The following is a 142,709-nucleotide window of genomic DNA, read 5'->3' on the forward strand; positions in this document are numbered from 1 at the left end:
AATGATGGCACCACACTGCAGGCATGCACAGCGTACCTGTGGCTGAAGAAAGGGGCATTTCCTGAGCACGTGGCAGCACGTGCACATTGTCTCTGCAAATCTTGAAGCAGGCTGCCTGACAGTCTTCCACTTGGAAGGATCTGAGCGGGAGGAGCATGTCCTGATGTTAGTGTTGCTCACTTTGATTATTAAAAAAGAAATGTGGCCCCTTGAGAAGGGCTGTTGTTAGGTGGGGCCATTGTAAGCAGAGCCTCAGTGGAGCATGGCAGGTGAGGGGTGGAATCTGGGTAGAGACCCAGCCCGAGGAATGCCGGCTTCTGGGAAGACCTGCTGGAATCTACAGGCTGTAGCTTTTAACTGTCCAGTATTGACCAGCTGACAGGACACATTCTTCGCTGGTCAGAACCTCAGAAAACAGCCACCCCCCATTCACTAGAGACGGAGGCAGTGGGGAAGGAAGGGCTTAACCCTGCCCTGCCCTGCTCCTGAAAGTCCCATGATCAGAAATGCACCCCCCCCCCCACATTGCTTGAGGGTCCAGGAAAAGGCACAACGCTGTGGAACTCCTGATTCACGTCAGGGAGGGCCCCTTCCTTCTGCCTGGGGAAAGAGCCACTGCGAGCAGGTGGGAGGGCAGTTTGGGTTGGAGAAATGGCACGGGAGCCCCCCTCCCTTTCGTGGCTGCAACCCATATTTCCTCCTCCCCATGGCGGCAGTTCCCAGCTGAATCACATCTTTGGATCTCTGAGTGTCAGCAGAGCGTGGCCCTGGGGACCTGCGCCAGGTGCCTCTGCCTTCGTGGTCACCAGGGCGGGGGCCTTTTCCGTGCTGTCACCCCAGATGCACCATCATGCTCTCCTGGGTGCCAGGCAGCTGCTCCGTCTTGCCCTCGTGCGGATCGTGGCTAGATTCTGGACCTTCCCTTTTTAGGGTGCCCCGGAAACGCCCCCCGCCCCGGTTGTGCTGCTTCTGGCCGCAACAGCCCGGGCCGGGGAGATGCGCCGTAACAGTGCAGGGGTGCAGCCGAGCGCCGAAAGGGTCGGCCAGCGGGGCTCCCGCGGCTGCTGCAGTGCCCTCCACGGGCCGGCCCGGCGCACCGCCGCTCCCGCAGCGACCACGCAGCCCCCCGGCAGCCCAGCGCAGCGACCGCGCGCTAGTGGAGACGGGCTGCCCCGGGGAGCTGCGCGGCACAAAGGAGCGCTGCGTCGGCGCTGCGGTTTCCAGCCTCGCCCGCAGGAGGGCCAGCAAGGCCTGCTTTGGCAGGGGAGGCAGGGACGGGCCTGGCTTGGCAAGCTAGCGAGGAGGGAGCGGAACCAGCGGAGCGCTGGAAAACAGGCAGCCCGCGTGCAGCCCGCGTTGCTACCCAACCCCACTTTAGGATCCAACTCCGGATTGTCTCACTCGAACTACAATCGGGGGGACGGGGCGGGAATGGAAGCCAGGTTTCTAAATATTAAGGGAAGCTGCATGCACGGAGAAAACGCGGGGCTCAGCCCTCCTCCTGCTGCTCTAGTTTTCTGCTTGCAGGGGACTCCCTCCCAATGCAGGAAGCTTCCCACCCCCTGCTGCTGCTGCTGCTGGGCCGACGAGGGCCGGCCTTCCTCCCCAGCTGAAACCACTGCCGGAGCCTTTTGGAAATCGATTCCCAAGAGCCGGGGTGGCGCCTCGGGTCGGAGAAGGTGGGAGGTTCAAGCGCTACCAGTGCCTGCACACAGAGCTGCTGGCGGGACCGGCACGTGCCTTCCAAAGGGCAGCCCGCTGTCCGGTCCTGGTCAGAACCCCGAGCTAGTCACCGGTGCCCATGGAGGAGAAGGGCCCTTGGGCAGCAGGTTCCGACAAGGGCCTCCCTTTGCCCAAGCCCCTGGAGAGCCGCTGCCGGAGCAGCCGGGGGAGGTCATTGGGAGCCAGAGGGCAAGAGGGTTTGCCGAGGGCTGCAGCTGGAGATCTCCCAGAATTGCACCAGATCTCCAGCTGACAAATATCAGTTCCCCTGAAGAAAGTAGGATTTGAGTTCAGTGGTACCTTAGACACCACCAAGTGTATGCTTTCGAGAGTCAGGCCTCCCGTCTTCAGATACTCTGAAAACCTTGTTGGTTTCTAAGGTGCCAGTGGACTCAAATCCTGCTGTTCAACTCCAGACCAACACAGCTACCCACCTACAGTATCCTGAAGAAAGTGGCTGCTTTGGAGGGTGGACTCCGGCATTAGGCCCTGCTGAGGTCCCACCTCAAACCCCGCCTTCTTCAGGTCCCACCCCCAAATCTCCAGGAATTTCCCAACCTGGAGCTGGCAACCATAGCTGCCATGTGCTACTTCCTCTCTCTTCCGAGGCCGTCTCCTGGGTCTCAGGCGGAGGAAGGCCTTTAGCATCCCCCCCTCAATCCTTTGTTTAACGTAACAGGTTCCTTGCCCGCTGAAAGACTCTAGTTCAAGTTCCAGGCATGGGGACTGGGGAGGCAAATGTTGGGAGTGACCCTTCAGCCATTACCGGCCAGTCCTGGGCTAGAGAGCAGGCATGGAAGGGCACCTGCTAGTACATAATAGTAAAGAGTCTAGTAGCATCTTTAAGGCTAACTAACTTTATTGTAGCATAAACTTTCGAGAACCACAGCTCTCTTCGCCAGATGCATCAAACTGTGGTTCTCAAAAGCTTATGCTATAATAAAGTTGGTTAGTCTTAAAGGTGCTACTGGACTCTTTACTATTTTGCAACTACAGACTAACATGCCTAACTCCTCTGGAGCTGCTAGTACTTAGGCAGTCTCCTAATTCTAGGAGTAAGATGTGTGTGCACAGGAGGGAAGGCAGAGAGGAGAGCTCCCGGTGGCTGCTCCGGAGCTGAGCTTTGATTCTCCTCTGACTGCAACTGATGTTGATAACAGTTTTCTGAACACCTGGAGAGATTTGCCTGGCGAGCCTGCAGGTGCACACACCAAGAGAGCAAGAAGAACCCTTGTGTTGCAGCAGAGGCAGCGTTGAGCTCCCTCCACTGCCAACTGGAACGGAAACAAATTGCATTCCCATCCTGCAGGAGACATGAATGAGCTTTGCGTTTCCCTGAAAAGCGCGGCTGTTTCCATTGAATCCCTCCTCTTCTCCTGTGGAGGAGGCTTGAGGTTCACTCTTGTGCTGCAGAGATGCGGCTGGGAAGTCTTGGAGGGATTTTCAGCCAGGCTTCTTGTGCAGAAGATCCTAGCCCATCTGTTTTTGCTGAAGCGCTGGGGCATTAGCCAAACTACAGACCATTTGTGCATCTAAGGTAGGGGGCAATTTGGGTATCTGCCCAGGTACAACCTAGCTAGGGCTAGGTTGTAATATATAGAGTTCTTAAAATACCCTTAACTTGTGCAATATTTTCTTTTCATCCAGACTTCAAAGATGGTAGATGGGAAAAGACAAGTTTTTTCCCCAAGAGGCTTATTGAGGGCAGTAGGTCAGGCAGAATGTCAAGCAATATTTTTACAGGGAGGAATCTCTGAGTGTGGACAAAGTGCCTTTCCTGCACTGCTGATAGTGCAGCCACATGTGAGACCAGGGGCAGGGTTTCCTAGTTGGGTGGGTGGGATATTGGGCTCGGTGCACTGTTCTTTTTTAAAAAATGGTATGCTTGTTGTGCTTCTAGCTGTCTGCTGCCAATCAAGCTTTCTTTAAGCTGTGATTGACTCAGCTTCTTAGATTCAACATTCTGTTGTCAGCAAATGCTGTGCTCGTTTCGCCAGAGGGCTTTGTCAAGCAAGGTTTTAATTGGGATGGAAAGCCTGATAGCAAAGCTGGAGCTTCCATAAAAGCTAGCTGCCATACGGATAGATCTAAAACCTATGCATCAACCAAAATGCATTTTTTAAAGATGGATGCACGATGGACGCTGATTCAGTTACTTTGCAGGGGGCATCCTCCAAAGTGGATGTGAGATTCCTCCTGTGACTTGAACAGGTGGCGATTATGAACTGGGGATGTGAGGAGTGGGTGTGTGTGCAAAGCTGTGATTCAGAACTTATCCACCCCTCCCCAGCTGTACCTTGTTGCCTCCCAGAGCAGCATTAAAATGGATAAGCAGGTATTGGAAAAGGCAGAGCGGTTGTGTATCTGTATGTGTATGTCTGGCTGGATGTCCCAACAGTAACTATGCTGCGGTAAAGAACTATGAGATCCTAGGAACTCTGGTTCAAATCTCATCATGAGCATGAATTTGGAAGGTGATTTTAGCCGAGGAAACCTAGGCTCAGTGGCAGGCCAGCTGCTTTGTTTGTAGACGGTCCCAGGTTCAGTCCCCATGGGGCCCTAACCTATGAGGTTGTTGTAAGATAGCACATCTGAAGTGCTCCAGCACTTACAATGTGCTGCATTAATGCAAAGTAATTTTATTATTACTGCACTGGAAAAAATTACAGCATGCAGGCTTTTGAGGTTGACTTTGGGCGTGGATGGTTAGAGCACTGTAGTTTTGCTCTGCAAATACAGATGAGAATCTGGCAGATGAAAACCTTGACAGGATGCCCAAGGCCCAGAACAAATCTGAACAATCGCAGAACGGATACTGCCCTGGCACAGCAATGCTCTGAGTAGGGTGATACCCACTTCTCCCCCTGCCCCCCGCCCCCTTAGTTTGCATCTTTGGTCTTGCATATCCGGCTACTTCAAATCAGAGCGTCTATGCTGTTGTGAAGGTCAGTGAACCCATTCTTGTATTGGCCTGTTTGTGCCATGGGTAGTAAAGAGGTGGTGAGCCTGCCCCCTCACACGGTTTCTTGAGGAGGTTGTGGCTCAGCTGGGCCCGCATCAGAAGGGCAAGTGATTCTCTCTTCTTCTGGCCATTGAGGGCAAAGACTATTTTTTTTCTTTAGTATTAATAGCTAAAGATGGCTTTTGGCTACTGGATATATCCTGCCCACTTGGCTGAGGGTTAGGTGAGTGCAAAGTATGGTAGTCTAGAATGTAATCAGTGAAGGAGAAAGAACTTTAACTTTTGCAACTGGTGAGCAAAAAACAGCCTTGTGCATGAGGGACTGCTAATGCGTTCAGTTTGCTTGGTGGGGGGAGCTGCTGCTTGCAGGCTGGGGGGGGGGCTGGCTCCAGCAATTTCTGAGCCGTAGCAATATTTATTTTACTTTATTTATATCCCTCCTTTCTCATTGTGACTGCTCCTGCTGCTTAATGAAACTGATCCTGAAAAAGCCCCTCTCTCCAGTCCTGGAATTTCTTACTTCTTGGGGGAGCCCCTTTCCTGTGAGGACAAACTAAAAAGTGCTGAGCTTTTTAATTTCAAAAAAGGAGACGTGGCAGAAGGCTTGTAGCATGAGGTTGCGGTGCAGAGAAGTGGAGGCAGAGATACTTTCTTTTGTTATTCTAGAATTTGAGATTCGCCAATAAAGTTGATAGGCAGCAGATTCAGGAAAGGCAAAAAGGAAGTACTCTTCCTAGGGTGCAGAATTAATTCGTGCCACTCACTGTCACATGATATAGCAAGGGACACTGGCTTAGGTGACTTTAAAAGAGGAGTAGAGAAATTCACGGAAGATAGGGTCCGTCAACAGCGATTTGCCATGATGCCAACATGGAACCTCCATGTTTAAAGGCAGAGTGCCTCTGAGTACTAACTGCATGGGGGCAACAACGGGGAGGCTTTGGTCTCTCTGACCCTGGTTGTCAGTCTTGGAATGCATCTGATTGGCCACTGAGAGAAACAGGATGCTGCACTAGGTGGATTGCTGGTCTGACCCTGGTCCTGTGGGGCTCCTCTAATAGGAAATGCAAAGCTAAACTATGCGTTACTTGCTGAGAACTGACATCGAGAGATCTACTCCTGAGTCTCTTTCCCCCCCTTTCTATTTGTTTCCCCCCAGAAGAGTGCTTAGCCTTTCCTTGAATGAGATTAATTACCTTTTGGGTTTGTCAATGTGAAAAAACCCCAAGAAGGCAAAACCAAGCAATTCCTGATTCGCTGTCGGAGAAGCCTCTGCCAAGATATTCCGTATACAAGAAAGCTGCATTGCAGAGCTGGGAAGTGAAGGGAGCTGGCTGGTGGCAGGAAAGCCCTGTCAAAACGCGGAGTGCATTTGGCTGGAAGGCTTTGAGAGGGTTTCCCCCTTTGCCAACCTTTTCAGTCCCCAAAGCAAAATGTTAGACTCTGTGTTGGGCCAGTTGTGAGGAAGGCGGCTTTAGGGGTGCTGCTGAACTCTTCTGCTGTCAGACTGGGAAAGTCGGCTGTGCTTGGACTTGCATCCCTGAGATAGGGATAGGGAGGGATGCTTTTGAGTCCCTTATTTCTGCTATCCCACAATTTGTGATTTCACTTCTCCCCTGTGCAAATTAGTAAAGAGTCCAGTAGCACCTTTACGACTAACCAACTTTACTGTAGCATAAGCTTTCGAGATGCATCTGATGAAGAGAGCTGTGGTTCTCAAAAGCTTATTCTACAGTAAAGTGGGCTAGTCTTAAAGGTAACACTGGACTCTGTACTATTTTGCTACTACAGGCTAACACGGCTAACTCCTCTGTGCAAATGGAACCCATTATTTTGTGCCCCTTTCTTAGCAGTGCTGTTCGCGCACTGATAAACCAGCATTTACTATATGCACCAATGATTTGTAAGTTTCAGGTAGGTAGAACAGCAGAATTTGAGTCCAGTAGCGCTTTACAGACCCACAGGATTTTCAGGGTGCAAGCTTTTAAGAGTCAAAGCTCTTACCTGAAGAAGGGAGCTCTGACTCTCGAAAGCTTTCACCTTGAAAATCTTATTGGTTTCTGAGGTGCTACTGGATTCAAATCCTGCTTTCCAATGGTGTGTAAAAAGTCTGCAAGCCAGAATATAATACATCTACCATAGTGGAGGATCGCAATCCTCGACAAAACAATTGACAGTTATCTAAAGAAACAGAACAGGGAACCTCTTCTCCTCCCCAGCGATGGGCTACTAGCAAGACAGTTGATGGCACAAATACGCAAGCATCCTGCACCACCCTGATGCTTGGGGCTCCCTCCCACCCTGCACCAGAGAGGCGGTCCGGTGAGCCTGAGGAGAGTTACTTTTTGTAAAGTCGGTCTCCCTGTCAGAAGGATAAGGTGTGGATTGGAGCCCACTTTGTCATATATGACTCAGAATGCACGGATCCTGCCAGAAAAAGAGCAAGCGCCTAAGAACAATTCAGCAGAAGGGGCCACAAGGGCAAAGGGAAGCAGAGCAGGCCAGGACCCGGATGCTCTTGTAGCGCCACCAGATCAGGGGGAGTTGAGGGCCACCCAAGAGGCAGTCCTGGGCCCTGGGAATTGCTTTCTGACCTGCTGCCACAAGTGATTTGTTGCAAGACGTGGCAGAGAGACAGTGAGCAGGGATTTGGACCTGGGTCTCCCAGAACCTAGCCTGCCACTCTGACGTCTGCACCTCACCATTAGCCCTGAATCCATTTCCTTCTTGGCAGCAAGAAGGCAGCACAAAACACCCATTTCTCCTGCCAAAGTATCCTAAGGAGGGGGTGGACTGGGGTGTTAAAGCAGTCCTGGTGCAAGCTGAGCTGGGTGGCCCAGCCACAGATTCAGTTCAGACGTGAGCCACGGGGACAGTGGCTCTATGCGCTGTAGTGGTTAGAGTGTTGGGGTAGGATTTGGGAGCTCCCAGTCTCCCATGCATGCTCTCTGGGTGACCTCGAGCCAATCACCCTCTCTCAGCCTAAACTCTCTCACAGGGTAACAACAACAACAACAACATTCAATTTATATACCGCCTTTGAGGACAACTTAACGCCCACTCAGAGCGGTTTACAAAGTATGTCATTATTATCCCCACAACAAAACACCCTGTGAGGTGGGTGGGGATGAGAGAGCTCTGAGAGAGCTGTGACTGATCCAAGGTCACCCAGCTGGCTTCAAGTGGAGGAGTGGGGAATCAAACCCAGCTCTCCAGATTAGCGTCCCAACCTCTTAACCACTGCACCAAACTGGCTCTCTCCCCAGTCCCCAATGCCCTCCATTTTCTTGAGGCAAAATATTCTAGTTGCATCAAGTTAGTGTGACTGCTGGAAAACCTTGTCATGGGGCATCACGAGGATTCGAGGGGAGGCCGCCCTTTATGAAAACTGGCAGAAAAGGAGGGGGAGAAGGAGAAAGAAGAAGGTTGGAAAGAGAAGCGAGCAGGAGCAGTGGAGGTGGCGGGCAGAGCCTCTCTGAGTCACCTGGAGGCCTCCTCATCAGTAAACACCTGCAGAGGAGTCAAGGTCTACTCCTGAGCCAAGTACAGGGGGCAGGAAGTGGGTTTGGCTGGGAAGCTGTGATACAGGGTAGAAGCCTTCTGGGTCTGATTATGCTCGGTGGGTAGGATTCTGCACTCTCCGTGAGTTCTGAATGGTACGCATGGGGACCCACCAGATGTGCACCTTGGCATCACTGGGTTGTGGGCCGAACTGTTCACCTTTCTTTGGATTCCCACAGACCTCCGTTTGTAAGCCTTGTAGGTGGAGCAACAGTTTCGGCCAGAAGGTTTAGTGTCATGTGGAAGGCAAAAGGTGCTGCCTTGGCTGGCTTGTGGATCCTGCCTTCCTCGCAGGGTGGCTGTTCTTTTTCCAAGCTGTGGGAATGAAACAAGGATCATTTCCCCTCATTGGGATGTGGGGATTAGGCCAACCGCTTCTCCCTTTGACAGCGCTTTTCACGTGTCTGAGGCTTTGAAAGGACTTGGCAATTCCGTTTTGAATGAAATGGGTGCTGCTGCCCCAGCTTGCAGTTCAGTCTGACGGGAATTTCAAAGGAGTGCTTCAGCCAGGTGTGCCAGTGTTGGGTAGTGGTCAGGACTGGCCTTTGGGCATTGCTTGGCACTGCCCAGCTGTTGAGGGGACTAGCCAATGCCACTGCTGAGCAGCCTGTCTGCTCTTGCCAAAAGCTTCCTTGTGGTGTCACCTAAATCTCCCACGCCTGCCAATGTGGGGGCAACAACTACATTTGGAGAGGTTATGAAGTGTGTGTGTGTTTTGTGTTATTTTAACTGGCTGCTTTGTAAGCTGAGGAGCCACAGGCTGATAAAAATATTAGAAACAAAGCCAGGCGAGGATCATGTCTATTGCTGCATCTCTCTCTCTGGTCTTCCTGTTCCTGGACACCTTATCTACCTGGTTGCTTACTAGCGCTTTTGTCTGTTTCCCCCCCAGGTAGCCACAACGCTCAACCATGACTGACACTGTGGTTGGCAACAGCACTGGCCAGTGGAGGTATCAAAATGAGAGACAGATGGCCCATCGAGCCGGGTAAGAAGAACCCTGAGACTTTGCCTGTCTTCTGGGCTACTTCATATATTGTATCCAGAGCTGTTACTCTGCTGGAGTGCAGAAAATCCAGAGAATGTGGCTTTCTTTGGGTATGGGTTTGGAGAATCCTGTATTCCAGTTAAAAATGGAGTTTCTAGTCCTCAGGGTTGTAAATCTATACCAGCAAGTGCATGTCTGCTGAAAACCTGGAAACCAGAGAAGTGTGCAGACAAACATCCCAGTGGTTTATGGGTGGAGCTTCTGTATTCGGATTGTGCGTTGCCCCTCCCTAAGATGAGTGGAAGCAAACTAGTGTGCAAAACCATGCACAATGTTATTAGTTTGCATAATTTATACAGGATCCAGAGCAGAGCTTTTTCTATGGCAAAGTATTTTTTAAAATGCAGAGTGTACCGCACAGTTTATATCAGTAGTATAGTGATATAGTGACAAGGGAGTAGACTTGCCAACCTCCAGGCGGGGCCTGGAGATATCCTCAAATTACAGCTGATCCCCCAACAACGGAGATCAGTTCCCCTGGAGAAAACAACGGCTTTGGAGGATAAACTCTACGGTATTATAACCAGCAGAGGCCCATCCACTCCCCAAACCTCGGCCGTTTCCAGACGGCTTACTGGCCCCCGGAATGTCGCGCCACGTTGCGGGGAAAACGCGAAATATTGCGTTTTCTCGCGCGAGTTTTGCACGACGTCGCATGACGTCGCGCAAAACTCGCGCAAGAAAACGCGATATTTCGCGTTTCCCCCACAACGTGGCGCGACGTTCCGGGGGGCCAGTAAGCCGTCTGGAAACGGCCCTCATCTTCCCCAGGCTCTACCTTCAAAATCTCCAGGAGTTTCCCAGCCTGCAGTTGGCAACCCTGCAAAAGGGTGAAATCACTCCTCCCTTTCCTTGTGCAACTTCTCCCCCCCCCCCCCCCCCGTGTCTCTCTTCCCTCCAGCTCCCACCTGCATGGCTGTTCCTCTGCCTGAGCCCTCTGAGTCATTCCACAATGAACCCACACAGCGGTCCAGAATCCTCCAGGGCATGGGAGGCTGTGAGATACTAAAGGCTCAATCTGCTGCCTGAAGCAAGAACTCCTCCTCAGTCTGAGCCGCTCATTGGAGGTGGTGGGGCCTCAGGCAACCTGTCTGCCTGCTACTCTGCCAGCCACGCTACCAAGGAGCTTCCTAGCAATTAGCCCTGCGTGCTTGACAGGGACTGCGGTTTCCAGGAGGACATGCAGTGGTGGGAGATTTGCCCAGGAGTCGGGGCCTCAGCAACTCCCCTGCATCATGCCCCCCCACCAGAAGTGACTTAGTGTTAATCGGCTACTCTGATTCAAGTTTCAGTGTTTCCAAACCTCCCTGGCTTCAACTGAATTGCTCCTGTTAATTCTAATCCTTAAATCTGCATTTTCGCAATTCAATCTTCTGTATGTTGGTGGAATAAAATTCAAATAATTTAAATAATGTATATATTTATTCCCCTACCGGGAAGTGTGATTCCTCCTTATCAGACTAAACCCTAGATGCCAGGATCTGCTAATGGGCTGTAGAGAGTCCATTAGGTATTAAATAGTTCATAGACTCCCATTGAAGAGCATGGAATGGGAGAATGCGCATTCCTCAGGCGACAGCTGTGGGTTTGCGGATGTTGCTAGGGGACTACAGGCAGTGCCAAATTGATGCTGATTTAATAGAGGAGGTGCTGTGGCTGCGATCCACAAAAAGCTGCCGGTGATGGGAGTGGGTTTTTAATTGTGGCTTTCCCCCTCTGCCATCTCTCTGTGCACATTTACTGTGGTTCCCTCTCCCTGGAGAGAGTATAGCATAAAAACTGCTTGTACACCCTTCTTGTTTGTTGAAAAAAGGTTGCAGTTTTTAAAAATGTACCAAAATGTGGCTAGCAGGCTCCATCTTAGAAGCCCTCTTTTTCATACATGAATTAATTTTTATGGGATCCATTTTTCAACATGGATGTGTGCCACTATACTGCACATGACAGGGGCTCTGATGCTGACTTGCCCACATGCCAAGATTGATACTGGAGGTGTGGCTCTTTGTGTCCTCAGCTTCTGAAGAATGATTGGGGGGGGGGGGTGACTGAAGGCAGGGCCTGCTCTGCAGTGTTGCCTTGATTCTCCCCACAGCAGTTCACCTGGGATCTGGTTTTCTGGCTTGTAGGCAGAAAGGGTGGAACTTCTGTTCTTTGCCCAGGCACTTTGCTTTTTGTGTCCTCAAGCCTTTTTCTGTCCTCAGGTCTTATCTACTGTTTTAACTTGTTGGTTCCCATAGTTTAATTTTTTAAACTTCATTTATACCCTTGCTCTTCTTCTCTTCTCAGTGGGGTACCAAATATTCTCTTCTCCATCTCATCTCCACAACAAACAACCCGGTGTGGTATGTTAGGCTGAGAGTGTGTGACTGACTCAGTTACCCAGCCAGCTTCCATGGAAGATCAGGGGTGCAAATGTGAATTTCCCAGATCCCAGTCCAACATTTTAATCGATATACCACGCTGGTTCTCACTAAGAGCTAAACTACAAGAGATGAATTTCACGAGGACGCTCACGCGAAGGGAGTCACAACGTTAGCCGGGAAGCCGAGTTTTAAAAGAGATGGGAAGGCACTGTCAATTTCCCCTCTCTACAGAGCCAGGGAAGATTGCTCCTCAGAGGGTTTGTTAATTTCCTCTTTGCCTCCTAGAAGGGGAGGTAAAACTGACAGAGCCTTCAGGAGGCAAAGAGGAAATTAGCAAACTCTCTGAGGAGCAATCTTTGCTGGCCCTGTAGAGAGGGGAAATTGACAGCGCCTTTCCATCTCGTTGCTTCCCAGCTAACGTTGTGACTCCCTTCATGTGGTCCTCCTCGTGTCTCTTGTAGCTTAGCTCTGAGAGGTTGCCAGAGATAAGGAAGGCAAGCCATTCTGCAAGACTCAAAAGTCCTGAAGACGCAATCTCAAAGCAGAGAGGAGAAACAGGAGCCTCCCTGAGTGAGGAAATTCAAGCATTCAGGCTTCTTTTAATTTTTTTTCTTCTGATTTATATGCCAGTGGATTTTTAACTTGTATGTCATATGCTGCTGTTTCAGCTTATGCCCTCAGCAGTATTAGTGTAGCGAATCTGATACTAAATAGTTTTATGACTGACATTTTATGGTGGGTGCTGCATATTGGGTGGAGAGTGGCCCTTTAACTCACCAGCCAAGTTCCCAGAGTGCCCTTGGCCTAGAGGACTGCTGGCGGCCAGGAGCAAATTGCTCTAAGCAGGGCCTGCTTGGTGCTGGCCCTTCCGCTTGGCTTGGGCATTTCATTATCTCAGTGTTCCCCTGACATTCTCTCTGGTGCATGAGAGAGGAGGAGTGGATGCTAAGCTGGTGCCTGTCAGCCCTGTGTGAGCCTCAACGGCCCACTCTAGAAAGAGCCCCTGTACTGAATTACCCCCAATGTCCCCCCATGTGTGAGGTTCCCGTCATGTCTCCTCCTGTTATTTCTCCTTTTGCTATATGTACATTTAATTAACAAATTCATTAAAATCCATACATTATGTAATTCCTCTGGTGACAGCTGTGGGACAGAAAATCACTGCAAAAAAACTGCAGTCAGGGAGCAGCTCAAATGTTTGTTTGTTGGTCCCACTTGTAAGTGTGCATGGCACAAAATATCACTGAAGCTTTTAAGTACTTTCCCCTCCGCTTGAAAGATTGCATACTCCTGTGGTGACCTAACTTGGCTCTATAAAATATAAACTTTCTAAATGGCTGGTGTTTTGCCTGAATATGTTTGCCTTGTGGAGGGGAGAAATAACGTGTCACAGCAGGAGATGGGCAACTTCTAATACCACCTCTTCTGGTTTTTCCCTTGTTTTTCATGCCGCTCCGCAGTGGAAAAGAACAGTAAGTACCTTTCCGGCCTGCTGTGAATTTCATTTGTGAGTCAAGGCTTTAAAAACGACTCAGGGGAGATAAAACGTTCTTGAAATGTGGAGTTGGCAACATTTTGCTGCTATTGGTTTGTTTGCTGTATGCTGCGCAGCGGGGTTAGGGGAGGGGGCAGAACCTTCGCTGTTCTCTTGTGGGAGGTGGGAGAGGCAAATGGGGATGTTAAAGTGGTCCAAGAAAGTTGCCAGCCAAGCCAGCAGCAGCAAGCTTGCCATCACCAGCTCTGGCCGTTTGGGAGCCGAGTGGCTACTGGATACCTGCCTGCCAGCCTCACAGGGGCTCGTCTTGGCTTGCTCTCAGAGCTTTCCAGGTGAAATCAGCCACAAGGAGGGAGAATGAGGGGAGGGGAGCAGCAAACACAGGCCAATGTCTGCTTCTGTGCATCCTTTTGTTCTCGAGCAGCCTGGAGTCCCCCACCCACTGCAGCCTCAAAACAACCCTGTAAGGCAAGTTAGGCTGAAGGAAAGTGACTGGCTTAGGCCAGCTCCACTCTCTGTAATAAAGGTTCTACCTTACAGGGCTGTTGTAATGACTACAATGTGAAAATCTGAAGTGCTCCCAACCCCGAGGGCCAAACCAGACATGATCTGGGAGTTCTGTGTCTGGAGTTCCTGGGGATTTTAAAAACCATTTTCAGGTGCCCTGAGGATTGGGGCTTTGTGGAGGCGTAAACCCCCACTCCCACCCCACCCTGTGCTTCAAACAGAAAGATCAGCCAGTAGCTGCTGTAGCTCAGATTCCATCCCCATCACCGTCATGGCCCAATCTCTCTGTACAGTGAGGGCAAATTCACTGCAGGCCGGTCGTGCTCTTTCAGCCTTGCCTATCTTTCAGGGTTGTTGTGCGGCTAAAATAGAAATGGGAAAAACATACATTGGGGATAGGTCTTTTGCTTAGTTTGTAATGCCCTTCGGAGGCAGGCTTGGCTAAATAAGCTGCTCTCCCCTCGCTGTTTGTGCTTGGCTGTGGCGTTGTGGCTGCTGTGCTTTTCTTTTGTGGAGCATCCACGATGTGTTCCAGAGGGGGGAATGGTTCTCTTAGGCGCCCACCTGCCTTGGAGGTACTTGCCTGCCAAACCTCTGCTGCCAGGCGGCCTCCATCTGGATTGTTCAGCAGAGGTTCGGATTGGCGGATGATGAATGGGGAGATGAGATCTCTAAAAAGCCCACCTCGATCCGATGATTTGAGCAGCGGGGAGAACAATTGGTGCTATTTTTATGTGCCCTAGTTAGCTCCCCCCACCGTGCTGGCAGCTTTGTTCCTTGCTCTGGCTACAGATTTCTGCTTGTTCCCAATAGAATAGAAATGCGGGCAGCGATTTTCCTTTCTGCAGGAAGCCTATTGCCCATATCTGCTCAATTAGATGGGTGTCAATCTGAGAGGCGGGCGGCTCAGAGGCTGTGGAGGCCTGATCCCCTGGGACACCGTGCTGGCCCAGTCCTGCCGCTGCGCCACCATTTAGCTCCCTTGCCATGGCTTGGGGGCAGATCGTCTGCATTACATGCAGGTGGTCCCAGTTTCAATCCCCAGCATTGCCGGATGAAAAAACACAGGTGAAATGAAAGACTTGAGATCAAGAACTGTTTCTGTCAGTCCAAAATAGATCAATGGGCTGACGCAGTAGAAGCCTGGTTCATGAGTCCCTGGACCCCGTCTTTATTTATTGGCTTCATTTCTCTCCTGCTCTTTTATTGAGCACTTGGGAGTGGCTTACCTTTTTGAGAGAGGCTGACATCCAAAAGATAAAACCACAGCAAATAGCAAGCAATGGCAGCAGATTAACGCCCCCCCCACCCCCCGCATGTTAAACACAGCAGGACAACCAAGCAGTCGACATCTAAAAATCCTACCAGAAAACTCCCCCCAAACCTCCCATTTCACCACTAAAAGGAGACTAATAGAAGCCGCAGGATCGGAAAACTCCTCTGAACAGTCTGGTAGCTTCCAGAAGAGCAACCTGGCAGGAGCTGAGCAGGGTGGATGGATGGGCCCAAGAGCAGGGCGTACTTTTCCCACCATCACATGGGGGGTGGTGGTGGTGTCAGGGATGGAGTGTGTGGCCTCCCCTGCATTGTCTGAAAAGGGTTGTCTGGAAAAGGGTTTTTGTCGAAAGCGTATACATTTTTTCCCCTGAATGACTACAGATGTTTTGCTGAATGGAGCAGAGAACATTCTGTATATGAGAGAGAACAGGGTTGCAACCAGCATGAAGAACAATGTCTCACCCCTTTAACGGAGGTTGAACATGTAGAAATGGGCAAGTGAAACTCTTCATGGCACAGAAGTAAATATCATTACCTGGTTAATAGCGTCTGTTCAAGAAAAGGGGTACTTTCCTCCAAGCAGTTGGCAACCTGAGGAGTTTTACAGCTAGAAGGGGGGTCCAGAGAGAGAGAGAGCAGAGCAGAGAGAAAAGAGTCCAGTAGCACCTTTAAGACTAACCCACTTTACTGTAGCATAAGCTTTCGAGAACCACAGCTCTCTTCGTCAGATGCATCTGTGGTTCTCGAAAGCTTATGCTACAGTAACGTGGGTTAGTCTTAAAAGTGCTACTGGACTCTTTTCTATTTTGCTACTGCAGACTCACACAGCTAACTCCTCTGGATCAGAGAGCAGAGACTTTCGAGTTGAAATAAGGGATACAGCCTAGGGGAGGGAGGAGCAGCTGTCAAAACCATTTTCCTGTCATTTATTATCTAATTTCCTTATTCCTGTATAAAAAATATGGCATTTCACAAATCTCACACCTATGCGCATAATTGTATATAGTTCATTGAGACTTTGTTGTTCTCTTTTACTTCTGTATACTGTTTTTTTTGTTTTTTTAAAAAAATAAAATATATATATATACAAAAAAAACATTTTCCAGAAAAATTGTCTGCTTTCAGCAGATTGCTCCATGCTCTCTGTGTATATTTTTAAATAAAACATATATGTATATGTATATATATATGTGTGTGTGTATATGTATATATGTGTAGATATGTGTGTGTATGTGTATATATATATGTATCTATGTATATGTGTGTGTGTATTGATGATGATGATGATGATGATGATGATGGAAGTATTCAGAGCTTCCCATTTAAAGAACACCAAGCCTCTGGAATTCCTCTCCACTTGGGAGGAGCATCTCACACTCCTTATTCATCGCTGTGTCTTCTGTGCAGTCTCACGCGGGAACTGCACAGTTCCCATGTGTGCCTGCACAGAAGAACACTCGATGAACAGCAGTTAACAGGTAGGTGCATCCCTGTTTTCCTCTCTGCCTCCTATGAGGGCATTTGCAGACCCTGAGCTACTCTCTTCCCTCTGTACTGCGGGGAGCTCGCCTCAGATGAACTGCTCACTTGTGAGTGCGTTGGACAGCTGTAATCGGAACTGCTGTCTTTCCACAGCAGCAGCTCTGTGTGCTGCTTCTTGCAGGCTGTTGACATACAGCTATTTTTCTTGTTGAAGCCGCATTATCAAGGAAAGGGTTTACTCGTAAATGCCGCTTGCCTCGCGGCACCTTGCCTGTGCTGCAGCGGGCCCATACTGGAACATAGAGTGCTGTCATAAGGCAGATTTCGTTTTCTGGGTGTTGAGCGGGCGCAAGTGTTCAAAGATGCTCTGTAGCTTACCTGTATGCCACATATCAACTTTCAGTCTGATGTGCAAGTACCTTTTGAAAACAGTGTGAGAGAAAGTCAGGAAAGAAAGGGACCACAGAACATCCAGTCCCCTTACAAAAACTTCTCCTCCCCCTTGCCCTAACATCTGAGAATCCTTACTCTGGCTTTTGCTCCTTTAACCGGAGGGCTGGTTCCCTACATCAGAGTGAAGTAAAACAATCGTTCAGCCCGCTGACAGTTAAGTAACCACAAAACTGCACTTCAGCGCATCTGACTGCCGTTCAGTTAATGTAATGCGCGTTGAAAGGAAAGGGGATCTGATGAGGCATGGCCCTGACTTTGGACGAGGCGCAATTGTTAACACCGACCTCTGCCTCAAAATGCCCCCTCCCCACCCCCAGGGCACGTTGCCGTTCTCTGGTTGGGTATTATTTGTTATGATCAGGGATGTTCAGTGGTGTGTTTTATTGCCTTTCTGAAGAGTACCTAATAAACTGAAGAATCCAAACAAAGATGGTTTATTGATCGGAAGAGGGAAAAAAAACCTTAATGGGATTCAGCTGCACCCCTGAGATCATCCAGGTAATACAGATTGTTCTGATAGAGGCTCCTGGAATAGCAGGAAGGCAGTTTGCGGGAGGCAGACTTATAAACAAGATAGCCTGGGTGTACGACTCCAAACTGGGCTTGTAGTTTCAAATCAGTGAGGGAACATCACCTCTATTGCCCCTATATCCCCCCCCCACTGAAGGGTCTTCCGCAGGCAGATTTTCCTGTAGGTTGGGAGCCAGAGTGCAACATTTTCTCTCTGAGATTTCTCACAACATTGGTTTCTCCATGTTTTTCTGTGGTTTCTTCATCATCCTTCCATGCTCTCTCAGATCAAAGGTCATTTGAGCAAGCCAGGAGGGACAAAGAGGGACCCACAAGAGGACAACACGGGCGAGGAGGCTCTGAGAAAGACCAGAGTAGTTTGGCACCTGACCCATGGGGAAAGCTGTCTGTGAAAGATCCCCTGGATGGAGACTGGGCCTTAGGTTTGCCAATTCCAATTTGGGAAATACCTGGAGATTTGGGGGTGAAGCTTTGGGGGGGGGAGGGTCTAGGATGGAAAAGGACCTCAGCACGGTATTATGTCATACAGTCCATCTCCCAAAGCAGCCATTTTTTCTAGGGGAACGGATGTCTGTCACCTGGAGATCTGCTGTAGTTCTGGGAGACCTCCAGCCCTCACCTGGAGGTTTGCAACCCTACTGGGCCTCGTGGATCCTGGGCTGAGACCTGCCCCTTGCCTCAGCCAAGGACTGAACCATATCAGAGTGCTGCAAAGGGAGAGAGAGAGAGAGAGAGAAAAGGATGGCGCCGCATTGCTGTGTTCCATTCTAAGCTGTTCCCCCCACTTCAGAAGCAACCAGTGCAGTGCAGTGCCCCACCCTCCCCTTTCTGCAAACCTCCATGCTGGAAGGAAGGAAGGGGAAAGGGCAGAGGGAGGGACACGAGTATTACGATTCATTTTCCATTTACCTTTTTGAAAAGTAAACCAACTCAACTGCAAGAAAACTTGGCACCGTTTTCCCCCGTCCCGCGTAAAATGTGACCAGTGGCAGGATAAGATAAACTCTGCTCTCAACTGGGCTCCTTAATGGGAATCTGGAAATTGTGTCTGCGGGGGATTGGCAATGAACCAGGTTGCTGCTTAAGAAGTCACGCGCTGATACAGGTCCCTCTTGTGGCTAGGTTTGCCAACCTCCCGGTGGGGCCTGGGGCCTGAGGATCTTCCAGAATTACAAGGGATCTTCAGATTTCAGAGAAACGGCAATTCCAGAGGACAGGCGCTACGCATTATACTCTGCTGAGGTCCCTCCCCAAACCTCACCCTCCCCAAGCTCCACCCCCAAATCTTCAGGAATTTCCCAGCCTTGAGTGGGCAGCCTTATTCATCACCCATCTACTCTGTTCATGGTCCAAGGAGAAGAATAAGTGAGGGTGGACGGCCTTTTAACTTCTTGGGTAAGTTCCTGCTGGAATGCTATCCTGGAGGGCTTCTGGCAGCCGGGAGAAAATGGCGCCAAGGCAGCAGCCTCAACAGTACTAGTAAGTGCCATAGGTGCTGCTCAGCTCCTCTGGGCCAGGAATGCCCCAGCCCCGGTGGCCAGGTCCTAGCCGAGCGGGCCCTGCAGTGCTGTCTGTGGTGCTGAGGTGTGTGTGCTCCCGTTGCTCCTGATCTGCTTTAACATCCCCATCCACTGCTGTTCATAAGGTATGAAGTTCCAGGAAGCAGGGTAGTCATCTCCAGGTTGGGAAATTCCTGGAGCTATTGAGGGTGAAGCCCAGGAGGATGGAATTCAGTGGAGAGTTCTCCTCCTGTAGTCTCATGGATCTCACCTAGACAAGGATCACCTAGTGAACTGAATTATGTCATTAGATGCTGGTGGGTAATGTCACGTGGGCCAACACAACCAATCAGGATGTCATAGAGGGAAGTAAAAGGCCGTTTATACTAGTGGGGAAAACTTTTTTGGCCCTGTTGAAAATGTTCACAAAAAAGGACAAGTTTGTTTAGGTTCAGCCCTTATGAAAATAAGCGTTGCTAGACCTAAGCTGCAAAAGGCCACAGAGATCTAATTTGCAAGTAGACTTCAGGTGTTGTGCCATCATGCTAGTTAGGAGTTTCTTGCACTTTATAAAGGCATGGAACTTGCTCCTGAGTCTTAAAGGTGGTGGCAGGAATTGTCTCCCTCCAAGCCAGAAATTCACCATTCTGCTGCCAGCCCACCTGCCTTGTTCTGACTCACTTCAACAGCAACGAAAACCCATTTTTGTCTGTATTTCCTAGACGTAGGAGAGGCTATGCCATTGAGTTAATTCACGTTATATTTAGCAAAATATAGGCTGCCATCAGACGGGAAACAAGTTGGTGCTTTTGTCCTTCCAGTGTTGGCAGAAAAACTGTTGCTAATTTTCCAGGAGGTTGAATGGGTTATTAAAAGGAGCTGGGTGTGTGGCAATAATAGTAATTTTGCACTTTGGAGAAAACCCTTTTTTTCTTGTATGGCAACACAGCACGAATAAAGTGAGTGCAGAAAAGGCAAATACAAGTGGCAAGGGCTCAACCCTGGGGATGTCCGCCCGCCTTGCAGTCCTGCTGTGCCGTACCATTCTTTGGAAAGCACATGTATTATGCAAGGCAGGGGGGCATAACGTTGCTGGATCTTATGCCTTAATAGCAACTAGAAATAGCGTCGCTAAATTCAGTGCATTCTGACTGCCATACTGTGAGGTAGGGTAGGCTGTGACTGGCCCGAGGTCACCTGATGACCTTCGTGCCTGAGAGAGAATTTGAACCTGGCTCTCCCCAGTCTTACTCAGCTATCCTAGAAGACTCCTGGAAATCAGCTTCATTGACTAGACCTTCAGTAGGCCCAGCCAAAGCTCTGCACTGACGGAGAAGGGAAAGGAACAGGAAACGAAGCAAAGGCACAGAATGAATGCAAACATGCTTCACAACAGGGAACATGGCATACATCATGGCGATCGCTGCACCATGTTCCCTGCTAACCAGGCCTCACCTGGAGTCCAGTTTCTACTTTTGGGTGCTACCCCTTCAGAAGGATGAAGCCAAACTGGAACAGATTCAGAGCAGGGTCAGAGATCTGGAAAACAAATCCCAAGAAGATGACTCTTCAAAACCCTGCAAGACTGTCTTGCATGGAGGAGGACAAGAAGGTGGCAGCCAGGACGATCAAGGAGTTGGAGCACCCGTCCGATGAGGGCAGGCCAGAGAATCCGGGACAACTAAATAAAAATAGCCAACTTAGAAAATTATGCACAGGGTAGAGAAAGTGGGCAGAGAACTTTTTCTCCCTCTCCCCCAATATTAGAACTCAGGGGCGCCCAATGAAGTTGATGGGCAGTAGGTTCAGGACAGGGGAAAAAAAGAAGTATTTCTTTACGAAGCTCTGGCTCACGAAAGCTGATGCCCTGTCACTAATTTTGTTAGTCTCATAGGTGCTACTGGACTCTTGCTCTTTTCCACTGCTACCCATCTAGATCTAAGGCTGAGGCTACCCATCTTGATCTGTTTACACAATGAGTGATTAAAATGTGGGATTTGCTGCCAGAGGATGTAGTGATAGCTACGGGCACAGACATCTTTGAAACGGGATTAGCTTCATGGAGGATAGGTCTACCCAGGGCTTTTTTTCAGCTGGAACGCAGTTCCGGCACCTCTTGAAAACGGTCACATGGCCAGTGGCCCCGCCCCCTGAACTCCAGACAGAGGGGAGTTTAGATTGCCCTCCGCGCTGCTCCAGTGGCACGGAGGGCAATCTAAACTCCCCTCTGTCTGGAGATCAGGGGGCGGGGCCACTGGCCATGTGACCATTTTTGCCGAGGGCAATTTACACTTTAAAAAACTCCCCCCTTGTTCCAGCTGACCCAAAGTGACATCATTGTGTGGTCCTGAGTTCCACCACTGAGTTCCACCACCTCTTTTCCCAGAAAAAAAGCCCTGGGTCTATCAGTGGCCATTCGACATGGTGACTAAAGGGAACCTTCACATTCATAGGCAGTAAACCTCTGACTACCAGTGCCAGGAGTCAAGGTCCCTCCAGAGTCACTGTGGATGCTGGACCTGTTGGACCTCGGGTCTGATCCGTCAGGGCTGCTCTTATGTTCTTAAGGTTTGTTCTCTGCTGTTCTACAAATGGACTTAAGCCACAGGGAGATTTGGTTGAGTAGCAGGAGAAACTTCTTAATGGTGAGAGCAGCTTGACAACGGAACTGATTATTTAAGGTTGAGGTTGTGGATTCTGACGGAAGGTTTTGAAGTAGGGGCCAAGCAACCATCTGTCCAGGATGCTCTGGCTTTGGATTTCCTGTGCTGAGCAGGGGTTTGGATTAGATGACATCCGGCCCCTTCCAATGCCAAGATGAATTCTAGAGAGCTTTTTTGGAACGTTCACAGCATATATTAGCTCTCTAATCTTTTCAGACACCCCTGCAGGGTAGGCCAATTTTATCCCCCCTTTTAACATATAACATGAGAAAGATGGCTTGCCTAAAACTCCTGGGCAGTCCCTGGCTCTCTGTTTGCACTCTTGTCTGTGATAATGTGGTAACTCTTGGAGCAGAAAGCCTGGATCCACGGAGCCAAGGAAAGGGGTCTGACTGGAAACCTCTTTTCCCCTTTGTTTAAGAAAAGTCTCCATAGCCGCATTCCACGGTCGGCTGCTTGCCTTCCGCCCCAGCCTGTCGGATTGGCCATTGTTGTCTGTATTCACTCAGCTCCTGCAGCTGCCGTCCGTCCCTCTGCAGCCTCGCCAGGGAGACGGCAGCTGCCACAAACGACTTAATACAGAACGAGACACGAGCGATGCTGCTCGGCAGGGAATGCAGGAATCTTGGAAAACAACCCAGCACACCGGGCTGGCAGAACGCACAGTCGTACCGGTTTAAAAGGCCACTCCACACATTACGAAATGGCAGAGCCAGGTTTGCCTCTTGTGTGTGCCAAGACCGACATTCTGAGAAGAGTATCTGCATGAAGCCTGTGAATCAAACATGGATTTCTCTCATTGCTTGTGATGCCCTTTGCTTGAGGGCTTTGGAACTGGCATTGCTTGGTCAAACCCCTACTTAGCCCGGGCAGGCAGTGCAACCCACCCCTCCTTTGATTTGTAGAACTCAGCAGTTGTGTTATATTTTTTTATTGTGAAGGAGCGCAGGGTGGTATACATGGTTCTCCTCTTTTTCTCCTTACAACAGCCCTGTGTGGTAGGTTGGGATGACACTGTGTGAGAGAGAGAAACGAGCCCAGCGTCATTCAGGGAGAGACCTGGCAGGGTGCAGATTCGAACCTGGGTCATTTAGGCAGTCCTGAAGCAGAAGCATCACAGAATGAATTGCCTTCCAAGGAGGCCAGCTCAGACCAGTGACGCATGCAGAATCACAAAGGGTGGGATCCTGAGAGTCACACTTCCTTTTGCGTGATCTAAACTCAACCCTTTTCAGGTGAAAGAGTGCCGTCCACCTCCCTCTCCTATTGTTCGTAGCGCTCAGAGGTTTGGGAATTGCTGATCCATAACAACCAACAGTTCATTGCTGACTTTTCAATTTGGTGGGCACCAAATGTGGTGATTCTTCAGGAACATTTTCTTACGGTCCTATATTTGCTTTTAAAAGGGGATTAGACAGATTTGTGGAGGAGGGTTCCGTGGGTGGAGACGTGATGCTCAGAGGCGGCGTACCTCCGGAGGCCGGTTTCAGGTCTGACCTGTGCGGCTCTGCTTGTGGGCTTTTAGGGAGTATCTGGCTGCTGCTAATGGGGAGCTGGTCTGGCTGCGTGCTTGGTCGGATCCAGCAGGGCTGTTCTTAGGATCTTCTGTATTTCTGGCGAACTCACTAACTGTAGAAGCAAAATAATTACATAGACTCCACACACGTTGTCCATAAGAAGATGATCAACCATCTTGACATGTCTGTGTTAGGTTGGGTTCTGTAGTTCCAGTTAACAGGTTTTCCCTAGAGGAATCCAGTTTGGTGTAGTGGTTAAGAGCGCGGGACTCTAATCTGGAGAGCTGGGTTTGACTCCCCGCTCCTCCACTTGAAGCCAGCTGGCTGATCTTGAGTCAGTCACTTAAGAGCGGCAGGACTCTAATCTGGAGAGCCGGGTTTGACTCCCCACTCCTCCACTTGAAGCCAGCTGGGTGACCTTGGGTCAATCACAGCTCTCTCAGCTGCACCCACCTCACAGGGTGTTTGTTGTTGTGGGGATAATAATATCATACTTTGTAAACTCTCTGAGTGGGTGTTAAGTTGTCCTGAAAGGTGGTATGTAAATCAAATGTTGTTGTTGTCTTTTATTTGTTGTTGTTATCATCAGGGCTTTTTTCTGGGGAAAGAGGTGGTGGAACTCAGTGGGTTGCCCTCAGAGAAAATGGTCACATGGCTGGTGACCCCGCCCCCTGAGCTCCAGACAGAGGGGAGTTTAGATTGCCCTCTGCGCTGCTGAGCGGTGCAGAGGGCAATCTAAACTCCCCTCTGTCTGGAGGTCAGGGGGCAGGGCCACCAGCCATGTGACCATTTTCAAGAGGTTCCGGAACTCCGTTCCACTGCGTTCCGGCTGAAAAAAAGCCCTGGTTATCATCATCATCATCATGGACCGAGGCAAAGCCCTACTATCAGCAGTACAGGTCCACAGGATCCAACCCATCATCCACCCTGTGGTGTCTGTGCCCTTCTGAAATGTGGCTGGAGGCAGTTCCCAACCCATCTTTGTGTATGTTGCAGGGCCTCTGGCAATTGGTCAGTCCACGGGAACCAACCGGAGCGAGCGCGGAAGAATGATGAGCTGACAGACGAGGAGAAGGAGATCATCAACAGGGTCATTGCTCGAGCTGAGAAGATGGAGGAAATGGAGCAGGAGCGCATTGGGTGAGAAGTGGCCCCTTAAGACCTGGGAGGAGTGGGAGAGAATAGGGACGTGGTGGGTGAATTCCTTTTAAGGACTTTTAATACAACCTGCCTGATTTCAGCTACGTCTCCAGATTGAATGGATCATGGGAAGATCCATTATGGAATCTCTCCAGGGTGTTTAGGAGGCTAATCGCTGTTGTGTGAGACCCTGATGTGTGGACTGGGGCTAGGGCAGGGGAAGAGAAGGGGCATAGCCCTTCCCAGTGTGACTAAATCAAAAAAGCCTCTCTTGAGCATTGTTGATACCTTGAAAAGAAAGAGATGTGGGGTGGGGCTGTAACTCAGTGGTAGAAAATCTGCTATACATGCAGAAGATCTTTGGCGTTGCCAGTTAAAAGGATCAAGCAGTAGGGAGTTTGATGTGAAGGACCTCGACCTGAGACCCTGTGGAGTCTTTTCCACTCAGAGTAGACCTTGATAGATAGATGGGCTAACGCATCAGAAGACAACTTTGCTTGGTGAAAAGATGGACTCTCTCCTTTCTCTATCCGTTCATTTTTATCCTGTCTTTCCTTCAAGGGAGGGGGGCTAGGGGAGGACAATACTCAAAGACCCTGGCTGCCCTTGAGGCTCCCCATGGAAGACATGTGCTTTGCCATATGTTTGGGATGGGTCTAAGTAGTGTGTGATGGATCCTGGAGGGTACACCTCTTGTGGCTCAGTGTCCTCTCTTCTTCTTGGCAACAACTGGAATCAGTGAAGCAAACCATTTTAATCGACAGAACCTAATAACGTCCTTTTAAAAAATAACAATGCTTAACCTCATATGATGGGTTGTAGGCATTATTCTGTGGATGGTGATCGGGGCATGGAAGGCGACCCATGCAAAAAACATCCTCCAAAATAGGGATATATTTGCTTCGTTGATGCCCTGTCTTTCTCCCCTAAGTGGCTCACATCCCCCTCCTCTCCTCCATTTCACCCTCACAGCAACCCTGTGAGGTAGGTTAGGCCGAGGGTGTGTGACTGGCCCACGGTCACCCAGTGAGCTTCCATGACAGAGTGTGGAATTAGAACACGAGTTTCCCAGGCCCTGGCCTAACACTCTAACCACTATACCGCATTGGCTCTCTTAAAAAATGCATGCGAAAGTTTCCAGGGACAGGCATCATAAAATAGGGACTGTCCTATATCAGTGGAGCAGAGACAACTTGGGGCCATGCTGTGGTCACCTCTTGTGTATCAGAAGCGGATTGTTTGGATGATCTCTGGAAGCTGTAATTCACGAGACTGCCTATGAATCGGCAGAGCTAAGTGCTAAGAGCTTGCTTGCCAAGTTCTTTCTTCTTAGATTTCTTAGGTGTATTCCTCAGAGGCCTTTCCTTCTAATTCCTGCCTGGTCCGTTGCAAGTTCCTTGGGTGTCCTTCAGGGTTTGTGGCTGAGCTGTTGAGAATATGCGTGTCTGAGTTTACAGCCCATCACTTCAGTGAGTCAAAGCCAGATTCATTATCTTTTGAACGTTACTGGTAGCATTCTCTACTTGAAAAGCACTCAGAGTCAGAACAACAGCATCAAATGCTTAAAAGTGTGAAATCAGCGTTGTGGGATAAAGGGCTCTTTAAGACACACAACACTGTTAACAGCTGAGGCGGGAAATGGATTCCTGAAACGATGCTGTCAGCAGTTTCAAAACACAGAAACTGGCCAGAAAACACCTTCAGAATAGAATTATCTTCCCACCTAAAAACTGTTTATTTGGCTGGTGCCTGGCTTCACGCTTCAGGGCCTGGCCCTAGAACAACATTGAACCAGTCCCCTGTGGCAGCTCTCCAGATATGCCGTGACTGGCCAGGAAGTGTACTGGTGCTGGTTGGAAGGTAGGGCCTTTGCATCCCAAAGGCTGCTCCTGCTTGTTGGAGCTGCCGCATATGGGCGGCTTAGTCTGAGGAGCCACCTTGGAAGGACCACAGAGAACCTTCTTGGACTACTGGGCCACTTGATCTGTACTGAGCTGCTAACTGCAGTACTACCACCTGGCCACTCACAGTGGCGGCAGTGAAGAGCAGCAAAGAGCGGCTCCCTCCTGCCAAGCTGCTGTGCAGAGAATGAGCAGCCTTGGTTCCTCTGCCAGAGGCGCAAACCCCCTTGTACCTCCCAGGCTGAGATAAAGAGAGAGCGTGTGTCACCCACCACCACATCAGGTACCTGTGGGATTCCAGTTCTCTCTCCATCAGTGCCAGCAGCCAGTGACAGCCCCTCAAGGGGCAAGCGCTCAGAACATGGGGGCTGGAGACTGCTGCTCTGTAGCTCTTTCTCTTCCCATCAGTGGAGTAACTGAGAATGGAGCCTGTGTGGCATCCTGCAGCCTTCCCTCAAGTGGAAGGAGGATGTTCTCTTCTGCGGCTTCCTTGTCGGAAGCCATTGGTGACAGCGGGGCGTGTGTGTGTGTGTTGCAGGTGCCAAGGTTGTGCATGTGTGCATTTTGCCAAAGGCCCCTCGAGATGAATTTCCTGCTCCTCCTTGCTCACCAGCTCGGTTAGGAGGGAGGAGAGAGCTGCTTCGCTCGACTTGTTCCCAGCCAGCAACTGCTGCACTGCACCATTTCATACTAGGGGAAGCCGGTGAGAAACGGCTTCTCACGGGGTGTGTGGGGGGGGGCTGGGTTTGGTTGCCTTGCAGCTGAGTTTTTGCATTTCCCACCCCTGTCACTTGACATGAATTCTGCAGCGTTCGGCTTGGATGCACATTTGATTTTTCAACTGCCTAATCTTTCCATCCTGAGTTAACAGAGTCCGTATCTTCCAGGTTCAAGGCTCAAATGTGTTCTTCGTATTCAAGAGAGTCTCTGGCACGGGAGGAAAATTCCAGAGAGGTAGCCTTGTTAGAGCCAAGCTACAAGTGACGCCTGACACAGGTTGGACACTTGTCAGCTTCCTTCAAGTTTTGATGGGAAATGTAGGCATCCTGGTCTTGCAGCTGTAATGGAGAGCCAAGCTGTAAAACCAGGACGCCTACATTTCCCATCAAAACTTGAGGGAAGCTGACAAGTGTCCAACCTGTGTCAGGCGTCACTTGTAGCTTGGCTGTCTGTCTCCCGCAAAACAAAACAAAAGGGCAAGCACTTCCTGCCAACGAATCACCAGTAACAAAGGAAGGCAGCAAACAGTTAACTAACAATTAATGTGGATATAGTGTAATATGCAAATTGATAAACAATGTACACAAATTGAAAAGAACAAAAATTGAAAAGAGCAAGTTGCAAATGCAGTAATATGAAAAAGGCAAATTGCAAGTACAATAATAATGATGGACCAGCACAATAATAATGGACCAGCATTCAAGCAGTTAATATTTGAAAAAAGCAAGTTACAAGTACAATAATAATGATGAACCAGCAAGAATCTCGTGGTACCTTCCAAAACAGGCCATGCCCAAATTTCTGGGCGGCGCACCAAAGCATTGTTGCCCACTGTTGGTGCCCATGAGGAGGCTTTTAATGGGCCTGTGTGGGGTTGAGCCACAGCCATCTCCAGTGCAATTTTCAGCCTGATGGATTTCGATAAAGTGGGCTCTTGCCCATGAAGGCTGGTGGCATAACCAGTCTTTATGATGCCATAAGATTAATTTCTCTCTTTATGCTCAGGAGGAGGCCTGGCTGGCTTGTCTCCCCTGCCTGGGGAAGGCCTCTCTTCAGACGCTCCTCCCTTCTGAATAAATCTCCCGTGTTAGGCCCTGAACATCCTCCAGCCATTGGCTGTGGGATGTAAACTGTGTTTCATTGGCCTGTTCAGATCCAGGGCTGGCAGGTACATCGGGTGGCCAGTACTGCAGCCATCTCTTGCAATGTGCAGTTCTAGGACCTGGCAGGGCCTGGAGGTAGAATCCCAAATGTGTCTGGAGGAAGAGCCTGGGCAGAGACGAGTAGCTTGGTGCCAGCTTCCACGTGGGAGCGCAGAGTTCAGTGCAAAATGTGTAAAACTGGAAAAAGAAAGGGTGGGGGAAATGGGCTTTGCTTTCCTAGCAATGGGTTCAAAGGTGGAGGGAAAAAATCACACCAAAAACCCAGCCCAGCTTTTTCTGGTGGGTTGGCAAGCCTAGCAGGTGGTCAGGCGTGACCACATCGACAGCTCAGACATGGGAGTCTTTATAGCAGGTAGAGGCCTAGCACTGGCACCCTGGGGTCAGCTGATACCCCGGAGGATTCTGTGTTCTGCTGCTGAGTGCTCTCTTGCTCTTCAGACTTGCTGGTGGTGAAAGAGCAGGGTGTCCCTTTCACGGACTGAGTTGGGGCAGTCCCCAAAGGGCCACCATGCTCAAGGGCTGCTGGCAGGCAGAAGCAAGCGCAACCAGACATTCTTGTCGTGGAATCTACTCGTTCACTGGTGCTGTACCCAAATTTTGCCCCATGAAAGAGGATTTGCAAATTCTGCTCAGATCCTGCATTGTTTTCGTTTTAATCTCCCTCCCAATTTTCCTTTCCCTTTTTTCTTCCTTAAGAGGCAGGTGAACCAGCAATAATTTAATTGTTTCATTAAGTATGGTGTGAAGAACAAAAAGCAGTTCTGTCCCAGCCTCTGGCAAATCTTATTCCGCCTCCTCCCCACCCAGCCACTGAAACTGCAGTGGGTGATAATTTTGAGCATCTCTTTCTTGCCCTTCTCAACTTGAAACGGAAGGAGGGCATTCTCAGGAAGCAACTTTCTGCCTCCAAATGCTGGCTAATATTATCCTGGGCCAGAGTAGGCAACTTCTGATTTTATTCGCCTGGTAACCGAAAGAGTAAGCATTAAAAACAAATGGCTGTTGAAGCATGCGCTGCCTTCAGTCCAAATTGTTTTCTGAGCAGAGTGAAAGAGTGACTTGACCTTGCAGGAAAAAAACCCTGAAGATTGTCCGGATGGCCCCATCCTTCCCAAATGGAAAGAGCAACACAGAAAGATTTGATTGAAAGCGAACAAGGGCCCCCAAATTGCCTCCGCCACTAGCAGAACTTGACTGCTTTCTCATTGTGGCCACAAAATTGAATCTTACATTTAAGAGGAAAAAATCCAATTTACTCTCGTGCTCCAAATACTGATGAAAAGGAAGAGGTTCTTTTATTCTCCTGGTGCTGAATCACTGGAGAAATCCCTCCACAGGGCTGCTGGCTTCCTAGCTGGGCCCCGGAGGTCTGCTGGAATTACAAAGAGAGGTCAGTTACCCTGGAGATATTGGCAGCTTCAAAGGGGTATACTTTATGGCATCACATCCTTGCTGAGCTCTCTCCCTCTTCAAACTCTACTCTTCTCAGGCTCCTACCCAAAATCTCCAGGAATTTCCCAACCTGGAGCTGGCAACCCTACCAGCTGCACATAGAAAGATCTGAGACAGTTGGAAAGAACAGACTTTGGTGAGAGGTTGGAGGTCAGCCTGTGGGCCTCAAAGGGATAGATAGATCCAGAGGAGTTCGCCGTGTTAGTCTGTAGTAGCAAAAATACAAAAGAGTCCAGTAGCACCTTTAGGACTAATCAACTTTACTGTAGCATAAGCTTTTGAGAATCACAGCTTTTGAGAATGATGCATCTGAAGAAGAGAACTGTGATTCTCGAAAGCTTATGCTACAGTAATGTTGATTAGTCTTAAAGGTGCTAAAGGGATAGATGTAGCCCAGGCCCCCCCACCCTTTCCCCCGCACCCACTGCCAATTTCAAGTATAGGTGTTTCATTTCCTTTTAAAGAAAAGGCCAGATTTTTTTTTAAAATCCCTTTTCTCCTAATTTTAGGAGGTTTAGTAGAATTTCACTTGCACATCAGGAATGCCTCAATTAGTTTGTGTGTGTGTGTGTGTGCATGCACAAATTTTGCAGCTTTTGGAAGTAAGCTGGAGGAAACCGAATGGAGGCTGTGTTGCAGTGAACCAACCAATCAGATTTTCTTACTAAAGAGATTTGGGTTTCCCAACAAGCAGGCTTAATCAGATGTTCCTGTTCCCACTTAAATGAGAAACATACCCCTCCTTACGGCAGTTTGAAAGCTGAAGAGGGTATTCAGGAGAAAGGCAGCTGGGCCCAATGGACTGGAAACCCCCTGCTCATCCTGACTCGGCATTTCCTGGCATACCCAACTCTCCTGGCTTCCAGTTTGTTCTTTGGCACAAGAGGAATTGGCCACCTGCAGATCACAGAAGCATCCCCTTGAAAGGGGGCCGAAAGGGCCATCAAAGTCTATCCCTTCACCCATGACAGAAGCTGTTCACTCATAAGAACATAAGCAAAGCCATGTTGGATCAGGCCAGTGGCCCATCCAGTCCAACATTCTGTCACACACAGTGGCTAGAAATCCAGTGCCATCTAAAGGACTGTCAGTGAGGCCAGGACACCAGAAGCCCTCCCACTGCCTTCCTTCCAGCACCAAGACAACAGAGCACCACCTCCCCACAAAGAGAATACCATCTATCTCCTGTGGCTAATAGCCACTGATGGACCTCTGCTCCATATATTTGTCCAGTCCCCTCTTGAAGCTGGCAATGCTTGTAGCTGCCACCACCTCCTGTGGCAACGAATTCCATGTGTTTATCACCCTTTGTGTAAAGTAGTATTTTCTTCTATCTGTTCTAACCCGACTGCTCAATAATTTCATAGAGTGCCCACGAGTTCTTGTATTGTGAGAAAGGGAGAAAAACACATCTTTCTCGACCTTCTCTAACCCGTGCATTATCTTGTAAACCTCTATCATGTCTCCCCTCAGTCGTCTTTTCTCCAGGCTAAAGAGCCCCAAGCGCCTCAATCTTTCCTCATAGGGAAAGTGTTCCAACCCTTTAATCATTTTAGTTGCCCTTCTCTGTACTTTTTCCAGTGCTATGATATCTTTTTTAAGGTGTGGCGACCAGAACTGTACACAGTACTCCAAATGAGGCCTCACCATCGATTTATACAGAGGCATTATGATACCGGCTGATTTGTTTTCAATCCCTTTCCTAATAACCCCTAGCATAGCATTAGCTTTTTTTATGGCAGTTGCACACTGTGCTGACGTTTTTAGTGAGTTATCTATCATGACTCCAAGATCTCTCTCTTGGTCAGTCTCCGCCAGTTCAGACCCCATCAACTTGTATTTATATTTTGGATTTTTGGTTCCGATGTGCATTACTTTGCACTTGGCTACATTGAACCTCATTTGCCACATGGATGCCCACTCTTCTAGCCTCGACAGATCCCTTTGAAGTGCCTCACAATCCTCTCTGGCTTTCACCACCCTGAACAATTTCGTGTCATCTGCAAATTTAGCCACTTCACTGCTTAATCCCAATTCCAAATCATTAATAAACAAGTTAAAAAGCATTGGACCCAATACCGACCCCTGTGGCACCCCACTGCTCACCATCCTCCACTGTGAGAAGTGCCCGTTTATGCTCACTCTCTGTTTCCTATTAATTAGCCAGTTTTCGATCCACAAGAGGACTTGGCCCTTTATCCCATAGCTACTGAGCTTACTTAGGAGCCTTTGATGAGGAACTTTGTCAAAAGCTTTCTGGAAGTCAAGATAAACAATATCTATCGGGTCTCCCTTGTCCACTTGTTTGTTCACTCCCTCAAAGAACTCTAACAGATTGGTGAGACAAGATCTTCCCTTACAGAACCCATGCTGAGTTTTCCTCATCAGCTTTTGGTCATCAATGTGCCCACTAATTTTATTTTTGATAATAGTTTCCACCAACTTACCCGGTATTGACGTCAGGCTGACTGGCCTGTAATTTCCCGGATCTCCCCTGGAACCTTTTTTAAAGATGGGGACAACATTAGCTACCTTCCAGTCCTCAGGAACAGATGCAGAGTTTAATGACAGATTACATATTTTTGTGAGGAGATCTACAAGTTCACACTTGAGTTCTTTCAGAACTCTTGGATGTATGCCATCTGGGCCCGGTGATTTATCAGTTTTTAAATTATCTAGCAGTCGCATAACCTCCTCTCTCGCCACCTCAATGTGACTCAGGTCTTTCAAAACCCCTCCCAAAGTCAGTGCTTCCGGAGTGGGCATGCACTTCTTATCTTCCACAGTGAAGACAGAAGCAAAGAACGCATTCAGCTTCTCGGCCATTTCCCTATCACCCTTTAGTAATCCTTTTACGCCTTGGTCATCCAAGGGCCCCACGGCCTCCCTAGCTGGTTTCCTACTTCTAATATATTTAAAGAATTGTTTATTGTTTTTCTTTATGTTCTTTGCAATATGCTCCTCATATTCCCTTTTTGCCTGTCTGATCACAGACTTGCACTTTTTTTGCCACAGCTTATGCTCCTTTTTATCAACCTCACTCCGACTAGTTTTCCACTGCCTAAAAGAATCCTTTTTACCTTTTACAGCTTCTATTACATTGCTTGTTAACCATGCTGGCCTTTTCCTAAACCTATTTGTGCCTTTCCTAACCAGCGGTATATATTTAATTTGAGCTTCCAGGATTGTAGTTTTAAATAGTCTCCAAGATTCCCCAAGTGTTTTGACCTTTTTTACTTTCCCTTTCAGTTTCTTCTTCACGTACCCCCTCATCTCAGAAAAGTTACCCCTTTTGAAGTTAAACATGGCTGTGTTGGTCTTATTTGGCAATTTCCTATTTATACATATGTTGTACTCAATAACATTATGGTCACTGTTCCCAAGTGGTGCAATCACATTTACATCTCTCACCAGGTCTTCAGCATTACTGAGGACCAAATCCAGGATCACCTCTCCCCTAGTAGGTTCTGTAACCATCTGTTCCATAGCACAGTCATTGAGACAGTCTAGAAACTCACTTTCTCTCCCCCGATTCGAACACCCATTGGCCCAGTCAATGTGTGGGTAGTTAAAATCACCCATTACAACACAGTTTTTTTGTTTAGCAGACATCTTTAATCCTGTCATCATTTTATAATCCTCCTCTATTTTCTGATCTGGAGGGCGATAACAAACTCCCACAGTTAAGTTTCCATTTGGGCCCGTAATTTCAACCCATAGCATTTCCAGAAGCGAATCTAATTCAGTTACCTTCTCAATCTTACTGGAATGTATACCTTCTCTGACATATAGAGCCACCCCACCACCAACCCTTCCCTCCCTATCCTTCCGATATAATTTATATCCAGGAATCACCGTGTCCCACTGATTTTCCTCATCCCACCAAGTTTCTGATATGCCCACAATGTCTATGGATTCGCCCAACACTAAACATTCCAGCTCCCCAATTTTACCTCGGACACTTCTAGCATTTGTATATAAACACCTGTAACTTCCCCGGCACACTTTGCCTCGAGACGTAGTTAGGTCATCTGCACTGTTTGTCTCCATCTCAGTTGACAACTCTAATCTATCTCCCTGTAGAAGTGTTATACCTAGCCCTTCATCTCTCTGAGATGAACCATCCTGAACCAGAGACACTTTATCTCTTGTCGGCTTTCCCCTAGCATTTAGTTTAAAAACTGCTCTGCCACCTTTTTGATTTTAAGTGCCAGCAGCCGGGTTCCTTCTCGGGACAAGTGGAGACCGTCTCTCTTGTACAGCTCCCGCTTGTCCCAAAAAGAATCCCAGTGCCTAACAAACTTGAACCCTTCCTCCCTACACCATCGTCTCATCCACGCATTGAGACTCCTGATCTGCGTTTGTCTCTCTGGCCCTGCGCGTGGAACAGGTAGCACTTCTGAGAAGGCTACCTTGGAGGTCCTGGCCTTGAGTCTCCTGCCTAACAGCCTAAATTTTTGTTCCAAGACCTCACGACTGCATTTCCCAACATCGTTGGTTCCAACATGGACCACGACCGCTGACTCTTCCCCAGCACTATCTACCAGCCTATCTATAACACGCGTAATGTCCGCTACCTTCGCACCAGGCAGGCAAGTCACCATACGGTCAGAACGCGGTTGTGCCACCCAGCTATCTACTTGTCTAAGGATCGAATCACCAACTACCAAGAGCCTCCCTCCCGCCCCACCCAGGGATGGTTCCTTGATGCGAAAGGAAACCTGCTCACCAACTGAAGAAGAGGTCCCTTCTGAGGGCATGTTCCCCTTATCCTCAATACGGTGCCCTGATTCCACAAGATCCTCATTCTCCTTGACAACAAGAACGCTGCCATTTTTAGAGTGGGACACATCTATCCTGTCCCTGAGAATCTTGTCCTCGTGCCTATCTAACTGTCTCCGCTTCTCCAGGTCAGCCACCTTGGCCTCAAGGGTACGTACTCGTTCCCTGAGAACCAGGAGCTCCTTGCAGCGAGCACACATCCAGGACTTCTGACCAGAAGGCAGATAGTCATACATGTGACACTCAGTGCAATACACTGGAAAGCCCCCAACCCCCTGCTGGCATTCTGACTTCATTATTCTGTTTTAGGAATAACACACTAAGAGGAAAGAAAACGGCTATGATCCCCCGGCTAAGAGCCACAGGCCAAGAGCCCTTTAGCTCTCGCCCTTCGGCTCGCGCCAAAGGCTCGCGTCCCTGCCCAGCAGTTGCCTTTTCAATGCAAAAGGTCACTTCCTGCTAAGCACAGGAGGTGAGCACAAAGGGGGGTGTGGCTTGTACTCCAGCAACCCCCAGCAGCCTTACAAACACACTCACCCTCAAACACAATCAAGCCCAAACACACTCAGCCTCAAAACTACACTCAAATCAACACAAAACTACACACAAAAAGCCCCAAAGCTAGAGAGGACCACCCTTAGCTTCTCAGCTTAACCCACCACAGCCAAGAAAGGCAAAAAGCCCTTACCTCCTCTAGCAGCTGCAGACCAGCCCTTACCTCCTCTAGCAGCTGCACTCCACAGAACGTTGCTGTAATACGCAAGTGGAACATATTTGTGCAGTGGGGGAAAATGTGCAACGGGAACTAAATTTTTTGTGCAATTTGGCACATGGGGTTTAATAAAGACCTTGGCAAGTCCTTAAAAATGGAAGCTTAAAAGGTTCTAGAAAAGGAAGTCTTCTTTCTCTTTCCTTTTATGCTCCTTATAGCCGCAAGATGGTGGCAGGGAAGGACTGATGCCCTAGCTGCCTGAGCAGTGGAAATAAGCTTTGGCTAAATCTGCCCCCCCCCCCAACAACATCCCCTCATCTGGTTCAGTCCAAATCCTGGAGTCCCCAAAGCAAAGAGCAGGTGGGCTTTGGAAATGAGCTGGCAGATCAAGAGGGAAGCTGCACCTGCCAAGATGATAGAATTCCCTGTCACGTGAAGCCATGTTAGAGGCTTGCTGTAATGATTTTTAAAACAAGGATTGGAGAAGGAGAGGGTGGTCAATGCTCTGAGCCACCATAGTTAAATAGAACCTCCAGCGATGGAGGCAGTCTGTCTCTGAGTAGCAGATGCTAGAGGAAATGACAGCGGGAGCTCACTGCTTCAGTGGTAGAGCCCCTGCTTTCATGTAAAAGTCCCAGTTTCAGCCCTCAGCTCCTCCAGTGGAAGGGTCCGTGGTGGCAGCCAAGAGCTGGGCTAGGCCTTCCTTCTCTTGAGAGAAGTCCCAGAGAACTGCAACCAGCCAGAGGAGACAAGACTGGGAGAAGGTGGTTTCATTGGTAAGGTCAGCAAAGGCTCTCCCTTGACCATTTTCATCCATGGATGGTATCTTGCAGCAACGCCTCTTAACTGAGGTGGGATGGAGGGCACACTTCATGAGAGGCAGGCGTGCCATTCATATGGAGAGCTGGAAACTCTGCCTGGTGAAGGGGGCTGGGTACCTTTTGGCTGACAGGCCTCCTTTCTCTGCTTAGGGAGGTTGAGAGCGACACAGGTCTGCCTCCCATACAGAGCTGGGCTGGTGGTCCAGAGGGGAGGGGCTTCAGCGAGTGGGTGGGGCTGATGGACGGATGGAGTTTTCAGCAGCCCCAGTGTCAGAGAGTGTCAGCTGCTCTTTGAGGACCAGTGTACCTGGCTGCCTCTCTTCTTGCCTGGGGCCTCCTACTCGGTGTGCTGTCCACCAGGGCTAGTCCAAGTGCAGATTTAGGTCCTGGCACTACTGGCCAGCTGGCTTTTATTGGTTTGTTTTATGTCATGTCCCCGGAGCTGCCTCTCTGAGACAAAACCCGAAGTAGGCTGCACCAGGCCATTTGAGACCCCCTTCCCAAAGTCCCACGCTGAATCTCCATGGTCTCTAGAGATTTTGCTCACACAGACAAATGACTCATCCACACTTTTGTAGGAGTGGCCTCACTGGTCAGCAAGGGTTTCAAATGGGGTTGCCAACCTCTAGGTGGGGCCTGGAGATCTGGAATTATAACAGAGGTCCAGACAACAGAGATCATTTCCCCCGGGAGAAAATGGCTGCTTTGGAGGGCAGACTGATGGCATTGGGCCCCACTGAGGCCCTTCCCCAGGCTCCAGTCCCACTTTCTCAACCCAGTGATTGCAAGCTTAGCTACAGAGGACTGAATGGGCAATAAGCATCTTCCTCACAACTGAACCTGAACATCAGTAGTTGTGCTGCTGGCCCCAGTTTGTGTACATTTTAATAGGGCTCGGTGCCCTTCCAATCTGCGTCCCATCCCAAGATATACCTGTTGTGGGGCTAGGATATTAAACCACTCTCCGACACTGGCGCTGTGCAATGCCAGGTCCATAAATAATAAGACCAAAACGCTGCAAGATTATCTTGCAGCATTGAATGTGGACCTGGCTTGCGTGACCGAGACATGGGTGAGGGAGGGCGAGACGGTCGCTTTGAAAGAACTAGCCCCCCCAGGTTATACGGTCCTCCACCAGTCCCGGACAAGTGGTCGGGGGGGAGGCGTGGCTTTGCTCATTCGGGAGTCTTTCTCCTTCAGACCACTCCCCACCCCAAAAATTACTGGCATTGATTGTGTGGGCCTAGTGTTGGACGCCGAGGAGAGGTTGGCAATATGCGTGGTGTACCGACCGCCTACTGCACCTGCATCTTCCCTGTCTGGTCTCTTGGAGGCGGTGGCCAGCTGGGCCTTGGAATTCCCGAAACTTTTGGTTCTCGGGGATTTCAACGTCCATGCTGACGACGATGCCTCCATGCAGGCCATTGACCTGGTGTCTTCCATGGCGGCCCTAGGACTCTCCCAGTTTGTTTCGGCTCCCACGCATCAAGCAGGTCACACGCTGGATTTGATTTTTGGGGCAGGGATGATGGTGGTCCTGGATGCCTATGATGCAGTGCCATGGTCAGATCACTTTGTTCTGAAGGCTCGTCTGAGCATGCCGCTCCTTTCCCGGGTGGGCGGTGAGCGGATTTACGCTCGCCCGCGGAGGCTTATGGATCCAATTGGTTTCCAGGCGGCTCTGCGGGATCCGATGCCCCCTGGCAGTACGTTAGATGAGCTGGTGGATGATTGGCATGGCCGTCTTTCCGAAGCCATCGACGCTATTGCCCCCTGCCGTCCTCTCCGAGCCCGCAAACGGGTAGCTCCTTGGTTTACCGAGGAGCTTCGCCAGATGAAGCGGTCTCTGAGACGACTAGAGCGAGTGTGGAGGCGGGGGCGCGACGAAGAGGCAAGAACATCTTATAGGACGTTTATGAAAGCCTATGAGGTGGCAGTGAAAGCAGCAAAGAGGGATTTCTTTGCTGCTTCCATTGCATCCGCTAGCTCACGCCCGGCTCAATTATTTCAAACAGTTCGGTCCTTGGTCTCCCTCTCTCAGGGAGACCACCAAATTCTTAATTCAACTATTGGCTGCGAGGCTTTTGCGAGCTATTTTGCGGGTAAAATCTTGTCCCTTCGCCGTGGCCTGCCACCCACTGTTGATACAGTAAGGGAACTGGAGACCCCTTGGCCGTCTTCTGGGTCCGTATTAGACCATTTCAGGCTGCTCTCTCAGGACGATGTTGACAGGATCCTGCAGGGGATGAGGCCAACCACCTGTCCTCTGGACCCCTGCCCATCCTGGCTGGTGAAGGCCAGCTTGGAGGGGCTACGGGACCATCTGGAGGCCATTGTTAACATCTCCCTGAGCTCTGGGGTTTTTCCAGGAGTGTTAAAGGAGGCGGTAGTGCGGCCCCTCCTGAAAAAACCATCTTTGGACCCCACCGACCCGTCCAGTTACCGCCCAGTGTCGAACCTCCCGTTCCTGGGCAAGGTGATTGAGCAGGCGGTGGCGGTACAACTGCAGGAATTCCTGAATGATGCTCTAGTCCTGGACCCATTCCAGTCTGGCTTCCGTCCTGGCCATGGGACGGAGACAGCCTTGGTTGCCCTCACAGACGACCTTCGCAGGCATCTGGATCGAGGCGGGTCAGCGCTGCTTGTGTTACTTGATCTCACAGCAGCGTTTGACACGGTTGACTATGATTTGTTGGCCAGCCGCCTTGCCGACGTGGGGATTAGGGGGACAGTCTTACAGTGGCTGGTCTCCTTTCTCCAGGGTCGGGGACAGAGGGTGGCGCTCGGGGGAGATCTATCGGCCCGTCACCCTTTGGTGTGCGGGGTTCCCCAAGGGGCGATACTCTCCCCAATGTTATTTAACATCTATATGCGCCCCCTCGCCCAGTTGGTGCGGAGGTTTGGGCTGGGTTGTCATCAATACGCGGATGACACCCAACTTTTTCTGTTGATGGACGGCCGGCCAGACACGGCCCCAGACAATCTGGCCAGAGCTTTGGAGGCTGTGACGGCATGGTTGAAACAGAGCAGGCTGAAATTGAACCCAGTGAAGACGGAGGTCCTGCAGCTGGGACGGGGGCTGCCAGATGTTGGGATCCAGCTCCCTGCCCTGGATGGGACACCACTGGCAACTTTGCCAGTGGTAAAGAGTCTGGGTGTGTTCCTGGATGCCTCCCTATCGATGGAGGCCCAGGTCACGGCGGTTGCCAAGTCTGCATTTTTCCATCTTCGTCAGATCAGGCAACTTGCCCCCTACCTGACGCCCCAGGACCTGGCTACAGTGATCCATGCAACGGTCACCTCCAGGCTAGATTACTGTAACTCACTCTACGCTGGGCTACCCCTGGGCCTGATCCGGAAACTACAACTGGTCCAGAATGCGGCGGCACGGGTCCTGACTGGTATACCTTACCAGTCACACATCACACCTGTCCTGCGCCAGCTGCACTGGCTTCCAGTTGAATTCCGAATCAGGTTCAAAGTGTTGGTTCTTACCTTTAAAGCCCTGAGTGGGTTGGGACCGGCATATCTTCGGGACCGCCTCTCCCTGTACGTTCCCCGGAGATCGCTCCGATCAGCGAATAAATATTTACTTGTGGTCCCCGGCCCTAAGGAAGCCCGCCTCGCTTCAACCAGGGCCAGGGCTTTTTCAGTCCTGGCCCCAGCCTGGTGGAACGCTCTGTCAATGGAAACCCGGGCCCAGCGGGACATATTATCGTTCCGCCGGGCCTGTAAGACAGAGCTGTTCCGCCAGGCGTTTGGTGATTGAAGGGGGCGGTGCCATGTCGGCCTCCCACCTTTGGGGTGGGGAAGGTTCTCCCCACCACTGCACCTTGTTAATTTGTTTTATTATTTGTATATTGATTTTAGTTTTTGTTTTTATCAATTTTAACTGTTCACTGCCCAGAGCCCCTGGGATGGGCGGTATATAAATTGAATAAATAAATAAATAAATAAATAAATAAATAAATATGTGGGAAGTTGTGTGTGTCTGAAATGCACAATGCCTAACAAGAACAGTCATTTTCCAGTTCAGAGGCTTTCCCCCCTGCTTGGAACCCCAAGTTCCCTTACCTGACAAATTCCATCCTTCAGTGACTTTTTCCAGCATCTTTCTGGGCTCACTGTCATAAGTTTTTGTTTTTTAAAAAGTAGGACCAGAATGATTTGGCCTTGAAGGGGGAAGGATGATTTCCCATGTTGGGTATCTGTTTAGAAGCCAGCTGTGGAGTCCACTGCTCTTGCTCCACTGCTCTGGGCTGGATGCTGCATGACATGCGTATTCTGTGCTCTGCTTTCAGCCCATTCGTCTTAGGGCAATGATGATAAATATTTAACCATGGAGAAAACTCTTGCAGGCAAAAGGTTTAGAGGCTACCTCCTCTCGGAGATGAAGCAGCAGCCAGCACTTAAGGAACAGGTACTTTTTGTTCCTGAGAGGAGCTGGAAACCAATGAGCTAGGTGGGGGCAGGGGAGGAATAAAATTGGCTTCCTGGCATTAGGGTTTTGGGGAGAGAAGATTGCTCTGGTGCTTCTGCTATGTGCATGAACGGGTGTTAAATGCTCACAGCTGAATTTGGGCATGGACTAGTCCTGGCCCATCAATTTAAGAAGCACTATGGTACTGAATACCCCTAGCTCTGCCAACTCACTTAAGCTCTGTCTATGCAATCTCCTACCCAGGGATGCTACACTGATCCCTTACTGTAGTGGATCTCTTATTCTGTGCAAGGCAAAATTCAGTCCTGGGACTTGATGTTTGCTTAGCATAATATATTCTGCTATGGCTAGCCATGGGGTGTGGCAAAGAGTGCAGAAACACCACCCCAGACCTTCCCCGCTCTGGGTCCAAGAGAATGCCTAGGCAGCTTGTCTGCTGAAGTACTCTGGGGCATCTTGTGAGATTATCCCCCTTGATTCATGCAGAGCCCTGGCCAGGCCTACTGGTTTTATCATTGCCCTGAAAATGCAAGAAGATGCTTGCTCAGGCTAGTCCAGTGGTTCTTATGGGCCAGTAACCTATTACCCACAGAATCCCATCTGATGCCCCTGAAAGGTGCATAGACCAAGGTGTGGAGGACCAAACCTCTTGCAGCAAAGGCATCCCAATATATACTGTCTTTGTACTTAGAAGCTCCATTTAGCCTGGGCAAGAGAGCATCCTAGAGCATTCCCAGGTACGTTGTAGCATCAGCCATGGTGGTCAAGTTTCATAGGCTATTGTGGTGTTTATTTATGGGACGACCCATAATGTACCCCTCAAGGGTTCCTGTAACACAATTTTAAAGGGAAGGGGGGGGGCGGTCTGCATTCTGTGCTTGCACAAAGATGGTCTATCTGCCAGCCCTTAACTTGAGAAGAGTGAGCCTCAGTACAGGAAAGGGGTTTAGGTTGGGGCAAGAGCTGCAAGAACCTGGTTCTTTGTGGAAACTCCGGGGAGCACAGAGCTCCTTCCCTCATAAAATGTATGCACTGTTTTAATGTCTTTGTCAGATTTGGGTCATCCATGACAGGAGAGTCTGAAATTTCCTGCAGGCTTGAGGCTCTGAAAGATCCCTCTAGTAGTCCTCCCTCCCCTTTACGCCAGAAAGAATGCTTAATACCGTTTTTTGTGGCATGCCCTGATTCCTCCTCCTGGCTGAGCTGCACAGAAGCCTCCCTGCTCCACAAAGAAGGCTGCCTGAGGCAGACTGATCTAGCCACTCTCCCATACACCGTCCTTGATGGAGTTCCTGCTTGTAGAAAATGTCTCCAGAACAAGCGGTATAGGCAGGGCTTTTTTTCAGCGGGAACGCGGTGCAACAGAGTTCCGGCACCTCTTGAAAATGGTCACATGGCTGGTGGCCCCGCCCCCTGAACTCCAGACAGAGGGTAGATTGCCGCCCGCACCGTGAATTCAAAGGCAAGGGAAAGGCACTCTGTGCATGCCCTGTTCCTTTGCATGTCCCTGTTCGCTGGCCTGAAAGATCAGTCTGTGTGATCACTGTGTCCTGGCTGTGTTTCAGACGTAATATAATTATTTCTCTGGATTTGGACAGGCACATGCACACGCAGTTAGTTACATGCGCCAAAACCACAAAGCTCTTTTCTTAAGAAAACATACGAATGGCAGGGATTGACTGGCCAGTGTAAGTAACCTGATGTTGTTCTCATGAGCTGTAAAACTGCCAAATCTTTATTGTTCTTTGAATTTTTTGTGAATTTTGCTCTTTTTCTTCTCCCATGGTCTTGAGATTCACAGTGGTGTTTCTGGGTCTTTGGCAAGCTACTATTCTCACAACTTTTAACTATTACCTCCCCCCTCCCTTCCCAAATCTAGAATAATGTGGGAATAATCGTATTGACCTACCATACAGTGTTATTGCGTGGAATGCTGAACTAATGTATGCAAATGAGCCCTGCCAATTTGCCCTGGAGCTATTCTGATATATTGACACCTTCTCTCTTCATATGTGTTAGGTGGAAAATAGGTGGTGTGTCAGAGGTCCATCCTTGTGGTTAGATAAGCAGTGCAGTGTTCCTGCAGCCCCACTGAATTTCAGAGCAATTGGTCTGCATGCTAGCAGCTCCATCTCCCCCTCTCTCCCTCCCCACCACCCCAACTTTTCCCACAGTGCTAAAGTGGAGATGCTTCTGAATAAACAATCTCTTCCATGTTCCCTGAGAGGACTGTACCACATCAGCAAGGAGACTGTATTTGAACGGACTCTTGATATTTGAAGTCCTCCTGATATTTAGCCCCATTAACTAACTCACACTCATTAACTCTTTGGACACCGTTTCACATCTATGTTTAGACGTCTCATGAACCGCCTGGAGGACATGCGCCGGAATGTGGCGGGTGACGGAGTGAACCGCTGCATTCTGTGTGGGGAGCAGTTGGGCCACCCGGGGTCTGCGTGCGTGGTGTGTGAAGACTGCAAAAAGGTAAGAAGCCGGATCCCACCCACCCACCCCCTTGCATCCCTCTCCGAGCTTATGAGGAGGAGCAGAGATGGCAAGAGAAGCAGAGTTGAAGTAACTGGGCCCATCTGACTGAGCGGGTGGACATCACGCTCTGTCCTGTCAGATTCCCTGTGGAAAAGGTGCTCAGTTCTCAGGCCACAAGGAGGGAGGATCCTCCCTTGAGCTGCTGTGAACCTCTTGACAGGGCCATTGTCTCTGGTGCCTATTTAAAAAATAACATTAATATTAGATATGAGAAGATAGTTCCCATCTTGTTTTTTAAAGATTTATTTACGTTCATGGTTTTCCTCATTCCTCAGTTGGATTTGTACACTTGGGCCGTTTTCACACGTCTTACCGGCCACGCAAAATTGCGCAAAACTCCCGGAATGACGCCGTCTTCCTGGCGCGATTTCCTGTCAGGACTCTGGTTTGTGGCGCTATCCGCCACAATGGCCCTGTTTGTATCACGCTCACATATTGAGCAGTTTGTGTACAGTGTTTACATGTGTCATGTACATCATTATGTTCCTAGAATATAATGGGGATTGATTTATACAGAAATAATACATGCATTTTATGGGGGAGGGAATTTGTTGTGAGGAAATGAGGAAAATAAGAAATCACAGGAGAAGCCAAGTGGAAATTAGGATTTGGGTGCTGAAAATGTAGACATGAGAAAGTGGAGGGAGGGTTTGTTATGAATCCTCTAAGCTTTAAATTGAACCCCCTCCACTCTCAAGGTGAGATGCCCCCCAAGCATCATGGCGGGGTGCTGTCAGCATCCTCCTCCTGCCCAGACTGGCATATCCAACTTATGATAGCGGCCAGACTCCACTTTTAATGTCTTGGAGGGACGCATCCCCCTTTCTTACCTGGACATCTGCCACCCCTCTACTAAAGCCCCTTCCCTCTCAGAGACTATTCTTTACCCACCAGCAGGGCTTTTTTTCTGGGAAAAGAGGTGGTGGAACTCAGGACCGCACAATGACATCACTTTTGGTCAGCTGGAACAAGGGGGGAGTTTTTTAAAGTTTAAATCGCCCTCAGCGAAAATGGTCACATGGCCGGTGGCCCCGCCCCCTGATCTCCAGACAGAGGGGAGTTGAGATTGCCCTCCGCGCTGCAGCGCGGAGGGCAATCTCAACTCCCCTCTGTCTGGAGATCAGGGGGCGGGGCCACCGGCCATGTGACCATTTTTAGGAGGTGCTGGACCTCCGTTCCACTGTGTTCCTGCTGAAAAAAAGCCCTGCCCACCAGGGAGCTCTCCTTTGTGGCCATGCTGAGAGTGAATAGAAAGTGTTTGGTGCAATGGCGACATTCCTAATTAAACTGGAAGCACCTTCCCTGAAGAACGTGACTGGAGGCTCCCTGGGCCATGCAGTGCAGATGGTGAGTGAAAAACTTCCCCGTCCGCTGGCACTGAGAGGGCTTGGCACTTTTTCTTTTGGAAGCCTGAATGCCTGTGCTTGTTGTTAGGGCCTGCTTAAATGCAGCTACGGAGCGGGGAGGTGAGCAAGGGCAGGATCTCTATGGAGCATCTTCTCTTTCTAACTGTTGGCCTCACTCTTTTTTGGACCTTTCTTTTGGGCCCAGAACGTCTGCACCAAATGTGGCATCCAGACGACCAACAATCGCCCCCATTCCATCTGGCTGTGCAAGATTTGCATCGAACAGAGAGAGGTCAGTGGGGGACTGGCCCATGAGGCTCCCATGTGCTCCGGTGTCTCTGCCTAAGCCCTTGAGAAAAGTTTAGTGCTGAGAGTCTTTCACTAATCCAGGCCCAACAGAGGACGAGGGGTACGGGGAGAGCAGGGTGGCAAGAATACTTTCCTGAGACTGGGACTACATGCCTAGTCATCTCTGCGAGATCCAACTGGTTCCACACCCTGACTAAAGTCTCTGCCCCCTTTCTTCTGTGGTTACTGAGTGTTGGAATGTGAGTGCGTGTGTCTGTATATGCCAAATAATGACGTGCCAAATATATGCCAAATATATGTATATGCCAAATATTCACGTGCGCGGGAGAAAGGGCGCTTGTGTTCCCCTGCTCCTTGCCGCCACTGCTGTGGCCCGCTCGCAGTGGTGGCGCTGGTGGCAGCAGCAGCGGCAGCAGCTCTGTTGCCAGCTCCAGTGCCCCCCGCTGTTGCCGCCGCCGCTTGCTCTCACCACGGCAGGACAGGCTGCTCTCGCCAGCGCTGCGGGACGTTCTCGGCAGCTGCAGCAGCAGGCAGCACTGACAATAGGAGGCGGCGGCAGCAAGAGCGGCCTGCTTTCACCACTGCCACCACCTGCTCTTATGGCCCCAGGGAGCGCGCCCCCCACCAAGTGGGTAAGTGGGAGCAGGGGGGAAGGGTGGGATCAGGGGGTTCGCCCATAGCTCCGCCGCTCTCCGCGGGCCAGTCCAAATGACTTCGTGGGCCGTATACGGCCTGCGGACCGGACGTTCCCCACCCCTGTTTTAACTGGAGGTGCTGTGGATTGAACAGGGGCCTTCTGCCGGCCAAGCAGGTGCTGTGCCACAGAACCAGGGCCCTTCCTGAAGGAGGAAAGCCAAGGCTCTGCTGTAAACTTTCCCCCGTGTGAGAAGAGGGAGTAGTCCTAGCCTTGTTGCATCCTCTGCCTGTCAGTGGCTCTTGAAGGTCTCTGCTGATGCCCCAGGGGGAGCTCCATATCTGCAAAGCAGGGACTCCGCCCCCTGGAAACCCTGACAACAACATTCGATTCGACAACAGTGAGTTCCACAGCCAGATGCACATGGACAGGTGGGACAATGCTTCCGGGTGGCTTTGATAACCGAGTCTTCGGAGCTGCAGGGAGGCTGGACTTCAATGCCAAGGGGTTCCTGCCTGCCTTTGAATTGTAGCTGAGACAGACTGGGAGATCTGGCTCGCTCCTTCTTTCCTCTGTGTTGTGCCAAAGACAAGCTGCAGCCCCAGGTGTGTCCTGCAGGTCTCATGGGCAGATTTATATTCCTGCGCTTGAGTGTGGGAAGTAAGTGGAGGTTGGGGAGAGTCATACTTTGAAGAGCCCCCGAAAGCCAACCCTCTGCCCTGAAATCTGGATTATCAGTTCCTCATCACCAGCAGCCCCCCCAGAAATCAACTAACTCAATCTAGAAACTTACAGGGAGTCACAAGCAGACCACCCATGACAAGTGACAGGGAAGCATTCCAGCCTAGCTTTGTCCCTGATGTGTTAGTTTTCTGTGTGTGGGGAGGTGATTTTGAAACAGGGCTGTGCCAGCTCCAAGATTTTGGGGGCTGTCAATCAAGGCTATCTTTGTGGCTCTCCTAGTTGTGCAAGTGGGGTGTGTAACCACAGAATCCTCTCCTGCCGCCTCTGGGGAATATAGGAAAGGAAGAATTGTTGGGGCTGTAAACCCTTTGCTCCCCTCTGGCACTGGCCCTGTGTGTGTGTGCGTGTGTGAGAGAGAGAGATTCTGCCTTGTGATTTTTCTGCCTGCCGTCTAGAGGAGGGCTGGGCCCTGCGATGCTTCTGAGCATGGAGCTCAGCTTTCCATGATCTCGTTCCCAGGTGTGGAAGCGCTCTGGGGCTTGGTTCTTCAAAGGCTTGCCAAAGCAAATGCTCCCAGAGCCGATGCCTGTGAGCAAGAGCAAGCCGCAAGCTGTGCCCAGTGAATCAATCCCAGCAGCTCAGGACCCGAAGCCGTACTCACGCCGGCAGCCCCCCGGTAGGTGTTGACCTTGTTTACTAATCTGTTGTTAGTAGTAATCATCATAGTCAAAGCCATCAATAGACATGGCTCCTTTGGAGCATAAACATCAGACCGTTGGGTCCTTTCCCCAAGGAGCTTACAAGCTGAACTCTGGCAGTGGGGAGAGAGCCGGTGTTCCCAAGCAGCAAGGAGCAAGTCCCCCCTAGCTTGATTCAATTTCTGATTGGCTCAGTAGCTGGGAACTTTATCCGTGACTATTTGGGGGAAGCTCTTCTCCTTTCTAACAAGTCTCACCCCACTCAGGAGGTTGCTGCCTATACCTTGCCTCGCCTCCTGGGAAAATGTAGCCTGCTGATTTTCTCTGAAGTTGCAGAAGATGCCCCATTAATAATACAAAATTTGTGTAGTTTTACAGCTGTCGGCAAGAGTTTCATTGAAAAGGAACCTTGCCAAATGTCCACATGGCACCTACTTAGCAGTGGGCTTTTAGGTGCTTTAAGTGCCCTCTCAGCAAGAGGTCCACCTGAGCAGGTGCTGGAGCTATGCCCTGGAGCCCATTTCAAGGCCCTGCAAGCTGTGTGGCTTCCAGGTATTCCCTCCACCCCATCCAAGTCCTGGCCAGGCATAGTAAACCTGCTTAGCTGCAGTCCAGGGCAGCCTGTCTGTTGCCAACTCTGACAGTCTCTGGCCAGGAGTGCTGTCCCCTTCCATGCTCTATTAATGTTCTTCCTTTTGTTCCTAAGGCCAAGGTGAAGCTCCTCCTCTCGCTGAGCAGGAATCTTATGGTAAGCAGCGTCTCTTCATTCAGCATAGAATTATTTTATTACTCTATCGACTAGTAAAGTGGACAGTCCTTACAATGGAAGTGGGGTGGGGGGTTGTTCCTCAGACCAGGGAGGAGTTTCGACAGACTTGGAGGGACTCCCTAAGAATGTAGACAAATAGAAATCAGCTTTCACATATTCTTATTCTGGGATGGACCCTTTCCTCTCCTTTGCTGTGTTGTCAAAATGAGGAAGTTTTCAGGAACTGAACCAAAGTGAGCTGCAAGCTGCCCACCTTTTGTTCTTTGAGCCAAAATTAACTTCAGATGGACTGAGCTGGTGGTATCCGAACACGTGGCAAGCCAAAGTCAGTGGCTTGTATCCTAGCACTTGAGTCAGCCAAGTCTGAAACTGTCTTTCGGTCTAAGAAACCTTTCTCTGACCGAAGAGCCACTTGACCAAGCAAGCTGGTAGGATACAAGCCTGCCCCTGCCAATTTTTTTTCATATTTTTAAAACTCAGAGGCTCCCATCCAGCTAAAGTGGTTGGCAACTAAGAGTGGAAATTCAGTAAAAACCTCCTTGCAAGTAGAAGTCTAGCACAGCAAGGAGCATACTGGGCTAGACCCTTTCTCAGTGCTGTGCTTGTTTTCTTCTTGTGATGAGAAAAGTTCTAGCCCAGCCTACTCCTCCCCCCCCCTTACATGAGAAGTATTAAAATGGCTTCCTCCATTATAGTGTCTCCCACAGTAGGGTGGGGGTACATACAGAACTGCAATGCATCCCTCTAGATTTAGAAAACTCCTGCCCGAAGGTCCCTTTTCAAATGTCTAGGGATGAAAAGACAAGATTGAGCTTAATTTGATTAATTCCGATCTCAGTTCTTGGAATCTGTTCTAATTTATTTTCAGTACATCTGAGCATGTGTGCAGGCTATTGAGAGACATTTTAAAATGTCACCTCAACCAATTAAAAATAGCAGAATGGAAGAATGTGTGTGATAATTCCCGTGCCATTAAGGGAAATCTTCTTGACTTTTCATACCAGAAATTCTTGAGCCAGAATTCTGGGTCCCAGGCTGATTTCCTAACGGGGTTGAGCCCCACTCTCCCTCCTTTCTAGAAATCCGAATGGGTCCTTGAGGGACGAATCCTGGTGAGCTCCTCCCCTTGTCCTCCCTGCTGTCATTTGGCCATGAGAGCTGGATCATCCGCAATAATTCTGAGTAGCTGTCAGCTCCTCATCAGGAGGTGCTAATGTGGAGTGATTGCCCCATTATTACAATCTGGATCAGTCTGTAAATCCTGCGGAATTGCCTGACACCCCTGGGAGCAGGAGGCGTTGGCTCTGTGATTGATGCTGTCAGAACAGTCATTAGCTTGCTCATTAGAGCAGCAGATAATCCCGGCAGGCACTGACAGGCCGCGATTTTGCCCCGGATTTTAGGTGTCAGAAAAAGAGTGCCAGGCTCCTTTCTCTGGAGACAAACAGCCCCCGTTTCTTCTAATGCAGGCTTGCAAATATTCCTTCACCTGCTCGCCTGGGGTGAGTTGACAATCGCCTCAAGGTGACCGTGGTAAACTTTTTGTACACCTGAAAAGAGATTCTTTGTTTTGTTTTACATGTACCAAGAATGACTAGTCTAGATTAGAAATATGCAAATAGAACACAGGTGGAGACGAAGAGGTACTTCTGTGGGGCAGCAGATCCACGTCACCCAGTGAGCTCCTCGGACAGAGAAAGAGAGACTCTGGACCCTGGCTTACAGTTCACTCTTGGTTTCCCTGTCTGTCCTCAAATCAAACATCAGACTTCCTTCATATGAATGCATTCCCCTCCCTTCAACGGGGTGATCACCTTTTCTAAGCTCTGAACAGGAGAGCAAGATTGTCCTTTCATTGTGGTCCCCAGTGCCTGTTCTAAACCTCTTGTTTTTATGATGTATATTTAATCTGCTTCCAATATCTCCTGAGGAGTTAGTGGTGTTAGTCTGTTGTAGCAAAATAGTAAAGAGTCCAGTAGCACTTTTAAGATTAACCAACTTTACTGTAGCAGAAGCTTTCGAGAACCACAGCTCTCTTCGTCAGTTGCATCTATTTCCCAATCTTCAGAAGGCAAAAGGCCCTGGGGAAAGGTTGGGGATGGGGCAGGCAAATCATTCTCTCAGTGTAGCTGTTCCCCATCTGTGAAACAGGAATTGCCTCTCATAGAGTCTCTGTACTCAGAACGCCTTGGCACGTGTTCCTCAAGTGTAGGGAGATGCAATGTTAGCCAGGAAGTGTAGTTTACAGGGATTTTTTTCAGCTGGAACGTGGTAGAATGGAGTTCCGAAACCTCTTGAAAATGGATACATGGCTGGCGGCCCCGCCCCCTGATCTCCAGACAGAGGGGAGTTTAGATTGCCCTCCACGCCTCTCCAGCGTGGAGCGGTGTGGAGGGCAATCTAAACTCCCCTCTGTCTGGCAATCAAGGGGCAGGGCCACCAGTCATGTGACCATTTTCGCTGAGGGCGATTTAAACTTTTAAAAACTCCTCCCTTGTTCCAGCTGACCCAAAGTGATGTCATTGGCCCTGGGAGCATGAGCGCACTTTGCGTGCACATGTGGTACCAGGGGCACCACCTCCCACCAAGAGTTGCCCCCTGTGCTAGCAACCCATTGAGTTCCACCACCTCTTTCCCACAAAAAAAAAGCCCTGGTAGTTTAAAAAAACAGAGTCATCCAAGATTGCTCCTCTGAGGGTTTGTTAATTTAATCTTTGCCTTCCCGAAGGCTCTGTCAATTTCACCTCTCCAGTCTAAAACTGTGTGGGATGGCAACCAGAGAGCAGCAAGGAATGGAAATGGGCTGGAGCTGCCTTCCAGAGCTGGACTTGGACCTGGAGAGGTTATAATATAGGAGGCAAAGAAGCATGGCACTGATCTGACTGGGGAGCAGGGAGGAAGTGTCGCATAGTGGTTAGGATGTTGGACTAGGACTGCACAGACCCACGTTGAAATCTTCTCAGCCACAGAGCTCTCTGGATGCCCTTGGGCCTAGTTTCTCTTTCTCGGCCTTGCCTACCTCACAGGGTTCATGTGAGGAGAGACTAGAGGAAGGGAGAACCACGTGCCGTGAGCAGGGGACATCCAGATGTGCTAGTGAATTCCCCATCCTGCTCCTTTGCCTACCACCACTCTGTGTGAAAAGCCCCCCCTCTCCATCACTGCTGCCAGATACTAGCAGCAGGAGCTTTCCCAAATGCTGACCCCTCCCAAGATTCCCCCCCCCCGCCAGCCAAGACATGGGAGGGGATGGCAGCCAGAGCAGGAGACTGCCTCAGGAGAGTGGACGAACGGATGGAGGAGCCAGCTCGTGAATGACTGCTTGCCGGACCACAGCAGCTGGATGCTTCAGCTAACAAGCTGGGGCCAGTGGAGCTGGGGCAGAAGTGCTGGCTGTTTGCCTCCCCTCATTCATTCCAGAAACCAGCTTCCATGAATCGGTGGAGGGGGAGTCTGCCCCCCTCACAGCGAGTTATACGGAAAAGAGGATCGTGCCAGTGCTGATTTTTCAAATGGATGGGCTGCCTCTTTGCAATCCCTCCCCCTCCCCTTTCCTGCCCCTTGGCTTAGTTTCCCCTCCTTTCTTTCCAGGATGTTTGGTCTTCCTCTCTTTCTATGACTTCTTGTTCTGCATCCAACCCTCCTTCCAATTCCCCTCCGCTCTCTTCTGTCCCCTATGTATGGGGTTTATCCCTGCCCCCAACCCTTCCCCTCACTGTCTGTACATTTGGTTGCCAGCATTCCAGTGCTGACCTATTTGCTCACTCAATTAGGATGTCTGTGAATACTCTGTGATGTCACAGCAGCCCAGCCCATGGCCAAGCTCTTTATATCACAGACAATCCCCGGCCTTTCCAGGCTCTGCAGTTTTCTGAGATTTCCTTGTGTTTGCTGTCATAATTGCTGGAAATGAGATTTGTTTGCATTTACTGTTACAACAGGAAAGTAACTCCGTCACTGTTGGCCTGTGTGTGTGTGTTGTACTTCCAGGCAACGAGCCAGCAGCAGTGGCTTCCAGTCGGGGAAATTATTCACAAGTTAGCCGCAAACCTTCCGAGGCCAGAATGGCACCTAGTGGCAGCGAATATACCAGTGAGGGTGCTGAAAGCCGGGGCAGCTCTGGAGTGACCGAAGCCACCAGAAGCCCTGGAGGTGAGAGAATCCACTGGGATCCATTTGTGGAAATTGCTACCCTGCAATCTTTTCTAGCATTAATCTTTTTTTTTAAAAAAAACTTCATTTATACTCTGCCGTTTCCCCCCAGTGGGGACTCAGAGTGGCTTACATCATTGCCTTCTCCTCCATGTTATCCTCACAACAGCCCTGTGAGGTAGGTTAGTCTGAGAGCGTGTGGCTGAATCAAGGCGACCCAGTGAGCTTCCATGGCAGGGTGGGGAATTGAACCTGGGTCTCCGAGATCCTAGTCCATCGCGCTGGCCGCTATAACACACTGGATCTCTGAGCTTCTGTTTTTTTGTGCCAGGACAAATGAATGTGCCACGAAAAAGGAAGAAAGTATTTTGGAGCTTTAGTGAGCCTAAAATAAAGAGGAAGCTGGCTGCTGCACCCCTGTATGAGTCATCCCTCTGGCCTTGCTCCCTCTAATCAGCCACCATTAGAGGGGTGGGTAGTGCTGCCTCATCTCAGCATCTGGTGTGACTGGAGGAGGTGATAGCAGAAGTAGCTATTCTGTGGAGGGTGCCTTTTGAGTCTCTGCAAGAGCTGTGTTTTAGGTTTGCCTCCTTCCAGTTAGAAGGCTGCTCAGAGCAGCTACTCATACAGAAACAGAGAAGTGGGCTCTTCTGAGGGAGAGTAATCCTTACATGCTAATGCTGTCGAAGTCTCCCTAACTGGCGTGCCTCAATCACATTGTGAGACAAGTTGCTCCCTCTTTCCCAGTTTCTCATCCGATTGATGTTGTAAGCCAAGATATGTTGCAAGATATATATCTGCCCTTGCACGTTTCAGTTTTGTCGTTTAGAACAGACACCGAAAGCGGCTAGCTATTGTTGGGACAGTGCTCAGAAGCGGAATATGTGATCATTCTGTTCAGTCTTGATGACACCGCCCGGGCAGGACGGCAGAACCAAATGCTGCTTTTAAAAAGCAGGAATGCCATTCACAAAAGAGCACACTTTGCAAAACAGTGCCACCATCAGTATCCTTACATATTTGGTGAATAAAGAGGTGGAAGAGTTACATATGGCTCCAACTTTAACTCAGATTTAACAGTACTGGAAGTTTTGAAAATGGGGTTGTGAAGGGTGAGGCTGGAGAGAGCGGGAGGAGCTTCTGAGGCACGGGGCAATTTTCCTTGCCTGCATTAATTTCCTCTGGGACGCATCTGTGGGCCAAGCTAGAAGTGACGAATGACACTCGAATGGCAAGTGAACAGCCTCACATGTATTCCTCCTCCCTGTTCACTTGCGCTCCACTTGCACTCGATCATCGAGTGGAATGCAAGTGGAGCGCAAGTGAACAGGGAGGAGGAATACATGCGAGTCTGTTCACTTGCCATTCAAGTGTCATTCGTCACTTCTAGCTTGGCCCTTAGTGCTCATTTTCAGCGCTCACCAATGATGAGAATGAGGCTTCCTGAGAACAACAGAGCAAGGAACAGACTCTGGGTAGGGGAGACCTGGCATTGCATGGAAACCCGGCATGTTTGAGGTTGCCAGCAGAGACTGGGCAAGGGCAGCCATACCAATCTGCCCTCCACCGCTCCCAGCTCTTGAGATGTGGCTCCTGTCAAAAGCTGCCTCAGTACTACGGAGTCCCTGTCCCTCCAGGGGAAGGCCCTTCAGAATGCTCTTCAGAAGGCCGAGGGGTTCTGTGCAGACTAATGATAGACAGCTGATGGTGCATTTTGCTGAGGTGGTCAGTTGCCTTCCAGGTGAGGGCAGTGGGCTGGTGAGCTCTTAGCGGTGGAGCTGAGCCAGTGGATTTTGCAATGCAAGTGAAAAGCAAGTTGGATGAGATCCAGAACACCTTAGCTGTGCAGGGAATGCTGAAAAGCATGCTGCAGGGATGTGTGGATCACGTCATCCGCTCTTGCCTTCTGCCATATGGAGAGGGCTTTCGGCTTCAGCGGGGTGGGGCTGGATGATGGGTTGACCTTCTTAGACTGAGGGCGGGGGGCAGGTAGCAACGGGGCCAAGAAGGTGAGTATGACCCTTCAGATCTGGCTTCAGCCACAACATCCCTTAGGTGGCCTTGGGCAAGTTCCCCTGTTCTCCCAGTCCCTTCTGCAATATGGAGATAAAGAGTACTGGCCTTCCTTTCAGCATGGTTGTTAAAGAGGACTGTTGGATAGTCTAGATCTCACGGGAGGATGAAGCTGCCATTCTTCAACAAAGGAACTTCAAAGGGACACTCTGGTGTGAAATGGTTAAAGGGTTGCCTGTACCCTTTGAATAAGCATTTCTCACCCCACTGTGGCTCAAGTAAACTTAGCAGAATCAGGGAGACCAATGGGTGCCATGCTTGCCTTATAGGTAGGCTTTGGGTGTATGCATGAAAACCATCCTGGCCCAGGAGCCATGCAAATTGTCTCCTGAGCCCGGACAAGCATGACTTTTTGGGCAGTGGAAACCTTGTACCTCTGTGCATCAAGGCACGGGAGGGAGGGAGCCAGGTGTGTCATCTGTGGCACAGTTAGAGCTGAACATGGAGGGAGTGAGCAACTGACTGCAAAACTGGTGTCTGTCAGAGATGAGGATGGGGGGGAGGGGGGGCTTGTGATTAAGCCAGACAGGAAAGCATTTGTCAGAAGATTCCTCCCCTCTCTTTTGGGCTGCTTCCCTCTGCGTCCTGGTTTTCCACAGACTAACTACATTATTATTCCTTTGATCCTATATATACCTGACCTAGATGCATTATTTATCTCTGTGTGTGTATGTGGGGGTGGGGGAGATAGTTTTCTGCAGCCTGGCCAATCACAGCTGGATTTTAAAGTCCAAGGTTTAATTTGGGCTTTTGCTTCCCTGGAATACGCAATGCAAGAGCAGACCTGTGCCATGCCTCTGACCATGTACAGAATGTTTTTCTTCCTCCTTCTCAAATAACTGCAACTAGGTACCAGACAGTTAGGATAAGAGGCAGGGGCTTCTGAGTTGGTGCTGCGAAGGCCTCTCCTCCTCTCAGAACTGAGGCCCTCCGGCATTCTTTGGCAGCTCCAAAGAAGTGTCCACCCTTTCCTAACACTTTTATTGGCCACTGTGCCAGGGCTTAAGCTGCCCAATGCCTGTTTTCAGTGCCAAGGCCAAACCCGGAGACATGTGAAGGAAGAATAGATGGTAGTTCCTCTGAGCAGCTGCGAAGTGTATTCCCTGGACGCTCTTTTTGGAACTGCCTTCCAGAATACTTGCCAGATGCCGCTTCTCTCACAACTTTCAAATTCTGCCTTCTCCACGAACCTTTGTGAGTTCCCCTCCCTTTCTGAAACTGAGAGCCAAGCTACCAGTGATGCCTGACACAGGTTGGACACTTGTCAGCTTCCCTCAAGTTTTAATGGGAAATGTAGGCGTCCCGGTTTTACAGCTTGGCTCTCCATTACAGCTGCAAGACCAGGATGCCTACATTTCCCATCAAAACTTGAGGGAAGCTGACAAGTGTCCAACCTGTGTCAGGCATCACTGGTAGCTTGGCTCCCAGTGCAAACCATCTGTGAGGAGAGGGAAAGCCGCTTCCTTCCCGGGGGGTTCCCTGTTCACTTAGTTGTCTTCAAGTGTTAGTTCCTGGACTTCTAGGACTCGAGAGGGGGACTGTTTAAGAGTAACTGGCTGGCCACTGTGTGAGACAAGATGCCGGACTAGATAGACCACTCGTCTGATCTACCAGGGCTTGTCTCACGTTCTTATGAATCTGATCCAGTGCGAGGGACAGGGAGAGATTGCTTTCCTCACTTCCTCAAACAGCAAGAGGCTCCAGGAATTCTCCGTGTTTCATGGAACATGGCAAAGAGTTTCAAGAGCAGAAGGGGAGAGTTTCCAGCTAGGCTTGCACTTCTTGCATCTGTTTTTCTGGGGATGAAACGCCACTTCTCCTCCTCCCCCCCCACTCCCCCCCCGGTGGTCAGAGATCTGCTGTGAGGGCTCCCCAAATGATGTCAGTGGCCTCCTTTGCTGTGTGATCATAGAGCCAAGCTACAAGTGACGCCTTACACAGGTTGGACACTTGTCAGCTTCCCTCAAGTTTTGATGGGAAATGTAGGCATCCTGGTTTTACAGCTTGGCTCTCCATTACAGATGCAAGACCAGGATGCCTACATTTCCCATCAAAACTTGAGGGAAGCTGACAAGTGTCCAACCTGTGTCAGGCGTCACTTGTAGCTTGGCTCTGACTTGCTCCATCTGGGAAATTGTGAGCCTGGCCGCCCCTGATTTTCTTTGCCTTCTTCCTTTTCAGGTGTAAAACGGGCCAATTCCGTTCAAGCTGCCAGTGCCAGGCCACCTCCTCCAGCTTTGAACCAGAGTCCATCTGCCCAGCTGGCAGACCAAGGTGGGTTTTGTTGCCAGCCTCCTGGTGTATATAAGAAGCCTCTGAGACCACCTTCAGTTTTGACCTTCCTTACCCACCACCCTTTTAAAGAAGCCTTTTCAAGGAAGACGCCAATTGAGCTGTAGGCTCCTGATCTTCTTGTCTTGTGTTGAACAAGGGGTGGAGGTGTTTAGGGGAAGCTGCAATGCACACCTTTTATTCTTCACACGTAAAATGTACAGAGATGGCTATGAATTGTTCTCATAATCAGCAATAAACAAATGGCAGGTTTTGCTTTGATGGTACTGCAGCCAAAGGCAGGCAAGCCCCAGCAGCTGTCATTTACTTCCTAGAAAGGCAAAGGAAAACACTCGTCTTGATTTTGTACGTGATAAAAGGCAAGGCCTTGAGCCCTCTTTGTCCCAGGAGACCTTTCTCCTGGTCCCAGGTGTGTATCAGCTGGTTACTCAGGAAGCAGAACAAGGCCTGACTGTGAAAGCAGCCCAGGAGCACGCGGAGCTGAGCTGAGCCCCTGTGATCCTGCCAGACCAGCTGGGGCTTGACACACTTTTCTCCTGGCTGTAGCAGCCCCTGCCCCAGTTTCCCCAGAGAGTTGAAGGGCCTGCTTGCTCCTGGACCAGGGAGCTTCTCCCTGGCATCAGCTCCTGGACCGGGGAGCTGGCATCAGTTCTGACCGGGGAGCCTGGCATCAGTTCTGAGAAGATTTTCATCATGGCTCTGAACAACTCACACTTGGCTCAGAAAGCGGCTATGAAAGAGAGAGTGCCTGCACTGGCAGAATTACCACGTTTCCCCCTCAGGTACCCAAGAGTGGAAATCGATCCATACAGACCAGTGAGAAACTTAGCAAAAGATAATCCAGCAGCTGCAAGACTGTTCTCCTCGGGTCCCTCCGCCAAGTTTCTGTTTCCTTGTCTCTTGTGGAGTGCTGCTCCCTTCCCAAGCTCAGCAGGAGAAGCTTTCGCCGTTCCCTTTGATCAAATGCTTGGCCTTGGGAGAGATTCTGGCTCAGCGAAAGGAGCCAGAGAAAAGGGCATCGTTGGACTGGAAGTGCAGCACTGTAGCCTCAAGCCAGAGAGCCACACGGTATTCGGAGAGCCATTTCCCACTCATGAATTCTGCAGTTGCTCAGACTGGGCTGCAGAACTGTTGTTCTGTCGAAGGCTTGGAAAGCCCTGGAGTGCATCCACAGAGGCGCTCATCCTTTGAGACTCAGTAAGGCAGCAGGCTAAGACCATTCTGTACGACAGGGGCATTCCACCAGGAAGGTCTCCTTTGCAACCGTCACTGAAATAAACGGTGTGTTCCAGAGCCTTTGAATAGGGAGGCGCCTTAGGATCCATCTAGTCCAACCCTGGTTCAGTGCAGGAAATCTAGAGCTAGAGCATCGCCAAGAGACGGCTGTCCAGGCGCTGCTGGAAGAGCCTCCTGCTCGGAAAGTGCTTCCATGCTTAAATTGTCCTTACAGTTTGCACATGATCGTGTCCCAATGGATTGTGGCCCAGGTTAGTGGGGAGTATGACATTCAGATACTCTAGCCTAGACATGAGAGGCTGCCCCCCTTCCCCTCGATCAGAGCAGAACCACAAGTGACAAAAGGCACAGGTTGGACACTTGTCCGCTTCCCTCAAGTTTTGGCGGGAAATGTAGGCAGCTTGGTGGAATGTTGGACAAGTGACAGTTGAAAAGTCCGTTGGACAGCAGTCAGAGAGCCAAGCTGCGAGACCAGGACGCCTACATTTCCCATCAAAACTTGAGGGAAGCTGACAAGTGTCCAATCTGTGCCTTTTGTCACTTGTGGTTCTGCTCCTAGTCTTCCTGATCTGGATTATGGGACATACCAGTGAAGAGAATCAGCAAAACAAAACTGCAACCACTATAGAAATGACTGGATTTCATTTTAAAGCCAAAGGTAACTTGAGGCCTTTTGTAACAAAGAGGTTCCCCCACTCCCCTGTGCACGTGTGTGTGTGTCTGAGGACACATCACCTTACATTTGTAATGGGTATTGCTTTCCTAGGTTAGAGATCCATGCTGCAGACTCCAGTCAGTTTTGTTCTGGTTTAAGAATCGTGGTTTCCCAAGAGAAACCTGGGAACTGTAGTTTGGGGAAGGTGCTGAGCGTTTGCTGTTGAGAGCCTCTTTCATAGAACCACACTTCCCAGAATTCCTTGAGGATGCCACTTAAACCAGATTAAGCTTGTAGTGCTGATATGCACATTTATTTACTTACTTACTTACTTACTTTCTTTCTTGAGATTTTTATTTTGCCCTCCCCGTGAGTGGGCTCAGGGTGGATTACAAGTTAAAATCCGGCACAGACCTCATGATAGTTTTTCCTGGGATAAGCCACTTCAGCCTAGATGAGTAGGTGAAATCACATGGCTGCATGTTTTTGCACAGTGGGGCGCTTCTCCTGAGCATAGAAAAGTAGGAGTTCAGGAGGAAGGCTAGCTTCTTCATGGTGAATTTCTTTGTTTCCACAGGTGGTCTGTCAGCGGCTCCACCCCAAGCTGATCCCTCCTGCGCCACTCCCGGAGCCCCCTGGGATGAGAGAGCAGGCTCCGGGTACGCAGCAACCACAGCCAGAGAGGAGAGGCCAATACGGCAGGTGGCTCCGTATAGCCAAGCTGCCATGCCACCCACTGCACAGACACCCTCCCGACAACTTCCTCAAGAGGAGGAGGAAGAAGATGAGGCCAATAGCTATGACTCCGATGAAGCAAGTAGGTAGTCTTTGGGTCATCCTGGCAAAGGCAGCCAGTTCTTCCGCCTTCTGAGTAGGAATCCTTGAGCTGTACAGGGAAGGTGGGAATCTTCTTGATATTGGGGAAGACCACTGTGCAGATTGCTTAGTACAAAACCCCCTGCTCACCTCGATACCCTCTGGCATTTTGAGGTTCCAGCAGGGCTCATTTCGAGGGGGAACGCACAGGAGCGCAGTTCCGGCAGTTCCCCAAAGAGGTCGCATGTCAGGTGGCCCCGCCCACCTGACTCTCGGCCATTTTGGGCCTGTTTCAGCCTGGATTGGGGCTGAAACGGCCCGGATCGGGCCTCTGACAGGTGGTGGATCACTCTCCTGTTCAGCAGTGGCCTGATCCTGACCATTTTGGGCCCCTTTTCAGCCATTTTCAGCCCCTTTGCCATTTTGGGCCCAGTTTCGGCCCTGAATGGTCAGGATTGGGTCCAAAACAGCCAGAATAGGTGATGTCAGGGGGTGTGGCATATGCAAATCAGTTAGACTAATAGCACACTTCCGGTGATGGCGAGAGGCGCAGCATATGCTAATGAACTATGCTAATGAGTTCTGCTAATGAGTTCCTCCAGCTCTTTCTGCTAAATGACCCCTGGGTTCCAGCAACTGCTGCCCATTTATTTCTGCAGCTGTAAGAAATAGAATCTTTTTTTAAAAAACCCGAAAATGGAAACAAAGGTTTTTATGATGCTGCATTCTATGCCCATTTCAGGTGGGTAGCCGTGTTGGTCTGTAGTAGAAGAGCAAGATTTGGGTACAGTAGCACCTTAAAGACCAAATACATTTTCAGGATATGAGATTTTGAATGTCAAAGTTCCCTTCATACCCTGGAAAACTAGTTTGTTTTTAAGGTGCTACTGGACCTGAATCTTGCCATTCTATGCCAGTATCTGAATTCTTTGCCTGTGCAATGCAGTGGGATAACCAACTCAAGCCTGTTTTTCGAACCCCTTCCTCTTCTGGACAGCTCCTGTCTGCATGAGGATTCTATTACCCTTCTGAAATGTTTTAGCTTTGCCTGGAAATGCAGCGCTTTTCTAAAGAGCTGGTGTGTGGGATTCTGGGAGGCTAAGTTGTGACTTCTTCCTTGGGACTCACTAAGTGCTTTTAGTGGCTGGTAAATAAGTAATTGGGGAAGGAATGATTTCGTGAGCCCATTTTTCTCTTTCTCATGGAAAAATAAGCTGCTCCCCCAAACTCCACACCGGAGGATTTGCATTATTTATAGCAGATGGAAGAGCCGGGAGGCATCTTTATGCAGCTAGACTTCTGCATAAAGGGAGGGGAACAGCAAAAATTGGAATCTGAAATCAGAACGAAGTCTCTTCCATATCTCTGTCACATTAAGAAAACTGACCTAAGCTAATAGGCAAATCTGTTTGGAGTCATTCTGGTCAGCTGGGGTGTATGAAGCTGCCTTCTGTGGAGTCGGACCCATGGGTCTTCTAGTGCGGTTGCCTCTTCAAACCGGCAGAGGCTCTTCAGGCAGAGAAATGGGCCCTTCCCAGCACCTGTGGATATTTGAGACCCTTACGCTGGAAATGCTGGGGGTGGACTCTGAGGCCTCGTTCATGCAAAGCAGGTGCTTCACCACTCAGCCACCGGAGATCTTTCTGCCTCCCCTCCTCCCCCCTCATTTCTGCCCCTGAATCTTAGCTGTCTTCTTCTTTCCCATCCATGGACTGAAATGTGGATGGGCAGCTGGGACCTACTTTGCATTGCCTTACGCTGCAAAGCACTCAATGCATTCCTGGTGCTGTATTGTTGTTGTTATTATTAGTAGTAGTATTAGGGCTTCCCCATTGAGTTGATTAATTGGTTAGATTAATGGATTAAGAGGCATTTTCAATTACTAAAAACTTCTCTCCTTCCAATTAATCAGGCAGTTGCATTTTTAAAAATTATCTTTAGTACCAAGTGCTCATAAAAACAGCAGACTGCAAGCACCATCTCAGAAGCAAGCTGCACTTCTGTTTATGTGTGTCTCTGTGTGTGTGTGTGAGACAGAAAGTGAGAGAGAGAATACTTTATATATTGAAAGGATGCCTGGTTTGTCACACCTCAGAGAGGCCTCTCAAAGGAAGTATTGTTTTCCCTTTAGACAGGGGTTTTTTTCTGGGAAAAGAGGTGGTGGAATGACCACACAATGACATCACTTTGGGTTAGCTGGAACAAGGGGGGAGTTTTTTAAAGTTAAAATCGCCCTCGGCGAAAATGGTCACATGGCTGGTGGCCCCACCCCCTGATCTCCAGACAGAGGGGAGTTTAGATTGCCCTCCATGCCGCTCCAGCAATCTAAACTCCCCTCTGTCTGGAGATCAGGGGGCGGGGCCACTGGCCATGTGACCATTTTCAAGAGGTGCCAGAACTCTGTTCCACTGTGTTCCCGTTGAAAAAAAGCCCTGCCTTTAGAACTATTGTTCTTTCTCATATGTGAGTTTAATAGATAGTATATTTTAATAGCATATTTTTAAAATATTTATAAACTACACACTCCATTTAAATTAAGAATGCTCAAGGCTACAAAAACATAACCCTAATTTTATAAACCACATACAAATAAGAAAGACAAAATTCAAACAAGAGCAGTAAGTGGCAGAGGTTCCTATTAAAGCAGCAACAGATAATTTATTTAAAAATAATCTTGAATTCTAGAAGCAAAACAGGGAATGAACAAATAATAAAGCAGACTAAGGAAAAGATAATAAAATAGTACCAAAGTAAATAGAGGGGATATTAGAATGACTCTCCCAATTAATGGATTGGTTAATTTATTGAAAAGATCTGTGTCTTTCCTTTCCAATAAAGGTCTCCAAGATGGTTTACTTACAGACATTAAAACACTATAGAGATCTGAAGGCTCATGTGGGGGGGGGGGGGAATGGAAAAATTCAGGAAAAAGTCATTTTTAAAGGACATTTTCCTAATTTTCCCAACATGAAAACTGGAACATTTAGGTTAACACTGGAAAAAATTATGAAATATTTTCTATTTGAAAGGAGTGAAATGCTTTTTAAGACAAGGTTTTACTCAGCATGTGCCGTGTGAAGAGTTGAACCTGGGTCTCCCAGATCTTAGTCTGGTACTGGTTTGCAAGCATATATTATTGAAATGTGATTAATTGTGTACAAAATTAATATGTTCTTGTCTGTAGGATGATACACTATTGAAGAATTTGTTATTACAAAGTTTAACTCAAAAGGCCAAATTTCCTGCTAGTGCATGATATTTTAAACTTTTTCTTACCTCTCAAATGGCAAAAACATGCTAAAGTGGCAGAGGGTGGAGCACATTGCGTGTGGGAAACTGAGGCACATAGCATAATGTTGCCTGTTAGCTAAGCTATAAATGGAGAGGGAAGGAGCTCCATCTCATCAGATCTCAGAAGCTAAGCAGGATCAGTCCTTGGATGGGCAACCATCAAGGAAGACTCTGCAGAGGAAGGCCCTGGCAAACCCAGGGCTTTTTTTCAGCAGGAATGCAGTGGAACGGAGTTCCGGCACCTCTTGAAAATGGTCACATGGCTGGTGGCCCCGCCCCCTGATCTCCAGACAGAGGGGAGTTGAGATTGCCCTCTGCGCCACCGCTGGCGTGGAGGGCAATCTAAACTGCCCTCTGTCTGGAGATTGGGAGGTGGGGCCACCAGCCATGTGACCATTTTCTCCGAGGGCAACCCACAAGTTCCACCACCTCTTTTCCCAGAAAAAAAGCCCTGGCAAAGCCCCTCTGCTTCTCACTTGCCTTGAAAGACCCTTCCTGGGGTCGTCATTAGTCGATTGCAACTTGATAGCACATGTACACACAAATGTTATAAATGATGCATTTTTTGTCATTACAGCCATAAAATAAATTTAGGATTGATAAAGTAGGCATTGCTTATATTTCAGTTTTCCCCAGATGTCTGGAAAAAAACTTTGTCCCCATGGCTTTAACATTTCCAGAAGTTTTACATTTCTAAAACTGTACGAGGGTAAAACATAAAATAAAGCAGATGAATATGATCTATGATAGTTTAATCAACAGTTCTCTCTAAACAAATAATTGAGCGATTATAAAGTTATTTATTGCCACCCCTGCTGCTTCCTGACCCTACTTCTGAAATGAAGTTGATTCACACATGCAGAACAATGGAACCTCCCCCCCCCCCCCACCAAGACTGAACAGAGATTTAGAATTCTTATCTCACTGCAGAGGACTTAGCTGTGTTAGTCTGTAGTAGCAAAATCGAAAAGAGTCCATTCTCAAAAGCTTATGCTACAGTAAAGTTGATTAGTCTTAAAGGTGCCACTGGACTCTTTTCGATTTTATCTCACTACAGATGCTAATTTCTGCTCTAATCAAGCTGCATTGTACCTTTGCATCTCGATGCCCTTTTTTCTAACTCCCCACCCACCTTTGGCTGGGATACAAAAGCCCAAGTGTCTCCATTCCTGTTCGTATCTGAAGAAGGTAGTTCTGACTCTTGAAAGCTTGCACTTACTAGACTCAAATCCTGGCATCTCTTTACTCCCTTCTCCCCTGCCCCCCTGCCCCCTTTTGTCTTGAGCCCTGTCTTTCTGCAAGCTTGGGTGTTGCTCAGGGCTTTTTTTCTGGGAAAAGAGGTGGTGGAACTCAATGGGTTGCCAGCACAGGGGGAAACTCTTGGTGGGAGGTGGTGCCCCTGGTACCACATGTGCACACAAAGTGCGCACATGCTCCCAGGGCCAATTACATCACTTTGGGTCAGTTGGAACAAGGGGAGGAGTTTTTAAAAGTTTAAATCGCCCTTGGCGAAAATGGTCACATAGAGGGCAATCTCAACTCCCCTCTGTCTGGAGATCAGGGGGCAACACCAGCCATGTGACCATTTTCAAGAGGTGCTGGAACGCTGTTCCACTGCGTTCCTGCTGAAGAAAAGCCCTGGTGTTGCTTTAAGATCTGCAGCTGAGCCTTTCTCTTTGTTCTGCCCCACCATCATCTCTCTCTCTCTCTCTCTCTCTCTCTCTCTCTCTCTCTCTCTCTCTCTCTCGGCAGCAACTTTGGGAGCTTTGGAATTCAGCCTCCTGTACAACCAGGAAAACAGCTCTTTGCACTGTGCCATCATCAAGGCAAAGGTGAGTGTGGCTTTTCCAGCTGGGGCCAGTTCTTGAACGAGGAGATCTGTTGTGGGCTGGAAGCATCCTTGCCTTTGGTCTGCCTTATTCTTGTTGATGGTTCTGTTTTCTGCCATTTCCTCCTCAGCCCCGCCCTGTAGTATGGGTTGCCGTTCCCTTTGATTTTAAATCTGGTCTTAAAAAAGAAAGTGTGGTGTAGTGGTTAGTGTTGGACGAGGATCCCATCCCTTCTCTGCCATGGAAGTTTGTTGGGTGACCATGGGACAGTCACATACCCTCAGCCTAACCTACCTCACAGGGCTGTTGAGAGGTTAAAATGGAAGAGAGGAGAACGATGTAAGCTGGGCCATTTTCACTGGCCACAGAACATCACACCGAGCTCCCAGAACGACAGCGTCTTCCTGGCACAGTTTTGCATGAGAACTATGTTCTCGCACAAAATTGCGCCTAGAAGACTGTCGTTCCGGGAGCTCGGTGCGATGTTCCGTGGATGGTAAGCCGTGTGGAAACAGCCCTGCTTTGGGTCCCCACTGGGGAGGGCAAGTTGTAAACAAAGTCAAAACAAAACAAGCAGTTTACTTCTGCAGTTCAGTTGATGGATTTTTAATGTGTTTTGCTACTTGAGGTTCTTTCCCCCCCCCGCTTGTTTCATGTTTTGTAAATTTATATTTTTGTTGCAATTTTAGTTATTTCACTTTGTTGATAGCTTCCTCAGAAACCAGTAGCTTGAATGGTTTGTGCGTGTGTGTGTGTGTGTGTGTGTGAGAGAGCAATGTTTAAAACCCATCAATAGGTATATGATTAATGGAAAAATTCAAGATGTGAAATGAAAGGCTTGGGCCTTGATCTCTCACAAGAGAGAAGTGGAAATGGGGGCTGTCCAAAGAGAACAGGTGAGCTTGCAGCATCCAATCTCACTCCTGTATGGGATATCTTGCTCTTCTTTGTGGAGAGCTCTGCAAGTCTAACCCCTCCTGTGATCTTCCCTTATTGATTGTATGTTGTCAGGCAAAGACTGAAAGCCCGGAAAACCCACAACAACCACTGAAAGTAGTGATGGCACACGTGTGTGCCTGTGCGCTGATTAGATCACTGCTCACACCCCTAAGTGCTGGGCTGCACCTTGCACCCATGGAGCCACTGCCAAAAACAGCATCTTTGTGGTGAGGTCTCTCCCACCCTGGTGTAATGCTGCAGGGATAAGTCCCTGCATCTTCGAAATAACAGTCATATCTGCAAATGTGCAAAGAGAATCCTGGGTATTAGCGGGCTGGATCCCACAGATCTATCATGGTAACGAGGGTGCTTTCCACCAGTGGCCTCTTGTGACAGAGGAACGCTCCTTGCACTGCCAGAAAGCACTAGTGTCAAGCAGAAAAGGTCTGTGGGATCCAGTCCACTGCACGATTGTTTTTGCTAGAGATCCCTTGGTCCTTCACACAGCTAAAGTGCCAGGGTCCTTTGACTGGGAGAAACAAGAGTTAATAGGTTTGGATCTGGGTTAACGTTGGAATGCAAGCTAACTGTAGGATCCTGGAGAGGTCAAAGCAATAAATGAGTCCCATCTGCCCAGTGGGTAATTGCACACACATCATATTTTTTAGCAAAGAGGTATAGTAGCCATACTTCAAGTGGCTGGCTTCTCTTTCTGTCAATGATCAGGGATTTCAGACTGTTTCTGCAAGCTCTAGGGGTTAACAGGTGTTAAAACGGGACTAGGCAAAGGAACAGAGGAGAGGTTCATCACTGGTTATTAGCCATATGGCTAAATGGAACTTCCATGTTCTGAGGCAGTGTCCTTACAGTCCACAGCTGAAGGATCAAGCTGGGTATGTTGTAGGGGTACTCTCCATTTATGTGGAGCTGGTGAATAGGCTTGGCTGGTGCCCCTGGGAACCCAGAGTGCCCTTTATGGCACTCCCCAGAATCCTTTGCATGGTATCCTGGAGGATACAAAGGCCTCCTCTATGGAGATGTGTGTATGGAAATGGTTTCTCAGGACAGCCGGCTTTGAAAGCTGCTGCTGTGAAACCTTCAAAAATAAAGAAGTCCGTTTTCTGAATGGGTCCTCCTGAGTCAATCACTGCCAGTGGGTTAAATTTTACCTCTCCTGTCCTTTTCTTTGGGGAATGATTGACATGTTCCAGTTTTATTCCTTTCCAGGGACTGAAGCCAATGGACTCCAACGGGCTGGCCGATCCTTACGTCAAGCTCCATCTTTTACCAGGAGCCAGCAAGGTAACGTACAATTCAGTCCTGTTGGCATCCTCCCGGCCTTTCCTGCTGGCGTGCTGGGGGAGGGGGGGGAGAACTGCACAGTGGGTCTTTCGGAGCCACCCAGGAGCTCCCTTGAAAGGAAAGGGCACCCAGATCTCTTAGGCGACGCTGCAGCTGGATCGCATTCTCCTGGGGCAGCGCAGTCTCATGTGGCCACAGAGAGAGAGTGCTTTTCTGGTCTCTTTTCAATAGAGTTAGTTTGTGAAAGTGGGATTCCGCTCACGGTCACTGAGAGCCAAACTACAAGTGACGCCTGACACAGGTTGGACACTTGTCAGCTTCCCTCAAGTTTTGATGGGAAATGTAGGCGCCCTGGTCTTGCAGCTGTAATGGAGAGCCAAGCTGTAAAACCAGGGCGCCTACATTTCCCATCAGAACTGGAGGGAAGCTGACAAGTGTCCAACCTGTGTCAGGCGTCACTTGTAGCTTGGCTCTCACATCCAGGTTTGTCTTGGCGAATGGTGGCTTCCTTACTTCCTCTCGGTAGCGTGGGGCAAACACGATCCCCCCCCTTCCACTTGCCCCCAGTTGGGCCACCAGCACAGAGCCCATGCAAGGGACACATCTTGACACAACCTTGGGGCCGTTTGCAGATTCATCCAGGGTGTCCCTGCTTTGTATCTCCCCTCGATCATCAACTCATCAAAACAAGCCTCAGCCCCTAAACTGTGAGATGGGGATAATCATACTGGCCTACCTTACAGGGCCGTTGTAATGACTGAAACAAGGCAATTCATATGAAGCTCTTAAAACTGTGCACGACTTGCTAAGTATTCATTGGAACCTCCGTATTCAGGGGTAGTATGTCTTTTATTTTTTTAAAAAAAATTATTGAAAAAAAATTAAAACAAGCCTCATACAAATTAAAAATAAAAATTTGACAATAATGAGAAATCTTTACGTAAGTATCCATAAAAGATTTCCAGATATCTAGAAATAAGTCCGTCTGCAGTTGTCGTCTATGTGCCGTATTGAATATTGATAGGGTTTTAAGGTCTTCAATCCATTGAATTATGGAAGGGATGCGTTTGTCTTTCCAATGCTGTAATATAAGTCTTCTAGCTAAAGTAAGGGCATAGAGAGTCCATTTTTGTTCCAGGATGCAAGCAGATAGTTTAAAAGTACATAAACATCCTCAACAATCAATGGGTATTCTAATACAAAATTCATATGAGTAATAACTTCCTCCCCAAAAGATCAAATAACTGGACATGCCCAAAGCATATGCTTAAGAAATGTGTCTCATAAGTTACAACGTCAGCAATTAGACAGTGTATTTAGTACTTTACTAAAAAGGCGCAGTGGTGTCCAATATACCCTCAACATAATTTTTGCTGAATACGTCTCTGTTTAAGATCCATGGAAGCAACAGATACAGCATTAAAGGCCTTATCCCATTGCTTTGGCAAGACTGAGTGATCTAACTCCTTATTCCATTCGTTCCTAAAACTCTGCATATCATATTTATTAACCAACATCAAATATTTATAAACAAATATTGTAGGTTTTGTTTTCTGCATTGATTCAATGAGCGTTTCCAAAAGTGGAGGTGATTCTGAAATGCTCAATGCTGCAGGACCATATGTGGACACCAGCAAATACCATTCAGCAAAAGTTGACAAGTCATATCTAGACCTCAGCTGAGAAAATTACAAAAACTCATCATCATAGCCTATCAATTGATTCAAAGTAAAAATCCCCCTGTCTGTCTGAGCCTTCCATAGAAAAGGTTTCCTCCTAATTTTTAGATTTGGATTGGCCTGAAAGCTTCCAAAAGGGCCCAGGATGGATAATCCACCTGGAAGGAGCAATCTCAATAATTAGTAGAAATTAACAGGTATGCCTGATGATATAAACAATGATGAGGAAAGCCAAATCCTCCTTCATTAATTGGCTTCTTTGTCCCTCCCTAATTGTGATTCTTCTGGTTGGCAACGATTGGAAATAGTTTAATGGACTGCTTGGTGTAGTGGTTAGGAGCACGGGACTCTAACCTGGAGAACCGGGTTTGATTCCCCACTCCTCCACTTGAAGCCAGCTGGGTGACCTTGGCTCAGTCACAGCTCTCTCAGAGCTCTCTCAGCCCCACCCACCTCACAGGGTGTTTTGTTGTGGGGATAATAATAACATACTTTGTAAATTGCTCTGAGTGGGCATTAAGTTGTCCTGAAGGGCGGCATATAAATCGAATGTTATTATTATTGTCTGCTCCTGCAAGATTCTTCTTATGTTCTTCAGCATCAGGACTTTGACTTTTTGCCTTGTTTGTGAGCTTCTGAATGCTTCCGGCTGGCCACTTTTGCAATGCTAGTGCTGGACTAGACAGTTTTTAGGATGGGCCCTCTGCAGCTGGGAGGAATCTGTGGCCCTTCAAACAGGAGCAAAGGAAGGCTGCGGGTGCAAGAGCTTAATCAGCCACAATTTGAACCTGTAGGCATTTAGGCTGAAATTGCAAAGAAAGAAAACTGAAAAAAAGTTTTTAAAAAAATAAACGAAAGTATTAGCAGTGAACAAATGGGGAATAGTATTCCAGAGCAGTTATGGGAGAAAAGTTCTTCCCTGGGTTCAAGATACAGCTGGATATAACTCTGAAGGTTATCTTGTGATTTCTTTTCTAATGCTCAGGAACTGCCAAAAAACCCAGCCAACTGAATCACCTGTGTTGCCCTCTTGAAGAATGTTAGTGCCAAGCTTTCAAGCCACAAACTGGTTTAGCATCAACCTTCAAATGGTATCCCTAACAAAGTTGTCTGATGGCTTGAAAGTTTGTCTGGCTGCAGTCTTTCAGATCCTTGTGGAGGGCGAGTGAGTGTACATTTCTCTCCATTTTAATGCCTCCATTTGGTTTGACAGTCCAACAAACTGAGGACAAAGACCCTGAGGAACACCCGGAACCCGACGTGGAACGAGACGCTGGTGTATCACGGCATCACAGATGAAGACATGCAGCGGAAAACACTAAGGCAAGCAAGGGCTTGGTGGAAGGAATGGGGTGGTGGGGAGCAGAACTGAGTTTTGGACTTTAACTCTGATCTCAGGGTTCTCTCCTACAGCCCTCACTTTCCACAACCTTGGGAAATTTCTTGTTTATTTTTTTTCAAAGCATTTGTTTAAAAGTGACCAAGGCAGCTCACAATAAAGAATTAACATTGCATCTCCTGAAAGTGGGAAAGCTAAAATGGAATAGATCGATTTAAGCTATTTGTAGGCTGCTTCCCCAGTTGTTGCAACTACCCAGAAGTCAATGCAGAGAACCTTCTAGTGCGTCCATCAAGAGGCCAGCATGTCATGTCTCCATGAGTCCCAATGGTCTCTTTTTAAAAATATCTTGTTAACCAAATTTCTCAAACTGAGACCGAGGCCAAATGCCACTCATTTCGTGAACAGGGGTCTTTTTGCAATGTCTGCTGTTCCTTGTTCCTCCCAGGATTTCTGTGTGCGACGAGGACAAATTTGGTCATAACGAGTTCATTGGTGAGACGAGAGTGGCTCTGAAGAAGCTGAAGGCCAACCAGAAGAAGAACTTCAACATCTGCCTGGAGAGAGTCATACCGGTACCGTTTTCTCTCTGTCATGCTAACTTGCACCACACAATTTGCTTTGGGTCCCAGTGAGAAAGGCGGACTATAAGCAAAACAAACAAAATTAAAAATAAACAGTTTATGGGAGCTGGACCTCACGGATCGATTGCACCGATGATGTTGCTTTCCCACAGCACAAAGGGCAAAGTTCCTTGCACTGGGGGGGGGGGGAATGCTCCGCTATTCTTGGACTGGGTTTCTAGGATCCACCCCATGTCCTTTCTGGATGGTGCAAGCCCATTGAAGCCAATTTGCAGCATATTCAGAACTGGAAGAAGCCCATCTTTCCTTGACACATCATTATATTAGGGGATTAATTGCCACAAGATGTAACGGTGGGCAAATTTGCTGAGGAGAGGTCTGTTAAGAGCTGTTAGCTATGATAGCTACATAAAGCCTCGGTCTACCTTTGAATATGAGATGCTTGTGGAAAAACAGGATGTGTGTTGGGAGGGGGGTATCACTTTCATGCTCTGGCGGTGAGCTTCCCAAGAGGCACAGGCAGCCTGCTTTGGAGGGGGACCTTGGGTTTGATCCAGGGAAAAAACGATTCTTACATGAAGTCTGTCAGAACAGGTGGTCAGCCCTGAGTAGGAAGACTGTGCGGGGAAACACAACCTAAGGATGGTCATACTTTACACAAATATTAGGATATTTTCTAGGGCCAAAAAGAGTACTGACTTAATTGGACTAATTGATGGCCGTTTTCACACGCCCTAAACCTTCCGGAAAATTGCGCAAAACTCACAACATGAAGCGTCTTCCTAGCGTGATTTCCCGGCATGCTCCCATTTAATGGCGCATTTTTCGACATCATCGTGCCATTAAAGGGGAGCATGACAGGAAATTACACTAGGAAGACGCTTCACGCCGTGAGTTTTGCATGATTTTCCAGAGGGTTACGTGTGTGTGTGTGTGTGAAAACGGCCAACGTCTCTCTTGTGAACAAATAAATATGGTTCCAATGCTTGTTTTTTTTTTTAGAAAGAGTACTTCACAATTTTGGGTGACAAAACGCCACCTTGAACATGTGAAGATGCCCCAGGCCCTCCGCCCCTCCGGCGCTGACCGGCCCCCTGTGGCTGGCAGCTGCTCTCGTGGGGCTCAGGCAGAGAAGGCCTTTTCCCGGCTTCCAAGCTCTTTTAAACTGAAGCTGCTAGAAGCGAGTCTGGGAGCATCGTGCGGAAGGAATGCTGCTCCCCAAAGGATACTTTCTGCAGCAGGCGTTCACCCTCTAAAAGCAAGGAATGTGTTTTCTTTGGAACAGGACTGGAGGATTCATGTGCAAATGTATGCAGATTTAATTGGTCAAATAACATCTGTTTTGATCAAGCTCTAATATATGCATACATTTTTGCAGATGGAAGCGCTTTGAAATTCAGTTTTTCAGGGGTTGTGAAATAGAGAGAGATTTGGGGAGGGTGGACAAAAGAGCTCACCAGACTTCTTCGGTTGCCTTCTGTACACGATTAAAGGAAGCCTTTCCTCCCTTCTATCCATTGCTAACCTCAAGATGAAGCGTGCCGGGACAACTAGCTCGTCACGAGGAATGGCCTTATATGAAGATGAGGTAAGACCTTGCACCTTCACTGTAGAAGGATCTTGCTTGGCTTCCCTGGATAGAGGCCGAAGCAAATGAGGACAAAATTGGCATCAAGCTTTAATGTTTTGCCCCAGTGGATGTTCTGGTTTAATGCTGTGTAGCAAGCAGATTGTTACCTATCCACGACATGAGCCTGGTGCCTAGATGTGGGCATGAAAGAACCTGACCCCACAGTTTTCTGAGGTTGCCTTGGACCCCTTGCCCTCCTCCCTCTGGCCTTTCTTTATTCCTGTGAATGACTTCCCTTCTACTCCTCCTCGGTTGGTCTTGGCCTGCTGCCTCACACACCCTTTTTCCTAGGTCTTGCTTCCTTCTGTAGTCCTTCTGTGACATCACAGCAGCTCAGCCAGTCGCTGCTTAAGCCATCACCAGTGCAAGGTGGCTTATGGTGCTACAAAGAGTAGGTTAAAACCAAATAATTGCATTTTATAAATTGGAATAGTGATAGGCTCCAGTTCTTCATCTTAGAGGACTGTGGAAGCCAAAGTGGGCCAAAGTCCCCCCAACTCTCAGATGAACTGGCTGTTGTGGAAAGGTTAAATTTCTTCTCTCCTCCCTGAGTGGCCCAATCCACATTAGATCTCTATGTGACTGAAATGAAATTTTTGAAGGTGCTGGAAAGATCCAGTCTAGGATCTCTCCTCCTCTCCTGCAGCCATAAGGATCGTGGGATAGCCCTGCAGTAGCCAGCATAGTTTATGGAGAAATCTATGATTAATACAGTTCCAAAAGGGATTTTGGTGGGAATGGAACAGCAACCAGCTCTCTGGATGCAGAGAGAACTGGGGATGATTGGAGGGAGGTCTTGCAGAGGGAATCTTTCTGCAGTTGTTTTCTTGTTCAGTGTGCCCTCTGGCGGTCAGACTTCTGTTCCATCGTCATTTTGGATGGCTCTCCAGAAACACAAGGGCTGATTCACGCTCGGTAACTGCATCATCAGTTGATAACTTGCCTGTGTGTGAAGTGGCTATGTAGGGTAGGCTCCAAAGATGGAGCATTCCCACTGCTGTAAGGAAGTAAAAGGTTGAGCGACAAAAATAAAATAAGATATAATCAGGGCTCATTTTGAGGGGGAACGCGCAGGAATGCAGTTCCGGTAGTTCTCCAAAGCGGTCACATGTCAGGTGGCCCCGCCCCCCTGATTTTTGGCCATTTTGGGCCCGTTTTGGCCTGGATTGAGCCTAAAACAGCCAGGATTGGTCCCAAAACGGCCAGGATCGGGCCTCTTATGGGTGGTGGATCACTCTCCCGCTCAGCAGTGGCCCAATTCTGACCATTGGGGGCCCCTTTTTGTCATTTTGGGCCCAATTTCGGCCCTGAATGGCCAAGATTGGGTCCAAAACAGCCAGGATGGGTGAGGCCAGGGGGTGTGGCATATGCAAATCAGTTATGCTGACACACTTCTGGTGATGGCAAGGGGTGTGGTATATGCTAATGAGTTCCTGCAGGTTTTTTTCTACAAAATGACCCCTGGATATAACTATTTATTACACAATGCACAGAATTTTAGGATTAAAAGTGACCTACATAGGATGCCATTAAAAACTCAGATCAGAGTATATGGCAACCAAGTTGCGCATCTGATAATAGAGAATCACAGTGATGGTTACACATGTTTATTAACTCAAAGATCCAATGCGTTTTGGCCCTGAGAGCCTTCTTCAGTGGTCAGAATTACATTGGCACACACATGAAGCAATAACTATATCAGTGTAAAGAGATTTTTCTTTTTCAGGCCAGGCAGGTTGCATATGGGTCCTGGAACTAATACTTGAAATTGAGAATTGATTCTCGCTGCTCCCAATACAGTACTATTCCAGGGAAGTGTGTGTGTGTGCGTGTGAGTTCAGTTGTGATTTGCCAGTTCACGCAGTGCATTGAGGCATGGTGGGATTGCATGGGGACTTAGCCCCAAATTGCTTCAGAAGGAGGAGGAGAAAAACGAATCTGCCCACAAGGGCGAAACCTCTGGCAGAGAGGAACACGATGGAGGCTAATAAAACCGTGAACGGTGTAATGGATAGAGAGAATTTCCTCTGCCTCGCTTGCCGCTCCAGAACTCGGGGCCTCGTGGCCAATAAGTGCAGCACATTAGTATATCTAAATGCAATGCTTGGAACTCACTGCCGCAGGATATGGGGATGGTCACTGGCTTAGATGGCTTTGAAAGGGGATTAGACAAATTCATGGCGGGCAGGTCCATCGGCGATAGTGAGACAGAGCCACCATGTTCAGAGGCAGTGTACCTCTGAGCGCCAGATACGTGGGGGAATAACGGGGGTTGGGCCGCTGCTGTCCTGCTGTCCTTGTGGCATCTTTGGGTCTGGTCCAGCAGCATTGATACCCCTGCCCAGAATCTGAGTTGTGTGTGTGTTTAAGGTTACTTTGGGGACTGATGAGTGCCTGAAGCACCCGTCATGTTTGAGAGGGAGTGGGGCCATGTTCTCCTGCCCAATTCAGTGTTTACCTACCTCTGAAAAGCACGCGTCAAAATGCACGGCAGGGTTGGATCACCTTGCTAACTTACAGGGGAAGTTCCTGGTAGGCTACTGGTGGTCCTGGAGGGCTGCTGGTGGTCAGGAGCACGTCCAGCCGAGCCACCACTGGTGTTGGCAGCCCTGCAGAGCTCACTCAGCTCAGATTCTTCCGGTAACAGCGTGCCACCTCTGCCTGCCCTCTCTGTCCTTGGTCGAGTCCAAGCCCAGTTGTCTCCACAGGGCTGCCTGTCCTTTGGCTCAGCTAAGGCCCCAGTCCGCCCCTGCTGCAAATGTCATGTGCGAGATGTTAAACAGCCACGTGATTGCTGAAAGTGGTTCCGTGGTCTTGGAAAGAGGACACTCCTCTCCCCCCTCCCCTTTCTACTTCCTGCAGATGGATCCTGGGCACAACGTGGAGGAGAGAGGCAAAATCTTGGTGTCCCTCATGTACAGCACCCCAAAAGGAGGACTCATTGTCGGCATTGTGCGCTGTGTCCACTTAGCAGCTATGGATGCCAATGGCTACTCAGACCCGTTCGTTAAAATGTAAGCTTGTTTTCATCTCCTGTGCTGTGAAGTGACAGGGAACCCATCTGAGTAAAACTGGAATTATACATTGAGATTGCACCCCTGACACCCCTCTTCCTCACCCCCCCTTCCAGCGCTAACAGGAGTAAGAGGGGAGGGGGCAGTTTCCATCGGCAAAACTACATAGGAATGGAACTCACTTCCCTCCCCTTCCCGCTCCTTCCCCCTCCCTCTCCACATGGCCCAAGTTTGATCAGGGGACCCCATGGGGCTGGCCGTGCTTTTAAATAGCGTCCAGGAGATTTGATCTTCACCCTCTTGGCCCCTCACCTGCTTCGTCTCTCCATTCCTTGAGCAGGAAAGACCCTTTTGGTATTCTCTTATTCTCAGTTGCTTGAAGCCTGACATGGGGAAGAAAGCCAAGCAGAAGACGCAGATTAAAAAGAAGACTTTGAATCCTGAGTTTAATGAGGTGAGGCTGGGCAGGGCTGGTGCCTTTCTCCCCTCCTCTTAGGGGCTGGTTACCAAAAAGACCCCAACCGAAGGGGGAAAAGAAACGACTGACCAGGATATCTCCGCTTACCATCACAACTCCCACCCAACCCAATAAGCTGCTTTTCTAAAAGCAAATTTCCAGAGCGCAGCTTCTTTGTTTGCATTTGACTGTAAGATGAATAAACAAGTCCTTCTGAGCCGGCATTTTTCTTTTGATGCCTATCCCCCCTTTATTGAAGGAGTGTGAAATGTTCATTGCTGAAACCTTCTGGCTCTGCATGAGCAATGGTAAATTACCGCTAAGTTCCATGGTAAGCAACGCCCTCCGCCTCCTTGTCAGGGCCTTTTTGGTTGGTGCACCAGTATTATGCAACACCCTCCCTCAGAATGCCTCTTTGGCTCTGATTCTTCTTCCAGAGGAACATAAAACTGAGCTTACTCTGCCAAGCTCTGGCTTACTGCCTTTGCCCTGACATTGGATCTGGCTATTGACTAATAAAACAGTAGTTAATTTGCTTTTGACTTGCGGGTTGATTTTGTAGATTGTATTTTCCATTTTCAGTTAAAAAGCCATATAGAAATATGAGTTAACCAACAAATGTTGTGTTTCACAGGAGTTTTTCTATGATATCAAGCACAGTGACCTAGCCAAGAAATCACTCGATATCTCAGTTTGGGATTACGACATTGGCAAGTCCAACGACTACATTGGTAAGAGCTGAACGTCAATCATGTCAGGAGTGACTCTCAAGGTTAAGCATAAAGGAAGAGCCTGCCTGCATCTGTGACCATGGAGGGTTGGATTCTCAACTCTGGGAAAATCAAAAGCCTGGGTAGGATCCCACAGATCCATTTTGCTAAAGGTGACACTTCCCCACCCACACAGCACAGCCGTTGCATTAGGGGAAAGCCCCACTGTTAGCAGAATGGATCCATGGGGCTTATTCTCAGGCCTCTTTCCCAAGAGGTGATTAAACTGAAATTTCCTCTCTTGGTGCGAGGATATTAAGGATGTGCTAATATAGCTGGGGAGGGTGTGTGTGTATGTTGTAATCATTGGTTTCTGTGCTGTTATTCATTCTTTTTTTTTTTTGTTTTGGTCTGTTTTTGCATCGTTTTTATACCAGTTGGACATTCACACCATTTTATGCAATTTGCACCCTGTTTCTATATTATGCATGGTTTGAATGCAACCAACCCCAAAATAATGCTGGAAAATGGGAAACATTGGGGAGAAACCAAGAAACAAAGGTGCTGAGATTTGTTTCTCACAAGGGAGAAGCAAAATTGAAAGTGAGCTTGACAACTTGCAAAACTTAGTCTCATCCTTGGATTACAAACATCACCCGGAAAAGCTAATGCAGTTTAGTGGCTGAGATATCGAGCTGCAACCCGTCAAGTTCTGGGTTCAAATGACAGCAGGTGGCCATAGGGGTGCCCATGTCTGTCTGGCTCCCTTCTTCTGCAACACAAGGATAACAACAGCGGCTTTCTTCACAGATTTTTTAATTGTCCATGCAATACTTCGAATATCAAAAGTGCTATATAAATGCTAAGCATTATCCTATAGGCTACCATGATCAGTAGTAGCCACCATGATCGCCAACTTATGGCTTGCCATCAGAATACACCATGCTCAAAGAGGGCTAAGGGATATCTTTTGGTCTGGGTAATTTTATGATTTATGCAAGCAAAGTATCCCCACAGATTGCTGCGCAGCCTTCCTTATACTCTCCCAAGCTTTGGCTAGGAAACTCAAAAAGCGGGTGGGAGTGCAACTATGGGGGTGGATTTCATAAGGAGCTAAAGTTGCACAGTGACAGGAGTGGGGGGGGAGGGGAGGGGATGACGCCATCAAAGACATGAGCTTTGTATTGGCAGAGGATGAGCGATTAGGTGGGCTTGTGCACAGTTTGGTTTAGGAGGAGGTGCAACAGGGCAGATGGTCAGGATGATTCATGAAGCGTTACAGGACTTGTTGTTGTTGTTTTAGTTGCAGCAGACTAATTCAATGACCCCTCTGGACTATTTTCCCTTTCCCCCTCTCTCTCAGGTGGGTGCCAGCTGGGCATCACGGCCAAAGGTGAACGCTTAAAACACTGGTATGAGTGTCTGAAGAACAAGGATAAGAAAATTGAGCGCTGGCACGCTTTGCAAAATGAGAACCACGTGGCCAGTGATTAGAAGGCTCCCCTCGGCCCACCCTCCTCTGCCAGTCCACTGTAGGTTTCCGACATCTCGTCTTCCAACACGGTTGTGTTCCTGTCTCTCCTGGGAAAAGAGACCTCCTTCCCAGGAGTGGCCTCTCTCCTTCACTGTTCTCATGCCAAGGATGACCCTGATTCTATTTTATGTTTGTATTGTGATCCATTTTGACTGCCCTCCTCCCCCAGGAGTATTGATGTACAAATTTTCGAGCAATAGCCTAGCACTGACCATTTTTACTTTGGCCTCTGCTTCCTGGCAGCTGAACGTCAGTCTCTTTATCCCTGTTCTGCTTTTTCCCATCTAAATGACCTTGAGCCCAACATTCTCTTTCCTCTGGTTTCGATTTCTGCATGTGGAACATCCTCTTGCTCCACTCATTCCGACCCTCCCATCACCCTGTATAAAATGAAATACTTTTAGCATCGCTGTCAGAAAATGCACGGCTATGGTCCTTTGATCTGGCTGCTTTGAGCATGGAGGCAGCAGCGAAAATACGCAAGTGCGGGACAGCTGAAACTTTCACTGTAGCAAGCAAAAGAGCATCTCTGCCTGGGTGCTGATTCTTAACACAGTGTAGCACCTGCCTTTTTTTAATCGTGCATTTTCGCCCATGGGCTGATGCCGGGGTTCGCTTCTGAGTGGTGCATTTATTGCAGTGCCCAACACCACTGGTCACTACAATACTTCAAGCAGGAAGGATGAGGCCTTCTTTCTTCTCCGGTTGGTGACTAGATTGGTCAAAAGGCCCATCGAAAACCAACAGCCCCTGTGCTGTTGTGCAAGCCCTATTCATTCCAATGGTGCTTGTTTAGGAGGCGTTCCCAGTGGATCTTATCCTCTTGTGTTTTTATTTCATATCAGGGACAGCCCATCCATTAGGTACACCTGGGCGATTGCCTAGCATGCCAGAGATGGAGGGACAGCAACCAACCCTGTCTTCCCTAGGGTGCCCAAAAGCCGAGGGCCAGCCCTGTTTCATATGAAGAGAAGGAGAGTTGGCACACTCTTGAAATCCAGGGTGGCCTTGGTTGTCCCAGGACAAACTCTCTCACGGACTTGCTGTGGCTCAAAGCGCAAGAGGCACCTCTTCTTTTTGATGTCCTTCTTGGTGGAATATGTCCTTTAGAAACCAAAACCTTGGCACGGTAGCTTTGCATTTATGTTATTCCAAGAAGATTCATGAAGCCTCTCCTGCATGTCATAGCCGTGCTACTTTGTCTGACCGATAAGAGTCATCTGATGCGTCGGAACTGGGGGTTCCCAGGCAAGGGGTGGCCGTGGATTGGCCCGTTACAAGGAAAGTGTCTGCTGTGGACTTCCCCGGTAAGTTAAAGGGCCAGTCCACCCCAGCAGTGACCAGTCCCTCTGCATGTGGGTCTTCCTGCAGAGAGAGAGAGAGAGAGAGAGAGAGCCACAGGGAGCGGCCCGCTAAGCTCGCCTGCCTCGGCCCCCAGCTCTTCCCACATGCCAGGTCACACCAGTGGCATGTCGGTTTCCTTGTGCGGCTTGTTCTGAGCAGTATCAAGTATCTGACTGTTCTTGTGACGGTAACGTTAGAGCTGTCCCGGCTCTCATCGTAGAACCTAATTGTACTAGTCATTTGAGGAGGGCTCGTTTTGCGAACAGATGACCTGGATGTTTTGTCTGTCCTGTGGTGGAAGTTTCAACCAAGTGTTTCTTTTGTCTGTGATGAGCCGTGATGTCTTGTCCTCCCAGCAGAAACAGAAGAGGAGTCTTAATACTTTCCCCACCCACCCCTCACCTTTTTTCCAAGAGGCCCTTCTTGGGTTTTTCCAGCCCTCCTGTTGAGAAGTGCATTGTTGAACTGAATAACCTCAGTCAATAATTTCATTGCCAAACCTGTTCGATCAGGCTCATGACACACCTGAACTGCTTTTATGACTTCTGGGTTGTTCCTCGCCCGCTTCTTCCTTTCATTCCTTTAAAAAAAAAAAAAGCTAAAATTTAAAAACTTGTGGGGAATATTTGTTTCTGTAGTAGACTGAAAACGTCTGTTCGATGTACCCAAGGCCACCAGACATTCTTAAAAGGGGGTCTAACTAGATGAGCTTCTGGGAGGTCTCATCCTTTTATCTTTATAACTTGATGTCATGAAGAGCCACGTAGTGGAGGGAAGTTTCACTGCTTTCCCCCAACGCTAGTCCTCACCTGAAAGGCCCTGTTGGAGCCATGATGTCCCCCTGGCAACATAACAGTGCCTGTAATGATTCCTATAATGGGCAAAGAGCAACTGTGTGTGCTATTTCAGTTTGGGGCAGTGGGACAGAGTGGAGTTAGCCCCCATGTTACATCGAAGGCCTGTGTGTGGCCTGCTATTTACAAAGAAAAAAATGTTGCACCTTGGAAGTTCCCGAGCATCAAGCTCAGTTGTGCCCTCCCACAACCTTTGGTATCATGGCTTCTTCAACAGAACGCTGGGAAATGGGAGCTATTGAGATGGCCGTGGGAGCTGTGTGCTAGACACGTCTCCTCTTTGTGTAGGGAGTCTCCGTCTTTGTCTCTTCATTTTCAAAATCCGTCAAATAGGGGGAGGGCTGTTTCAAGTCTCCTCAAAGGCTGATCCCGTTGAGGTCCTCTTGTGACAAACTCTGTCAAGCTGGAGGAGGAGGAGTTCCTCCTCGCCTGTTTTAATTCCCACTTCTTCTGCATCCCTTGAACCATTGGCAGAGATTCTCTCTGAGCATCCGTTGTCTCAGAAGATTGCTGTGTTCCAAGACCATTCTGTAATTTGTGGCCATTCCTGTACCAGTATACACATTTCCTCCTCCAGTTTCTCTCTCCCCCCCCTGCCCCTTGGCAGTTTTGACTGTTTGGAATACGACTTCCTCTCTTCTTTCTTTGTAAGCAAAGCATGCACATACGGATTAGGAATGGTGCAACCCCATCCCAGGCCTCTGACTGCACCTACCCTCTTCCTCTTGACAATCGCATTCTGTCCAGCATGCAGTGATTTCACAAGGAAAGGAAATGAAATGTCAGTTTACAGCTATTTAACAGCCAATGTACCACCGAAACTAGAAAAACCCACCTGATCTTCCACTGCATGCGGGTGTAAACCAAGAAACAACCCTTCTCTCTTCATGTCATACCTAATAAAATGAGAATAACGGGGGGAAGCCTCATGCTGTCTGTCTAGTGTTAATTCATCGACATATTGCGAAGACATACAAATGCAGGAAAGAATGGGTGGTGGGTTTGAGGATCAGGTTTGATAGCGCAAGATTGAGGGGGCATGAGGCCATAACTCAGTGGAAGAGCACCTGCTTTGAAGGTGGCAGGTTCAATCCCAAGTGACTCCAGTTAGGAGGCTGGGAAAGACCTCAAAGAGCCGTTGCCAGTCAGGAGAGATCATGCTGGAATAAATGACCTGACTCTTGTAAAGCAGCTCTATGTGCTCGGCTGAAATGCAAAGTTTGGATTGAAGTCATTGAGACGATGTACTCCTGGTCTGCACATGCAGCAGAATGAGATGGTTGGATTCAGAGGTGGAAGTGTGGATTGGTTTCACTTTTGAATGCTTCCCTCACATTAAAAACGACACGCCTGTCAATAGACACCCTGCACACCATGGAGAAAGGCCTAGTGCCTTGTTCCCCGCTGTGCTGATTTTTGCTTGCAGGGAGTTCTTCGTTGGGAGGGACCATAATGTTCGCTTCCTACTTGAAGTTGCCAGGTTCAGTTCCAGGCACCTGTGTTTCAGTGGATTTCAGGTAGCACCTGTTGCAAAAGACCATTCTGGACCGGGATCAATCCCCAGCATCTCAAGTTTTTTAAAAAAGGATCAGGTGTAGGTGATGTGGAAGACCTTGCATGAAAACCTTGGAGAGCTGCTGCCCGTCAGAGCTAATGACATTGGCTTCGCTGGACCACGGTTCTGATACAGTCATCGTGCAATGCTAAGAGATCAATGGCATGACTGTATAAGGAGCTTCATGTATTTTAAGGACAGGAGCATTAAAAATGTGGTGCTCTACCTGCAGCTAGGGGGATGCTGTGGCTCAGCAGCAGAGCAACTCAGCATGCAGAATGTCCCAGGTCCAGCCCCTAACAACTCCAGTTAGACAATCAGGTAGTAGGCCATGTGAAAGACCTCCAGCCGAGACCTTGGGGAACCACTGCCAGTCTGAGTAGACAAGACTGACCTTGATGGACTGATGATCTGACTTAGTATAGGCAGCTTCACGTGTGTTCATCGCTGGTGCAAGTCTGTTTGCTTTTTGTGCTTTCATGCACAGAGCAAACCTTTGAGGCAGCCTCCCTACTACACAGACTAAGACTAAACACAAGGCAAGTCCAAACTATTTTGTCACCCCAAGCAAGGAACAACCATAGCCTGTTCCTGTTCATCATCGTGTCTTCTGTGCAGTCCCACATGGGAACTGCACATGTGCAGGCTGGTCTGTGCACGTGCGGTTCCCATGTGTGCCTGCACAGAAGAACACTCCATGAAACAACAGTTACAGTTAGGTGCAACCCTGTTTTCATCGTCATGTCTTCTGTGCAGTCCCACGTGGGAACTGCGCATGCACAGGACAGGCTGTGCATGTGCTGTTCCCATGTGGGATTGCACAGAAAAACACTCGATGAACAACAGTTACAGGTAGGTGCAACCCTGTTTTCTGCCACCTTATTCCACACAAAACATTTCTTCTCAGTAGACGTGGGTAGGATCCATGCAGGGTTGTGGTCTGATGCTTGCTTACTTGGGGATAAATCCACTGAGCTGGTGGGACTGAGATCTGAATAAATATGGCAAAAATTGGCAGCCAGTGGCATAGGCTTCCTGTGCCCCTGGAGAACAGAAGCACCCTCTTCATGCCCGCCCCAGCAGTAGCTTGGACGGTTTGACCAGAGAACAGGACTTGCAGGCAGCCTGGCCTGAGAATCCTCTTGCTGCTGCCACCTGCCCAAAGGATTCTCCCTGCCTAGAAGGATGGGGAACCTCATTGTTGGCCACGGCAGGGGACCTCATCTAAACTCTGGGGAGGAATGTTCTTGTCCCAGAATGCTGAGTTTCCAGAGGGTTCAACTCATCTCTGCCTGACCTCAGGCTTCTCGAGTAGGACATTTCTCGTTTTGGCACAGGCAACCTTTGGGCTTCCTCGCCTGTAGCTGTCTCCCCAGTTTCTAATCAGTCTAACCAACACCAGCCTATTTGAGGACCAGCCAGGGTAGATGATGTGATTTGCAAGCTTTTATATCTACACCAGATACTTTCAGGATGTCCAGACTGAGGAAATAGCTTGGTGTAAGTCAAAGCAGCTAGAACAGCGTGGTTTAGTTGGGTCTCTTTGAAACCAGAAGTAAAACTAATTGGAGGAAATCAGGCCTTGGCTGTAATTCTCTAACTATGCAGCAGATGGCAGGAGAAGTCCAGATATGTCCAAGTGTCCTTGCAAACTCTGCAGGGCCAGGCTTCTGTTGAGCCAGGCATTGGAGGAGGAAAGGGAAGGGAAAGAGGTAGTTGTGCAACCTTGGCAGGGAGATCCGGCCGTGGTTTTTGGTGCAGGGCCACATTCTCCTCTGGGGGCTCCAGCAGTGCACCACAAAAGGTGACCAGAGGCAGACCGACCAAACATTAAATCTGTTGCTGGGTGTGGCTGTCTTATTTATATTTAAAACATTTTTATGCCACCTTTCCATGCCAAGTGAGTCCCCAAGGCTGTGAACTTAAAAAACAGTTGAATGTTAAAATAGGATTTAAAGCAAGTTGTAAAATAATTCTATAAAAATAAGCAAACACAAAAACACGCAACACTCAAATGTGGGAGAAGGGCCAGTAACAGTTATTGGGTGTGCCAAATGAAACAGAAAAAGGTTTCATCCACTTGTGGAAGCCAGTGATAGATAGAGGATGATTCTCCCTGGAGATGGAGTTTCAAAGTTTTATTGCCACAACAAAGAATGCCCTTTCTTAAGTTGATGAGCGGTGGCTTATGAAAACTCATACTCTGCCACACTTTTTGTTAGTCTTATAGGTGCTACTGGACTCTTGCACTTTTCTCCTGCTACAGACAGACTAACACGGCTATCCATCTTGATCTATCTTAAGTTGTTACCCATTTAGTCTCGGACAACGGGGGCACCTGAACCAGGGCTTCAGAAGATGACCAGAGTGGATGGGTATGTTCACATGGGAGATGGTGGTGGTTAAAACACTTAAGGCTATTGTTTGTTTCACAGCTCCACCTGTAGTGCAAAGTGCAATTTATATTCCTTTTATATTCCAGGGATAATGATCCTTTATATTCCAGGGATTATTTCCTCCATTTCTTCCCACTCCCTTGTAAAGACCTCTGGTAGCTGAGCCTTGCTGGCCACTTTGAGGCCTCCAAGATCTCATCATTTCTTTGCAGGCATGCTGGCTAGGGAGGGGAAAGGGCTCGCTCGCTCGCTCGCTGCATAGCGGGGCAAGTCTTGGACTTTCACGGTGGTCTCTCTGGAGAATGCCTCCTGTCACCATGGAGGAATCCAAGTTTGCTCTCCTCAGGGAGCAATCTAGGGACACACAAAATAAGGCTCAAAGGGCCTCTAGGAATGTGCCAAGTGCCTTTCCCTCCCCACTCGGTAATTATATCTCTGTTGCTGGGTGGGTGGGTGGGTGGGGGGAGGCTGAGCTTTCATGACTGGAGGCTGCAACCTTTGCCCCAGTGGTTAACCCTTGCCTGCCCGCCTGCCCCTCATTTCATCCATTCCATGGGACCTACTAGTTTTATTTCCACGTGACAGGGATTATTTTTTTTAAAAAAAAAAACTTTAAAAATACCACCACCCCCTTTACAGCTTCAACAGTTCTTTTGTTTGCTAATGAGATTTGGCCCTTTGGCCCAATCGATGGATTCTCATCTTGGAACCAGCCAAGCTGGTCGTCACGGCCAATAATTCACAGCTTTAGCTGCTCCAAAATCAATACAGATTTAGTCTTTGCTGAGAGGGTGTTTAAAGGGGGGGAGCAGCAGTTTGGAAACGAAAGCTGATTTCTTGCAGATTGGGGGGGGGGCAAAGCAACTGAAGGGGCAAACCCCAAGAGGCATAATTTGGGGGCTAAATCTTGCTTCCTACCCATCATAAACCCTCTGCCCCTCCAAAAGGGGTGACCACACACACTTGGACCTCCCCCCCCCCCGCTTTGCCCTACAACTTCACCCTTTTGATGAAGCTGCAGGTAGAAAATCAATAGCTGCCGCTCTCTCCCCTCCCCATCCTGCTTTTCCTGACAATGGGAGTACTTAGCAGCTTTGATGACTGGCTTGGCAAGGAAGGGAAGGGGTGAAGTTTTCAGATCCCAGCTATAGCATGCCTCCACCCCCCCCCCCCTGCCAGCAGCCATAGGTTCCTGGCAGGTGCCTGTGAAATAGACAGCCAGGCAATGGGTAGCCAGGGGGAAAGTCTTGGAATTTTTGAAAAATAAATAATCAGGGTTGAGGGTTTTAAATGGTCCAGAAGTTATGGCCCTCAAAGAGTGTGGCTTTCCCCTGCCCTCATAAATTCAGAGTTCCAGTTGACTCTTTTCCTGTTCATCAGCAGCCTCCTTGGTTTCTGAAGGTGAACCGTTCTCGCAGCTGGAGGCCTCTGGATGCACAAATGGAGAAAGGGAGTCTTTCGATTAATCATGCGCTGAATATTAATTGTGCATTATACTGATCTTATTGGAAACACATTCCGGAGAAAAGACTCATCTTGAATGTCCGCTTTAAAGAGGGGGAATAATGTGTCTTGCAAACATGCCAGGAGGGGACTGGATTTACAGCGGTTGCAGGTTGAGAGCCCTTTTCAGGACTCCACAGGGAAAAATAGAATGAAATGTTCCTGGTGCGATGGGGAAACGGTTGCACAACTGCTCTTGAAAATCTGATCACAGGAGCAAGATGGTTGTTGTGGCCTGGTCAAGGAGGGCCACCCAATGGTCAAAACTCATATCCTTTGCCCATAGTTGCATATGAGTGTAGGTGGTCATTGAGAGAATGCTACACTCTGCATATGCACAGAGAAACTCTCGTTTATTATGCCAAGCATTCCAGGAATGAGCTCCGGCCAAGCCAGTTATACTAAGCTTGACTGAAAAATCCTTGGCAGCACCATTTGTTCGGGAGCCTTGCAGCTGTGGGAGACTCTGGCAGTTTCCACATGTCTTTCCCCCTCGCGGAAAATTGCGCAAAACTTACAGAACGATGGTGTCTTCATGGCGCAATTTCCTGTTATGACTCCGTTTCCTGGTGCGATGGCGTCATAAATCGTGCCACGAAATAGTCATGACGGGAAATAGCACCATGAAGACGCCGTCATTCCATAAGTTTTGTGCGATTTTCCGCAAGGGAAAGAAGTGGAAACAGCCTCTGTTTTCTTATCTTCCTATCATTCCTTCCTATAGAAAACTTAAAAGACTTGAAAGGAAATGTCCTGTTTCTTTGGTAGTGGAGTGTACCATTATGGCGACCCCTGCTGGGGTGTTCATCATGGCCAGAGACTAACAGAGGTGGTTTGCCGTTGCCTGTCTCTGCATAATGACCCTGGACTTCCTTGGAGGTCTCCCATCCAATTACTAACCAAGGCTGACCCTGCTTAGCTTCTGGGATCTGACAAAAGCTGGCTTGCTTGGCCTAGCCAGGTTGGGAAATTTTTGTTTCTTTAACAGACACTTAACATGTGGAAATGGGCAACTGAACCTCTTTATGGCATGGAGATAAATAATATCACCTGAAAATAACACCCCATTCAGCCTCTATTAAATGGACAGGACTTTTTTTCCTCCAGGCAGTTGGAAACTCTAGTCTGTCCCTAGTGCAGCAAAATGGGGCCACCCCCAGACAAGGTCAGGGTTTCTGCACCCTTGAGGGACTCTCTAGCTGGGTACAAAAATGTATTCTGTGATTTTTTTTTTTAAAAAAGATGCTGGCACTCATATATATGGTTGCACTGATTTCTACTAGTTCCCCACTCAGTACTTGGGAGAGCCCCCCAAAGGTACCAGTATTCCACCACAAAAAATGCCTTGAATTTATTTATTCGGAGCATTCATTACCATGCCTTTCTACCTTGGTATCTCAGGTAGCTTGGAAAGCTATGCAGTGATTTTAAAACAAAATAATTGTGCCATTTTCCCAGCTGGGGTGGCTTGGACCCAAGTAGCTTCACTTCATCTTTGTGCCCCCCCATGGAATACCAGGGCAGGGGTCCAGGGTTGGGGGCTTGCTGGTGTCACAAACCCACTCTCCGGGGACTGCATCAAGCCCATCGAAAGCTTATTGCCTGGGCTTAAGAAAAGATACTGCAGGGCTCTGGTTAGGGTCAAGTGCATCTACCTACCTTTGTCCCAACTTTAAAGAAAAGAGGAGATCCCCCTCCCCCACCTCCTGATGCTGGCCAAAGATGATCAGAGCCCTCAAGGAGACACAAAAAGGCAGTTGAAAGGGGGGGACGCTTAATGTAAAGCATTTGAACTTAATACAAGTTTTAAAAGGAAATACTTGCTGTCCATCCCAGGAGCTTTTCTTCCCCTGTTCAGAAGCTCCCTGGAAAGCAGGGCCCAGTTTTGCATCTTACTTATCCAGAAATATGCCTGTTAGTTTCCCAGTTGCAAGCACAGGCACCAGTTGTTCAAAATGCTGCCTCCAAATTCCCAAGCGGACATTTCAGTACTGTCAGAAAAATCACAATTTGGAATGATTTCAGCAGGCGTCACTTGATGCGGCAGAATGTGGCGAGGAGAGCAAAGCGGCACCTGACCAAAGTCCCACTTCTACATGCCTGTGAAAGGTCCAGGTGTCTCCTGAGTCCGCCTTGGCATCTGGTTGTCCTGGGAGACAGCGGGGGAAAGTTGTGAGTTGTTGCCGGGCAACCACCAATGACATCCTCTCCTGCTTCCAGCTTTCAACAAGGACGGCTGTGTGTTTTTCCTAGTTCCTCTTCCTCTGCCTTTGAAGGCCAGCTAGCATGGCATAGCATGGAGCATAATTTTGGGGGAGGTTCGTGAAGAGCTCCCCTGAACCTGCCTTATTAACAACTACAGGACTCCTCTCGTCAATAATTTCCTGCACGGGCGTACACATATTTTAACATGCTCCCCACAGTCAAACAGGAGCTGTGGGAAACTGCTCCTGCCCCCCCCCCCGCCCCGCCATGCACTTTTCTCATGTGAAGAGGGCAGAGGGAGTTATTTTGCCAATTTTGCTGCTCCATGTAGAGAATCTGAGCACAGACGCTCCATGTGGAGCGGCAAAAAACTCCCCCTGCCCTTTTCACACAAGAAAAGAGCAACGAGGGAAGGCAGGAGCCTTTCCTCCCAACCCCCCTCATTTGGGCTCTCCTTTTTCTGAAGTAGTAAAGAGTCCAGTAGCACCTTTAACCAATTTTATTGTTGGTTAAAGCTCTCTTTATCAGATGCATCTGTAGCATAAGCTTTCGAGAACCACAGCTCTCTTCGTCAGATGCATCTGTAGCATAAGCTTTCGAGAACCACAGCTCTGTTCGTCAGATGCATCTGTAGCATAAGCTTTCGGGAACCACAGCTCTCTTTGTCAGATGCATCTGTAGCATAAGCTTTTGAGAACCACAGCTCTCTTCGTCAGATGCATCTGTAGCATAAGCTTTCGAGAACCACAGCTGTCTTCGTCAGATGCATCTGTAGCATAAGCTTTTGAGAACCACAGCTCTCTTCGTCAGATGCATCTCACGATGCATCTGACGAAGAGAGCTGTGGTTCTCGAAAGCTTATGCTACAATAAAGTTGGTTAGTCTTGAAGGTGCTACTGGACTCTTTACTATTTTGCAACTACGGACTAACACGGCAAACACCTCTGGATTTTTTTTCTGAAGAAGCCCCTGCAGCTGCTGTGTGGCTGTGGTGGGCACATTAATACGAGGGCATGCCCGGGCAGAAGTGTATCATCTCGAGTTGCCCTGATGAGCTACAAGCCATCCGAAGAGGAATCAGTTGGCTTTTCCATATCCGCATCTTTACTGTCCACTAAATAATTCAGCCCCAGAGCCCTCCTGCTGAGAACAGGGCAACAAGGACAGAGACAATTTAGGTATTAATTTTTAAAGCCAAGTGGTTAAAAAAAGAACAGCACAATAAAAGGCAGAGACAGAAAAAGATTGCTTCCGTCAGGCTTACGAAAGGGGGGGAATGCATTTGTTTTTTACATATCTTAAAAAAAAATTGCATGTGTGCGCTTTTTAAATTACAGTTAATTGCAGCACAAATATAAACATGCTTACACATAAGTAAGTCCCACTGCATTCACCAGGGCCTATGCACAGGTCTGTGTACTCAGGGAGAGTTTCCTCGGCTCGATGCCAGAGGACGGCAATCTGGCTGTCTGGTGTACCAGCTTCTGCCAGGATGGGCAAACCCAGGGCTGCCAAGCGCTACCACAGCCCAAATTCTCTCTGTCCCTAGGGTTGCCAACTTCCTGGAGGAAAAATAGGCTGTTATTTACTAGATGATGTTATTTATCTCTGTGCTGTGAAAAGCTTCCGTACATGGAACCTCTCTTAAAGGGGAAGAACCACAGCTCTCTTCATCAGATGCATGTTCTGGTGTATTCAGAGTGCAGGAGTGGTTCTCAAAGGCTGATGATGCATCTGAAGAAAATAACTGTGATTCTCGAAAGCTTATGCTACAGTAAGTTTGGTTAGTCTTAAAGGTGCTACTGGACTCTCTTCAACATGGGAGGGCGTGTTCTTTCTACCTCCCTCCCGAGTGCTCCTGCCTTTGGGCTTCTGTGGCTGCTTTCTTCGTGCCCAAGGGATGCCCCTGATGTCATCATGTTGGCGTCAGGAGCAAGAGAGAGGCTCAGCAACCAGTGCTGGGTCCCCCATCACCACCAGAAGGGTATAGAGGCCTGGCAACCCTACCCATAATACTAGATCTTGGCTGCATCCAGTGGAGTGGAGGGCAGTAAACTCAGGAAGCAGATGTGTAATTAATAGAGGAACTCACTGCCACAGGGTTTCAGATGCTGTAATGGTTTTTAAAGGCAATGAGACAAATTCATGGAAGCCTTGATGGCCTGCAGTAGAACAGCAGGATTTGAGTCTAGTAACACTTTAGAGATGAACAAGATTTTCCTGGTATGAACTTTTGAGAGTCAGAGCTCCTTTTTTTCAGATACGAGTAAGAATCGAGATCCCTGAGCCTATCCTAGCCAAAAGGTGGGAGAGGTGTTACAAGGGAGGGCATCAAGATGCAACATTTTATTTTATTTATTTATTTTATTTATGTCATTTATAGTCTGCCTTTCTCACTGAGACTCAAGGCTGATTACACAGTGTGAGAGTAGTACAGTCAGTATCAAGGACAATTTCATAAACAATGCCAAAGGGTAAAGAAACACAAGTTTACAAAGACACAGCATAAGCAAGGATCAAATACAGAGCTGAAGAAATGCTGAAACAGAACATAAGCAATTCTAGGGCTGACATAGGAGCACATATTTAAAGCAACAGAGTACGTAAGGCAACATAGTGGTGAAGTCTATGGGTGAAGTCTATGGTCCCTAACTGAGCATCTGAGACCTCCTCCCTGTAATACAAAAGCCTTTTTGAATAATTCAGTTTTGCATCGTTTGCAGAAAGCCAGGAGAGGGGGGGGCTTTCCTGACGTCCTCAGGCCGGCCATTCCACAGGGTAGGGGCCACCACAGAGAAGGCCTGTGTACGGGCTGCTGTTGTTTTTGCCCATGTTCAGCCTGGCACCTGCAGGAGACCCTGTTCGGATGAGCGAAGCTGCCATGGAGGGACACAGGGAGGGAGGCGGTCCTGTAGGTATGTCGGGCCAAGGCCGTGAAGAGCTTTGTATGTGATAACCAGTACCTTGAACTGAGCTTGGTAACTGATAGGTAGCCAATGGAGTGACTGTAGGATGGGGGTGATGTTCATGCTCCTGCTCACTCCTGATAACAGTTGAGCCGCAGCGTTTTGCACCAATTGGAGTCTTCTAGTTAACTTAGATGGAAGATCTACGTATAGCGCATTACAATAGTCAAGTCTTGATGTTACCGTAGCATGGATCCAGGTTGGCCATGTCGAGGTAGGAAGCCATTTTCCAGGCTAGAGTGAGATTGTAGTAAGCATTTTTTGCAGCTGCTTAACTTGTTTTTCTAGTAGTGGCACTGGATCCAGCACAACCCCATGGCTCTTAACTAAGTCTGCATGGGTCAAACAAACTCCATCAGAAGTGGAGAGTACAATGTCCTTCAAGATCTGTGCTTTCCCAACAAGCATCACTTCCATCTCGTCTGGGTTCAGTTTCAATTTGTTCATTTTCGGCCATGCAACTTGGTTAAATGGGAGGAGTGTTGTGAAGGAAGGTATCAGGATGTAAAGGTACACTGTAGGTTGATTGGAGCAGAAATCGACATCTGTAGTGAGATAAGAGTCCCAAGTCTCTATTTAGCCTAAGTCTCTCTTCTTATGGAGGAGAAGCCCATCAACAGCTATTAACCCAGATAGCTAAATGGACCCTAGCTGTTCAGAGGCAGTGCCCCTCTGAAAATCCTAGCTGTTGAAGGGCAGCAGCCAAGGGAGGCCACCCGCACAGACCTCCTTCGGGCAGCTCCTTGGCACGGCAGCAGCCCAGCTGCAGCAAGATGCCGGGCAAGTGCAGAGCCCCACGGATGAAGGGAGGAGAGGAGCTCTTTCGCGTCAGCCAGCTTCCCATTTTAGCCGGGCCTGAGGATATATGGGAAGAGCCGCACATCTGCCTTGTTGTTGTATAAAGTGGGTGGTTGGGAGGGGTCTTTGCTTTTCATTAAAAAGGACACGCAGGTGAGGGGTGCTCCTTCCGGTGTTAAAACAGTAAAGAGGCTAGGAGCACCTTTAAGACTAACCAACTTTATTGTAGCATAAGCTTTCAAGAACCACCACTCTCTTCATCAGATGCATCTGACGAAGAGAGCTGTGGTTCTCGAAAGCTGATAATGGATCTGATGAAGAGAGCTGTGGTTCTCGAAAGCTTCTGCTACAATAAAGTTGGTTAGTCTTAAAGGTGCTCCTGGACTCTTTACTGTTTTGCAACTACAGACTAACATGGCTAACTCCTCTGGATCTATGACCTTTCGGTGTTAAAATTCATCCCCTCTGCCTTGTCACATCTAGCCTGGCCTTAAGATAGGTTAAAAATGATAACAAGGGGGGGGGGGAGCTAATGATCAGCAGAGTCTTCTCTTGGGCTCTTCCAAATTTCGCCACTAAAAAAACCAGGCCCTTGCAGAATGGATGTTTGCTAAAGATTGAGCCAGTTTAAACCATCTTTGACGAATGGCAGAAAATTCGCTGACGACACCAGGAATGACAGTCCGGCATATTAACACAAAGAACTGCTGTGGCCCGTGGCAATGCCATTAAGAGAGAGAAGGGAATAATATTTGTGGGATTGCCGCAGTGTCCTCTCTTGCCTACAGCTGCCAAGCCCTTTTCCGTGCTTTCCCACAAGCATGTTTGAATAATTTCCACCCTGGTTGGATTTTCCTGCAGAAACCAGGGCCGTTTCCAGATGGCTTACCTGCACCCGCAACGTCGCGCCATGTTGCAGGGAAAACGCGAAATATCACGTTTTCTCGCGCGACATTGCGCAAAACTTGTGCGAGAAAACGCGGTATTTTGCGTTTTTCCCACAACATGGCGTGACGTTGCGGGTGCAGGTAAACCATCTGGAAACGGCCCAGGCGATCTTTCCCCCTCTGCGTGTGAAACAAAAATGCCCAGATGACCAAGCTGGAGGAAACAGGCCTAAATAGGTCACGGACGAGGTTGGCTTTTGAAAAATAGTGCCTCCCCAGACAGACGCAGGGGGCGGTGCCGAAGCAGGAGGAGTGTGGGTGGAGCTTGGAGGAATCTGCCTGTCAAGAACAATCTGGCCAACGGAGGAATGGAGCTGGGGTGGAGCCAAGATGGAACAGGGTGGATAAGCAGGGTGGGAACTCCGTGGGACTGCTGCTCAGCCCCTTGGCCTGTGGGGTTCCCCCCGCCAAGGATCCATCTTTTCCTCTATGCTTCAGCGTTTACATGAAACTGCTGAGTGAGGTCATTCAGAAATTTGGGCTGGGTTGTTACCAATGTGTGGGCGACACTCAGGTCTATCTTGTGCTCCTAGATGATCCCAGGGAGGCTGCAGAAACCCTGAACTGGTGCTGGGAGGCAGTTTTGGAGTGGCTGTGGGCTAATAAATTGAAGCTTAATCCGAATAAGATGGAAGTGTTATTGGCAAGTGGAAGGGCTGACCTTAGGGTTGCCAGGTCCAGACTCTGAAATTCCTGGAGATTTTGGGGGTGGAGCCTGGAGAGGGTGGGGTTTGGGAGGGGAGGGGCCTCAGTGGGGTATAATTCCATAGAGTCCACCCTTCAAAGCAACCATTTTCTCCAGAGGAACTGATCTCTGCTGCCTGGAGATTAGTTGTAATTCCAGGAGATCTCCAGCCATCACCTGGAGGCTGGCAAGCCTAGCTGACCTGGAATTTCAGCTGACACCCATTCTGGATGGGGTTGCACTCCCCTTGAAGGAACAGGTCCGTAGTTTGGGGTTGCTCTCGGAACCAGGCCTCCTGCTGGATAAAGAGGCAGCAGCTGTGGCCAGGAGTGCCTTTTACCAGCATGGACTGGTTCGCCAGCTGCACCCCTTCTCGTCCACCTTCAGCCCTCCTGGCAAAGATCCTCCCTCCTTTGCTGGCATGGACCCCACTCCCGATGGCCCTTGCTTGCCCACCAGCAAGCCACTGCGGTCCATGGTCAGGGCTCACAGATGGGAGGGGCCTTCTTCCTTTACCCACCAGTTGCTGCTGAACGTGCGGGCTGAGGAGGAGTGAGTGGCCGGGCCATGCCCCACTGGGATGATGCCCCGTTTATTCTCAGGATCTTCCGCTGGACACGTCGCCCAGCACATGCACGGAGGTGGGGAAATGGCAGTGAAGCAGAAGGAGGCAAAGGAAATGGAGAAGGATGGGATGCAGGTGATTTCCAAGAAGCAATTCTGTGCCACTGAAGGGCTAGTTTCTGCTCCAGTGTTGCAGTGGGAGACCATTAGACGGACCTCTTCTAGCTAGCCATTTAGCCTTCGTTGAGAGAGAATGAAGAAGCCGGCATCCATCCTCATCCTGTCTAAAGGGGGGATCCCAAAGAAATGCACACCGTCATTGGGATAACCAGTGGAGCTCTGGAATTGAGTTTCTTGAACTGCAGCTTCCTCCCCACAACATGTGGCCAAGTGACAGTCAAAATTGAGAGCCAAGCTACAAGTGATGCCTTACACGGGTTGGACACTTGTCAGCTTCCCTCAAGTTTTGATGGGAAATGTAGGCATCCTGATTTTACAGCTTGGCTCTCCATTACAGCTGCAAGACCAGGATGCCTACATTTCCTATCAAAACTTGAAGGAAGCTGACAAGTGTCCAACCTGTGTAAGGCATCACTTGTAGCTTGGCTCTGAGATAGGGCCAAGCTACGTGATGAATGACACTTGAACGGCAAGTGAACAGACTCACATGTATTCCTCCCTGTTCACTTGTGCTCCACATGATCATGTAGTGATCAAGTGAACTTGATCATGTAGTGATCATGTAGTGATCAAGTGGAGTGCAAGTGAACAGGGAGGAATACACGTGAGTCTCTTCACTTGCTGTTCAAGCGTCATTCGTCACTTGTAACTTGGCTCATAGTCTTCCAAAGCAGTTTGCAAATCTTCCTGACACACAGGAAATAATTTGCTTATATGCATGGTACCATCACAGTGCACGGCACTATATGAAATACAAGGCCCCTGTAGTCCAGGGAGTTGCCAATCTAAAAGGCAAGGTGAGGAAAAGCAAGAAAGCCCCGGAAGGGAGTGAGGTGGAGACGAAGAGGGGAAGAGTCTGTATTCATTCCAGTTGTACATCAGCAGGCTTTGCTTTGGTAAGGAAGTGGGATTAGAGGGTCGTGCCAGGGGCTTTGCAGAAAAGGGAGCTTAGAGGCAGTGAGTGACGTGGAAACAGCCAGGCATTGGGGGGCAGCAAGGACAAAAGGGCAGAGTTGCACATGACCCACCATTATGCATAAAACGAATGCCAGTGGGATCCTCTTCAAATCACGAGAGAGCCAAGGAGGTCTTTGCTTTCCGGTTTATTACAGCGGAGGGCAAGGTTCAAGCAGCCCAACTGGAAGGGGGTGATTTTGAATGAACTAACAGGTGCGTGGCCCCAGGTAGAGGAGAAGATGCACAGCTGTGTACCACTGGGCGAAGGCCAGGGCTGCTAGCTGGCTGGTCCAGTAACAAGGCCTTCTGTGAGTTTTCCAGGATTTTCTCTTCCACTCCCTGTTCTAGATTCATTAAAGCGTGGTTCTTTGGTTTTTTTGCAACCTGGCTAAGCCGTTTACGGAAAGCCTTTGTCATTAGGTTAATGATTCTCAGTAAATAATTCCATATCCAGCCCAGTTAATCCCCCAAATGGAACTTTTAATGTTGATGGGCTCAACTAGAAACCATTACGCAAGGCATGGAGGGAATGCTTCAGTTCTAAAGGGATGGCCGCCCTTCCATTAATTAATGAGGGATATTTATCATGGCTAAACCCTGGTTTGGCTCATTTGTGTCACGGAACTGCTCAAATGAATTACGGAGACCTCTTTTGATGTTTACTGAGCACTTTGATGGGATGGACTTGGGTTGCCAAATTGTTCGTGCACTTTTTCTTTTTCCTTGCGCTAAATTTATACATGCACATTTCCCAGCCTTATATGTGCCCCACTTGCATGTAAATTAGGTCTCAGTGGCGTTAAAATGGCATCCGAATGCCACAAAGCCATCCTCAATGATGACAACAAATATTTGGTAGACCAAAACAGATGACCAGTGACAAAATTCAGAATCAAAAATAAAAGGGGAAATGGGGATCTTATTTCATCCAGCTGGCTGATGTTGGAAAGAAGAGACAGGGCAAACTGGACCTTTGGATCATCTGGCCTGGCTTTCCTTCTGGTCTCCTGTGCAAATTACTTGAGCACGAGAAAAGCAAGAATCCAGTAGCACCTATAAGACTAACAAAATTTGTGGCAGAGTATGAGCTTTCGTGAGCCACAGCTCGCTTCTTCAGAGGGAAGGAGAGGGGGACCTGTACTTCTTGGCTGCTTGCATTTCCCCATCTCCCAAGCATGCTCAGTAGGCTCAAGACATCCCAGAACCTTCCTCCACTTTGCTGTTCTGGACTGAGAAGAAGAGAACCGCCTGGTCGGCAGAAGACTTGGGGGGAGGACGGATGCCATCATCACCCCCCCCCCCTGCTGCCTCCTCGTTGCTAGGAGAACGGGGGAGCCAGAGCTGCCCCAGGCACACATTTGGGGCATCTTTCTCATGGGAGTTGCCATGTAACAGATCAAGGAGGCTTGGAAAGGGGATTGATCACAAGGCACGGTATCCATCCCCAAAGCATCTCCTGCCCATGTGCAAAGTGCTGCCCAGTGAAGACAGCCTCCTCTCCCACCTAGAATGGAAAAGTGGAAAACCACAATTGGAGGAAGATGGCAAAGCACTCAATAGAAATTTTTATATATGTATTTATGTATAAAAATATTATAAAGTGGCAAGTGCTCTAGTGAATAAATAAACAACCCATATACTCATAAATACAGACTATTCCTATGAAGCACCCCGGCTTCTCGGCATCACCTGCAAGATATTTATGTATTTATTTATTTATTGCATTTCTAGACCACCCTCCCCGTCAGATGGGCTCAGGGCGGTGTAATGGGATACAATTTGTAACATGCAATTTTAAAACAATAAGAACATTATAACTAAACATTAAAACACTATTCCATATACAATACAATTTCTCAATTGGCGGATATAGATATTAAAATACAGCATTTTAGGCACAGGGCTTGGCTCTTACATCATGCCCTGCGTCACACTTTATGAGCTCCTGCATGGGTGGTGGACGGTCTTCAGTGGTCTGGCCGGCGAGAGGACAGCCTAGCCCCCACTAAAGGCCTGGCGGAACATCTCCAACTTGCAGGCCCGGCGGAAAGAGAACAAATCCCGCCGGGCCCGAGTTTCCTCAGACAGAGAGTTCCACCAGGTCGGAGCCAGGACCGAAAAGGTCCTGGCTCTGGTAGAGGCCAGACAGACCTCCCTGGGGCCAGGGACCATCAGCAATTGTTTATTAGCTGATCGAAGCGACCTCTGGGGAACATATGGGGAGAGGCGGTCCCGAAGGTATGCTGGGCCCAGTCCGTGTAGGGCTTTGTAGGTCAACACCAGAACCTTGAACTGGACCTGGTACTCAACTGGTAACCAGTGCAGCTGATGGAGGATGGGTGTTACTACTCCATAGCATTGTCTGTTGTGGATACCTTTGGGATTTCGCACAAAACTCCCAGATAACAGCGTCTTCCTGGTGCGATTTTGCACGAGAAGACGCTGGCTTCCGGGTCTTTTGCGCGATGTTCCGCAGGTAAGTAAGACGTGTGGAAATGGCCAGAGCCTCCAAACTGCTTTAAGAACCACAAAAGAGCCAGTGGGGTGTAGTGGTTCAAGTGCCAGGCCAGGGTGGGGAGACTCGCGTTCAGACCCCCCCCCCCTCAGCTGGGAAGTACACCTTGTGCCAGCATTGTAAGGGAGTATCCAACCCTGATCTCCTAGGAAGAAGGGCAGGATAAAACCATCTATTAAATGAATAGCCCTGGTTCCCCTTATTTGCTGGACGTCTTGTGATGGATCTCCACTGCAAGCCAAGCTGGCTGAAGATCAGAGAAAAATCGCACAAAAGAGATGTTCTTCGGGGGGCTGGCAACACTCGACAGTCGGCTAAGGCTGTGAATCGCAGCAGCGGGGATTCTGGAGCCAGCAAAGGCTTCGGTGACAGAGGCAGAGCAGCCACTGCAAGTCGCCCTCCCCTGCAAATGATCTGTTTCCTGCCATCTTCTGCAGTTGTCTGAATCCTGGTGGGTTGCATCCGTACTTTCATTTAGCCAAGAGCTCTAATAATTTGGCTGATTCATGGAGGTGGTTTTAAAATGTTGCTGCCTTTCCAAATGCATGAAAGGGCATCGGTGCTTGTGATGAACAGACCTTTCATATCCACCCAGGAAGCTGAGAACAGTTGCTGTGATTTTGAAGCCAACCAATGGTTAGATGAGTCTCGGTTGCCCGTAAACTTGGGGCTATCACATTCATTTGCTTCTGGATATTCTATAAAGGCATTGGGGTCTGGCTGATTGATACGCTCATTCGCTCAAGAGGCTTTCAGAATAATTAGGATCCTTCCCCCTCAGCAAGAGAGCTGAGATTCAGAGTAGACGGCAGCCGAGACACCCGGCTTACTTGAAAACACAGAAACTCTGGCATGTGGGCATCTCTCCCTTGAAACCGAGGGCACAAATTAATCCTCTTAGTACTTGCACATTAGCTAGTCACCTGACACCTCATAATAATTTACCCATGAATGGACAAGCGCAGGTACAGCTTAAGGGGCTTTCTGGTAGCAGCCGGGAAGATGAATACAAGCTGGATTTACCCGTATATTATATTATTGCCTGGTGTAGAGATGGCTGTTACGAGCGATCCGTATGGTTTGGGTCGGAAACAGGCTAAAGCCCTGCTTCGCTTTTCAGCTGAACCACAAACTCCACTGCACAGAGATGTGCAAAACACATAAGCACCCCAGGCTGGGGGTGGGGGGGAGAGAATCAGAATGCAGATATCACGCATGGCGCCTCTCTCTCCCAAGGACGGGGTTTCCTTTGAGACACAGTGCCCCTCTGTACTCCACACAATGAGTGTGTCCTCTGCACAAAAAAAGGCTCTGCACGAAGCACTCACTGATCCTTCAAAATTAGGAATCCCAGTTCCTGACGCTCCAGTTGCGCTGGCAGCTGGATGGTCCCAGAGCAGGAAGAGGCTATATGGGATAGAAAGGAGCAAGCCCTTGTTGCTTTTATGTCAAGCCTGATGGCTGCTGGGGGAAAGTGATCCATCTCCCAGGAGGGAGATATCTGAAGCCTTGCAGGTTTTCAGGAGCAAGGAAATGGTGCTCTTCTTTTGTTTTCTACATTCTGTCGTTTCTGTGCCACTGCAAGGCATTCTGGGAGCTTATCTCCCGGAAAGCATCTCAGGCTAATGAAAGGACTTCTGCTGGCCAGTCTCTCAGGTCATCTTTGGCAGTTGCCCTTCTCGGGAGTACAAATGGAGAATTTGTTCCGACAGTCCGCATGAGCCTTGGAAAAGGTGATGGGGACTTGGAAACGTTGCTTCCCCGGGTTGTGTTACAGCATGCTCTCCTCTCTTAGTTCAGCTCTTGATGTGATAGGACATGACACTTACAGTGTAATACACGGAACATGTCAGAAGTAGAGGAAAGAGACGTTCCTTTGGGGTCTGGTGGCGCCAGCCTCTTCCTGCTCTGGGACCATCCAGCTGCCAGCGCAACTGGAGCTTCAGGAATTGGGATTCCTGGGGTTTTTTTCCCCTCTGGAGCTGACATTGGACCAAGCCCCAGACAGGACGTGTGGCTCGTCAAGGGCTCTGTGGCATGATGTGTCTGGTGGTGTTTATGCAAATTCAGTGACTGGGAGTTTCAGGAAAGAGCTGGAACCGAACTGGTCAATATCACGATGATGCTTCTAGAGATTTATGGAATGCTTTGGGAGTGCTCTGAGCAGTGTAGCTCGCCCTGCAAGGATTGGAGCAGCTGCCCTACGAGAAAAGGCTCAGGGCGCGTAGCAGAAAGACGACTCGCCGTGGGCATGACTGAGCTTCATAAAAGGAGGTGTGGCACAGAGAGAGTGGAGAAGGGGAACTCTTGTCTTTCTCTTCGATAATGCTGTAAGTTTGGATCATCCAGAGGAGGAAGTTGATGGACAGTCGATTCAGGAAGCGTTTCTGCATAATCGCCTTGTTAGAATCACTTCCACGGGATGCAGCCACGACCACTGCCTTAGAGAGCTTTAAAAGAGGGTTTCACAAATCCACAGCCCATCAATGACTATTAGGTTGGCCAAGGGAAACCTCCATTCTCAGAGGCCTCAACACTAGTTGTGCTGGTGGGAGGGGACAACAGGAGCTTCTGTTTTCCTTCTTGTGACCTCCGGGGGGCATCTAGTCAGCTCTGGTGGGAACCAAAATGCTGGGTTAGAGACACCCTTGGGCTGGTCCAGTAGGGCTCTTACCGTCCTCTAGATTCAATTTGACTCTAAAATTGCTGCCCTTCCAGGCCCGTCAAGCTTCCCTTGCTTGAAGCAACCACCATATTCCTTTGACTTCCTGCACACATGACAAGCTAGACAAACTGGGGCTTATTAGAGTTGCCAACTCTGGGTTGGGAAATTCCTGGAGATTTGGGGGTGGAGCTTGGGGCTACAGAACTCTACTGCCATGATGACTGACCAATTGCATGCTATGAAGCATTTTCATCTGTCTCTTATTTTTCAAAAGGCCTGAGAACTTGATTTGAACATGACAGCAGATTCCCTCTGCAAGACTCCAGTTGGGCCGGTCTTCACAAGCAGCGGCATCTATGACCAAATTGTTTCCCCAAGTTCGGACTGCACTGTGGGAGGTTGGTGGGTCACACACCACCTCCTCTTCCTCCCCCAATGACAGAGAACAAGAGCTCTGTATTTTAAAGGTTTCTAACTTGCTTTAGAGCCAAAGCTTTCGAAGCAGCTCACGTAAGAAGTAACGACATTTGTAAACTTCAGTGATAAAAAGATACAGGAAGGCTGTTTCCACAGGTCCTTCCACAGGTTCACCCTTGGAACTGGGGCAGCTTTCCCCCAAGCATGCACACCTTATCGTTTGCTAGCTGTGTGCATATTAGATTTTTACCAGATTTTCTGCAGATTTACCAGGACCGCACTTGCTCCTATGTTTTCTTTTGTTGCAGGTTTGTAGGTGCGTTTTTTTTTTGACATTTTCTGGCATATGAATGTTTGAAGCATTTCTGAAGAAACTTCTTACTCCTCTTATACTCTGCCCAGTTCTTTCCCCGAAGCTCTTGCCCTTTCTTCACAATTCTGTTCAGCCACAGATGCCTGCTTGCAACAATGGCTGCATGCAATTGCGCATGCAAAAAAAAAAATTAAAGGGGAGATAGGCGCGATGATGGAAGTGCCCGATCTCCCCTCTCAAACCGCTTTTTGGGGAGACTTTTTGGAGGTTTTCCAGCAACCTCACAACCAAAGGTGAGCACTTGCGGCCAGGTACTGCTTGTGGAGGATGAGTTGTTGGGGTGACTTAGCAAAACACAGATCTAAAACAGGAAAAAAGGCGGGAACAATGTGCTGAGCGGAAACAGCCTAATTCTGGAAGTGAGCAGTAATCAAAAGTAATGCTGCATCAAGATATTATAGGGTAAAAACAGTAGAATTAAAAATCAAGGCAGCGGAGCCAGGAGGAGGGGAGAAAAACGATCATTGCCACATTCCCTGAGAAAACAAGAATGCCTTCACCGCAGGGCTGTCTTAACCCATGGCCAGGCCCCCAGGCTTTCGGGTATTTCAGGTCCCCTCCAGCACTTCAGTCTTTCACCCCAATACTGCTGACAGCCTGACCCTGGTACGGGAGGTACTAGACCGCAGTACAAAGCCCTATATCCATTTTGAGGGTCTCCTGAAGAATTCTATTCACAGCTTTTAAAATATTTTTATTGCGCAAGTAGAACTCTTCGGGAAAGAGCATTTTGGGGGGTATAATTGTTCAATACTGTCATATTTTGAAGTGAATAAAAATTTTCATTATTTATTAAAAATATATAATTTATGCATATTTTTTTAATATAAGAGACAATTTGTTTCATTTCAATAAGGAAGCTGTTAATTATCTTATTAATAGAGGTTATGTAAGAGAATCAACTGATTGTAATTTGTGTGGGGGTGTGCCTCAGGAAAAAAATTGATGGGTCCCCCTAGTCCCTGCGGGGCCCCTAGGTTTCGGCCTAGTCAGCCTTATGAATAATACAGCCCTGCTTCACTGGGTGTCCAAAAACCATACAAGCAGGGGCCAGGTGAGTTCCTCAGGGGCCATGGCAGAGAAGGCCCTGTTTAGTGCGGTCACTCAACTTACACCGGAGGTTGGGGTCCATGCTCTAGAGTCTCAGTGAGAAGAAAGTAAGAAAGTGAATGAATGACTGAAGGATAAAGGTTTAAACTGACAGGCTGCTTCATCAGAGCTCTAGGAGGACTGTGATCCAAGGAATGTGGAGAGGACGGGAGCCCTGCGCCTGCCTTCTGTCCTAAGTGCAGTTTTGGAACTTGCACGGTAGCCCGAATGCAGTACTTTGATCTGGACAGGATCCGAGCATGGAGAATAGTAATAAAGTGTTGGCAAGACACAACTAACTTATGGTGATCTCTCTTGGGGTTTTTGAGGCAAGAGATAAGCAGAGGCAGTTTGCCATTGCTTGCCTCTGCATTGATGGTCTCCCATCAAATGTTGCTTGACTTCTGAGCTCTGACATGTTCAGGCTAGTCCGGGGCATTCCAGGTGCTCCAAGCTAGGACATGTGTTGTTAAATCTCAAGGAGAAAGCAAGATTTAGACAAGGATATTTTTTCATAGGGAATTATTCCAGTATACCACCGACCCCTTCACCTTGCCACCTGTGCTCTGGAATGACCCAGGAACATTTTTTTTGGCATAGGAATCTGCTATCAGTGCGACCCAGACCCAAACCATCTAGAGGGCAAGAAGATGGAATGCTCCTTTCCAGTGCAGCTCTAGGTTTGTGGTGCAACATTTCACATTTCAGAACCCTCCCCCCCCAAGTCTCATTGACTTAGATGGGATGTGCATGAAGCTCTCCAGCCCCTTTGCCCCTACGCATTGCTGCGATCATTAACATTCTGTGCAATTTCTTTTTTTTTCTGGTGCCCACTAGACATGCAAAGAGAAGGCATTTCTAAATAACAACCAGAAAAAGTTTCAGGTGAGTGGCCATGTTGGGCTGTAGTAGAAGGGCAAGATTCGGGTCCAGTAGCACCTAAAGGCCAACAAAATTTCCAGGATATAAAGGGATTGTTTTGTTTTCTTATGCCTACATGAGCCCATTATTAGGAAAGGTGGGGGGGGTCTCTTTAATAAATCACCGTGTAATATTCCTTTTCACGCTGCATACGTATGATGAACCAATGTTGTCGGCTCCCTGATTAACTTTGTTTATCCCTTAATTAGGTTGGGTGTCGCCTGTCTTGTGGTTAAGAAATAATTGTTTGATTAATGCCTCTGTATTTGCATTTTCATTAAGATCCCCAAATAAGTTCTGCAGCAATTAACGGAGATATTATGCACAGATTTGGAGAAACATTAGAATTTCAATTTTTAGCCCATTAAGTAATAACTGTTATATTGATTGGTGATGATGGAGCATAGATAGTAGATGACTATTGGGGTTTGCGTTAAGTAAGCAACCAAGATTCCTATCGGAGGATCTCTGGAACGAGGTGGTCCTTGGCTGGAACCTTCCTGGGGTGCCTGTCAGAGATGACTAGACTGACCTGGGCTGTGGTCACACGGGCCATTATTTCGTCAGTTTTGCACTAGAAATCGTTTCTTCTGTTATCGTTATTAGAACAGATTCTCCCATCTTTTGACGAATGCTTGCGCTTCCAGTCAGTCACATTAAAAGGGAAAAGCACAATTCGATGGTCAGTCAAAGTGCCTCTAGAAACAGGGCCCTAAAAATCCTGCCCCCTTTAAAAAATGTTTTTTCACATATTTGCGCTATATCACTCTTCTATTATACCAATGTTGTGCTGGGCCAACTCAAAAGCCAACCGTGATAGATAGCAGAGGTTTCCTGCCCATGGCAGAATAGCGCTATAGCGCTATAAGGCTGACATTTTTTAAAAAAAAAATTACTTTGAGGCTTAATTGCGGGTTGCGCTGGGGCTTGTGGGAGTGTAGGGCAGGAGAATCAGCGTTAGGTGAGACAGATGATCGGGGAGAGTGAGCGTTTTGGTGTTGCAAAGCGTTCATAGTCAATCCAGGGCATTCACATGGAAGTGGATAAAGACGACACAGAGTCACAAAGCGTGAATTGGGGAGAACGGCGAAATTGCAAGAGAACCAGAATAAGGTGAGCATTCAGCAGGAGATGGCGCTAGTTTGGCGCTAAATTTATGGCCGTGTGATGACGGCCCTGGATGGACCAGGGAAACCACTTCATATGTTGGCAGCAAAATAAGTTGCCTTTGCTTATCCTTCTGTTTCTGTGTCCCATGATAACGAGGCAGATGGCTCTAGGAAATTCATCTTCCGGGCTCGAGCAGGGCACCCAACCCTGTGGTCTATCAACAGCAGTTGGTATTCAGAGGCGGAGCACATGAAAGGGCTCCATATCATGAACCCCCCAGGCTGAATCTTGTCTTTGCATGCTTGCAGTACCAGGGTGATAACACTTACAGGGTAATTAACACCACTCTGACTCTCGAACGCGCACACCCTGGAAATCTTGTTGGTCTCTCAGGAGCCACTGGACTCCTTTCCTGATGTTCTACTGCACACCAACACGGCTACCCACCTGGAACTACCCTCCAAGGTTGCTTTAAATGCAGTCAAGCATTCAAAAAAGGTGAGTAGAACTGGGAGAACTCGTGTAGTGTGAGAGCAAGAAAAAGCTGGTTCACCTGGCCAGGGAACTCACAGGCTGATAGAGTCGTCGTCATCGAAGTCATCGTCATCGTCATCGTCATCGTCATCGTCATCGTCATCGTCATCGTCATCGTCATCGTCATCGTCATCTATAGTCCGCCTTTCTCAGTGAGATTCAAGGTGGATTACACAGCGTGAGATTAGCACAGTCAGTTTCAAGGGCATTTCCATAAAGAATGCCATAGGGTAAATAAATACAAGTTTACAAAGACACAGCATTAGCAAGGATCCAATATAGATTTGAAGAAATGCTGGAACAGAACATAAGCAATTCTAGGGCTGACATTAGACCACATGAAGCACAAGTAGTTTATAGGAGCACGTATTTAAGACAACAGGTAGTACGTAAGGCAACATAGTGGTGAAGTCTATGGTCCTTAACTCATTAGCGAAGCATCTGAGAAGCCCCTCCCTACAATACAAAAGCCTTTTTGAATAATTCAATTTTGCATCGTTTGTGGAAAGCTAGGAGAGTGGGGGCTCTCCTGACCTCCTCAGGCAGGCCGTTCAACAGAGCAGGGGCCACCACAGAGAAAGCCCGTGTACGGGCTGCTGTCGATTTCCTCCATGTGACTCTCTGCCCTCTCAGTTTTGTCTTCTTCAGAGCAACGGCCACAACTGGCATGGGCATGTGCTGGAATGGTGCCCGCATACTTCCCACACCTCAGCCACTCACAGCTGCCCCTGCCCCCCAGAGCTCCCCCACATTGGATCTGGCAAAAGCAATAATGTAATGGCAATTTTGCTGTCCCCCCAGCAGCCTGGAAACCACCACCCCCCACACACGCTCATCTCACCAAGCTGCTCTGTAATGCTACAGTATGCCTGGGCAGGGAACAGGGGGAAAAACCCTTTGAGGGGCTGGAAAGAGGGCAGGTCTCTGCCATTTTGCAGCTGGAGCACAGCTTTACCCCCCGCCCTGTGGAAGCTCCACCCCTAGCCACCCACCAAAGTTGGTGGCCATTGTGTGATTTGTTGAGGAGGCTATAAGAACCCCTCCCTGGAATGCCCCTGGGTCTTGAAACGGGGAAGAATATGAGCAGACCTTATTCTACTTATACCGCTGTGCTTTGCCAGAAGGCGGCAGTGCTGGCCTGCCTACCTGAAGCTCTTCCGCGCCACCAGGGCAGACATCCAGAAAGGGGCATCGGACCCAGCAGCTCGGCGAGGGCCAGGTGACCCAAGGAGCCAGTCAGCATCCCCTTGGATCCATTAAGCTGCTGCTCAGTTTGAACTGCTCCCTGGTGACCCATTGCCAGCCAGCCCGTCTCTAGGCTGCCAGCCTGGAGGTAAGTAAACACCTTGGACCAGTCCAGCACGTTAACAGAACTTAAAAGTCATTTCCCCCATACTGAAGGGGACAGAGTGACTGTGAACCACATCGTGTGCCAATTCTGCACACACACACACCCCTCCCGTAATAATAGACCACAGGCAGGCAGGGCTAGGAAAGGCCCCGGCTCTGAAATATGATCTTGCCCGCCCTATAAAAAATGGCCGGATGCACGGCAATGAGCGATTGCCTTATTAAACGGTACCCAACGCTGGCTGTAGCTTATTCCGAGGCATTATCGACGAGGTGCGTATCGATCAGCTGGGAGCTGAGTAAAACTGGAGCGGGGCTGCAGGGGGGGGGGGCTGCAGCAGGTCAACCGCAGCTGCGTTCCACTTTGACAGAAACAAATTAATTGAGTCTCTTGGGCCATCTGGGGGAGTGGTGATATATCACCATGCAATCAATGTGCCTCCGGACGGACAGTCCCGGGGAGGGGGGATTTCTGGAGGACCCACTGGGACTTTTTGATCTTGGCACCTGTCAGGTGGGCCAGACCCCCAAATCCACAGGTCAGTGAGCCTGCCAATCAAACGAGGCAGGGGATCAAAACAAGCGTTCCACTAACAGCAGTGTTGCCTCTTGGTGCAGGGAGTCTTTGTTTAGGGGTGGGGCCATAGCTCAGTGGCAAAGCATGAGCTTGGCATGCAGAAGGTCCCAAGTTCTATCCCCGGCATCTCCACTTAAAAGGGTCAGGCTGCTGGTGAGAGGAAAGACCGATTCAGATCCTGGAGAGCCACTGGCAGTCAGAGGAGATGACGTGGCGCTTTCAGTGTGGTTTCAGCTCCGTTTTCAGATATCTGCAATCCAAACCTGATCTCGCTGTTTATGGGATGCACCATTCCTGTGCATTTAATGGCCTCAAGCTGTGTGTGATCCGCCCCGAGTCCCAGTGAGTAAGGCAGGCTGTAAGCGATGTACATCAATAAAGAAGGTCTAACTCTGTATTAGGCAGCTTCAGGTGATGTTATCTGGCTCCAGCCAGATTAGAGATGATGCTCCTGAGTGCATTGGCTGATGTGCCTGCCAATCAAACTATGCCTGTCTCCTCCCCCTGTTGCAGGCATGGCCAGCTGGTCTCTGGCTTGGTGGGCCTGCCAATCAAATCAGAACTGCGGCTCTTTCCAGCAGGCCGGGACTGGATCCCCTGAAGGGTTGCACCTGGGGATGGAGTGATCACTGAAGGCCACACCACCTGATGTGTATCGTTTGATTTCCCTGTGCCTGGAGAGCACTGCAGTAGGGGTGATGTGTGTTCTGGGGCTTGATGCCTACCTCAGGGGCTGGGCTGGTGGGCCGGTGGGCCAGCCACTCATGTTGCCCACTAGGATGCCAGGCTCAATCGAGTCTCTTGGGCCAGCTGGTGGATCTCACTGTTGAAGCCCCAGAACACGCATCAACCCAACTCATGATTAGTGCAAAGTCCTAGCATGTAAGCATGCTCTCCATGCGCACTGATGTTGCCCACTAGGAGCCAGGCTTTCTGGCCTTGCCTGACCTGCTTTCAGCTCAAGCCTTCAAAGTCTAGAGCGGGGAGTGGCTGCCTGCATCCCGGAGGGGCCCGGACACCTGGACACCTGGAGCTGTCTTACTCTTCGGTGCACTGAACCTCGTCTCCCCTGACAGGCAGCTGCTCTCCAGGGTCTCAGGCAGAACTGACAGCTTCCTACAGGCTGGGCAGGTGCTCTGCTATTCGGCCATGTCTCGGACAGACGGACGCAGCCACTATTCATTTGCCCCAATGGCCCTCGAAGCAGGGCATCCTGTAGTCAGCAAAGCAAAGGGTGGGAGCTGCTTCAGCTGATGTCACTAAAAAGCATCACTTCTGAGCCATGCACGGGGGCATTGGAGGGGGGGCACATGCAGCCCCTTGCCATCTCCCCTTCATCAGTCAAGGTGGGAGGGGTCCCACGGAGGACTTTTTCCTTACTCACTTCATTTATACCTCACCTTTCTCCCACTGGGGTCCCAAGGGGGCTTCCATCCTTCTCCTCCCCTCCGTATTATCCGCACAACAACCCTGTCAGGTGGGCTAGGCTGAAAGTGTGTGACTGGCCCAAGGTCACCCAGCCAGCTTCCACGGCACTGTGGGGATTCTAACGTGGGTCTCCCCGATCCTAACCTGAAACGCTAACCACTGACTAGCCCTTCAGCGTTTGCCAGTCTCCTCTCCCCCAGAGCCCAAGCGATGGTGGTGACTGGTGATGTCTTGTTGATTAGATGCCCAGGAGCCGAGCGGCAGCGATTGGAAGCTCTTAAGATGAATAAAAATGCTTCCTCCCCCCGCCCCCCCCAGCACAGTCTCCTGCCTGATGTTGCTGCTTTCCTCTTCCATCTCTTTAAGGATCCTATCGATTTTTTCGAAGCACATGATGGAAGAAGCCGAGGGGGTCAGCACTGCCTGATGATTAAAAAATAAAAGGTGCCAAGCCACAGGCCTCATCGACTCCACTGAAGTTATGAGCCACTCTTGAAAAATCATGGGCGATTCTGGCCAAAAAAACCTTGGCTCCAAGTGCCTGGGACCAGCTTTGAGCAGTGCGGAATGCCGCCATCCATTCTGCGCAAGCATACACTGTGGCATTCAGCGCAAAGCGCCAGAAAATCTCGAGAGGATTTTTAAAAAATCAAGTTCTTGTCTGTATGGTGTGAATTGGGAGTGGGAGGAAAGTGGGGGGCTTTCTGCTATCTGGGCCTGCAACTATAAATTCTGCTGCCCCTTTATCTTTTTTCAAATCCCCAGTAGGCCATGAAGGTCACTCAGAATCCCACCTACTGAGCACCTGCCCCAAAGCGCATACAATTTCAGGTTTGAGAAAATGATAAAACCACATTCTCCACTTTGGGAACAGAGAACCACGTAGGCCACCCAGAGATCCTCAGGGATAGGGCAGGAAAAAAATGTGTTAGGCAGAGAACTGAACTGTCGATTCACCTTTCCCTCAGATCTGAGACTGTAAGCACCTTGGGGCAGGCACCCATCTTCTTGTGCACTAGTCCATGAACACTGAAGGCTCTTGATAAAATTATTATTATTAATAATGTTGTTATTAATAATATTAAGAGCCTGATAATCTACTCTTACCTGATCAGTTCAGCTATCTGCTACAGTCCTTCTCTGAAAGCTCCAGATTGTGTGTGTGTGAGAGATTGTTCCTGAACTTGTAGACCACAACAGAGACCACATATCCACGTAGCTTTTAATTCTACACCCCCACCATCAGAATTTTGCTTCCCCCAATTGACACACTTCTCTGTGACTTTTCCCTTCTCTTGCAACTTGCAAGACAGAAGCTCAGTGGGTTTTTGTGCCTCCCAGAAAAAGGGGCCTCTCTTCCCCAATTGCTCTTGCTCTTCTTTAAATATACCCATTTCAGCTGCTCCAGGCTCAGCATATGCCTGACTTCAATTAGAATCCTTTTTTTTTTTACTTCCCTCCAAGAAAAAAGTGTGTGTAGCTAACCAGGAAGACAGTGAGTGGCATATGAATGGTTACAGTCCAGTCAGATCATCTGCCTCCAGGGTAAAATTCAGGCACAGGGTTTCTTTTACTTTGCCATATGTACTCCTAAATTTACATAATACAGGGGTATAAATCCAGAGGAGTTAGCCGTGTTAGTCTGTAGTAGCAAAATAGTAGAGTCCAGTAGCACCTTTAAGACTAACCGACTTTATTGTAGCATAAGATTTTGAGAGCTGTGGTTTTCGAAAGCTGACGATGCATCTGACGAAGAGAGCTGTGGTTCTCAAAAGTTGGCGATGCATCTGACAAAGAGAGCTGTGGTTCTCGAAAGCTGACGATGCATTTGACAAAGAGAGCTGTGGTTCTCGAAAGCTTCTGCTACAATAAAGTTGGTTAGTCTTAAAGGTGCTACTGGACTCTTTACTATTACAATACAAGGAGGCACAGTGGCTGTTCACATTCCATGCTGGAGTCTTGGCCTTTCCCCAACTGTCTATACCAGAACTTCCTGTGAGAGTATTGCCACGTCCAGCAAGAAATAAACAGCACTAAAAGAGCATCAATGAGAAAAAAAGGCAGCGAACAGGTATAAGAAGAAGTAAACTTTTGTATATTTTGGGTTTGGGGAGCGATATTTCTCCCAAAGCACTACTTTTGGCTGAATCTTGGCCTGGCCCTGGATCTCATTTCATATTTCAGGATGTGCTTTCTGGACAAAAGAGGCACTCAGCCCTCCCAGCCACATGCCCAGCCTCTCATTGGATGATAAGGTATAGTAGATAGATACGTTTTCCTCCCCCTAAATATGCTGCCCAACATGTTTCAACAATATATTGTCGAAGGCTTTCACGGCCGGAGAACGATGGTTGTTGTGGATTTTCCGGGCCATGGCTATACACAGCTATACAGCCCGGAAAATCCACAACAACCATGTTTCAACAAGTTAGGTGGGCAGCCGTCTTGGTCGGCAGTAGAAGAGCAGGATTGGAGTCCAGTGGCACCTTAAGGACCAACAAGGTCTTCAGGGTGTAAGCTTTCGAGAGTCAGAGCTCCCTTCTCCAGACAATAAAATATCTTCTTCAGGGCTGATCAGGCTGCGATCAGGCTCCTTTGGAGAGAGACCCAAGAACTTGTACAGCAGCCTCAGGGTTGACATGCATGCCTCTCCTTGTGCTTCCCAGGGCAGTGACCACTAATGTAGCAGGCTTGGATCTCCGTGAGAAACGGATAATGATAATGATAGTGATAGAGATGAGTCCTTAGTCTTCAGGGCCCATCCCAGGCTTTGGGGACCCCCCCCCGCATGCTGTTGGGCTGCTCCCTTCTGAGAGGATGCAGTCGGAGCATCCAGGCACCCCTAAGGAAATTAGTAGAGAAGTGGGGGGGGGGGGCTGAGCCGCTGCGATGCCTCCCCCACTCCCACTGCATGCTCAGCCAGCTGCCTATCCTCAGCCTGTCTCTTTGCCTGGGCCCCTCTCAGCCGCCGCCTCCACTCAGCTCAGGTCTTGGACTGCCTGCTGGACGGGGTCACCCGGGGATCTGACCTGGACTTCCATCCCGTTTGTGTCCTTGCCTGGCCAGGAGTCACACTTCAGCCAGCAGCATCTTTCCAGATCCCCTCGGCTCAGGACAGAGGATCCCAGCTGGAGGTCACCAGATAGCCGCAGCTCTGTGATGTGATGATCGTAGCTGTTTGTCGCTCTTTGCCTCTACATCAAATGCCTGTGGACCTGTGATTGTCTTTCATTAGGATGCTGTTCTGAAGTGACAGGCGATTTGCACCCAGAAGAAGGGGCTGGAGGCTGCGTATTCCTACCACTCCTGCTCAGAAGGTTATTTGGAGCTGATGCATTCTGCATGGTGTTTTGCTTGTTGAAGGTGTTTTGCCCCTTGCAGTTGAATTGTAAATTCTCCAATAAATTTACAAAACCTCCTTTTCCAGCATCATGAGCCCCGACTGCTACAAAATGCTCTGGACTGATAAATTTTACAAGTCATTTCTTAGTCCTAGGAGAAGCAGAATGCTGCCATTTGCTCCTGTTTATCTTGTATGTTGCTTTCCACACATGCGCACACAAAACCCCCTGCAAGGTAAAAGAAGACGGGGGGAGCGTGTTTATAACAATGAAATTACACAAAACTCTCCACTGTCCCTTTTTTCAAAGGCAAGAACGACACCAGAGCTTCCTGCTGGAACGGAGCCCCCCCCCCCCTTGCAGGAACTGCGCTTTGCTTTCAGTATGTCTTCTCATGCAATCGTTCCATTAATGAATTAAAATCGGATTTCTCAGTAATCCAAATTCGGTGCCATAAGAATCTGGATTCTGCAACATGCATATCTTACGCAAATTTACATACATCCACTATTTAAATAATTTAGTCTTCATTTTATCTGTTTTACGCTACTTATGCCCTGACCTGAATAGTCCAGGGCCGATTTCAGATGGCCCCCCGCCTCGCGAAACGTCGCGCGTCGTCGCGCGTCGTCGCGCAGAAAACGCGAAATATCGCTTTTTCTCGCGCGAGTTTTGCGTGACATCGCGCAAAACTCGCGCGAGAAAACGCGATATTTCGCGTTTTCTGCGTGACGACGCGCGACGTTTCGCGAGGCGGGGGGCCGTCTGGAAGGCCCAGGTGAGCCTAATCTCGTCAGATCTCAGAAGCTAAGCCGAGTCAGCCTTGGTTAGCAATTGAATGAGAGATCTCCAGTGAAGACCAGGGTTGCAGAGGCAGGCAATGGCAAACCACCTCTGTTAGTCTCTTGCCATGAAAACCCCACCAGGGGGTTGCCATAAGTCAGCTATGACTTGAGGGCACTCTCCACTACAACCTGCACTACTTATGCTAGCTTTTCTGGTGAAGTAGAGACACTGAAAAACATATACTGGTTCCCTTCTGGCTTTTGATATTTCAGGGGACATGGCCCACACTTTCAAGCACATGCTTGCAGTCATCAGGGCTAGAAACTTTAAAAAAACCTAAATCAATACACAGTTCGAAAAGAAGCACTGATGAATGGGGCACATTTTGGTTGATCTAGTGGGGAGGGGGTTGTTGAAGCCAGAGATTACCTCCTTTCTGACGCCTGAATGGAGGCCTGCTTTCCCCAAGGAATGCAATTTCCAGAAGACCTGAAACATGGAGACTTCTTAGAGGTTATAAAAGGCTTATCCAGTCTTAACACCCCCCCTCCCAAAAGCCCTGCATGAAAGCGAAGAACAAATATTTCCCCCTCCCCACCCCAACCAGCATTCTCTACACTCTTTCTCCTTTAAGCTTTTAATCTTCTGGGCACTAATCTGAAAGGTTCTTCGAGGCTTTATCCTTTTTTATAATTGCTAAAAAAATAGCAGTTAATATGGGAGAAAACAACCTGATGGGGTTAGTCTACATTGTCACTTTCAATATGCTACGCACCGATATGTAAAACAAACACCAGAAGAATCAAAAGCATTTTATAAGGAATGGCTTGTGGGCTACGAACTTGACATGTCCTGTGTAAAGATTTGGAGGCATTTTGCATGAAGTAGACTCAAGATTTGGAACTTTGCAGGCCTCCCTGTGATAACTTAGGCCTGGCTTTGGAAAGCGTTCTGTGCATGGGGAATAGGTTCTGTTTGGGGGCCAGGGTCCACTGCCTTCCGTCAGCCTCATGATGGGTGGATTGGGGGAAGGGAGCTGGCATTTGGGGGGTGGTTGCATCCAGTGAGTAAATGTTTTCTGGGTGTGTAGGAGGGTCTCCAGGGCTGTTTCCACACGTCTTACCTGCCTGCGGAACATCGCGCGAAAGACCCGGAAGACAGCGTCTTCTCGTGCGAAATCAGGCCAGGAAGATGCTGTTATCCGGGAGTTTCGTGTGATTTCGCGCAAAACTCCCAAATAACAGCATCTTCCTGGCCTGATTTCGCTCAAGAAGACGCTGTTTTCCAGGTCTTTCATGTGATGTTCTGCAGGCAGGTAAGATGTGTGGAAACGTCCCAGTTTCCCACATGCTCCTGGTGGGGGGGACGGACCCAGCACTCACTTTTTTCTTCCGGTTTGTGTGCTCCTGGGGGGGTGATGATGTCACTTCCTGGAAGTGATGTCATCATCATGCAGGAGCACTTCTACGCTTTACAGCAGGCCGCTTTGGGCCCCAAACTAGGGTTCTCAGGTCCAGGTTGGGAAATTCCAGGAGATTTTGTGGGCAGGGCCTGGAGAGGGCGGGGTTTGGTGAGGGGAGGGGCCTCAGTGGGGTATAATTCCATAGAGTTTGCCTGTTAGACCAGCCATTTTCTCCAGGGGAACTGGTCTGAATTGCCTGGAGATCAGTTCTAATTCTGGGAGATCTCCAGCTACCACCTGGAGGCTGGCAACCCTACCCCAAACTGGGGGTGGAGAAGAGTTTCCTGTTTTGTCTGCTCCACGTGGAGGTATTTTGTGCATGTGTGGCAGCAGAAATGGGAAAACTGTCCCCTCCTTCACTGTTTCTGCATGTGTGTGTGTGTGTGTGTGTGTGTGTGTGTGTCTACTTCCTCCAGCTACAGCTTTCCAAGCCCATTTGGGCTCTCCCTTTGTATGCAAGCCATTTCCTCAAAGCTGCTGTCAGCCCGGATTGGCTTCGTGGAGCACTCGTGAAGGAAGTGACGTTTAAACTGACCCTCAATGAGAGCAGCTGGCAGAGTTGGCATTCGCTGGGTTTTGGAGGCCCACAAACGAGCGTTTTTATTCAAAGCCACCTGTAGTCTTAAAATGTTGAATTCAAACTCGGACATTAACCTCTACTATGCGTGTAGTGTGCTGTAATGGTTAGAGCGTCAGACTACGATATGAGAAACCCAGGTCCAAATCCCCACCTTACTAGGTAGGGTTGCCAGCCAGAAACTCACTGCCCGTAGCGGCCTTGATGGAGATCACATGATGTTGCTGGCGATCTGATGACATCACTTAGAGCGCAACACCAAAGTGCCATGTCCCTGTAGCATTTGGCCTAAACTGTATGGTGTAACCATGGAGTTTGAGGTCAGTGCTAGAGTGGTGCATGGCACAATGACATAACCCCATTTCCCCCCTCCACTCAGCTGAGTGGCAGCAAGAAGGCCTAGTGGGAGGGTGGGACATCACCAGCCAAAGCAGGAAACCTGAAAAGCCTGTTGCTGGGAGACCTTGGGCAACTCACGCACTCTGCGCCTCCCTCCCTCCAAAGATTGTTGTTGTGAGCATAAAATGAATTCTGCAGAGGACAGTTGATCAGCTGCTGCTGTCCTCAGTGGGATGCCTCCATTTTGTTGCTGCTGAGCGCAACCTGACACCAGCCCGTTGTTTCAAATCTGCAGGCCGGCTCAGCATTTATTTGGCTGCGGACAGGCGAAGGGCCTCAGATCAGGGCCTGGGATGTCCCTTTCCCTCTCTACCCTCTTCGTTTTCTAAAATCTAGCCTGACAAAGAGTTCTGGGTCTGGAGCACAGTTTGTGCCGCTGTGTTGCCTTCCTGAGAGAAGGCACGGTCTGACCCTTGCCTTTGGATCTTGCCTGGGACCAACATGGCTCTCCGTAACCTCTTTTGAGACAGGATTGGGCCGTTTGTTGGCTCTGGTCCTTTCCTGCCTCTTGTAAACTAGCAGAAGGGGGAATGAGGTTCCTGCTACTCCATCTCCCCAGGGAGTCATCCCGGCCACCCTTGGGGGCTCTCTCCCCTTCTGAGGGACCAAGTGCAGACCCTCCACCCCACCCCCAACTCAGACCCTTCTCCTTGCTGCTCCCTTCTCCGGGCCCCTTTTGCTTCCAGGCCTCAGCCAGGAGGGGCTTTTTCCATCGGGGATTTAAATCCCAGATTAAAAACTTGCTTCTCTTCCCCAGCATTGAGCCCCCTTCTTGCCATTTCCCTGCCTGGCAGTATCGGCTTATTTAAATTCTTAGCCTAGGCCTTGTTTTTTGTTTTATTTAAAGCAGTGAGCCTTTGTCAGCTCAGTAGAAATTTTACTTTTATTTATAGAAGAGGGTGAGGACCTTGCAATGTTTCCATAGGGTGTGGGGGCAGAACCAACACGTCTTCTCTGAGAAGTTAGCAGAAGAAATGCCTGAGATTTTATTGATGGGAGGACGGATGGACGGATGCACGGCCACACAAAATGACATGGGAAAAAGCAGTCCAGACACAGTGGGAATATGAATTTGGAAAGCAAAAAGTAGGAAAGTGGAGTTGGGCAAAAAGGTCTTCCATTCTTCCTTGCCGTTTTTTGGATTCGCTGCCACCAACACCCTGCGTGACCTTGGGCCTGTCATTTTAAACCTCTTTGCCTCAGCCTCTCTGTAGCACAGAGCTGATAATTCCTGGCAACAGAGCTTTGGGGCTTAATTAATTAATGTTCGTTAAGGATTCAGGGAGGCCCCAGGGTGACACTTTGCAAAAGGGCAAACGGCGAGAGCATTATGCGGCTGAGTAATCCACACGTCTGGGCAGACAGGTGTCTCTGCGGATCCGATTAAAGACGTATCCCATTTACAGAAGGGACATTAGACGGTCACTCAATTAAACAGCATCTGATGAGAGGGAAAGGCAGAGCTAGGGAGTTCCACGCCAGGCAGTGCTCGGCCGGCACAACCTTGGCTGCTTTCCATGTTCCTCCGACATCTGTCAAGCTCTTCCTTTTTTTCCTCCTATCTTTCATCTAAACCTACCTTTTCTATATTTGCACCCTCTTGATAGAAACCACAGCTATGCCAAGTAACAAATTAAAATGCTTTTCAAAATCCATGCATCAAAGTGGGTCACTTAATTGTAACATTAGGAGGAATCATTGTGCAAACTTTCAATGCACATTTCACAGATAGAAATAGAGAAACCTGGATGTCCAAGTGAGGTCCCTATTTTTTATGTCAATCTCTGCACGTCCCACTAAATTGGAGAGCCAGCTTGGTGTAGTGGTTGAGAGCGGCAGGACTCTAATTTGGAGAACCGGGTTTGATTCCCCACTCCTCTGCTTGAAGCCAGCTGGGTGACCTTGGGTCAGTCACAGCTTCTCAGAGCTCTCTCAGCCCCACCCACCTCACAGGGTGATTGTTGTGGGGATAATAATAACACACTTTGTAAACCATTCTGAGTGTGGCATTAAGTTGTCCTGAAGGGCGGTATATAAATCAAATTCATTAGAGGCTTAGCGCAGGTATCGTCATCATCATCGTCATCGTCATCGTCATCGTCATCGTTAATGTTAATGTTAATGTTAATGTTAATGTTAATGTTAATGTTAATGTTAATGTTAATGTTAATATTATTGATGTTGATGTTGATGTTGATGTTAATGTTAATAATTGCTGAAGAAAATACTTTCCTGTGCAATAGCCCCTCTAGTATGGATTTAAAGACCAAGGTGGTGCTAGTTCTTTTGGTTAAAAATAAGCTAAAGCATCATTATATTCTAATACCAATGGCTAAAAAGAAACTTTGCTTTGGCTGCCTGTGCCTAAAGTTCATTCGTGTGCATTTGGCCCTGGTGTTAAGAGGAATCTGCACCCCTCTGCCACAGAACGCCCTGTGCCCACCCTTGAAGACCTTTGCTGCTCAGTTGTCACAACATCCTTTCGGGCTTTAGAGCTGTGCACAATCCTGTTTCACCTCTACTCAGCGGCTGCTCCTCAGATTCAACCCACCCGTCCCAAGGCCTTTAGAACACGAATCTCCACGTGGAGGCATCTCGTTTCTAGTCGTGGCTTGAGTTCCATTCTAAGAAATCCTAAGTCTGCTGTGCTAAGTCCTTCAGGCTGCAGTCAGGCAACCGGAAAGAGAAAGAGAGAGAAAAGTCCTGGAGCAGGGAGTTCCACATAGATGAATTACACGAGGATGCTCAAGTGAAGGGAGACTCAATGTTAGCCGGGAAGTGTAGTTTGAACTTCATCTCTCTCTACTGAGCCGGCTAGACTGCTCCTCAGAGGGTTTGTTAATTTCCTCTTTACCTCCTCCAAGGCTCTGTGAATTATTAACAAACCCTCTAGCCGGCTCTGTACAGAGAAGAGAAATTCAAACTTCGCTTCCCGGCTAACGTTGCGTCTCCCTTCACTTGAGCGTCCTCGTGTCATCCGTCTCGTGTGGTTTAGCTCTCAGAATAACAGGTTCAAATTACAAGTGGGAAGATATGGGAGGGATTTTAGGAAAAACTTATAACAATCAGGGCAGTTCAGTGGTGGGATCAGTTGCCCAGGGATGTGGAAGCATCTCCGTCTTTGGGGGGGTCAAGCGGAAAGTGGATGTTTATTTATCGGGGAAGATTTAGCGTATCCTGCACTGAGCAGGGGTAGGGACTGGTTGGCCTTCAGGCCACTTCCAACTTTTCAGGTCTGTAATTCTAGGAATTCTAAAATCAAAAACAGTCCAGTAGCACCTTTAAGACTAACCAATTTTATTTTAGCATAAGCTTTCGAGAATCAAGTTCTCTTCGGAATTCTGTTATTCTTAACCCCTCCCCCGCCCGTACGTTTTATGTTTCATGGGCCAGATTACATCCCCTCCCCCACCCCGTAACAATTTTGCCTCACCAAAAGGGCCCAGTCAGTTCCAAGGGGAAAGTATTTCGATTCATTCTGGTTCATTAGAGGCTTAGCGCAGGAAAGCAATGAGAGAACCATTTAAATTTTAGATGGTGACCTTTTTACTTAATATCTTTCATACGTTCCTGTCGGCAGCCTGTTGTCTCCTTTTTCACTTTTCTCTAATTTCCACAGTGAGATTCACCCAGGCTGCCATTTTCCTTCAGTCTTGGGAGTGGGATTCTCACCGTCGTGCACCGATTCCCTCATCACTATTTACTCATCACTAGAGTTGCAAACTTGTGTACGCTTATTTGGGGGTCAGCCCCATTGAATTCAGTGGGAATTACTTCATAATAAATATGTGTAGGATTGCATAGCAGGCCCTCTCAAGAAAACTGTTTTGATTAATTGCCTGAAATCTCTCTTGCAGTTGGTTGCTTTTAAAACAAAGGCAAAAATTGGGGGCTGCTTTCAGGGGGAGGCCACAATATTCCCTCAGTCCCTCCCCCACAAATGCCTAGAATGGTCACCTGATCACCATATTGACTTGTACTGTGTAATCCGCCTTGAGTTTCAGTGAGAAAGACAGGTTATAAATAACATACATCAATAAAACATAAATGCTTCACTTTTTTAAAAAAAAACTGGGTGTTCTTCCAGAGAATAATTTGAGCAATCTGAAAGGAGCTTTATTTTAGAGTACTCTGCGTGCCAATTGAAACCCCCCTTCAGGCAATAACCTCACAAATAATTAAGACACCAAAACAGTGATCTATAAAGAGAAATGGGTTTTATTGTTTGCAAATAAAGTCCAGGCACATGTAACCTCTCTTCTAGCTCATATGTGTAAAGACCAGTTACATCAGAAAATCTTATATACCTTAACACTAATTGTTTATAGAATAACTGCTAAATGTTTACAGAATAAAAGATCAAAAAGGTTAATACAAACATCCCTTCAGAATGACGCAAAATGACGCATTTCCCAGAATGCATGGCACCTGACAAGCTTGAGTGACAAATGAATTCCACAAACATTTGAAAAGCTGGAGCCATATTTTTGTTATACTTCTGAGAAGGAGCTCATCCAAGGTTAAATCTTAATCATAATCAGGGCTTTTTTTCTGGGAAAAGAGGTGGTGGAACTCAGTGGGTTGCCCTCGGAGAAAATGGTCACATGGTTGGTGGCCCCGCCCCCTGATCTCCAGACAGAGGGAAGCTTAGATGGCCCTCCGCGCTGCTCCAGTGGCACGGAGGGCAATCTGAACTCCCTTTTGTCTGGAGATTGGGGGGCGGGGCCACCAGCCCTGTGACCATTTTCAAGTGGTTCCGGAACTCTGTTCCACTGCGTTCCGGCTGAAAAAAAGCCCTGAATCCGGGGGAGGAAACCTTCCATGCTGCAAGCACTCCATGGATCAGGACCTCACGGCAATTTTAAAAGAACTACAAATGCTTTTAAAATGGTGTCGGTGGCCACGGGATGGACATGTAGCTGCTGTCATGTGTACTTTGGCTCTGAGAATCATAGGAAAGGAGGAGAGGTCCTGGCCAAGGTTGAAACGTGTTCTTTTCCTAGGCCCATGAAGGCTCTTAAAGGAGAACTCTTCCATCAAATGAGAACTGAACTGATTTTTAATTAATTTGTTTCTGTTTCTGTGGGGGGAAGCTGGTTGGAGATGGGGTTGCCAACCTCTTGGTGGGGCCTGGAGATCTCCCAGAATTACAACTGGTCTCCAGGCAACACAGCTAACTTTCCTTGGAGAAAACGGCTGCTTTGGAAGGTGGACTGTGTGAGGCATTATGGCTCTCTGAGGTCCCTCCTTTCCTCAAACCCTGCCCACCCTAGGGATTAAAAGTCTATCTTTGCAGTCTTAAGGGCTAAAATCTTGCATTTAAAAGAAATGATGGTCCCTCAAGAGGTTACATTCTGTCCCAAGAGCCCATTCCTGTATGTTTTCTGTTCAAGTAGGCTTGCAGAAGGCCTGCCAACCTGACTTAGACCACCACGTTCGCTTTTTCTGTGTTATTCCAAACAGAAGCAGTTCATAGACACCAGCTCCTGAGGCAAGGCAAAAAGAGTAAATTTATCATTGGGAAAACAAGGCGGGCAGTGAAAACCTGATTTGCAAGAGCTGTTAAAGCATGAAAGTCACCCCACTGCAATCCAGGGCCCAGACTTGCATTTGTTCCAGTGAGGCATTTTCATCCCGTCTTTATAAACAGCCTTCCTCTCCCTTTTTGCAAGACTCTAAAAAATACAAGACATTTTGGGAAGGGGGGGGGGGTAATGGAAATATCTTTTGAACATCCCCTCCAGTTTTGCTGAGAACTGGGAAATAAAACTATTTCTAAGCAGAAAGATAAAAAACAAATGAGGTTTGAAAATTAAATGAACAAGCAGAATAAAAGGCAGAAAAGTTCCGAGAAAGCAAAACCGAAGAGCAAGAGTAAGCAGGTACTTAGCTGGACATCATCGTTGCATAAGGGAAGGACAGACGCGGGATCTTTCTAGTTCAGCATTCATGGGTGCTGGGGAGGAGGGGGATGGGCAGCAGGTTGGTTGCCGGTAGGAAAGGACACTCGGCCAACTTTTGGGGCATGGAAGCTCCGTGTTGAAAGTCAGTAGACTTCTGAGGGAGGCGGGGAAGGCAGGGCAGGATGGTTGCATTCGTGTCTTTGGAACTTTTGAGAAGCTTCTGGCTTAGGGTTGCCAGCTCCATGTTGGGAAATTCCTGGAGATCTAGGGGGTGAAACCTGGAGAAAGAGGGGTTTGGGGAGGGAAAGGACCTTGGCATGGCATAATTCCATAGAGTCCACCCCCCAAAGTAGCCATTTTCTCCAGGTGAACTGATCTCTGTGGCCTGGAGACCAGTTGTAATTCCGGGGGATCTCCAGCTACTACCTGGAGGCTGGCAACCCTATTCTGGCTGGCCAGTGGAATGTCAGACCAGACAGTCCTTTGAATACAGTAAGGCCAACCAGAAGCCACTGGGAGATCCAGGGCGTGCTGGCAATGTTATTGTTGAGCACTGGTGCACACAGGGCTGCCACGACATGTGCAGTGAGCAACATAGTTGGATAGGCAGATTCATTATGTTCAACAGGCGCAATCATCTGTGAGCCAAGCCGCCACTCTGCTTGCCTCTCCACTGTCTGCCTTGAGGGACTGTCAAACACCTTGGCAGCTGCACAGTTGCTATGGTAGTGGAGTTTTGTTTCCTTTGTCATGGTGGAGTTTTCGATTCCCTGCCATGCAGAGGCTTTGGCACGTGCACAAGAAGTGAAATGTTTCTACCCGGAGTCATGGATGGCCAGGCTGGGTCATTAAATTATGTGAGGGAGGAACTACGCTTCCAGCGAGGAGGTGTAAAAATGTGCATGCATGAAAAAACATTAATCACACAAATGTGGTTTGCTAGATGGCAGCACACCCTGACCTGGATAGCTCAGGTGAGTCCAGTCTAATCAGATCTCAGAAGCTAAGCAGGGGTGGCCTTGGTTAGTAATTGGATGGGAGACCTCCAATGAAGACAAGGGTTGCAGAGGCAGGCAATGGCAAACCACCTCTGTTAAGTCTCTTGCCATGAAAACCCCATCAGGGGGTCGCCATAAGTCACCTCTGACTTGAGGGCACTCTCTACCACCAGATGGCTGCACAGTGAGATGCAGTGGCTATGCGACTGTACAGGAGGGGAACAGTGGGCCTCCCGTCAGGCTGGGTGAGAGCATGTCTGCGTGACACACTGCCAATTGCACTGCCCTGTACTCTTTGAATATGTAAAAAGTAACCCAAGGATCAGGCTCAAACACTGTGAACGATCAACTGATCAATGAAAAATTGGCTTCCTGGTCACAACCAGCGAACAGACTGAGCCAAACTGGTTGGTGCTGGAGCATCAAACTAGTTGGTGCTGGAGATGCAAGACAGGGGCCAAGAGTCTGAGCTACAAATGCCAGGAGGTTACTAATGTGAATCTCTCCTCTGCCACAAACTCCTTAGGTGTCCTTAGGTACACCCTCCTCTCCCCCCACCCCCTCGAGCCTTGTCCACCTTGCAGTGGCAACACGAAGATGATCATGTGGCAGGATCACAGCCGGATAATGCGCGTGGAGCACCTGGAACGCTAGAAAGTATTGCAGAAAGGCTGGTTGTTATCTCCCGACATCTGGTTGGGTCCCATCTTCAGTCATGGAGACCGAGAGTTCTTAACAGCATTGGTGTACATATTCTCTGTGGAAGAGTTGGATCCCTTCATTCTACTGGCAGCTGATGTGTGGCAAAACTGGTTGGATGTGACTGCTGTCCGAGTCACATTGGTGGGGGGGGTGGGGGGAGAGGTCTCCTGGGGGTGATTGGATTTTCAGTACAGGAGGGGGGCTCATAGCCTTGACTTTCTGAAAGCAAAACGTTTACCTTTAAGTAAGCATGACCACCACGAGCTATTTCTGGGAGACTTTTGGTGGCTTGTAAGAAATGTGCCACTGAAGGTCAAAACTCCAGTAGCACCTTTAAGACTAACCAACTTTATTGTAGCATAAGCTTTTATGAATCACAGTTCTCTTTGTGATTCTTGAAAGCTTATGCTACAATAAAGTTGGTTAGTCTTACTGGACTCTTTTTGATTTTGCTACTACAGACTAACACTGCTAACTCCTCTATGAAGGTCAAAACTGTGTCTCTTGAATCCCAGAAGTTGAATTGGGTCTCAGGTCTGGACATCAGCCAGTGAGCGATCTGGGGCTGCATGCGTTTGGATCTCTGGAGGGAGCAGGAGTCTATTGCCCCCTACTCAGGGATCTATAAATGGGTTTCTGCCTGTCCTCTACCATCATGGGCCTGTTCGGTTTGCCCTTTTCTGTTGCTGGTGGTCCTGGTTTGTTGGTGTGTTGGTTTGTTTTAAACTGTTTATACAGAATTGATGCAAAAATAAGGTCAAAATGGTGTGAATTTAATAGGGAAAAGAAACTCAAAATGACACAAATGGAGGGTTTGATTCAGGGCTTTTTTTTCTGGGAAAAGAGGTGGTGGAACTCAGTGGGTTGCCAATAAAGGGGGCAACTCCTGGCGGGAGGTGGTGCCCCTAGTATCACATGCACATGTGCAAAGTGCGCGCACGTTCCCGGGACCGTGCAATGACATCACTTTGGATCAGCTGGAAGTAGGGGGGAATTTTTTAAAGTTTTAATCGCCCTCAGTGAAAATGGTCACATGACCAGTGGCCCCGCCCCCTGTTCTCTAGACAGAGGGGAGTTGAGATTGCCCTCCGCACCGCTGGAGTGGTTTAGAGGGCAATCTAAACTCCCCTCTGTCTGGAGATCAGGGGGCGGGGCCACCAGTCATGTGACCATTTTAAAGAGGTGTCAGAACTCCATTCCACTGCGTTGCTGCTGGAAAAAAGCCCTGGTTTGATTCATGTCAGGGAGAAGGGGAAGCAAGGTGGGGATTTTCAGCTGAAACAGCAGAGCTGCAGAGCTCCGGCTAGCTTCCGGACCCTGCAGTGCTGGCCTCTGGAATGCTGAGGCCTGGGGCAGTGCCAGGACCCCACCCGGTTGCCTCTGGCTGGCCACACCTTCTGCAGTCCAGATTCCAGCACTGCTGACTTCCGGTTCCTCTGTCGCTGCCCTGGGGTGTCTCTGGGCCGGGGCTGGGTGTCGCCTCCTGGGCTCAGATGTGGCCTTACCCAGACAACTGATCACAGGCTTGTTTGGACACGAACTCCTTCTGAAAACAAGGATGAAATTTGGTCATTTATTGGGAGGTGTTCCTTTGGCCTCACCAACAACAGGCATCAACAACTTCCCTTTCCCCCTCCCAAAATCTTAATGACTGGTAAGTGCCAAATTCACTGCCAACTTTTATAAATATATTGACCACAATGTTGCTTTCATTCCCATTTCGTAGATGGCAAACTGAGGCTGAAAGGTGGCGAGGTGTCCAAGGCCTGAAAAGAAGTTGGTGGCAGAGGCAGACGGGGACGTGGCCCTAGGAGGTCCCCTTCCTTTCTCCCTGGTGGACTGCAGCACCGTTCTTTTTCCAGGCAGGATTTTCTGTGCTTCCAAGAGCCGTTCAGTGGCCAGGAATTCTGCACATCTAGCTTTTCTTGCAGCATAATCCTAAGGAGAGTTACTCCAAGCCTGTTGAATTCAATGGGCTTAGACTGGAGTAACTCTCTTTAGGATTGCACTGCCAGGGGCTTTGGGTTTAACCCCTTAATCTCTCAGAGCCAAGCTACCAGTGACGCCTGACACAGGTTGGACACTTGTCAGCTTCCCTCAAGTTTTGTTGGGAAATGTAGGCATCCTGGTCTTACAGCTTGGCTCTCCATTTAATTAAAGTTTACAGAACGCCCCCCCCCCCCACACACACACAGAGGAGGGAAAGGGGGGCGCCCGGCAAGAGCCCGATGCCTGCACTCCCGACTGCATGTTCTCCCTCCCATAGATTGCCACTCTGTAAACTTCTGTAAGCTGCAAGAACAGGATGCCTACATTTCCCATCAAAACTTGAGGGAAGCTGACAAGTGTCCAACCTGTGTCAGGCGTCACTTGTAGCTTGGCTCTCAGCCCTCATCATTCAACCAAAAGGAAGGGTTGAATCTGCAGATATGTTCCGCTTAATGCTGGTGCTCCAACCCACCCCTACTGCACAAGGCCTTCCCTTGTCGCTAGAGAGCCTTTTACACCGGAGGAAGACTCCTTGAACTGGAGGGAAAGCACCCACCATTAGTGGAATAGATCCAAGGAACTAACCCGTGGGCTGCATTTGCTCACTTTCATCCCCTTCGCAAAGCACTGTTTATGCTCCGTGTCTGGAAAATGCAACAATATTTACTTTTTATTTTTAAACTCCTTCTTGACTTGATTAGTTCCAGACTTCTTTCAGGCAAGATGTGCTGTTTCCTGCCACTGAATGCAAATGCCTGCTTGTAATAACCATCTCCACACAAATAGCTTTGGCACCAAGGAGGAATTTACCGTTGGATGGAGCTGGAGCCGGCCAGCCACTTGCAAAGGAGCAGAGATGGCAGTCAAGGAGTTAAACAGTAGGCAGTGCTAGAGGCCTGCAAATAGAATATTGCTTGGTGGAGCTACAGCAGGAGCAGCAGAAAGAGAGCAAGAGAGAGAGAGAGAGGGAGAGAGAGAGAGAGCGCCAGCCGGATAGAGATGTTAAGTGAGGGAGCCCGGAAAACAATCTCGCAGCAGTTCTGAACCGCATCAGGGGCTGAAATTGTCACTGCAGAGTCGGTCTTGGTAACCTTCCTTCCGTCCTGGGCTTGTGACATCCTAGGAGCTGGTGGTGATGAGGACCATCTTCCCCGACAAGCACAACTCCCTGGCTGGGTAGCGGATGCGCGAAGAAGCCTGTATGTGGCTCAGATGCAAGAGGGGGCTTCTGCAGTGACTGGTATTTTGAGCCTTCCTGCCTTTCCAGGAGCGCATGAGCCCCAAAGCAGCTACCTCTGGAGGGCGAAGGACATTCTGACAGCCCACATTGGCTCGACCCTCTGGCTGACTACCGAGAGAGCCTCCTCCTGATGGAGGCATAACGGAGAAGGAGCTGGCCTGGCCTGACTTGGGTTCATCACTCGAGGATGCTGCCTTCTCTGCCCGAGCTCCCACGAGAGTCCGTGGAGTCAAGATGAAGGTGATGCTTTATTCTCTGAGGACTTCATGAAGGCTGCAGCCTTGGGTAAGAGGGACGAAGGGGGGAATCCTTGACAGCATAAACGCTCCTGGCCCTTTGCCCCAAGGTAGAGAACTGGCATGGAGGGAGGAACAGGTTACCCACGGCTGGAAGGGTTGATGGACAAAGTTCCACTCTAGGGGTTTGGATTCGGTAGCCCTTCGGCTGGCCTTGGCTCATGGCAAAAAGGTTAGACTTCTGAGACCTCTTCCTTAGAAACTATTGCTGTCAGTCAGCATCACCTTTGCAGGTCTCGGGTCTGTGTCGAAGGAGATCAACGTGGAAAAGATGGAAAGTGGATGGCCCGAAGGCTGGCAAGGTGTCCTCTCCCAAGAACAGCCTCCTGCGGGGATGATGGACTCTTGAACGGTGGGAGGATTAAACGGGGGAAGCTGCTTTTCAGTTTGGGAAAAGGTTCTAAAAGGATACCGTTTGTGGAATGTTCGGAGCTGACATTGTTTCTTGTGGCAAGAAGGATGAAGACGAGGGGTCCTGGCTTTGCCGAGAGCCAAAAAAAAAAATAATGATTTGCTTTAGTTTTGGACTAGAGAGATTGGGGGCAAGAAAGCCTGGTGGATGAACTTCTGTGATTAAATCTATACTTGGGGAACTTAGGAGCATCGATCTATGACTGACTTAGGAGGATGGAGCCCAGGTTATGCCTTAGGAGCCCTTTTGGCTCAGAACTGGGGGGATGAATGCGTGGAGGGACGGTGGACTCCCCTGCATTTTCCAAACGGTCTGGCGGATAGGAGACTCTACTCTGCTTCTTAGTTATGGGCATAGATGGAACCAAGGCTAGTCACGGCTGGTGGTGCCAATTAGCACCAGTAGTGTGAGCCGGGTGCGGGGTATTAAAGTCAACAGACTGATAGAAGAGAACAGTGACATGAAATCAATGGCACCCTTTTGAGGTTGAGGTTTGCAGATGGGTGGGGAAAGGGGACAAAATGTGGGGCTGGAGTGATTTCGCAAAGTTGCATAGAGAGCAGGTTTAGCTAAACTATTTGCTTTCGTTTGGGAGGAGGGGGATGAGTTTGGAGATTGCAGGGAATGCGGACTTGGAATGAGCTCTCTGTTCGACTGGAGCAGAAAGGGCTTTGCTTTTCTTATTTTGCAGCTCATTCCAGCACAGTCCAAATTTTGCCTGTAGCCGTGAGCTGGTGAGGATGTTGCAGGTTGACTGTCCCTCTTGCCCTTACGATGGCCCTGCCTTCTTGCTGAGTGACTGTGAAGAGGGAGTTCTCCACCCCACTCCAATTTCAAACCTACCCCTTGAATCCCAGCTGGGAAATGTTACGTGGTTACAACTGGGGCGCCATAGCAGGCACATTCGAATGTCTGTCTCCTGCTTTTGCAAACCCTCTGCCGTAATTAGCAGGTGGTCAGAGAAAATGGGCACCCTGCTGAAAGGTGACTGAGGAGCAAGCGGCAGCAGGTGACTCCTGTGAGCCAGCCAAGCTGCAAAGCAACCCAAGGCCATTGTCAGGCTGGATGTTGGGTAGGGGAGGCGGCAGGAGTGGATTTGAAAGGGGAACCATGTCGGAGGGTGAAGCAGACATGGACACCGAGGGTGGCCTGGCACCTGAGAAACTACGTCTGCATGCGTGCGACTGTTTATCAGGCTGTGAGCTGTAGTGGTCTGTTTTGCAAAGTGCATCTCCTTTTAAGCTTTGGTGCAGCCTGGTCAGTGGTGAGAGAAGGAGGGTACTGGTGCTGGACACTCGGCTCTCTTTCCAAAATGAGAGCCATCAATGGTCTGTACAGTTGCGAGATCTCAATCAAAAGCCAAAGATGCGTGCATGCCAAAAACGGCCTCAACCCAGAGTTGAAAACTGGACTCGGGCCCCTTCCCAAAGCTTAGCACACACTGCGATTGGGTTAAATGGTGTGGACTGCAGATTGATCCGCCATGCATGGACATGCCTGGATTTCTCAGGGGCTGTGGGTTGGTGTTCCGGCACCTACTTTGCATGCACAAATCCCTGGAGCCCTTCCCCAGTGAGAGGATTTCAGGTCACAGGAGTCTGGAAGGAGCATTTGCTGCCCATCAGAGAGGGCAGTCCTGGAGAGACCAGCAGTAGGACTCATTGCAGGGCAGCGTCTGACGCTCATCGGCTGTTAGTGAGGAGCCACGGCTTGGTGCTGGAGCACCTGCCTTGGGTGCAGGTTTTATCTCCAACTGAAAGGCTCTTGGGAAGTAGGGCTGGGGAAGAACTTGACCCGAGACTCCGAAGGGTCATGCTGAGCAGAGAGCAGAGAGGCAGCTACCACTGAAACGCAGCAGACCCCCCCGGGGAAGTGTTTGCGCCAGACACGGTTCTCCCTGTGCGGGTGAATTCATACACACTGGTCACCCTTCCAGGCTGCAAACAGCAGATTCTAATCTTGCATGTGTGAGCAGCTCGGTGATATTGCTGCATTGCCAAACACCCACCACACCAATAGGAAACGCATTCTGGAAGGAGATTCTGGTCCATAAATGGGTTTCAGGAGGCACATGCTTTGTCTGGAAGCAAGCTGGCTTGGAGTTAACAGGGGGATTATAATTTCTTTTTGCATTCCAATTTTCAGAGTGAATAATCCATGCATGCCACATGTCTGTTTCCAGCTGGGACAGCTGAGTCGACATACCAAGTAATTGGTGGAAGTGCTATAATGAGTCTCCCATTAATTTCTGGAAGTGCACCTATTACTAGCAGCTGGAAAAAAAATCACTAATGTGTCAGGAATCTGGGTCTCTCTCTCTCTCTCTCCTCCCCCCACAAACATTTGCAAAGATGCTGTCACATCACTAGAAGGAGATATTGCAATAGCAGCTTTAGTTTAGGTGTGGACATAAATTTTTTTAAGATCAAACCAGGCCGTTCATGGCAATGGTGGGGGACGCTCCATGCGGCAGAGCCCTGCTGAAACAGGCTGACGGTTCACCTAAGCTGGCCTCTTGCTTACAGTGTAGGACCCCCACGATGCCTTCTGGGAGTCCACATGAAGGCAGCATCTCTCCCTTGCTGCTTTTCCCAGCACCAGGTATTCAGAGGCACGTTGCCTCGGGGCCTGGAGACTCCATTTAGATATGATGGTTAATAGCCATTGATAGATCTGTCTTCCTCAATGAATTTGTCTCTTTGAAAGCCATGCAGCCTAAAGGCTATCTGCCCGTATCGTGGCAGCGTATTCCACCCGTTACTTATGCTTTGTGCGACGAAATGCTTTGCTTTTTCTTCCTCAGAGACTAGAGCAAAGCATTGCCCTTGGAGCCTATGAATTGAAGGGTTTGGACAGAAGAGGGATCGTACTTAATTTAAATAAGCAAAGGTGCTTTTCCTCATTACTGGCTAATCCAGTTCAATGTCCCTCCCTCCTAGGAACCAACAATAAGGTAACTTTAACAATAGTAGTGGACTTTTACGAGGATTCTGGGCTTTTTTTCCTGGCAGCACACACCAGTAGGCAGTGGCGGCACCTCTTTTTGTAGTACTGGCATTTCTTTCGGCCCCCAAGGCAGCAAACATAATGAGTATTGGCATCTTTTTTCTTTTGGGGGGGGGGGGGGAAGCACTGTGGATATTGCTGCTGAGATTTCCAAGTTTTAATGACGCAGATATATCGCTCCTGCTTGACTCTCCTGTTGCGAAAAAATAACCCGCTCGTTTCTGCCTCCTGGGCCTTTCCCCCTTCTCCCCTGCCAGTTGTATTTGGTGGCTGAATGTGCTTTCATTGTATTCCGCTACAAGAAGAGAGCCAAAGAGAAGGTGCAAAGGGGCCACCATTCTGCCTGGCCCGCTGCCCTCACAAATGCTCTGAACCAGAAAGCATGACATAATCCGTGGTTTGAATCATGTATAGTGGGGCCCTTGCCTATTTCCTGCTCTGCTTACACAGGGCAGGTGGCCCTTCCCACCGCCTCCCCTTTACTCATATCGCTGGGGAATCCCAAGATATTCTGCAGGGCCGAAAAGCATCCAGGGAATCTCAGCGTGGTAGCCATGAAGAGGCTTGGTGAGCCAGGGAAGCCACTGGTTTGACTCTGTCCTCAACCTGGAACTTATTAGATAGTCTCAGGCTCTGAAACTGTTCTAGCTCAGGATTGCCCCCCTCCCCTGCCTGACAGTAGCTCACCCACCGCCTGCTACCTAAAATCCTTCTACCAGGAGATGGCAGAGACTGAACCTCGGAGCTTCTGCACACAAAGCACACGCGTCTCCCCTGAGTGACGGAGCCATGACAATGACGCTGCGTCTCACAGAGTAGGACCCTTGGCTCTTCAAGCTCAGGTGTGTCTCCTTTGGCTGGCTGCAGCTCTCTGGGACTCAGGTCGAGAGAATGATCTTTCCCAGCTGCTGATACCTGAGAGGGTCTGGGGGCTGATCCTGGGACCTTCTGCAGGCAAAACGGGGGTGCTACCACTATGCCAGGGCGAAGTCATCAAGTGCCCTTCTCCCAAGCCAGAGGCTGATCCGCCTGGCTGAGCCATCTACTTTGACTGGCAGCCAAGGTCTCTCCAGGATCATGGGCAGAGAAAGGCCTTTCCCTGCCCTTGTAACTCCAAATCTCTTAATGGGAGGTGCCAGGGATTGGACCTGGTGTTCAACCACTGATCTACAACCTCTTCTTCGCTTTGCTAATCTTTAGGGAGCCCCACCCGTAGTACAAAGAGAGCCCTTTTCTCTGCGTTCTATCAAACCTCTGAGACCAGATGGGCCTTGCCCTCTAAGGAAGGGGGTCCTCAGAACCACAGTTGTCTCGCCACAGTTCTCTTCTGAAAGCAGCGCAAGACCTCCCTCTCCCCTAATTGTCCTTTGGGAACCAGGCCCATGGGGAACGGAGCAAGAAGCGTGTTGTGGTTTGCTGCTTGGACCATCCTGAGGGTCACTGCAAGCCCCTCTCGGTGTTCTGCAGCCCCCTGTCCTCCTGGGGTCATGATGAGCCGTGGACTGTGGAACAGAGTCCTGCAGGAGAGAAGTGGAAGAGTCCCTCTAGATCAGCGTACCTGGCAAGGAAGGTTGTTAGCTGAAGAGGTAACTGGTACCACTTGAGACTGTGCCACAGGACGTGTCTGCATGCCCTTTGGAGCCACTTGCCTCTTCAGACTGGGGGCCGGAGCTCCAGCAGAGTTCTTCTGCTCAGGGTCTAGAAGGGCTGGTTGCTGTCCAGCACCTGGAGCCCTAAGGCTGCACCCACGCCTTCTGACCGGGCTGCGCCTGACCCTCTGCCAGTCTTGTCTTCTGTCTCCTGCCCCACCTGGAATGTGACAATGGGGCATAGTCCGTAGTGTGATGGTGCAATAGGAGAACGTGCCTCTCCTGTAGAATAACAATGACACCTGCCAGAGGAATAGGAAAGATAAGTGAAATCCTCCTCCTCCTGGCCTACTTTGCAGGGTAGACATTTTTTTCCTAGGGGCATGGGAAAAGCACTGGATAAATATTAAAACTTATTTTTTAAAAAGAGCAGCGCTTCATTGGGGAAATTCAGGTCATGCCTGGTGGAAGTTCAGGCTGGAATGTGGCAGATGGCACGAGTGCCATTTCTAGTTGCTTGGAGGGGGGAGAGTTAGGTGCCCTGAAAAATGCTTTGCCGTGTGTGGGGACTGGCAGAAGCCCCGGGGTGTAGTGATGGGGCAGCTCCTATGCATGCTAAGCTGCTGCTCTGACTGGCAGCTGCTGAGCAAGGTGAGCCCAGAGGCTGACTTGGAATAAGCCACACCCATCACCTGCTGGGTCCAAGACACCCCCCCCCCTGTGTCATGGCTGCAGGGGCCAGGGTTTGTCTTGGACCCAGCAGTGATGCCACTGAAGCAAGGGGCAGTTGAATGCCGGTGGTGCACTCCTCCCCAGGGTGGCTTGGCCAGAGAGCCACCTCTTCCTGGACTGGAGCCATCTTGTGTCCCTTTCCCAGGTCCCTGGACAGACCTGGCCTGCTCTCCTGACCGCATCCTCTTTCCCAGGCTCTGTAATCTCTTCCTTGGGGATGTGTGTGTGTGTCTGGCTTCTCTATGTAGGCCTAAAAATTAAAGCGGATCTGTGCCTGCTTGGCTGCAGAAGGCTGGGGCTGCCCAGTGGGTGCTGCTGATTGGGGGTTGGGCTGCCTGCCCGGAGTCCCACTCGCTGGAGAAAGGGTCTCCAGGGACTTGGGCCTTGGGGGTTTCTCCATTGAGCGCTGCCTGGAAGAAAGGGGCTGGGCTGACCCGAACACACCTGCCAGAGCTGGTGCAGCCATTGGGGGTAGATCTAACTCCTTGCTGTCTAGAGGAGTTAGCTATGTTAGTCTGTAGTTGCAAAACAGTAAAAGTGTCCAGTAGCACCTTTAAGACTAACCAACTTTATTGCATCTGACAAAGAGAGCTGTGGTTCTTGGAAGCTTATGTTACAAACGATAAATCTGATGAAGAGAGCAGTTATTCTCAAACGCTTATCTTACAAATGATGCATCTGACAAAGAGAGCTGTTGTACTTGAAAGCTTATGCTACAATAAATTTGGTTAGTCTTAAAGGTGCCACTGGACTCCTTGTAGTCTGGTTCCTAGCAAATATGTTTGGCTCTGTCATGTATGCCAGCATCCATGCCATCAAAGTTATATGTTGTATTCTGTGTATTCTGTACAAGTCACCTGAGAGTGTCTTAACTGCTAATATTAATTGCAGAGGAGCAAGTGGCCTCTTCGTTTTCTAGGGAGAAATATGTGCTTTCACTTTTGAACGTCCTTGGGACTGAGCTGCTGCTGCATTTTATCCGTGCTGAATGTATCCTTCTCACAGGGTGGGACGATTTCACTCTGTACCTTGTCTAGACTAAACTAATCTGTTCTCGTGTAACTTTGGGGGTTTTCGCGCCAAAATGTCAACGAGTCAAAAGGGCGGGAGAATGTCCCTATAATTAGTAGTACTCACATTTGAATAATCACTTCTGCCAACTGCTGCCTTTGAGTGCATACCAGAACTGTATGGATCTCCGAATAAAGTTTCTTCAACCAACGCACCTGAGTGCTTGCTGTGAGGGGCCTGGGGATCTGCCAGGGACTGCTACCCTAGGACTGACAGGCTCTTTTTGCAGATCTTACATATGCACATGTGACTGCAATCTGTATTGTCGAAGCAGAGGAAACTGGACCCCCTTTAGCTGGCTGCGGCAAACAGAGGAATGAATGCATCGAAGCCACACTTACTGGAACCTGAGAATTGTAGGAGAAATACTCTCATCTCAGCCGAGTCTGGCTCCATCCGACTTGGGGACTCTTGGGGGGGGGTGGATTATTTTCAGAGCAACTCGATTGGCCTTTCGGCAAAGCTTAGAAGTGGAACATTTTGATGATTCCGCGGTGGGGCTCTCATCTCCTGCCTTGTTTGAACCTGAATTACCCTAGCAAGGTCACCTGGAACAGACGTTAATTTGCTGATTCTGAACCTTTGGGATGTAATCATCTGTCTTTCCTAACCAGTCACTTCTTGCAAATCCAAGCTGTTTTGCAAAATTTATTTATCACCAAGGTTTCGCTTGAGTCAGAACTTGCTTGGATTTTGCACCAAGACCTGATTTTGTACCATAGCCACTTCCTCTGCCCATTCGAGCGTAGCAAAAAATCCACCCTGTAAGCTGCCCGCAGAAGAATGTACTGGCCATTCACAGCTTTTTCAATGGCTATTAGCCATGATAACTAAGCAGAACCTCCATGTCTGCAGGCAGGATACCTCTAGGCACCAGATGCTGGGCAGAAAGCTGGCGCTTGTTGCTTCTGGGTCCTGTTTATCGGGAGACCTCTAGCTTTCTGTTTTTGCAGGAACAAAATGTTGGAGGCTTTGGGGTTTTGCCTGCTCCAGTAGTGTGCCTATGCTGTGTCTCTGAACACGTTCAGAGTGCTGTGCCACTGCTACTGAGGATCTCCAACCATTAGCTTCCAAGTGAGGTTCAACTCTGGCTCCTCTTTTCCTTTAGAAGTTCAGATCTCCCTCCAGCCACTAGAAAGGGGCTCTTGGGTCTGCCGTAGCTGCACGTCTTCTTTCCAGCCAGAGCCTTTTGGAGTTCAGCCTAGAGGCTTCTGCAGCATTCAAGCAGGTCAACTAATCCAGGTTCTGCTGCAAGATGATGCTCTTCTTTTGGGGATGCTAAGGCAAAAAAAAAAAAAGAGTACGGCAAACAGTTTAGGGCTGGGGTTTTGAATTGCTCCCGCCAGGGGATGGGAGAGCTGCCACTCCTTGGTGACAAGAACTGCACTATTGCATGCTGCAGACGGGACTGCCATTTTTTCTTTAATGCTCCCTGTGTTATTTTTTTTTTAAGTCATGCAAGTAGAGGACATGCTCAGCAGCAGGGAGGAGGCTGGACTCCCTGACATACTAGATCTTTGCTGTGGAGAAGAGAGGCTCAGCTTTGCCTGCTTCTTGCAGTGCTAGTTTTCTGCTTGCGAGATTGGGTGTAAATATGAGGGACATTAAAATGGCATCCCTACCCTCCCACCCACACACCCACCCATGAACCTTATTACTGTCCTTTCTATCACTTCAGGACTCTGACAAGCTAATTCCCTTCTGCTGAATGAGCAGGCCACACCTGTGCTGCAGTGGCTAGAAAGGTGGACTGGGATGGGGGTTCAAAACCCCAGTCAGATCTGAAGCTCTTTTGGCCCAGTCGTGTGCTCTTGGCCCAAACCGCCTTGCAGGGTAGTTGTGAGAGGTGCAAAGAAGCGAGCCTTCACGTGCACTGCCCGATCTCCTTGCCAGAAGGGCAGCAGGATGCAAATGGGCTGGCGTGAGCATCTGCCTGAGCTGCAAGCCAGCTCCTTTTTGCAAAGCCGGACCTTTCCCCTGGGTGGGAGAAGGCGAGTAAGCAGATGCCCAGGTGCGTCTCACAAGGGGCCGCCCTTGACACTCAGGCTTCGGTGATCTTAAATATTCCGCCCGGTATGCATTTATCTCACATTTTAAAAAGCGGAGGTATTCAAGGTTTGTCCTTCTCCCAAGTTATGGGGTGAGTCATGAGAATAATTCCACTGAGAAGCAAAATCTGGCCAATTCCCTTGGAGGGTTAGTGCATACTGGTCTTGAGGGCTACACAGAACGCCCATGTTTGGGGAAGTGGGTCTGAGTTAGGGTTGCCAGCTCCAGGGAGGGAAATTCCTGGAGATTTTGGAGGTGGAGCCTGGAGAGGAGAGGGGCTTCAGCAGGATCCAGTGCCAGGGAAACCACCTTCCAAAGCAGCCATTTCCTCCAGGGGGACTGATCTCTCTTGCCTGGAGATTAGTTGAAATCCCAGGAAATCTCCAGCCACCACCTGGAGGTTGGCAACGCTAATGTGAGTACCGGGTGCTCAGCTCAGACAGGATGAAAAAGCCTCTGCCTTGCTTGGTTTCTCTTGGAGACAGAAATAGGGGCCGCGGCCTCTGATCTGGTGCTGCAGCCGGGCCAGTTCACTGCACAAAGGGGAGGCGCTGCTTGGAGTCCCAAAGTGGTGGGCAGCACATGGGGGAAGAGAGAGGGTTGGCTCACTTCCTGCCATGTTAGTTTGGGGCAGCAAAGTGGGCAGACTTTAGCCAGACCTGTAGGCAGGTGACTGAGAGGCCCGTGGCCTCCTCCTCTTTGAAATACAGGCTAAGTGCAAACGGGCTGATTTGTGCTACTTTCACCCTAGAAGGCGGGCTGCACCGGGGCTACCTGGAGGGGAGCTGTCTCTGTCTGTCTGTCTGTCTGTCTGGGGATTTCAGTGGCAGCGTGGCCTAGCTGCTCCCTGCAGACCAGGCTGCCTGCCTGCTGCTCTCACTAGTGGCTTCCCATGTGGGGCAGGCCAGGCCGGCTTTTCAGAGCACACCAAGGATGGTTCTTCGGGGCTCTGTCCAGAGAAGCTCACAGGGGCTGCCAGCCAGAGGAAAAAGGAAGTGTGATGTTATCGTGTGACCTCCTCTCTGGCGGCTGAAAGATGTCAGCCCAGCTGTCCCCGGGCCGGTGAGTCAGGTGGGGACCCCCAGCCTTTCCCCAGGCAGTTCTGCCAGGAAGGGGTGCTGCCGTTACTGCCTGGGGATCCCCCTTTTCGTTCCTTTCCTGTCTCTCTTGGCAGGCTTCTTGAGTGAGGGGGCACCTGAAGCTCAGGGAGGAAGCCCAAACTTTCCCTGCAGAAGACTTCAGGTTCAGTCCCTGGCATCTCCAGTTGTGGGATCTCAGTTGGGGAGATTGAGATCCCGGAGAGCAGCTGCCAATCAGAGGCGACATGCTGAGCAAAACGGCCCCAGCAGCTGGTTTGGCATACGGTGGTTTCTGACACCTGACTTTTGCAGGTGGTGGTTAAGGGATCTTGAGCATGCCTTTCAAAACTGCCTTGAGATACACACCGACACCTCATGGGATCAAGACAATGTCCTAATCCCGTAGGTAATTTATTAATATTTAATGGAGTGCTTTCTTCTTCCAGTCATTGATTGAACATTGGCAACCACTTTATAACCTATCGCAATTGTCTACCTTCTTTAATTCTGACTTACTGCGTTAATTTCCCATGACAGCAAAGTTTGTACTGTGGTTTCTTTGGCAAGTTGCAGCGCAGCCAAAACCGGAAAACCCCAGGGTGGGAGGAAGTGAATCCCCCTCCCCAGCTAGGCTCTGTGGATCACAGGAAAGAACAAAAAGCTCCCTGGAGGCAGGGGGCCTTTGAAGCCTCTTGTTCCTCAGTTTCACTTCCGGATTTTGCAAGCAAGAGGGCTAGAAGCTTGGGGGTTTTACCTTTTAAAAGGAAGCACCTTGAAATTCTTGGCTAAACTCTGCTATCAGTCTCATATGTTATGGTGCTTCTGTCCAGTGGAACTGCAGCGTTCGGGACTAACTGTGTGAGGGGCAGCTACTCACAAATGTCCTTGTTATAGCAGGATAAGAAAGCTTGTGTATTAGTCTTAGAGAATGCTAGATAATGGGGTCCGCACCTTTAAAACACAGACTCACGAGATTTGTAACAGGGTGCATAAAAATAAATGATTTAATTTTTTTTTAAAAAAATCAGATTCTTGTATTTAAATTGGATTTTTTGATTTAAGTCGGATTTTTTAAAATAAAATGTTTTTTGAGGAAAACTCTATCTAAAGATAGTTTTCTGTTTAAGATACATTATAGTTCAAAGGTTATCATAATGAAATAAGGATTAGTTTTTAGTTATGTAGCATGAGGCTGTATATTCATGCAATGTTTAAATTTTTTGGTAAATGAATTCCATTAATCCATTCACAATGCCATTCTTTCTCAGAGGTTTCTGTAAGATTATTGGGCAATCTTTCTATCTAGAAGATATTATCACAGATGCTTGGTTTTACAGTTCTCAAAACTGTGAATTTGTGTCTGCAGTGATCACATGTCTCTTCTTCCCAGCAAAAAGGTTATAAAATAAACATACACAGTTGAGGAAAAGGCCTTAATCCCGTTGTTCCTTTTCAAATCTTTGTACACAGAACCGACCCCTTACCTCTTAAGTGCGAAGTTTCGACAAATTCAACGAATAGAGGACTGTTGGGCATACAAGAAGCTAAGCGTGAGGAGTCTTTATATAGAAAACCATGATTTAAATCTAGGTGTACTGGCCAGTGATTTAAATCGATTCGATTTAAATCAAATCCACCCTGATTTGTAGTCAGAGACTCCCTTCCGACACCCTTCCTCCAGGGATGTACGGGAAATGTGAACGTTTCATTGCCGCCTTTCCTGCCTGGCATCAGGAATAGTCCTTGCGCAGCAAAGCTGAGCCTGTGCACCCTGTAGGTAGGTAGGCCTACCTACAGGAACGCCTCCCTCCCTGTGTCCCTCCATGGCAGCTTCGCTCATCCAAACAGGGTCTCCTGCAGGTGCCACCCTGCACATGGGCGAAATCACCAGCAGCCCATACATGGGCTTTCTCTGTGATGGCCCCTACTGTGTGGAACGGCCGGCCTGAGGACGTCAGGAAAGCCCCCATGCTCCTGGCTTTCTGCAAACAATGCAAAACCAAATTATTCAAAAAAGTTTTTTTACTCAGATAGGGCAGTATTGTAGAGAGGGAGTCTCAGATGCTTCACTAATGAGTTAGGGACCACAGACTTCACCACTATGTTGCCTTACATATTATCTGTTGCTTTAAATATGTACTCCTATATCCTACCTGTGCTTCATGTTGTCTAATGTCAGTCCTAAAATTTATTATGTTCTGTTTCAGCAATTCTTCAACTCTGTATTGGCTGCTTGCTAATGCTACGTCTTTGTAAACTTGTATTTATTTACCCTGTGATATCATTTATGGAAACGTCCTTGACACTGTATGGAAATGCCTGCCCTTGTCCTTGCCACTAATTGTACTAATCTCACACTATGTAATCCACCTTGAGTCTCAGTGAGAAAGGCGGAATATAAATGACATAAACAAGCAAGCAAATAAATAAATAAATGCGCATGCTCCATAACAGTGAAAGCTTTATTCCTAGATAATAACTCTTGTTATTATCTCTAAAAGAAAAAGAAAGAAAAAAATTCATTAATGGAAAGTTGAAAGCAACTTTTAAAACAAGCAATCTACTAATTCCCAGGTTTAGCTGTTATTCTTTCACTTGGCTGTAAGGACAGAGTGAGTCTGCAGTTAATGTAACTGACAGGGGCATTTCCCAAGCAGTAGAGTTAAACAGATCTTGCCACCCAAGAGGTCTGTGCTGATAGATGCATCTTTCCAAGTGCTTATATCAATCATGCTCTTGGCTATTGGGCTGGGGAGGGCTTTGACTCCATATAAGTAGTAGCTCCTGTTTATTTTAGCTGTTCTGTTTCCTGCTGCTTCTTGACAGACATGTTTGCATTCAACAGGCAGAGCAGCAGACTGTGGGCGAGGGATAGACCCAAATATTTATTTATTATTTACATTAGTTATAGTCAGGGCTTTTTTTCAGCTGGAACGCAGTGGAACGGAGTTCCGGAACCTCTTGAAAATGGACACATGGCTGGTGGCCCCGCCCCCTGATCTCCAGGCAGAGGGGAGTTGAGATTGCCCTCCACACCACTGGGGCGGCGTGGAGGGCAATCTAAACTCCCCTCTGTCTGGAGATCAGGGGGCGGGGCCACCAGCCATGTGACCATTTTCACCGAGGGTGATTTAAACTTTTAAAAACTCCCCCCTTGTTCCAGCTGACCCAAAGTGACGTCATTGGTCCTGGGAGCATGCACGCACTTTGCGCGCGTGCATGTGGTACCAGGGGCACCACCTCCTGCCAAGAGTTGCCCCCTGTGCTGGCAACCCACTGAGTCCCACCACCTCTTTTCCCAGAAAAAAAGCCCTGGTTATAGTCCACCTTTTTCACTGGGACTCAAAGTGGATTACGCTGTGTAAGTCAATATGGTCAATGGCTGGAACGTTCAGTAATCGATACGATAAGTTATAGATTTCAGAAATTTGAAAAAACAAGCAGAAATCCGATACAGAGGCAAAAAACTGCTGAAACAAAACACCTGGGAAGAGCACAGTAACAGCAACACGCAGTACACAGTAGTATAGTCTACTGTAATACTACCGTTCCTTTACCAAAGCATCTTTCTGAGCCATGTTCTTACAGCACAGTCCTCGTTCCCTGTGTCAGAAAGCCCTACTCTACTTGCCCTCCTCTTTGCACCAATGCCAGGAAAAGGCTTCTTAATAATTTGCGTGCATTGCAGCCCGTGGCTCAGACAGGAAGGCTCCTGGCAGAATGCTTGTAAAGGTAAAAACAGCTCAGTTTGGAGTGGGGAAAAGGCATGAAAGGAAGGAGTTAAAAGCCCTTCTCACCTACATGTTTTTAAAAGCAAAAATCTGATCTATTAAAACTTTGGGTTTAGGTTACTTAAGAATTCATAATTCCTGAATTAAGTTCAGACAGTGACTTTAAAAAAAGTTTTTATTTCAAAGTAAAGAAAAACAATAAACAAGAAAGGCAATAAACAATAGATAAAATAATATAACAATACATAAAAACAATAAGCACAGAATATATAACAGCCTGTTATACTACAAAGCTATTTCTCCTCTTCATTCCCTTTCTTACATACACTCAGCTTTTATAGTCAAAGTTTTAAAATATTAATTTTACAGTTGGTAGACAGTAACTTTTTAAAAAAATGTTTTGGTAACTGGTTCAGATACATTTTTATAGAAATCAATAAGAAACCAATTTTGACCCCGTGCAGCGTAATTCCTGTAAACAGAATAAATGATAAATATTTAACTTAAGAAGAAAAGTACGTTTTAAACATGCGCTCAGCATGCATGAACAGCTACATTCTCCAGGACTGTCATTCATATTTCACATTTGAGTGGACAGAATGAATTTCAGTTCCAAATGTTCTTGCTGTGCTATTAGGTGCAGAAAGAATAAGAAAATGGTTTATTTAGACCTTGCTTCCTCCTGGACTGAAGAACAGGTATAAATGCTATTATATAAAAGACTATGGTATAGCCACATTTCAAAATACTGTGCTCAGTTCTGCAGTGAACTAGCAAGAACATTTTTGGACCATGAGACAAGACACCTTATGCCCCCACCCTCTCTGCATGCAAACTACCCCTTGAAGCTGCAATTATCTCCCAGAGAGAGAGAGAGAGAGAGAGAGAGATCCGGAGTAGTTAGCTGTGTTAGTCTGTAGTCGCAAAATAGTAGAGTCCAATAGTACCTTGAAGACTAACCTTTATTGTAGCATAAGCTTTCGAGAATCACAGGTCTCTTTGTCAGATGCATTTTCAGCTTTCAAGAACCACAGCTCTCTTTGTCAGATGCATCTGACAATGCAACTGACGAAGAGAGCTGTGGTTCTCGAAAGCTTATCCTACAATAAAGTTGGTTAGTCTTAAAGGTCCTACTGGACTCTTTATTATTTTGCAACTCCCCGAGAGAGAGAGAGATCTGGCCATTTCCTTCCAGGGAGCAAAAATGCCCAGCAACCCTTCCATGTGGAACAGCTAAACAGAGAGAGGGAGAGATCCTAAGCGCAGATCTCTGAACTCTGGTCTAGTTTCTCTGAGCTGAATGACATCCTCAGCCTCTGCTCTGGCCATCCTCTAAACAAACTTCTGCTTATTTATTGCGAAGCTTTTGTGAGTCTGTCTGTATTCAGGGGTTCAGCTCCAATTCAAGGAAAGCGAGACGTTGTAGATCTGGACTTAAGGAGAGGTGGCGGCGGTGGTGGAAAGTGCCGTCAAGTCATAGCTGCCTTATGGCGACCTCTGGTGGGGTTTTCAAGGCAAGAAATTAGCAGAGGCGGTTTGCCATTGCCCGCTTCTGCATAGTGATCCTGGTCTTCCTTGGAGGCCTCCCATCCAATTACTAACCAAGGCGGACCCTGCTTAGCTTCTGAGATCTGGCAAGATCAGTCTTGCCTGGGCTACCCAGGCTGGGATACAAGCCTGTGTTAAACTGGAGGCTGCTCTCACCTTGAGTCCTGGGCTTTAAACTTGTTGCAGAGAAATTACACCCCGACCCCCAGGGGCCAGGACAGACCAGCTCATCTATTTTCTCAGCTTCGCTTTCTAGAGTTTGGAGGCCGTCTACGGCAATTGACAGTAGATTCACGAGGGAGTCCTTCACACCACACCATTAATGTTCTGCCAAAGTTTTATTTGTTTGTTTGATTCACATTATTTATAGTCCACCTTTCTCACCGAGACTTACAAGATGTGTTGGTGGCTGCTTGCTTAGGTGGCTTCAACAGAGGGCTTGGCAAAGCTGTGGTCTCTGTGCTGATGGCAGCTGGCCGAACGAGGCCATTGTTCACCGAATCTCCAAGCTCAGCCGCAGCGCACGTCCGAACATCAGTTGCAGGGGGATGCGTTGCCAAGGGCGACGGGCTTTGCGCCCTGCTTAGGGCCTCCCCTGCCCAGAAGCACTGGCCTGATGGCTTTTGGAAACGGTATTCTGCGTCAGGTGAGCCCACCTTGATCTGGACTCTTATGTTACTATCTAACAGGTAATCAGTTCGTGGCGATTGCCTTACAGTGGCTCAGGCGCCGTGTGGCTGAGGACCGAGAGGTTCGTCTTTCAGATCAACTTTGTCCTTGCGAGCATAATCACGATGGGCTCAAGAACGGGCTTCTCCCTTTTTGGGTTTTCCTGCCTGGCCTCGCAGCATGAAGAGAGATGCGCTGCTTCCAGTCGCCACTTTCCGTCCTGCACACTGTGAGTCTCGCCCCAGGGATCGCTGCCTGAGCGCCAGCTCTCCCTTCCACAGTGGAAAAGGTCATGATTCCCATTGCAAGGGCCAGGCCTGCGCAGTGCCTAACCAAAACTTGCTAGGGAAAACCTTAGGCTGCGTTCAGCAGTTCAGCCTGGGCAGAGCTGGCTGCAGTGTCTGAAACGGCCAGCTGTGCACTGCAGGACACATTCGTGGTCATGCACAGATGCTTACACACATATGCACTAGAGGCAACATGTGTCTCTCCCCTCCTTCCAAAATTAAATCGAGAGCTGTGAAGTAAAGCAACTTGCACTTATCTTCTAAGAAGAAGAACAGCGGTGGGGGAATCATCATAACTAATGATCTGGTAACTCCTAATAATGTATTTCATTTCCTTGAAAAATACCAATCCATTTTGGGTGTCTGTGGATTGTGCAAAAGCATCCAGTAGAAGGGCCTTTAAGCTCAGTTAAAAATGTTTATTTCTTATTTATACAACAAGGTGGTGGCTGTGATAACATGGTGGAGAGGCTGTTAGCCCCAAGAGCTCAATGGAGCCTCCATGAGCAGGGGCAGTAAGAGGGGGAGGCTCTGGCCCCGTGGCCTGCTTGTGGGTCTTCTGTGGGGCCCATTATATGGAAAAGGATGCTGGAATAGATCGCCCGTTGTTTTGCCCCCACACGGCTGTTCTTCTGTTCCTTCAGCATTGCATTGATCCAGAGGAGTTAGCTGTGTAAGTCTGTAGTTGCAAAATAGTAAAAAGTCCAGTAGCACCTTTAAGACTAACCAACTTTATTGAGGAATAAGCTTTCGAGAACCACAGCACTCTTTGTCAGATGCATCTGATGAAGAGTGCTGTGGTTCTCGAAAGCTTATTACTCAATAAAGTTGGTTAGTCTTAAAGGTGCTACTGGACTTTTTACTATTTTGCAACTAGAGAAAATGGCTGCCTTGGAGGGTAGACTAGAGCATTATACCCTGCTGAGGTCTCTCCCCTCTCCACACCCTGCCCTCCAGAGGCTCCACCCCCCACAAATCTCTAGGAATTTATCCAACTGGAGCCAACAACCCTAAGCTGTCTTAAAATGACAGTAAAATGCAGGCAAGCCACCAGAAGCACAGGCTCACAGCAAGCCATCTTTGTGCCTGTGGCATTTTGCATCGGCTCAGCCGTGGAGTCAGGTGAGGTGGTCCACCCAGTGGTGGCTGTCTGAGGATAGCAACTCCTCCGTGTCTGGGGTGGAATCTCTCCCATGGTCTGCAGCCTCTTCTTACATCAAGGCTGCCTGGCTCTTCCTTCAGGCAGCAATCAAATAAGCAACTTCTGAATATGACGAAGAGAGCGTTGACTCTTGAAAGCTCCCTGGAAATCTTCTTGGCCTTTAAGGAGGTACTGGACCCAAATCTTGCTCTTCTACTACAGACCAACAAGGCTACCCACCTGAAACTATCTTCAATAACAATGTGAATGAAATGTGACTATTTAGCCAGTACACCTTTTCCTGCCATGATGCTTGCAAGCTGACATAAGCTTCTCTTACCGCATCCCGGGAAGAGGTCACGAGACCCCTGGACCGAAAGTTGCAGGTTACTCCAAGAAGGCAGCCAAAAGCTTGGTCCTCTAAGAGCCAAGCTACAAGAGATGAATTGCACAAGGAGGAGCATGTGAAGGGAGTCGCAATGTTAGCCAGGAAGCTGAGTTTTGAAGGGATCAGAAAGCTTTGTCAATGTCCCCTTTCTGCAGAGCAAGGGAGGTGCTGCTCCCAGGGTTCCTTAATTTCCTCTTGGCCTCCTTGTCAGTTTCGCCTCCCCTTCTAAGAGGAGAAGAGGAAATAAACAAACCTTCTGAGCAGCAATCTGTAGAGAAATTGACAAAGCCTTCCGGTCTCGTTTAAAACTCAGCTTCCTGGCTAACATTGCAACTCCACGTTCTCCTCCTTGGCCGTTTCCAGATGGCTTACCTGCACCCGCAACGTCGCGCCACATTGCGGGGAAAATGCGAAATATCGCGTTTTCTCGTGCGAGTTTTGTGCGACGTCGCGTGGCCTGCGGGTGCAGGTAAGCCATCTGGAAACGGCCCTTGTGTAATTCATCTCTTGTAGCTTGGCTCTAAGAAAGGGAAGATTTCAAATGTCAAGCAAACTATCACTGTCCGTTTTGGAGCTTTTTAGGAAACCAAATGACCTGAAGAAAAGCAATGTTCCAAAAGGGCACCCTTCGTGTCTTAGAACCTGG

General features: G+C 48.8%; 1 protein-coding gene across 1 annotated transcript; it reads left to right on the forward strand.

Annotated features, from left to right (window-relative positions):
* Positions 1 to 4,844: 4,844 nt before the first annotated feature.
* On the forward strand, positions 4,845 to 78,116 carry RPH3A (rabphilin 3A). The gene is made up of 19 exons (XM_054996385.1): positions 4,845 to 4,907; positions 9,138 to 9,233; positions 24,078 to 24,221; positions 42,571 to 42,700; positions 44,315 to 44,401; positions 46,256 to 46,412; positions 47,141 to 47,182; positions 51,194 to 51,355; positions 55,610 to 55,702; positions 58,189 to 58,428; positions 63,471 to 63,550; positions 65,714 to 65,788; positions 68,681 to 68,790; positions 69,255 to 69,381; positions 70,922 to 70,978; positions 73,883 to 74,034; positions 74,407 to 74,488; positions 75,126 to 75,222; positions 76,565 to 78,116. The coding sequence occupies exons 2-19, from the start codon at positions 9,157 to 9,159 to the stop codon at positions 76,693 to 76,695; spliced, it is 2,043 nt and encodes a 680-aa protein (XP_054852360.1). The 5' UTR covers positions 4,845 to 4,907; positions 9,138 to 9,156; the 3' UTR covers positions 76,696 to 78,116.
* The last annotated feature ends 64,593 nt before the right edge of the window (positions 78,117 to 142,709 follow it).

The sequence above is a fragment of the Eublepharis macularius genome, chromosome 13 (assembly GCF_028583425.1).
Source record: "Eublepharis macularius isolate TG4126 chromosome 13, MPM_Emac_v1.0, whole genome shotgun sequence".
In the NCBI taxonomy this organism is placed as follows: domain Eukaryota; kingdom Metazoa; phylum Chordata; class Lepidosauria; order Squamata; family Eublepharidae; genus Eublepharis; species Eublepharis macularius.

Excerpts from the sequence above, each read along its gene's own strand:
- RPH3A (XM_054996385.1), top strand. The coding sequence starts at position 9,157 with ATGACTGACACTGTGGTTGGCAACAGCACTGGCCAGTGGAGGTATCAA. Across the intron at positions 46,413-47,140 it reads CTCACGCCGGCAGCCCCCCG|GCCAAGGTGAAGCTCCTCCT; the intron begins GTAGGTGTTGAC and ends TTTGTTCCTAAG. Across the intron at positions 65,789-68,680 it reads TTTTACCAGGAGCCAGCAAG|TCCAACAAACTGAGGACAAA; the intron begins GTAACGTACAAT and ends TTGGTTTGACAG.